Source organism: Tursiops truncatus, chromosome 14 (assembly GCF_011762595.2).
Source record: "Tursiops truncatus isolate mTurTru1 chromosome 14, mTurTru1.mat.Y, whole genome shotgun sequence".
Lineage (NCBI taxonomy): Eukaryota > Metazoa > Chordata > Mammalia > Artiodactyla > Delphinidae > Tursiops > Tursiops truncatus.
This window is the reverse complement of record NC_047047.1, coordinates 24307359-24409023: the sequence shown is the minus strand read 5'-3', so window position 1 is coordinate 24409023 and position 101665 is coordinate 24307359. Positions and strand designations below refer to the sequence as shown.

At 40.4% G+C, this 101665-nt stretch overlaps 1 protein-coding gene across 9 annotated transcripts; it reads right to left on the bottom strand.

Annotated features, from left to right (window-relative positions):
- Positions 1–20648: 20648 nt before the first annotated feature.
- EVA1A (eva-1 homolog A, regulator of programmed cell death) lies at positions 20649–98112 on the bottom strand. 9 transcript variants are annotated; one of them, XM_073791197.1, is made up of 8 exons: positions 97834–98112; positions 59369–59401; positions 57482–57604; positions 49895–49968; positions 49338–49456; positions 47976–48147; positions 45012–45164; positions 20649–29566 (listed from the first exon to the last, which is right to left on the bottom strand). In XM_073791197.1, the coding sequence occupies exons 6-8, from the start codon at positions 48019–48021 to the stop codon at positions 29193–29195; spliced, it is 573 nt and encodes a 190-aa protein (XP_073647298.1). In that variant the 5' UTR covers positions 48022–48147; positions 49338–49456; positions 49895–49968; positions 57482–57604; positions 59369–59401; positions 97834–98112; the 3' UTR covers positions 20649–29192. The 9 variants fall into 9 exon arrangements, with proteins under 9 accessions (XP_073647298.1, XP_073647299.1, XP_073647296.1 ...); XM_073791198.1 differs by lacking the exon at positions 49895–49968; XM_073791195.1 differs by lacking the exon at positions 59369–59401.
- Positions 98113–101665: the final 3553 nt, after the last annotated feature.

The following is a 101665-nucleotide window of genomic DNA, read 5'->3' as shown; positions in this document are numbered from 1 at the left end:
TCTACTATACAGCAAACTGATTCAGTTTTATATATATTTATATATACATTTTTTTCATATTCTTTTCCATTATGGTTTATCACAGGATACTGAATATAGTTCCTTGTGGTATACAATAGAAACTTGTTGTTTGTCCATTCTATATATAATAGTTTGCATCCCAGACTCCCAATCCATCCCTCCCTCACCTCATGCCCCCTTGGCAACCACAGGTCTGTTCTCTATGTCTGTGAGTTTGTTTCTGTTTGGAGATAAGCTCTTTTGCGTCATATTTTATTTATTTATTTATTTTTATTTTACATCTTTATTGGAGTATAATTGCTTTACAATGGTGTGTTAGTTTCTTTATAACAAAGTGAATCAGTTATACATATACATATGTTCCCATATCTCTTCCCTCTTGCGTCTCCCTCCCTCCCACCCTCCCTATACCACCCCTCCAGGCGGTCACAAAGCACCGAGCTGATCTCCCTGTGCTATGCGGCTGCTTCTCACTAGCTATCTACCTTACGTTTGGTAGTGTATATATGTCCATGCCTCTCTCTCGCTTTGTCACAGCTTACCCTTCCCCCTCCCCATGTCCGCAAGTCCATTCTCTAGTACGTTTGTGTCTTTATTCCTGTCTTACCCCTAGGTTCTTCATGACATTTTTTTTTTCTTAAATTCCATATATATGTGTTAGTGTACGGTATTTGTCTTTCTCTTTCTGACTTACTTTACTCTGTATGACAGACTCTAGGTCTATCCACCTCATTACAAATAGCTCAATTTCATTTCTTTTTATGCCTGAGTAATATTCCATTGTACACATGTGCCACAACTTCTTTATCCATTCATCCGATGATGGACACTTAGGTTGTTTCCATCTCTGGGCTATTGTAAATAGAGCTGCAATGAACATTTTGGTACATGACTCTTTTTGAATTATGGTTTTCTCAGGGTATATGCCCAGTAGTGGGATTGCTGGGTCATATGGTAGTTCTATTTGTAGTTTTTTAAGGAAACTCCATACTGTTCTCCATAGTGGCTGTACCAATTCACATTCCCACCAGCAGTGCAAGAGTGTTCCCTTTTCTCCACACCCTCTCCAGCATTTATTGTTTCTAGATTTTTTGATGATGGCCATTCTGACCGGTGTGAGATGATATCTCATTGTAGTTTAGATTTGCATTTCTCTAATGATTAATGATGTTGAGCATTCTTTCATGTGTTTGTTGGCAGTCTGTATATCTTCTTTGGAGAAATGTCTATTTAGGTCTTCTGCCCATTTTTGGATTGGGTTGTTTGTTTTTTTGTTATTGAGCTGCATGAGCTGCTTATAAATTTTGGAGATTAATCCTTTGTCAGTTGCTTAATTTGCAAATATTTTCTCCCATTCTGAGGGCTGTCTTTTGGTCTTGTTTATGGTTTCCTTTGCTGTTCAGAAGCTTTGAAGTTTCATTAGGTCCCATTTGTTTATTTTTGTTTTTATTTCCATTTCTCTAGGAGGTGGGTCAAAAAGGATCTTGCTGTGATTTATGTCATAGAGTGTCCTGCCTGTGTTTTCCTCTAAGAGTTTGATAGTTTCTGGCCTTACGTTTAGGTCTTTAATCCATTTTGAGCTTATTTTTGTGTCTGGTGTTAGGGAGTGATCTAATCTCATACTTTTACATGTACCTGTCCAGTTTTCCCAGCACCACTTATTGAAGAGGCTGTCCTTTCTCCACTGTACATTCCTGCCTCCTTTATCAAAGATAAGGTGACCATATGTGCATGAGTTTATCTCTGGGTGTGTCATATTTTAGATTCCACATATAAATGATATCATATGGTATTTCTCTTTCTCTTTCTGAGTTATTTAACTTAGTGTGATAATCTGTAAGTCCATCCATGTTGTTGCAAATGGCATGATTTCATTCTTTTTTATGGCTGAGTAGTAATCCATTGCATATGTATACCACATCTTTTTTATCCATTCTTCTGTCACTAGACATTTAGGTCATTTCAATGTCTTGGTTGTTGTAAATAGTGCCACAATGAACACTGGGGTGCCTGTGTTTTTTAGAATTATAGTTTTCTAAAATGGAGATTTTAAAATGCATCTAAGGATCAAATGCCTTAGATCAAGTGAGACCAAGATGATCTTGAGAGCAGGAATAATAAAAGATATCTGATGTGACTATTTTAGAGGCACACTCCCAAGGTAAAGTTTCCCTTTACTTTTTCAATTCTGAGGGGCTAGAAAATTGGTAATCAGCTTAAGAACAATCATTGTAATTTCAAGAAGGAACACTCATTCTTTATTAATTTGTAAGAATTTCGTAAGATTCTCAGTGCTGAATTGAACTTAGAAAGTGCACTGAAAGCCTGACCACTTCTGAGATAATATAGAAGATGGGAGAGATTCAAGTTAAAAGAGAAAAGGAAATGGTTAACTGTAAAGGAAAAAATAAATGAAGGCAGATAAAGCAGACCTTCATAAACTTAAGAAAATCATCTTTGTCACAAACAAGGTTTTGAGGCTCTATAGATCAGCACACTGCAATAAGCCCTATTTCCCATTCTCTGAGACTTTGTGTTGCTTTATTAATACAAAACTATTAAGGAAGAAGCTACTATTAGACAGATCTTGCATGCAACACTGAGTATACCAAGGTGGTTAAGGTATGATACACGTGTCAGTGGCTCAAAGATTAGGCACAGACAATAACAAGTGCAGAAAAATCACATACAGTGTGAGTGCATAGGGAACAGTGGGGACACCAAGGGATATCTGACTCTCATTTGAAAAGTGGAGGCATATATTCTTATCCTAGGGTGAAAGAGCAATTTATATCTTTAAAACTTAAAAAAAAATTCATGAATTTTCAAATCTACGATTGTTTAGTGATAAAATGAGGTCATGATGCAAATTTTCAAGATGACATTGCAGGCTGATACTTCTGTACTGTATTTTTCTGTTAAATCCAATATTTAAGGCAAAGAAATAATGTATCCTAATCTATAAAGACCAATTTGGCTGTCAAACAATTAGAATATTGATACCGTTTTTCTGACCACAATTTTCAAGACGAGTCCATTTTGTGTCAATTTGTGCAATCTCAATATAGGTGAGAAGATGAGGAAATATTGAAGCAAGGTGTTTCTTTCATTTTGTGTCCTTATATTTGAGTGATGTAAATCAAGAAGTGCCAAAGAGAGATCAAGATGGCAGAGGAGTAGGAAGCAGAGTTCATCTCCTTCCATAGAAACATTGAAAATACATCTACAAGTGGAACGATTCACACAGAACAGCTACTGAGTGCCAACAAAAGACCTCAGACATCTGAAAAGACAAGAAAACACAGGACCAAAGGAAAAAGAAAAAGGAATCAAGAGGACAATCATGTGCTCCCCAACCTGAGACATTCCTCTGTTGGTGGAGATGGGGGTCAGGTGCTGAAGCTCAAACTCCGGAGCTTGGTCCCAGGGAGAGGACCAGGGTTAGGTGTGGAAAGAGCCTGAAGAGGTCAGGCTGTGGCAATTGAGGGTGTACTAGGAAGAAACCTGGGCCCACCAGAGAGGCAAGGCACAACACAAGGAGAGGAGTAGGACCACCATAAGAGCTTCTTTCCCTGTGAGTGCTCCCAGGCAACAGGACACAAATTACAGGACCTCCAGGGTGGGCACGTGTCACTGCTGCCATCTTGGGCTCCAGAGGGAGGCACTGGCCGCATCTTCCAGACCAATGGGCAGACACCAGCCCCATCCCCCACTGGCTCTGTGGAAGGTCATGGACAGCTCCTGTGATTAGGAATTCCACCAGTGGGCCACAGGACCTGCCTCTGCTGACCCAGAAAGGTGAAGACAGCTCCAGCCACTAGAAATTCTCCCAGTGAGCCCCTGAGAGTCACCAGGGCCAATTGCTGGTATACCCATAGTTAAGGCAGGACTAAGGGCAGTGGCAAAAACAGTGTACCTTGTGAACCTGCAAAATGGACGAAAGGAGACACAACAGAGCTCATTCACAATTGAATAGCTCCAGAGGAGGAATACTCAGTGGCTTCTCTCCCAGAAGGAGTGCTCCAATCCCACCTATAGATGAGAATCACAGCTGTGAAACAGATCTGGGGGCCTCTGCTCCAACAACTAGGGATCAGACCCTGCCCCTAACAGGGCAGTGACAACAACAGAGCAAAGGGAGGCCCCGCTCAATATCTAGGGTTGGCTCTGGTCACCACAAAACCAATCAAACCCCCTATCAAGGAAATAATGGCAGAAGCCTCTGGACCAACCTCATCCACCAAGGAGCAGACATCTGAAACAAAAGGAATTACAATCCTGCAGCCTGTGGAAAGGAGACCACAAACACAATAAGTTTCACAAAATGAGATGACAAAGAAATATGTTGAAGACAAAGGAGCAAGATAATAACCTACAAGAACAACTAAAGGAAGAGGAGATAGGCAATCTACCTGAAAAAGAATTCAGAGTAATGATAATAAAGATGATCCAAGATCTCGGAAATAGAATGGAGGTAAGGATCGAGAAGATACAAGTCCAACAAAGACTTAGAAGAATTAAAGAACAAACAAACCGAGATGAACAAGACAATAACTGAAATGGAAAATAAACTAGAAGGAATAAATAGCAGAATAACTGAGGCAGAAGTAGATAAGTGACCTGGAAGACAGAATTGTGGAAATCTCTGTGCAAGACAGAAAAATAATTAAAAAAAAAAGAATGAAGAGAAATGAGGACAGTCTCAGAGTCACTGGGACACCATTATAGGCACCAACATTCGAATTATATGAGTCCCAGAAGAGAAAGGGTCTGAGAAAAGAGATGCAAAGAGATAACAGTCAAAAACTTCCCTAACATGGGAAAGGAAGTAGTCACCCATGTCTAGGAAATGCAGAGAGCCCCATACAGGATAAACCCAAGGAGGAACACATGGAGACACATGTTAATCAAACTAACAAACATTAAATGCAAAGAAAAAAAAATAAAAGCAACAAGGGAAAAGCAACAAATAACATATAAGTGAATCCCCATAAGGTTATCAGCTGATTTTTTCAGCAGAAACTCTGCAGGCCAAGAGGGAGTGGCATAATATATTTAAAGTGATGAAAGGGAAAAAACTACACCAAAGAATACTCTAACAAGCAAGGTTCTGATTCATATTTGATGGAGAAATCAAAAGCTTTACAGAGAAGCAAAAGCGATGAGAATTCAGCACCACCAAACCAGATTTACAACGACTGCTACAGAAACTTCTCTAGGCAGGAAACACAAGAGAAGAGAACAAAAGAGGAAGGGAAGAAGAAAGACATACAAAAAGAAACCCAAAACAATTAAGAAAATGGAAATAGGAACATACATATCAATAATTACCTTAAATGTAAATGGATTAAATGCTCCAACCAAAAGACACAAACTGGCTAAATGGATAAAAAAAAAAAAATGACCCATATATATGCTGTCTGCAAGAGACCCACTTCAGACCTATGGACACATACAGACTGAAAGTGAGAGGATGGAAAAAGATATTCCACACAAATGGAAATCAAAAGGAATCTGGAGGAGATATACTCATATCAGACAAAATAGGCTTTAAAATAAAGATTGTTACAAAAGACAAGGAAAAACACAACATAATGATAAAGTGTTCAATGCAAGAAGAAGATACAGCAATTGTAAATATATATGCACGCAACATAGGAGCACCTCAATATATAAGGCAAATGCTAACAGCCATGAAAGGGGAAATTGACAGTAACACAATAATGGTGGGGGACTTTAACACCCCACATACACCAAAGGACAGATCATCCAGACAGAAAATGAATAAGGAAAACACAACCCTTAAATGACACATAGACCAGGTAGTCTTAATTGATATTTATAGGACATTCCATCTGAAAGCAGCAGAATACACTTTCTTCTCAAGTGCACAGTCTCCAGGATAGATCACATCATGGGTCACAAATCAAGTCTCAGTAAATTAAAGAAAATTGAAATCATATCAAGCATCTTTTCTGACCACAATGCTATGAGATTAGAAATCAATTACAGGGGGAAAAAACCTGTAAAAAACACAAACACATGGAGGTTAAACAATATGATACTAAATAACCAATGGATCACTGAAGAAATCAAAGAGGAAAAAAAAATACCTAGAGAAAAATGACAAAGAAAAAAATGATGAGCCAAAACCTATGGGATGCAGCAAAAGCAGTTATGAGAGAGAAGTTTATGGCAATACAATCTTACCTAAGAAAAAAGAAAAATCTCAAATAAACAACCTAACCTTACACCTAAACAGAGAAAGAAGAACAAACAAAACCCAAAGTTAGTTGAAGGAAAGAAGTCATAAAGATCAGAGCAGATATAAATGAAATAGAGATGAAGAAAACAATAGCAGAGATCAATGAAAGTAAAAGCTGTTCTTTGAGAAGATAAAGAAAATTGATAAACCGTTAGCCAGACTCGTGAAGAAAAATAGGGAAAGGACTCAAATCAATAAAATTAGAAATGAAAAAGGAAAAGTTACAACTGACACCACAGAAATACAAAGGATCATAAGATACTATTACAAGCAATTATATGCCAATAAAATGGACAAGCTTGAAGAAATGGACAAATTCTTAGAAAAGTACAATCTTCCAACACTGAACCAGGAAGAAACAGAAGATATGAGCAGAAAAATCACAAGTACTGAAATTGAAACTGTTATTTAAAAAATTTCCAAAAAACAGAAATCCAGGACCAGATGGCTTGGCAGGTGAATTCTATCAAAAATTTAGAGAAGAGCTAACACCTGTCCTTCTCAAACTCTTCCAAAAAATTGCACAGGAAGGAAGACTCCCAAGCTCATTCTACGAGGTCACCATCACCCTGATACCAAAACCAGACAAAGATATCACAAAAAAGAAAATTACAGGCCAATATCACTGATGAACATAGATGTAAAAATCCTCAACAAAATATTAGCACACTGAATCCAACAACACACTAAAAGGATCATACACCATGATCAAGTGGGATTTATCCCAGGGAGGCAAGGATTCTTTAATATACATAAATCAATCAACATGATATGGCACATCAACAAATTGAAGAATAAAAGTCATAGGATAAGCTCAATAGATGCAGAAAAATCTTTTGACAAAATTCAACACCCATTAATAATAAAAACTCTCCAGAAAATGGGCATAGAGGGAGCCTAACTCAACATAAAAAGGCCACATATGACAAACCCACAGCAAAATCATTATCGATGGTGAAAAACTGAAGGCATTTCCCCTAAGATCAGGAATAAGACAAGGATGTCCACTCTCACCACTTTTATTCAACATAATTTTGGAAGTCCTAACCATGGTAAATAGAGAATAAAAAGAAATAAAAGGAATCCAAATTGGAAAACAAGAAGTAAAACTGTCACCATTTCCAGATGACATGATACTATACATAGAAAATCCTAAAGATTTTCTTAGGATTTTCTGAACTCCAGAAAACTACTGGAGTTCAGCAAAGAATCTGGTAAAGTTTCAGGATACAAAATTAATACACAGAAAGCTCTTGCATTCCTATATGCTAACAACAAAAGTTCAGAAAGAGAAATCAAGGAAACAAACTCATTTACCATTGCAACAAAAAGAATAAAACAGCTAAGAATAAACCTACCTAAGGAGGCAAAAACCTGTACTCAGAAAACTATAAGATACTGATGAACAATATAAAAGATGACACAAACAGATGGAGAGACATACCATGTACTTGGATTGCAAGAATCAATATTGTTAAAATGACTATACTACCCAAAGTAATCTACAGATTTAATGCAATCTCTATCAAATTACCAAAGGCATTTTTCACAGAATTAGAACAAAAAATTTTACGGTTTGTTTGGAAACACAACAGACACCGAATAGCCAAAGTGATCTTGAGAGAGAAAAACAGAGCTGGAGGTATCAGGCTCGATGACTTCAGACTATACTACAAAGCTACAGTCATCAAAACAGTATGGTACTGGCACAAAAACAGAAATATAGATCAATGGAACAACATAGAAAGCCCAGAAATGAACCCATGCACCTATGATCAACTAATATATGATAACGGAGGCAAGACTATAAAATAGAGGAAAGACAGTCTCTTCAATAAATGGTGCTTGGAAAACTGGACAGCCACTTGTAAAACAAATGAAATTGTGGGGGGGGGGCTTGCCTGGTGGCACAGTGATTGAGAGTCCGCCTGTCGATGCAGGGGACACGGGCTCGTGACCTGGTCCGGGAAGATCCCACATGCCACGGAGCGGCTAGGCCCGTGAGCCATGGCCGCTGAGCCTGTGCATCCAGAGCCTGTGCTCCGCAAAAGGAGAAGACACAACAGTGAGAGGCCTGCGTACGGCAAAAAAAAAAAAAAAAAAAAAAAAATTGGAACACTTTTATCACTACAGACAAAAATGAACTCAAAATCGATTAAAGACCTAAATGTAAGACTGAATACTATGAAACTCATAGGGAAAAACATAGGCAGAACACTCTCTGACATAAATCACAGCAATATATTTTTTGACCCATCTCCCAGAGTAATAGAAGTAAAAGCAAAAAGCAAGGAGTGGGACCTAATTAAACTCAAAAGCTTTTGCACAGCAAAAGAAGCCATAATCAAAATGAAAAGGCAACCAACTAAATGGGAGAAAATATTTGCAAGTGATGCGACCAAGAAAGGATTAGTCTCCAAATTTTACAAGCAGCTCCTGTGACTCAATACCATAAAAACAAACAACCCAAGCAAAAAAATATGCAGAAGACCTAAAAAGATATTTCTCCAAAGAAGACATGCAGATGGCCAAGAGGCACATGAAAATATGTTCAACATCACTCATTATTAGAGAAATGCAAATCAGAACTACAATATCACCTCACATCAGTCAGAATGGCCATCATAAAAAAGTCTACAAAACAATAAATGCTGGAAAGGGTATGAAGAAAAGGGAACCCTCCTACACTGTTGGTGGGAATGTAAATTGGTACAGCCACTGTGGAGAACAGTATGGAGGTTCCCTGAAAAACTAAAAATAGAGCTACCATATGAACCAGCTCCCACTCCTGGGCAAATATCTGGAGAAAACCAAGGTTCAAAAGGATTCATGCACCCTGATGTTCACTGCAGTGCTGTTTACAGTAGCCAAGATTTGGAAACAACCTAAATGTCTATTGACAGATAAATGGATATACATATATACAATGGAATATTACTCAACCACTAATAAGAATGAAGTAATGTTGAATCTTTTTTTTCTTAGGATCATGTTGGCTATTTGGGGCCTTTTGCCGTTTGATACATATTTTAGGTTATTTTTGCTCTGGTTCTGTGACAAGTGCCGTTGATATTTTAATACAGTTTGCATTGAATCAGTAGATTGCTTTGGGTAGTATGAACATTTTAACGGTAGTATTCTTCCACTCCATGAGCACAATATATCTTTCTATTTATGTCATCTTCAAATTCTTTCATAAATGTCTTATAGTTTTCAGCGTACAGGTGATTCAAGTACTTGGTTTAATTTATTACTAGGTATAGAATTCTTTTTGATGCAATTCATAAATGGGATTTTCTTAATTTCTCTTTTTGATAGTTCATTATTAGTGTATATCAACACAACAGATTATATATATATATATATATATATATATATATATATATATATATATATATAGTTTATTATCCTGCAAATTTATACTGAATTCATTATTAGTTCTAATAGTTTTGTGTGTGTGTGTGTGTGTGTGTGTGTGGAGTCCTTAGGGTTTTCTATATAAAGTATCTTGTCATCTGCAAGTAGTGACTGTTTTAATTTTCCTTTCCAATTCATCTCTTCCTTCTCTAATTGCTGTGGCTAGGACTTTGACTAATATGTTGAATAAAAGTGGCATGAGTGGGCATCCTTGTCTTATTCATGGTCTTAGAAGAAATACTTTCAGCTTTCCACCATTGAGTATCATGTTAGTTGTGGGTTTCTCATATATGACCTTTATTATGTTGAGGTATGTTCCCTCTTACACCCACTTTCTTGATAGTTTTATCATAAATGAATGTTGTATTTTGTCAAATGCTTTTTCTGCATCTATTGAAATGATCGTATTTTTATCTTTTGTTTTGTTAATGTGGAGTCATGTTGACTGATTTGCAGATTCTGAGCCAGCCTGCATCCTTGGGATAGATCCCACTTGATCATGGTGTATGATCCTTTTAATGTATTGTTGAACTCCGTTTGGTAATGTTTTATTGAGGATTTTTGCATCTGTGTTCTTTAGGGATATTGGCCTTTAATTTTTTTTTTGTAGTGTCTTTATCTGATTTGGTTATCATGGTAATGTTGGCCTCATAGAATAAGTTTGTAAGTTTTCCTTCCTGTTCAATATTTAGTAATAGTTTGGAAAGATAAGTATTAAATGATTTAAAATTTTATAAAATTTACCTGTGAAGTCATCTCTGGTCCTGGACTTTGGTTTGTTGAGAGTTTTTTGATTAATGATTCAATTTTATTAGTAGTGATAAGTCTGTACAGATTTTTTTCTATTTCTTAGTGATTCAATCTTGGAAGATTGTACATTTCTAGGAATTTATCTATTTCTTCTAAGTTGTCCAATATTGGTGTAGATTTGTTTGTAGTAATCTCTTGTGATCCTTTGTATTTCAGTGGTGTCAGTAGTAACTTATCCTATATCTGATTTTATTTATTTGGACCCTCTCTCTTTTTTCTTGATGAGTCTGGATAAAAGTTTATCAATTTTGATTACATTTTCTAAGAACCAGTTCTTAGTTTCATTTATTGTTTATTTTAGTCTCTATTTCATTTATTTCTACTCTGATTTTTTTTTTTTTTTTTTTTTTTTTTTTTTTTGCGGTATGCAGAACTCTCACTGTTGTGGCCTCTCCCATTGCAGAGCACAGGCTCTGGACGCACAGGCTCAGCAGCCATGGCTCATGGGCCCAGCCACTTGGCGGCATGTGGGATCCTCCCGGATTGGGGCATGAACCCGTGTCCCCTGCATTGGCAGGCGGGCTGTCAACCACTGCACCACCAGGGAAGCCCTCTACTCTGATGTTTATTACTTCCTTCCTTCTATTAACTTTGGGATTTGTCTGTTATTTTCTTCTAGTTCCTTTAGGTGTAAGGTTAAATTATTTATTTGACATTTTTCTTGTTTCCTGAGGTAGGCCTATATTGTTATAGGCCTATATAAAATTCCCTCATAGAACTGCTTTTGCTGTGTCCCATAGAGTTTGGAACATGGTATTTCCATTTTTTTATTTGTCTCCAGGGATTTTTTAATTTCCTTTTTTATCTCTTCAGTGGCCCATTTGTTGTTTAGTAGCATGTAGTTTAGCCTCCATGCGTTTGTTTTTTGCAGTATTTTTTTTCTTGTAATTGATTTCTAGTCTCATAGTGTTGAGGTTGGAAAAGATGTTCAATAAAATTTCAGTCTTCTTAAATTAACTGAGACTTGTTTTGTGGTCTAACATGTGATCTATTCTAGAGAATATACCATGTGCATTTGAAGGAAAATTCGTATTCTGCCATTTTGGGGTAGAATGTTCTGTAGATATCTATTTAGTTCATCTGGCCAAATGTGTCATTTAAGGCTAGTGTTTCCTTACTGATTTTCTCTCTGGATGATATATCCTTTGATGTAAGTGGGATGTTAAAACCCCCTACCATCATTGTATTACTGTAAATATGTCCCTTTATGTCTGTTAATATTTGCTTTATTTTGATGTGCCCCTATGTGGGTGCAAGGAAGAGCCTCTTAAGGGAAGTTGTTGGGAGCTTCCAAAGGTACCTACACTTCCTAATGTCTTCTCAGATGTTTAACTGTTAGCTACTGCTTGTCTGTGGAACCATGGAAGACCAGGGAAACTGCACCAAAAATATCCTTTCCTTGCTGTCTTCTGAGCTCCGTAAGCTATGAAACTGTGACACACACACACACACACACACACACACACACACACACACACACACACAGACTGTGAGCTGTATGGGACTTTGATCAGTGGTGAGCAATTCAGTGCACTATAACGGTACATGTGTGCTACAGTTTCATCTGGTAGAAGAAAATTAGAACAGCAACAGAGTGAAGCAGAGATGAGAGCTGAGAGAGACAAACCTTCTGATAGCATTTGAGCCTCTGGAGCCAGTTATCTCTGAAGCAAGATCCAAGTCTGCCCTTCTCAGTTATATGAATCAACAAATGTTCTTAAGTTAGATATATTTCTGTTGCAAATGAAGGTGTCTTAACACAGAAACTGGAACCAAACTGTGAGTGACAGACCTAATGTGTAGAACTGCTTAAGTCAAGATAGGAAAGTTTTCCCTATGTTTGACTAAAAATAGGAACTTCACGAACTTGGTAGAAAGGTGTCAGAATATTGGAGTGTGAACTGGGAAAGCCTGATGCCCCAAAGCCTTTCCACACACTTACACCACTGCAACCCCTGTAGCCTCTGCCTAACATGTCGGTTCCTATCCCTCCTCATTACCAGCTTTGGACACATCTTGGGGGTAAAGGAAGCTCCACATTGTTATACTTTTTCTAAGAGATGTAGTTGGAGGAAGGATCAAGATGGTGGAGTAAAAGGACATGGAGCTCACCTCCCCCCACAAATACATCAAAAATACATCTACATGTGGAATAATTCTTACTGAAAACTAACTGGAAGCTCACAAAAGTACTCCTGTACAACCTAGGCTGTAAGAAAGATACACACATAATCAGTAAGAAAGGAAGAAAAACACTTGAGTTGGAACCCCTGCCCCTAGGAGGGGACTCAGAGGAAAAGGGAGATTACACAGGTGGACATCTGCCCTGGGGAGTGAGCGTTTCAAGCCACATATTAGGCATCCCAATCCTGGAGGCCTAGGCAAAAGAGATAAGCCCCCTTCCCTGCTTGAAGGACCGCTGGGACAAATAAAAGGGCTGGGGGAAGGCTGGATTTTGCTAGTGAGGAGCATGCATGCACTGGCTAGCCCCTGAGGCATGGAAGAGAGAGATCTGCTCTAGTGGTTGCCAGTTTCCTATGACTATCTTGCCATGCACCTCAGCCCAAGCCAAAGGAACACTTCAGCCTTGCTCACTCCATGCCACAGTGCAACACTGGATCTGGGGCACCCACTATGAGGGAAAAGACTCAACTACAGGACACAGAGGTGAGTTGGTCCCAGGATAGAACCTGGATGGGACAGTGGCAGCCATTGTTGGTGTTTACTCAAGCAGCACCTCAAAAGAAGGCCAGATCTCTGATGGTGGCCACTCCAACACAGCTCACCTCCTGATACATGCCATGAGTCCACGTGGGCCCCTGCCAGCCCTGTGGAGTGGTTTCACAATAGGCCAGGGACATTGGAAATAGAGGGAAGTGATTGGTTGTGAGGGACAGAGGGGACTGGCACCTGAGGCTGCATCTGAGCAGAGCCACAGGTGCCTACATAAACAACACATCTGACCTCTGTCTGTACATGGGACCCACTTGCTTCAGCACTTCCCTATTCTGGGACAGAGTTTTCAGTATGGGGAGGGGAAAAACAGACACTTAAAGGGAACAGGACTACCTCAGGCCCGACCCTCAGGGTTTCTGATCCAGCAACTTGGGATCAGACTCCATCCATGACAGGGCAGTGATGGTCACTTAGCAGAAAAAGTCCCACCTCATACCCAGCACTGGCTTTAGATCCTCTATTTCCAGCCCTACCCCCTACCAAGGTGATAGCTGCCAGCACATCCTGAGAAAAAGGTGACTTATTTCACATCAAATCCAGCTCTTCCACCAATAGCATTAGAAGCACACAGTCTGTATAGGGACACTCCCACATAAGACACCCTTTCAAGACTGCATAGGTAACTGTTTTACCTAAACTCTTAGAGGCAAGAAAGTTAAGAAAAATGAAAAGGCAGAGGAACTACTCTCAATAGAAAGAGCAAGAGAAAAGCCCTGAAAAAAGAAACAATGAAACAGAAATAAACAATTTACCAAATAAAGAATTCAAAACATTGGGCTTCCCTGGTGGCGCAGTGTTTGAGAGTCCGCCTGCCAATGAAGTGGACACAGGTTCGTGCCCCGGTCCAGGAAGATCCCACATGCCTTGGAGCAGCTAGGCCCGTGAGACATGGCCACTGAGTCTGCATGTCTGGAGCCTGTGTTCCGCAATGGGAGAGGGCACAACAGTGAGAGGCTCACGTACCGCAAAGAAACAAAAACCAAAACCCAAAAAAAAATTGGTAATAAAAATGTTAACTGAATTAAGGAAAAGAATTGATGTAAACAGTGAACATTTTAACAAGGAACTAGAAAATATGATAAAGATCCAATCAGAAATGAACACCTCAGTAGCTGAAATAAAAAGCACTCTAGAAGAAATGAATGGCAGACTAAGTGATACAGAAAAACAAAGAAGTGATCTGGAAGATAGAATAATGGAAATCACTCAATCAGAACAGCAGAAAGAAAAACAAAATTTTTAAAAATAGAAAGCAATTTAAGAGATCTCTCGGATAATATTAAGCATACTAATATTCGCATTATAGGAGTCTCAGAAGAAGAGAGAGTAAGGGGATCAAAAAAGTATTTAAGGAAATTAAGGCTGAAAACGTCCCAAACCTAAAGAAGAAAAGATTTCAGGCACAGGAAGCACAGAGGGTCCCAAACAAGATGAACACAAACAGATCCATACCAAGCCACATCATAATTAACTGGCAAGAGTTAAAGATAAAGATTCTAAAGGCAGCAAGAGAAAAACAAAGAATCATATACAAGAGAATCCTCATAAGGCTATCAGCTGGTTTCTGTACAAGTCAGAAGGAAGTGAAATGATATATTCAAAGTCTGAAAGGGAAAACCTTGCAACTTAGGATACTCTACCCAGCAAGACTGTCATTTAGAATAGAAGGAGAGATAAAGAACTTTCCACACAAGCAGAAACTAAAAGAGCTCATCAATACTAAACGTACCCTAAAAGAAGTGTTGAAGAGTCTTCTCTAAGTGGAAAAGAAGTAAGAATCTATAGGAAAGGGAAAATCTCACTAGAAAAGGGAAATATATAGTAAGGACTGAGGATCAACCACTGAAATAAGCCATTTTGTAGATTAAAAGACAAAAAAATTGTATAAGCAATTATAACTATAATAAACAGTTAAAGATTAAGCATGAAGATATAAAACATGGCACAAAAACACAAAATGTGGGGAAAGGGGTTAAAAATGTACCTTTTTTAGAGTTTGTTTGAACTTAAGTGACTACCAGTTTAAAACAAGCAGATATAATTATAGGTAAACATATATGAACCACATGGTAACCACAAATCAAAAACCTATAATAGATAAACAGAAACTAAAAAGAAAGGAGCACAAGCATACTACCAAAGAAAATTATCAAACCTCAAAGAAGAAAAGAAAAAGAACTACAAAATAACCAGAGAGCAAGTAATAAAATGACAATATGTACCTACCTATCAATAATTACTTTAAAGGTCAATGAACTAAATGCTCTGATCGAAAGACATATGCTGGATGACTGGATTAAAAAAAAAAGACCCTTCCATATGTGGCCTATAACAGACATCTTAGGACAAAAGACAGAGACAGACTGAAAGTGAGGGGACGGAAAAAGATATTTCATGCAAACAGAAACAACAAGAAAGCAAGAGAAGCAGTACTCACATCAGATAAAATAGACTTTAAAACAAAATCTATAATAAAAGGCAAAGAAGGGCATTATATAATGATAAAAGGATAAATACAAGAAGAGGATATAACAGTCTTTAACATATATGCACCTAATATAGGAGCACCTAATTACATAAAGTAAATGCTAACAGACATAAAGGGAGAAATTGGCAATAATACAATAATAGTAGGGGACTTTAACACCTCACTGACATCAGTGGACAGACTATCCAGAAATCTGGACAGAAAATTAATAAGGAAAGAGTGATCTTAAATGACACAGTAGACCAACTGGATTTAATAGATATGTACAGGATATTCAATCCAAAAACAGCATAATACATATTCTTTTCAAGTGCACACCTTCTCCAGGGTAGATCACATGCTAGGCCACAAAAAAATTTCAACAAATTTCAAAGGATAGAAATTATATCAAACATTTTTTCAAACAAAAATGGTATAAAACTGGAAATCAATTACAGAAAGAAAAAACAAACATGTGGAGACTAAGCATGCTACTAAAAAACCAATGGGTAAATGAAGAAATCAAAGAGGAAATCAGAAAATACCTTGAGACAAATGAAAATGGAAACAGAACACTTCAAAATCTATGGGATGCCACAAAATCAGTTCTAAGAGGGACGTGTATAGCAATTCAGGCTTTCCTCTAGAAACAAGAAACATCTCAAGTAAACAACCTAACCTATCACTTAAAGGAATCAGAAAAAGGAAAAAAAAAAAGCCAAAGGCCAAAGTCAGCAGAAGGAAGGAAATAATAAAGATCAGAAAGGAAATAGAGATCAAAAAAGAAAAGACCAATGAAACCAAGAACTGGTTTTTTGAAAAGATAAAGTTGATAAACCTCTAGCCAGGTTCACCAAAAAGAAAAGAGAGGACTCAAACAAAATAAGAAATGAAAGAAAAATAATGACTAATACCACAGAGATATAAAAATATTATAAGAGAATACTAAGAACAGTTATAGGCCAACAAATTGGACAACCTAGAAGAACTGGACAAATTTCTAGAAATATACAACCAGCCAAGACTGAATCAAGAAGAAACAGACAATTGGAACAGACCAATTGCTACTAGTGAAATTGAATTTGTAGTAATTAAAAAAAAAACCTCCCAGCAAACAAAAGTTCAGAACCATATGGTTTCATAGAGGAATTCTACCAAACATATAAGGAAGAACTAGTACCTAACCTTCTCAAGCTAGTCTGAAAAATTGAAGAGGCCACCATTACCCTGACACCAAACCAAAGACACTACAAACAAACAAACAAAAAAAATTACAAGCCAATATCTTTGATGAATATAGATGCAGAAACCCTCAATAAAATATTAGCAAAGCAAATTCAATAATATATAAAAAGGATCATATATGATGATCAAGTGGGATTTATTCCAGGGATGGAATATTCACAAATCAATCAATGTAATACACCATGGTAACAAAAGGAAGGATAAAATCACATGATCATCTCAATAGATGCAGAGAAAGCATTTGACAAAATTCAACACCAATTCATGATAAAAACTCTCATCAAAGTTGGTATAGCAGGAACACACCTCAACATAATAAAGTCCATTTATGACAAATTCACAGCTAATATCATACTCTGGTAAAATGCTGAAAGTCTTTCTTCTAAATTCATGATCAAGATGCCCAGTCTTGCCACTCCTGTTTAACATAGTATTGGAAGTCCTAGCCACAATAATCAGACAAGAAAAAGAAATAAAAGGCATCCAAATTGGAAGGGAAGAAGTAAAACTGTCACTATTTGCAGATGACATAACACTTTATATAGAGAACCCTAAAGTCTCCACCCCAAAACTATTAGAACTAATAAATAAATTCAGCAATGTCACAGGATACAAGATTAATATACAAAAATCTGTTGTTTTTCTATGCACTAATAATGAACTATCAGAAAGAGAAAGTAAAAAAAAATCCTGTTTAAAATTGCATCAAAGAGAATAAAATACCTAGGAATAAACTTAAACAAGGAGTTAAAAGGCCTATACTCTGAAAACTATAAAACACTGATGAAGGAAATTGAATATGTTACAAAGAAATGAAAGATATCCCATGCTCTTAGATTGGAAGAATTAATAATGTCAAAAGTGCCATACTGCCCAAAGCAATCTACAGCTACAATGTGATTCCTATCAAAATACCCATGACATTTTTCACAGTATTAGAACAAATAATCCTAAAGTTCATGTGGAACCATAAAGGCCCCAAATTACCAAAGCAATCTTGAGAAAAAGAACAGAGTTGGAGGTATCATGCTCACAGACTTCAGACTATACTGCGTGGTACTGGCACAAAAACAGACATATAGATAAATGGAACAGAATAGAAGGCCCAAGAATAAACCAACACACCTACGGTCAATTAATCTATGACAAAGGAAGCAAGAATATACAATGGAAAAAAGACAGTGGTCTTCAATAAATTGTGCAGGGAAAACTGGACAGCTACATATAAAAGAATAAAATTAGAACACTTCCACACACCACATACAAAAATAAACTCAAAATAGATTAAATACCTAAATGAAAGACCATACACCATAAAACTCCCAGAAGAGAACATAGGCAGAACACTCTTTGACATAAATGATAGTAATATTTTTTGGACCTGTCTGTCTCCTAAGGCAAAATAAATAAAAGCAAAAATAAACAAATAGGACCTAATTAAATTTAAAAGCTTTGGCACAGCAAAGGAAACCATCAAAAAAAATGAAAAGACAACCTATGCAATGGGAGAAAATATTTGCAAATGATATGACTGACAAGCAGTTAACATCCAAAATATACAAACAGTTCATACAACTCAATAAAAAAAAAACCCAAACAACCCATTCAAAAAATGGGCAGAAAATCTGAATAGATATTTTTCTAAAGAAGACACACAGATAGCAAAAAGGCACGTGAAAAGATGCTTGACATCAATAATTATTTGAGAAATGCAAAACAAAAATGAGATATCACCTAACACCTGTCAGAATGGCTATCACCAAAAAGTCTACAAATAAATGTTGGAGAGAATTGGGAGAAAAGGGAACACTTGTACACTGTTGGTGGACTGTAAATTGGTGCAGCCACTATAGGAAACAGGATGGTGGTTCCTAAATAAACTAAAAATAGGACTACCATATGATCCAGCAATTCCATTCCTGGGTATATATCCAGAAAAAAATGAAAACACTAATTCGAAAAGATACGTGCAGCCCAATGTTCACAGCAACACTATTAAAATAGCCAAGATATGTAAGCAACCCCAGTGCCCCTCAACAGATGAATGGATTAAGAAAAGAATAATACTCCATTTTTATACATATATATATATATATAAAACGGAGTATTATTCAGTCATAAAGGACAATAAAATTCTGCCACTTGCAGCAATGCAGATGAACCTAGAGAATATTATGTTTAGTGAAATAAGTCAGACAGAAAAGACAAATACATATAAGATAGAACTTATATGTGGAATCTAAAAATAATACATAAATGTGTATATATATACATATGTATATGTTGGAATTACATATGTGAAACAAAAACAGACTCACAGATACAGAAAACAAACCAGTGGTTACTAGAGGGGAGAGAAAAGGGGGGAGTGGCAAATTAGAGGTATGGAATTAAGAGATACAAACTACTATTTGTAAAATAGGTAAGCAACAATGATATATTGTATAGTAAAGGGAACTGCAGACATTATCTTGCAATAACTTTTAATGGAGTATAATCAGTAAAAATACTGAATCACTATGCTGTACACCTGAAACTAATGTAAACCAAGTATACTTCAATTTTAAAAAAGAGGCAGAATTGCAACCCTCTTCCCCACCTGTTGGCCCCTGCCTCTGCAGAAACTGAGAGGGGTGCACATCTGAGCAAGCTCGCCCCCCACCCCATAAGCCAAGGCCTCCTTTTGCTGTGCAGACCCCAGCATGCCTGCATGCCACCCCTGCCAGGGCCTCCTGGGAAGTCAGCCCTAGGCACCCCAGCTTGATATGGGTGTCCACCAGTGCTGGCGGGGGCTGGGTGCTAAAGGGTGGAGTTAAGAGAGTGGACCTCGGAAGAGGACAGCTGTTGGCTGCATGGAGACAGCCTGAAGGGATGGGAGTGATGAGATTGGCTGCATGGGGACAGCCTGAGGAGACAGAAGTGAGGACCACCAGGGCTGGGAATGCTCCTGGAGGAAGCATGGTCTGCCTTGGAAGTGAGGCACCATTGTTGAGTGGCATGCAAGGGGCAGGGCTGCCATCACAGACTCTCTCCCCACACGCCAGCCCCTGCCTCCGTGGGCACATGGAAGGACTCCCATCAGAGCGAGCACACCCCAGTCTGCTGGTCTCTGCTGCCATGGGCACTAGAGGGGGATCCCAGCAGAGTGAGTGCATGCGCCCCAGTCGTGGCTGCCTTGACCCTCCCCTGCCTGAGTGAGCACGTGCCCCCCAGTCTGTCACTGCTTCTTGCCCCTCCCACCTAAGTGAGCAAGCATGCGCCAGTCAGTCCTGCTTTCACCCCCTATCACCTGGAAGGGGAACAGATGCATGAGGGTGACTCATATGCAGAGGTGGGGTCAAAAGTAAAGCTGAGCCCTAGGGGCTGTGCAACTAAGGAAGAGGAACTGAAATTTCTCCGTGCAGCTGCACAAGCTACAGACTAAACCCTCACAATTGACTTGAGAAACCCAGCATCTGTGGAGCATCTGAATGGACAAAGAGTGCTCCCACAACTGCAACCTGTTTAGCTTTAGCAGCTGTGGACTTTGGGGGCAAGTACATGTGGGAGTTGGGCCAGGACAGAGTCTGAGATGCCCCCAAAGTGGGTACAGAGAACTACCTAAAGGTCTTGTAAGGTCTCCTGGGGAGGCAAGGGTTGGCTGTGGCTCACTGTAGGGGCAAGGACACTTATAGCAGAGGCCCCAGGAACATTTTATTTATTTTTTATTTTATTAAAAATTTTTTTCTTAATTTTTATTTTTCTATGTTTTATTTTATTTTATTTTACTTTTTGTTGTCTTGTTTGGGTTTTTTTGCTTGCTTTCTTCTTTTTGCTATTTTTTTTATTTTTCTTCTGGTTTTGTTTGTTTCTTTTTGGTTTTTATCATTTTTTGTCATTTTTGTGTTTTTTGTTTTCTTTGCTTTTCTTCTTAGTTTGCTTTCTGTTTTTTTTTTTTTTTTTTTTTTACTGTTTTGGTTTTTGAGTTCTTTTGTTTGGTTGTTTTCTTGTTTTTTGTTTCTTTGATTTTTTCATTTGATTTTGTTGTTTTTCTGTTTGTATTTTTGTTTTTGTTTGGTTTTGTTTTTATTATTTGTCTTGGGTTTTGTTTGGTTTCTTTGTTTTGTTTTTTCTTGTTTGTTTTTGTTATTTGTCTTGGGTTTAGTTTGTCTCTTTGTTTTACTTTCCTTTTTTTTTTTTTTTTTTTACATGCCACTTGACTTACAGCATCCTGGTTCCCAGGCCAGGGGCTGTGCCTGAGTCCCCAGGGTGGGAGCGCCAAATCCCAGCCCCAGGGAATATTAGTCAGTGTGGTCTCTCCCAGAGGTCCCCATCTCAGCACCAAGATCTGGATCCACTGAACTGCCTGCAGGCTCCAGTGATGGACACCTCAGGCCAAACAACCAGTAAGACAGGATACAGCCCCACCCATCAGCAGACAGGCTGCCTAAATTCATACTAAGCTCACAGACACCCCAAAACACACCCCCTGTCGTGGCCCTGCCCATCAGAGGGACACAACTCAGCTCCACCCACCAGAGCACAGGAACCAGTCCCCCCCACCAGGGGGGATTATACAAGTCCCTGGACCAACCTCAACCACCAGGGAGCAGACACCAGAAGCAAGAGGAACTATGACCCTGCAGCCTGTGGAAAGGAGACCACAAACACAGTAAGTTAGACAAAATGAGATGACAGTGAAATATATTGCAAACGAAGGAGCAAGTTGAAAACCCAAAAAAACAAATAAATGAAGAGGAAGTAGACAATCTACCTGAAAAAGAATTCAGAGTAATGATAATAAAGATGATCCAAGATCTCGGAAATACAGTGGAGGCATAGACTGAGATGATACAAGAAATGTTTAATATGGACATAGAAGAACTAAAAAACAAACAAACAGTGATGAACAATACAATAACTAAATGAAAAATGCACTAGAAGGAATCAATAGCAGAATAACTGAGGCAGGAGAATGGATAAGTGACCTGGAAGACAGGATGGTGGAAATAATTGCTGAGGAGCAGAATAAAGAAAAAACAATGAAAAGAAATGAAGACGGGGATTTCCCCATCCAGTGGTTAAGAATCCACCTTCCAACGCAGGGGATGCAGGTTTGACCCCTGGTTGGGGACTATATCCCATATGCCACAGGGCAACTAAGCCCATGTGCCACAACTACTGGGCCTGCACACGACTCAAGAGCCAGTGTGCCGCAACTACTGAGCCCATGTGCTCTGGAGCCCATGCACCACAACTAGAGAGCCCGTGTGCCACAACTACTCAGTGTACGCATGCTGGAGCCCATGGGCCACAACTAGAGAAGCACGCACACCACAATGAAGAGCCCATGTGCCACAATGAAATATCCCACGTGTCACAACTAAGACCTAATGCAGCCAAGTAAATAAATGAATAAATAAATATTTTTTTGAAAAGAAATGAGGACAGTCTCAGAGACCTCTGGGATAACATTAAATGCACCAACATTTGAATTACAGGGATCCCAGAAGAACAGAAAGAGAAAGGGTCTGAGAAAATATTTGAAGTGATTATAGTTGAAAACTCTCCTAACATGGGAAAGGAAACAACCACCCACATCCAGGAAGTGCAGAGAATCCAATACATGATTAACCCAAGAAGAAACATGCAGAGACACATATTAATCAAACTGAAGAAAGTTAAATACAAAGAAAGAATATTAAAAGCAGCAAGGGAAAACAAACAACATAGAAGGGAATCTCCATAAGGTTATCAGCTGATTTTTCAGCAGAAACTTTGCAGGCCAGAAGGGAATGGCAAGATATATTTAAAGTGATGAAAGGGAAAAACTTACAACCAAGACTACTCTACCCAGCAAAGACCTCATTCAAAGGAGAAATCAAAAGCTTTACAGACAAGGAAAAGTTAAGAGAATACAGCACCACTAAAACAGCTTTACAACAAATGCTAAAGGAACTTCTCTAGGTGGAAAAGACAAAAGAAGAAGAAGACCTATAAAAACAAACCCCAAACAATTAAGAAAATGTCAATAGGAGCATTCATATCAATAATTACCTTAAATGTAAATGGATTAAATGCTCCAACCAAAAGACACAGACTGGCTGAATGGATACAAGAACAAGACCTGTATATATGCTGTCTACAAGAAACCCACTTCAGACCTAGGGACACATGCAGACTGAAAGTTAGGGGATGGGAAAACGTTACTCCATGCAAACTGAAATCAAAAGAAAGCCAGAGTAGCAATATCAGACAAAATAGACTTTAAAATAAAGACTGTTAGAAGAGACAAGGAGGACACTACATAATGATCAAGGGATCAGTCCAAGAAGAAGACATAACAATTCTAAACATGTTACTAAATAGTCAATGGATCACTGAAGAAATCAAAGAGAAAATCCAAAAAATACCTAAAGACAAATGACTATGAAAACACAACAATTGAAAACCTATGGCATGCAGCAAAAGCAGTTCTAAGAGGGAAGTTATAGCAATACAATCCTACCTCAAGAAACAAGGAAAAGGACTTTCATGGTGGCACACTAGTTAAGAATCTGCCTGACAATACAGGGGACATGGGTTTGACACCTGGTCCAGGAAGATCCCACAGGCTGTGGAGCAACTAATCCTGGGCACCACAACTACTGAGCCTGCACTCTAGAGCCCGCAAGCCACAACTACTGAGCCTGTGCACCACAATTACTGAAGCCTGTGTGCCCTAGAGCTCATGCACTACAACTACTGAGCCCACGTGCTGAAACTACTGAAATCCACGTACACTAGGGCCTGCATGCTGCAACTACTGAGCCCAGGTGCTGCAACTACTGAAGCCTGTGCACCTAGAGCCTCTGCTTTGCAACAAGAGAAGCAACTGCAATGAGAAGCCCACACACCACAACGAAGAGTAACTCCCACTTGCCACAACTAGAGAAAGCCCGCATGCAGCAATGAAGACCCAATGCAGCCAAAAGAAACCCAAACAAACAAGAAAATTTTCAAATAAACAACTATCCTTACACCTAAAGCAACTAGAGAAAGAAGAACAAAAAAAATCCAAATTTAGTAGAAGGAAAGAAGTCATAAAGATCAGACCAGAAATAAATGAAATGGACACAAAGAAAACAATAGCAAAGATCAATGAAACTAAAAGCTGATTCTTTCAGAAGATAAACAAAATTGATAAACCTTTAGCCAGACTCATCAAGAATAAAAGGGAGAGGATGCAAATCAATGAAATTGGAAATGAAAAAGAAGTTACAATGGACACCACAGAAATACAAAGGATCATAAGATATTACTACAAGCAATAATATGCCAATAAAATGGACAACCTAGAAGAAATGGACAAATTCTTAGAAAGATACAACCTTCCAAGGCCGAACCAGGAAGAAATAGAAAATATGAACAGACTAATCACAAGTACTGAAATTGAAACTGTGATTAAAAATCTTCCAAAAGGGACTACCTTGGTGGTCCAGTGGTTAAGAATCTTCCTTCCAATGCAGGAGACGTGGGTTCAATCCCTAGTCGGGGAACTAAGATCCCACATGCCATGGGGCAAATAAGCACACACGCCACAACTACTGAGCCCGCATGCTTTTCTGCCACAACTAGAAAAGCCCACACACCGCAGCTACTGACCTCATGCACTCTAGAGCCTCCGTACTGCAACTAGAGAAGCCCATGTGCCAGAACTAGAGAGAAGCCCGTGTGCCACAACAAAGACCCAGCACAGACAAAATTTTAAAAAAAACCTTACAACAAACAAAAGCCCAGGGCCAGATGGCTTCACAGGAGAGTTCTATCAAACACTTATAGAAGAGCTAATACCCGTCCTTCTCAAACTCTTCCAAAAAATTACAGAGGGAGGAAGACTCCCAAGCTCATTCTACGAGGCCACCATCACCGTGATACCAAAACCAGAAAAAGCTATCACAAAAAAGAAAATTATAGGCCAATATCACTGATTAACATAGACACAAAAATCCTCAACAAAATACTAATAAACCCAATCCAACAACACATTAAAAGGATCATACACCATGATCAAGTGGAATGTATCCCAGGGATGCAAGGATTCTTCAATATATGCAAATCAATCAATATGATACACCACATCAACAAACTGAAGAATAAAATCCATATGATCATCTCAATAGATGCAGAAAAAGCTTCTGACAAAATTCAACACCATTTTTGATTAAAAAAACTCTCCAGAAAGTGGGCATAGGAGAACCTATATCAACATGAAAAGGCCACATATGACAAACCCACAGCAAACATCATTCTCAATGGTGAAAAACTGAAAGCCTTTCCTCTAAGATCAGGAACAAGACAAGGATGTCCACTCTCACTGCTTTTATTCAACGTAGTTTTGGAAGTCCTAGCCACGGCAATCAGAAAAGAAAAGGAAATAAAAGGAATCTAAGTTGGAAAAGAAGAAATAAAACTGTCACTGTTTGCAAATAACATGATACTATACATAGAATATCCTAAAGATGCTACCAGAAATCTACTGGAGTTCAGCAATGAATTTGGTAAAGTTGCAGGATACAAAATTAGTACACAGAAGTCTCTTGAATTCCTATACACTAACAGTGAAAGATCAGAAAGAGAGATTAAGGAAACAATCCCATTTACCATTGCATCAAAAAGAATAAAATACCTAGGAATAAACCTACCTAAAGAGGCAAAAGACCTGTACTCAGAAAACACTGATGAAAGTAATCAAAGATGTCACGAACAGATGGAGAGATGTACCATGTTCTTGAATTGGAAGAATCAATATTGTGAAAATGACTATACTACTCAAAGCATTCTACAGATTCAGTGCAATCCCTATCAAATTACCAATGGCATTTTTCACAGAATTAGAACAAAAAAATTTTACACTTTGTATGGAAAGACAAAGACTCCAAATAGCAAAAGCTATCTTGAGAAAGAAGAATGCAGCTGGAGAAATCAGGCTCCCTGACTTCAGATTATACTACAAAACTACAGCCATCAAAACAGTATGGTACTGGAACAAACACAGAATTATAGATCAATGGAACAGGATAGAAACTCCAGAGATAAACCCATACACCTATGGTCACCTAATCTATGACAAAGGAGGCAAGAATATACAAAGGAGAAAAGGCAGGCTCTTCAGTAAGTTGTGCTGGGAAAATAGGACAACTACATGTAAAAAAACGAAATTAGAACACTCCCTAGCACCACACACAAAAATAAACTCAAAATGGATTAAAGACCTAAATGTATGGCCACATACTATAAAACTCGTAGAGGAAATGTAGGCAGAACACTCTCTGACATAAATCACAGCAAGTTCTTTTTCAATACACCACCTAGAGTAATGGAAATAAAAACAAAAATAAATAAATGGGACTTAATTAAACGTAAAGGCTTTTGCACAGCAAAGGAACCATAAACAAAACAAAAAGACAACCTTCAGAATGGGAGAATATATTTGCAAATGAAGCAACTGACAAGGGATTAATCTCCAAAATATATAAATAGCACATGCATCTCAATATCAAGAAAACAAACAACCCAATCACAAAATGGGAGGAAGACCTAAATAGATATTTCTCCAAAGAAGACATACAGTGGCCAACAGACACATGAAAAGATGCTCAACATCACTAATTATTAGAGAAATGCAAATCAAAACTGCAATGAGGTATCACCTCACACTGGTCAGAACGGCCATCATCAAAAAATCTAGAAAAAATAAATGCTGGAGAGGGTGTGGAGAAAAGGGAACCCTCCTCACTGTTGGTGGGAATGTAAACTGATACAGCCACTATGAAGAACAGTATGGAGATTCCTTAAAAAACTAAAAATAGAGCTACTATATGATCCAGCAATCCCTCTCCCAGGTACATATCTGCAGAAAGCCATAATTCTAAAGGATACATGCATCCTGTTGTTCATTGCAGCACTATTTACTATAGCCAGGACATGGAAGCAACCTAAATGTTCATCGAGAGAGGAATGGATAAAGATGTAGTACATATATACAATGGAATATTACTCAGCCATAGAAAGGAACAAAATAGTGCCATTTGCAGAGAACTGGATGGACCAGATGATAGACTCTCATACAGAGTGAAGTAAGTCAGAAAGAGAAAAACAAATATTGTATAATATCACTTATATGTGGAACCTAGAAAAATGGTAGAGATGAACTTATTTGCAAAGCAGAAATAGAGTCACAGATGTAGAGAACAAACTTATGGTTACCAAGCAGGGGAGGGGGGTGGATGAATTGGGAGATTAGGGCTGACATATATACACTACTATGTATAAATTAGATAACAAATGAGAACCTAGTATATAGCACAGGGAACTCTACTCAGGGCTCTGTGGTGACCTAAATGGGAAGGAAATCGAAAAAAGAGCGGATATATTTATATGTATAACTGATTCTCTTTGCTGTACAGCAAGAAACTAACACAACAGTGTAAAGAAACTATACTCCAATAAAAATTAATTTTAAAAAATAAAAACTTGAAAAAGTAGCACAAGCCAATATAGATGGTGTTAATCTAAAGCCCAGGGGAATGGGATGATCCCTGCACTTGTTACCAAGGGACTGAAACCACAAGGGTAAGAACCCAGATTCAGACAGGCAGATTTAACAAGATTTTTGGCAGTTGTTACTAGCCAATGAGATCACTCAAAAAGGTATAATCAAGCCAGCCGTTGAGGGTTTCAAGCAAACTACTGCCTCCTTGGGAAACAGATATCTGTAACCGTTCAGTTCTTAAGACAGACTTCCAAGCCCCTATCACAGATAGTGAGTTCCCAAAGTAATAGAGTGTCCAGCTGAGGAAGTCTCCCAACCGTCTTCTCAGGTATGATGACAAAGCCAATGAACGGGGGAAATCCACTAGGAAGGCTCTGGAGCATCCAGACAGGCTGACTAAGCAACCCACTGCATGGCCAGAGAAGCGATCTGACAGACTGATAGAATGCATTATTGCCGTCTATCAGGCTGTAGGATGCTGCTTCCTCCTCTGTAACCCATTTCTAAATGTGGTTCAGCCTTGCCCCTCTTCCTTCCTTACCAACTTCCCCTCTCAGTATGAGGCCACCATATTATTTCTAGCCTTAGGTAAGTCTTCTATTCCTCTATCAGCTTAACAATCACTCAACTATACTGTAATCATAACAGAAACATACAGAAAATGAAAAGCCCCTAGGGGCCATTTCTCCATTCTCCAGTTTCTCACAATTCTCCAGCTATTTGAAGGGCCTGGCAAAAGACCATACCCAACTATATAAAAGGGCTGCTGTTTAGGGTAAGTGTAACCACAGAGATAAACATAAAACAAAAAAAGATCTTATGTAACATTTATTTTTTATCCCAACTTCATTTTGGCTTTATTCCTCACCTCCCATTCCCATTCTTTTATTAGAAATCCAAACAGGATTTTTTTTAAAACAAATTGTTTAAAATCATGATTACCTAGAGTCATAACAAAATTTTCTTCTCTCCAAAAGGGGGAAAAACACAGCTTTTATTCTTGTGCTGCATTTTCAAATGCATGTAGCATTAATTGCATGTTAATATATTCTTTATAAGCTATTTAAAATAAAACCTTCATCCTTTGAGGTTATTGACATTTTTCTAGTTCACTGACACATCTCCTATAATACATTATTCATTTTCATGAGTGAAGTGGGAACTTTAATAAAAAATAGGATTTTAATCCCTGAGGTTGCCATTGCAACACAAGATTGAAAGAATAGACCTTAAACAATATAAGCATTGATCATGCTATCTGGATCAAAATCACCTCCATAGCATGGAGTCATTTAGAAAGTTGCATTTACTGGGTTAAGTTAACCCTGCTCTTCCTAGCCCTCATGCTGTAATAATATTTCCTTTTGTAAAGAAATAACACATAGCAATGAAGTCTGCAGAAACTTCTGAGATCCTCAGAAATCAAGAGAAACCACAAGTTCCATTTCTCTAATCTCCATCCACATTGCTGGAGAAGGGTTTTCAGCACCATTCCAAGACCTGGAAAAGTTGATGAACCAACTTGTTTTTTCTACTTCTCCATAAATTTAGTAAAAAGGGAGAAATCAGTCCTCCTGGCTAGAAAATGGGAATGTCCTGCTTATTTCTGCCACCATAACATTAGCAGAGCTGCGTTCAACTCTTTGTGCCTGCCCTCCTTGTGGAACCCTTTCTCTACCAGGCGGCTAACAGCGGGGTGTGGATTCCTGCTCCTGTCCCTAGTAGTAGCGGTTCAGGCTCCTGGTGCCAGGAACCTCGGGCTGGCCATTCATCCAAATCTCCCTGATGATGCGTTCCCGCTCCTCTAGCCGCTGGGCACGCTCCAGCTCCTCCGCTGAGGTGAAGACGTTCTTGTTCAAAGTCCTCTCGAAGCGACGATGTCTCCTGACTGAGATGTCGGATGCCGCGTAGGAGCTGCCATCCTCGCTGTCGCTGCTGTTGCTGCTGCTTTCTTGGTCCTGCAGGAACTTCTTCTGGGGATGCTGCCGGCAGTCTGTGTGGCAAGAGATCCTCATCACCAGGGCAGCTACGGTGAGGACCAGCCCGATGCACACACCAGAGACAAAGTACAGGGCTGCTCGCTCAGGATTTTCTGGAGGAGGAGGAAGAAGAGAACATTTGAGAGATGACCACTATATATGCAGAGAGTAAATATGACTCCAGCACAGGATGCACGCCTCTCACCAGACCTCAAAGCTTTGATGGTTACAAATATTGCCTTTCCATGTGACAAACTGCATAATGTTTTTAAAATATAATTTTCAACAAATGGTGAATGTGGGTAAAGAGTGTATGGAATTCTCTTACTATTCCTGTAACTTAACTTCAAAATTATTTCAAAATGAAAAGTTAAAAAGAAAATATTATTTAGCATTTACTAGAAGCAAGTAACTGTGCCGTTTGCTTATACCAGAAAAATCTTTGCTTCTGAATTTGCTCCTGCAACCCCTTGAATTACCTTTTAATCATAGTTGTAGGTAACTTCTGAGATGACCCCCCACCTCTTGGTATTCATACTCTTACGCAAGCCCTTCCCTCCAAGGGCTGGACATAGTGGGCTGGACCTAGTGACTTACTTCTAACAAAAGTGATGGATGACTCGAGATCAGGTAACCCAAGACTGACTTCTAACTTACTCATGTTCTCTCTCTCTAACTTACTCACTTGCTTGCTCTGATGCAGTCAGTTCCCATGCTATGATCTGTACTACAGAGAGGACTGCATAGCGAGGAACTAAGGGTGGCCTCTAACAGCCTTCAAAGCTTGGAAGTGTATGAATATGTTTTGTGTATTTTAAATTTTATTTTGCTTAGTTGTATTTTTAAGTATTCTATTCTCATTGACATTACTTTTGTAATAAATAACGTTATTTTACTGGAATTTTGAAGTGAATCCTCTCCTGGTAGAGCATTGAGGTGGCCACAACCCTGGTCATGCAGTAGCCTTGTGGGACACCTTGAACCAGAGAACCCAGCTATGCCAATCCCAGATTCCTGACTTACAGAAACAGAGAGATAATTAATATGTGTTGTTTTGAGGTACAGATGGTCCCTGAGTTGCAATGGCTAGACATGATTTTTTAACTTTACAATTTAGTGAAAGCAATATGCACTCAAGTAGAAATTATACTTCTAATTTTAAATTTTGATCTTTCCCTGTGCTATCAATATGCAGTACAATACTCTCTTCTGATGCTGGGCAGCAGCAGTGAGCTGTACTTCCAGTCAGCCACATGATCACTTAAGCCATTCTGAACGTAAACAACCATTCAGTTTTTCACTTTCAGTACAGTAGTCAATAAATTACATGAGATATTAAAGACTTTATTAAAAAATAGGGTTTGTGTTAGATGATTTTGCCCCACTGCAGATTAATGTAAGTGTTCTGAACACATTTGAGGTAGGTCAGGCCAAGCTATGATGTTCCACAGGTTAGGTGTATTAAATGCATTTTTGTTAATATCAAAAGAAAAATCACAATCAAACAATGGGTAGAAGACCTAAATGAGCCACTTTTCCATAGAAGACCTTCAGATGGCCAAGAGGCACATGAAAAGATGCTCAACATCACTAATTATCAGAGATATAATTACATTGAGATATCACCTCACACCAGTCAGAATGGCCATCATCAAAATGTCTACAAACAATAAATGCTGGAAAGGGTGTGGAGAAAAGGGAACCCTCCTACACTGTTGCTGGGAATGTAAACTGGTACAGCTACTATGGAGAACAGTATGGAAGTTCCTTAAAAAACTAAAAATAGAGCTACCAATGAATCAGCAATCCCACTCCTGGGCATATATCTGGAGAAAACCATGGTTCGAAACGATACATGCACCCCAATGTTCATTGCAGTGCTGCTTATAATAGCCAAGACTTGGAAGCAACCTAAATGTCCATTGACAGATGAATGGATATATATATATATATATATATATATATATATATATATACACACACACACACACACACACACACAATGGAATATTAATCATTACAAAGAATGAAATAATGCCATTTGCAGCAATATGGATGGACTTGGAGATTATCATACTAAGTAAAGGTAAATCAGACAGAGAAAAGACAAATATCATATGATATCGCTTATATGTAGAAGCAAAAAAATACGATACAAATGAGCTTATTTACAAAACAGAAACAGACGCACAGACTTAGAAAAAAACTTATGGTTACTAAAGGGGAAAGGTAGAGGGGAGGGATAAATTGGAAGTGTGGGAATGACATATACAAATTACTATATTTAAAATAGATAACCAACAAGGACCTCCTGTATAGCACAGGGAACTCTGGTTAATATTCCACAATAACCTAAATGGGAAAAGAATTTGAAAAAGGATAGATATATGTATACATATAACTGAATCACTTTGCTGTACACCTGAATCTGATACAACATTGTAAATCAACTATAGGCCAATACAAAATAAAAATTTTTTTAAATGCATTTTTGACATGATATTTTAAATTTACAATGGGTAAGTTGAGGAAGATCTGTAATTTGCTGTGCAGCAATAGATAACTTATACAATCACAGATTGAAAGCCAGTGTGGGCATTTTTGTAAACACTCATCAGGTTAATTTGTGGGGGAGTAATTTAAGCCCTTTCGTGGTGAGAGAGGAAAATAATCATTCTGCTGATGAGTAATATACTTAGTGGGCCCAGTGATGATCCCTGTATGATGTGTTCAACAGAATGAGCGCCTCTGAATGAAGAGCTCTCACCTTCCACATGTGAGAGCACTGGGACATGCCTGGCCTTGAGTCAAAGGGCGTGGTCAATCTGACCAGACCCAAGATTGACATCAGTAAATTAGATCCATAATCTATATTCACCTGTAAGTATGAATCAAAATGTATATATTGTTTTGTGGGTTTTTAAAGAATATAAATGGAATCATATATGATTTATATTTGCTTTTTAAATTTAAGAATATATCTTAGAGAGGTTTCAACATATGTCAATAGTATTCTTTCTGACTGCTGCATATTCTTCTGTAGTATAGACATCAAAGTTTAACCTTTTCCTTGTTGATAGCATATAAATTGTTTCCTATTTTTCACTATTACAATCAATGCTAAAGTCAGTATCTTTTTGTCCTTGTATATATCTCTTTATGCATTGCAGAATTATTTCTACAGTTTAGTTAATCTAGAAACAGAACAGCTGTATCAAAGGGCTTAGGCATTTTCAGGTTTTATACGTTTCAAATTGTACCCAAAAAACGTTCTATCAGTCTGAACACAGTATACTGAACACATGTGTTTATGATCCCTCCTTCTCTCTGAAACCTCCACTGAAATGACAGTGATGTGAGTAAAATAGATACAAAGTATAGGTACAAAGAAAAGAATAGAGAAAAAAATAGAAAACACGAATAGTCCAATGTTTACTGCAAGGGAAGAAATGTACGCATATGATTGAATACAAAAAGGGACGATGTGAAATAAAAACTGTTTAAAGAAGAAAAAAGAAAACACGAAGAGTCAACATAAGAGTAGTCAACAAACAATGAAACATAGTAAAAAGGGACTGACATTAACATCATGGTAGTGTAAGACATCCTTACTTTTTGTACAACTAATGAGGTATCTATCCATAAACCACAGTGCCTCCGTGGGAATTGTGTGATCTAATATCATATGCCAAGGGACCAGGGAGAAATCTTGCTTACCTGTTCATCTGGTAATAGACAGACAAACACTGGTTTGGGCTGCAGAATCAGCAGAGCGAGCAAACCTGCCTCAACAACTCCCAGCCGTGATTGGGGAAAACCTGGAGAATGCTGACTTGGGCAAATACCCACAGATGAGAGAGAATTTGTAGAATTCCAGCCCCCTGGAGGTGATTAGAGCACACCACTGGAGGGAAAACACACACACACATGAGTTTGAATGCAGCAGAGAGGGAAAGAGGAACTTTTTCAGCTTTGCCCCCTCCACAAGTTGACACAGTAACAAACTGAACTATCCTGTGGTGACCTGTCCACAGGTTAAAAGGAGAGTACAGTGTGAGTGCCCGGCTACCCCAGCTACGCTGGACGCTGCAAGAGAAACCCATTTTTCTCCAGCAACACTAGGAGTACTGGAAACAGGACCTCTATGACTGGGGGAAGGGAGAAGATCAGAAAAGGCTAATAAGAACATCAAAAGGCATTAAAGGGGCATGGTTCCTGCTGTCTGTGCTCAGGGCTTCAGCAGGAAGTCCACTCAAGAGCCCCTGGGAGAACTTCAGCCAAGGATATCCCCACCAGCTGGTGGTTACCCCCAATGCCCCAAGTACTAAACCCACACCCCCCCCTCACTCTGTGGTGGCTCCTTGTTTGCACTCAGAGATTGGCAGCAGGAGTGAGCAGGGTGAATGCAGTGCTATTAGAAAAACAGACTAGTATCTGTGGGCAAGAGAGAAAACACAAACTTGAGCTGTAGTGCTACCTTCTGGAAAACAAGAGAGATTTCCAGCAGCCAGCCAGGTGAGTTGTAAGAACCGCAGAAGACATAAAAGCTTAAGAATTCTGCCACAAGAGGGAGCAAGAAGTACAGAGCAGGTGTATAAATACAAGGTCAGAGAGAACCCCAGATAGAACAGGATCAACAAACAGTATACCCTATCTGAGAGCAACTAGTAAAGATGTGAGGAGGTGTCTGAACTACAAGAAAGAGGAAGAATCAAGAAAACACATCATCACCAAAAGATAATAATCCTTCAATAACTGAACTCAAAAGCAAAAAATCTTATAATCTAGCTGATAAAGAATTCAAAATAGCTGTTTTGAGGAAACAGTGAGCTACAAGAAACACAGAAGACAATTCAATAAAATCAGGAAAAAAATACATGTACAAAGTGAGAAATTTAGCAAAAAGTTAAAAACCATAAAAAGGAACCAAACAGAAATTCTGGAGCTGAAGAATTTGATGATTAAAATGAAAAATGAAACAGAGAGAATCTGCAGCAGGGTAGATCAAATGGAAGACAAAATAAGCAACCAGGAAGACAGTAATTTTGAAATAACCCAATCAGTGGTGAACATAGGAAAAAGAATGAAAAAGAGGGAAGAAAGTGTACATGATCTATGGGATTCAATCAAACACACAAATATAGCATAACTGGAGTTCCAGAGGAGAAGAGAGGGGCAGAAAGTATTTAAAGAAACGCTAGCTGAGAACTTCACAAACCTAGGGAGAGTCTTAGACATCCAAGTTTATGAAAGTAATAGATCATCCTACTATCTCAATGCAAAAGACCGCCAAGAACATTATAATGAAATTGTCAAAAATCAAGGAAGAAGAGAGAATCCTTAAAAAGCCAGAGGAATAAAGATAATAAACTTACAAAGGAACCCTCATTAGGCTATCAGAGGATTTATCAGCAGAAATGCTACAGGCCAGGAGAGAGTGGAATGACCTATTCAAATTGTTGAAAGAAAAATTGCCAGCCAAGAATACTTTACCTGGCAAAATTATCCTTCAGATATGAAGGAGAAAATATGCTAATTAGTGACATGAAAACACATTAAAGTATACAACACACTGGTAAAGGTAAATATACAATAAATATACAGTTTCAGATTTAGAAAACTCTAATGCTGTACTGTGAAGCTGTGTTAACCACTTAACTACAGTATAAAGGTTAAAGGAAAAGGGTACTAAAAATAACCGAAACCACTATAGTCTGTTAAAAAATACACAATATAAAAACAGGCCAATTGTGACATCAAAAATGTAAAGGGGTTAGTAAAATGGTGGAGGTTTTGTGATCAAAAAGCTTTCACCTTTCACCAATTAGTATGCTGTTAGCTGTGGGCTTGTCATATATTGCCTTTATTAAACTGCGATATATTCCTTTTTATACCCAGTTTGAGGGTTTATCATTAAAGAAAGTTGTATTTTGTCAAATGCTTTTTCTGCATCTATTGGGTTATCAAGGAAACAGGAGATGACATCACCATCTTAAAGAGATAGCTGCATTCCCATGTTTATGGCAGCATTATTCACAATAACCAAAGTATGGAAACAACCTAAGTATCTATCAACAGATGAATGGATAAAGAAAATGTGATATATATTACAGCATTATTCAGCCATAAAAGAGAAGGAGATCCTGCCATTTATAACATGGATGGACCTCAAGGGCATTATGCTAAAATGAAATAAGTCAGACAAAAGCAAATAATATATGATATCAGTAACACGTGGAATCTAAAAAAGTTGAACTCATAAAAACAGAGTAGAACCCTTGTTACCAGGGGCTGTGGGGTGGAAGAACTGGGAATATGTTGTTTAAAGGTACACGCTAGCAACTAGTAGATAAATAAGTCCTGGAGACCTAATGCACAGCATAGTCATTATAGACAACAATATTGTATTATAGACTTCAAAGTTGCTAAGACACTATATCTTAATTGTTCTCACCACAAAAAAAGAAGATAGTAATTATATGACGTGAAAGGCGTTAGCTAATGCTACAATGGTGATCATACTGCAATACAGAAATGTATCAAAGCAACATGTTCTCACCTTAAATCTATACAGTGTTCTATGTCAAATTATATCTCATTTAAAGAAAGAAAGGAAGGGAGGGAGGGAGAGAGAGAGAAGGGAGGGAGGAAGAGAAGGGAAGGGAGAAAGAATGAAAAAGAAAGAAAGAAAAAAAGAAAGAAAGAGAAAGAAAAAGAAAGGAAGGAAGGAAGGAGGGAAGGAAGGAAGAAAGAAGGAAAGAAAGAATGAAAGAAAGAGAGGAAGGAAGAAAGAAAGAAAGGGAGGAAGAAAGAAAGAAAAAGTAAGAAAGAAGGAAGGAAGGAAGGAAAGAAAGAAAAAAGAAAGAAGGAAGGAAGAAAGAAAGAAAGAAAAGAGAAAGAAAGAAAGGAAGGAAGGAAGGAAGGAAGAAGGAAAGAAAGAAAGAAAGAAAGAAAGAAAGAAAGAAAGCAGGGAGGGAGGGAGGGAAGAAAAGAAAGAAAGGGAGAGAGAAGGAAGCTGAAACTGAACTCTGTCCAGCCAACATCGAGCAAACAGATATTCAGCAAACACTGAGAGTATTGAGTGAGCTCTTTGCCTGGAGGAGCTTAACAGCCCAGCAGGAAAGATGGCCTTATCCGTTGCAGTACCAAAGGGAAGTCCAACTACAGAAACATGAAGAAGGATTTCTGGAAATGCAAAGGTGAGTGGAAAAGCTAAGTTCAAATATGGGAATCTGAAAAGGCTTTCTAGAAAAGATGTACAAATCCATGCTTTTACCAGGGTGGAAAACCATCAGGCAGACCTGTATTTGAAGCCTCATCTCAGACTCTTCTTTTAAACAACGATAACACTACCAACTCTGCTGAATTGTGGTAAAGATATTACAGATGACAAGCATAAAGGGATTATCCCAGATCCTGGCAATAACTGATAACTTACTCTCACTCTATTTATTTTGTTCCCCTCTCTCCCTTCCTTCCTTCCTTCCTTCCTTCCCTCCTTTCTCTCCCTCTCTCTCCCCCTTCCCTTCCCTCCCTCCCTCTCTCTCATTCCTCTATCCATCTATCTGTTTTCCTCCCTCTTTCCTTCTCTCCCTTATTCCCTTCCTTTCTCTTCTCATCCCATCTTCCCTTCCCTGTGAATTAATGTCTCTTTTTCACAACCTGCCCTCACCCCACCTATAACATAGGTTAACTTGAAGATGGTTACTGAACTGAATGTTGGAAACCACTATTCTCCCTCTAGCGTAACTAGTCCATCCTGTCCTGTCTTAACTTCCCAGATCAGAAAACATCTTTTTTTGCCTACAATTGTCTCAGACACGGATTCCCAGAGAAACCCAGTAAAAGCAACCAGAGAGGGCAAGGAGTTTTTATTGAGTCTCACTGGATCCTGAGCAGGTGACTCAGGACTGATTTTCACAGCTGATATAATTTGTGTTGTTTCTCTTCATCATTCTTTTACAAAAATCAAACTGTAGTTCTATTGTGGTTGCTTTATCTCTCTCTGTTCCAGGTCACTTCCTCTTAGGCAATGATCTAACCTGTCTTGAGGAGATCCAGATAGCTGTTAATTGACCAAGAAGCAGAATAGAGAGGGCTGTTGATGGTAGTTTTCCCTCAATAAATAAAAATAAATGTATTGCTATATCTTGCTTCCTGCAGGGTCATTGTTTTCATTGGCAGGAAGAGGGCCTATGGGGAGGTCCTGGGGCTAATTTCATTTGCACCCTTGGAAGTCAGATCATGCCCAACAGACTCAGTAGGAGAGAACAGTAACACCAGTCCAGGCCAGCTCAGCTGAGGTCTGTGCAAACGTAATCTTTTCCCTGCATGGACTTTCTTGTTGGTCCTACAGCTTGCAATCCCTTGAGTGGAAAAGAAAAGATTTTAAAAAATAGGCTTTAAAGAGAACAGTGTGACTTGTGTAGAATCAGGGAGTATTCAGCACAAACTCTTCTCTGAATTCTTAAGGCACTGTGAAGATGTCTCTTTATGGGATTCTGCCCCTCCCTATAGAAAAACAAAGACTCCCATTAACAATTCTGCCTTCTCTGAAATGCTGGAGAAAGCTTCCTTCCTTCTCTTTCCAGCTCTGATTTTTTCTTCCCCAGGAAGGAGTATTGGAGAATCACTGTGCCCACTAGGCTGGCTCTGGTGCTCCTTCCTTCTGGTGCTGGTTCTCCTTTGCTTTCACTTCTTTCAGCTTCCCCTCTCTTCTCCTACTCCCCCTCTCTTGCCCCCAGGCAAAAAACACCCCAGAAGAGGCCTTTCATTATTCCACCTCATCCTAATCCACCCTACTCACTCTTCTTTACCTGCAGTGGGAAAGACCTGCAGCTCTATAGCCCAGGACTCAAGGGCAGCTAGGTAGAAGGCCCTGACACATTATCTGATCTGGCTTATTTACTGGGCAAGTTGATACTGTATTCTGATGCTTTTCTGGCTCCTTGAGTATGGAAGGGAGGAGTGTAATTAGCTCCTCCAATCTAGGCACACTTTATATAGTTGTATTATAATCAGTTATGTAACCACTATATTCCCCATACAACAGTGAGAAATTTGAGAAGAGAATCCGTATGATTCACTTTGGATTGCCACAGCATCCAGCCAGTTCTTTGCTCACGGTGCCCATCTCTTAAGTATTTATTGAATTAAATCATGAATACACAATTTCTAAAAGTTCAATTATTATATGTGGATAAATAGATATATGCCAGTAAGGATATATGCATATATATGTGACAAATGATTTATGTATAATAATACAATATTAAAAGAGTAGGGAATAGAAAAAAATCTATCAAATCACCATAATCTTACAACCTGAATATAACTACACACTATGAAGTGCAGTGAAGTGCATTTTCTTCTGTTCTTTCTTTCTCTTATATAAATTTATATTTACTTGGTTATAATCAGTTTATATACAACTTATATTTTTTTCTCTGGATATACTTTTTGTTTATTTTTAAGATGATTTTTTTAGAGCAGTTTTAGGTTCACAGCAAAATTAAGTGGAAGGTACAGAGATTTCCCATATACCTCCCAACCCCACACATGCAATAGCTTCCGCCATTATCAACATCTCCCATCAGAGCGGTACATTTGTTACACTTGGTATAATTTGGTACAATTATTATATTTGACACATGAACCTAATAGACATATAATAACCCAAAGCCCAGAGTTTATATTCGGGTTCACTCTTGGTGGTGTACCTTCTATCAGTTTCAAAAAATGTATAATAACATGTATCCATCATACACAGTATTTTCACTGCCCTAAAAATCCTCTGTGCTCCACTTATTCATTCTTTGCCCCAAGGATACACATTTCATATAATGTAAATGTCTTTCTGTATTGCTCCACAGTCTTCCAGTCAATCCTACTTAACAATGGCTACATAGTATTCTACCCAGTGAATGCACCATAGGCTATAAAAACAGTTTCCTACCTTTGGATACTTAGGTTGTTGCAAATTTCTTTTTTAGTAAAAATGATGGAAGGAACATTTTTGTGCTTAACACTACTTCCTTTTTTGCTTGTTTGTTTCACTTACTGCTTTTATAATGGATTCTCAGAATAGAAATCTTCATGTCAAAAGGGTATATATTTTTATACCTCTTGATACAAATTGCTAAATGAATGTTCAAAAATGGTACATTACTTTATCTTGCCAACAGCTGTGTATGAAAGTACCACTTTCACCAAACTCTCCGAAAGGGGATATTCCAACTGTTGGATTTTTTTTTATTTTATAAGTCAATAAATGATTACTTTATTCCACAAAAATTTACTGTGAGTCAACAGTGCCTTTGGCCTAGAGACATAAAGGTTCTCAGCCTTCACCAGATTCCCATATAAATAATAGAATAATAATAATAGAAAACAGAAATTACAATACTTTCTTAAATCTCCAAATTTGTGACTATTAATTGAGTAATGTTGGTCTACTCTCCCTCATTGCTGAGACCACCTCCCTCATGCCAATCTCATAGGAAAAGTGATTCAAATTCTGGTTAAATACTACATGGTCTGCACAGCTATAGTGGCAGTTAAACATCCAAAGAATATTGGTTAAGTAAAAAAATAATCCCCCAAAACTTACTCAATGAAAAAAATTACTGTAAGCAAAGTTAAATGACAAATTGGGAAAAATATTTGAAATATGTAACAGAGACCTAATATATAAAGAGCACATAGAAAGAGCAAAAAAGACACCAATAAAGTAAATGGACCAAAAAAAGAAAAAAAAAAAATTGGGCTGGCCAAAAATTTCGTTCGTGTTTTTCCATTGCATTTTACAGAAAAACCTGTACGAACTTTTTTGCCAACCCAATATTAATAGTTCACAGAAAAGTAATGGCTCTTAAACATATGAAAAGATGCTCACCGAAAGCAGGGGTTGGCACACCATGGCTCACAAGCCAAATCTGGCCAGCTGTCTGTTTTATTATTGGCACATAGCCATGCCCATTCATTTATGTTTTGTCTATGTCTGCTTGCATGCTACAACACAGAGTTGAGAGTTAGAATAGAAACTGTATGGCCTACAAAGCTGAAAATATTTACTATCTAGCTCTTTAAAGAAAAAGTTTCCTGACCTATGACCTAGAGAAACAAAAATTAAATAACATTTAGATATTATTTTTTATCTACCAGACTGTCAAAAATCCAACAGTTTGAAAATACTATAACAGGGTTTTCTCATACATCTTATAAGCAGTAAATCTGTGAAACTCTTTAAATGCCAATTTGGTAATACTTATCATAAATAATAATTATTGTACACTTGATCCAGCAATTCTACTTTTGAGAATTTATTCTGCAAATGCACTTGAACACGTATGTATGCCACGGTTATTTATTGCAGGCTTGTTGTCCTGTTTGAAAAGATTTGAACCATTCCCACTGGCCATGACTGGTTAAACTATGATTCATCTGTACAATGGAACAGTGTGTAGTTGTCTAAAAGAATGAGGAAGCTCTCTATACACTGATATTAAATACAATATTTTCAAAATACATTTTTCAGTGAAAAAAGTGAAGTACAAAACAGTATATAGGATATGCTACCTGTGTATAACAGTGGGGAAGGTGAGACTGTATGCTCATATTTTCTTATATCTGCACAAAGAACTCTGGAAAGATGCAGAGAAGCCTGGTATGTATCAAATGTGGGGACTAGAAGTAGGAGACAGCTCTGGAGTAAGACCTCTTACTACATGTCATTTTTTATTGTTTGATCACTGAGCAATATTCATTCACTAACTTGTTGAGCATCTAATAGGTGCCAGGCACTATTCTAGATGCTGAGGATATGGCAGTAAATAAACGAAACACAAATCTCTGTGCTCTTGGGAGTTTACATTCTAGTAAGCTAGTAAGGAGATGGATGATAAACAAGATAAATAAATAAAATAGGTGGTATGTTAGGTGGTGATAAGGAGAAAACAGAAAAAATAGGAAAGAAGATATGATATGTTAAATGTGTGCTGGAGGGAAGGAGGTAGACAAAGTGACCAAAAGGAATCTCACTGAGAAGGTGATTTTTAAAGAAAAATCACAAAAGAATGGAAGAGTGAGGCTGGAGAATGTATTATCAATTCAAAACATTAAATTAAAAAGAGCAATCATTCAGCTTAATCTTTCTAACAACCTTCCTAGAAGTTATTAATGAGGTTATTATTATTAATGAGATTATCCTCATTTTAAATTGTTATATTATGATACCAAGGGGTTGCTTTCAAGTAGTTAGAACAAGAAGTGTTTACTGCTCCAATCCAAGTGCTGAGATAGAGGAAACCAAACACGTGTAGGGAGAACACATGGATGATTCTTAGGTGGATGGGCACCTAAGCCAGAGTAGGGAATAAGGGAAGAAGATGACTGAGAGAGCTTTAAAGACTGGGAAGGAGTTAGCCAGTCCAAGACTGAATGGAAGAGTTCCTGGATAAGGAAATAACTGTGCAAAAGAGATGAGAAAAGGCTAGGCAGGTGGTTTAGAATAGTTGAAGTGAGGCCTTAGTCAGGGAGGACTATAATTAAATAAGAGCATGGAGAAGTCAAGGTTAGACAATAAAAGCCCTGGTAAGCCACATAAAAAACTGCATATTGGAGTACCTCAAACCATCCCTAAGTCCGTTGCCTCTTGCTTGTCTCTATTCTAGCATGTTTTCTAAACCTTGGCACGACCTACATCTTGAAAAGTTAATTCTTTGTCATAGGGGTTGTCCTATGCATTGTAGTATGTTTCTCCACCCACTAGATGATACTAGCAGCAACCCTCACCTGTTGTTATAGCCAAAAATGTGTCCAGACATAGGCAGAAATCCCCCTACTGTGCAAAATCACCCCTGATTATGAACCACTGGTCTGGAAGTTGAAAAGGCTAGAATTCTCATTTTTCCAGCCTCTCTTACAGCTAGAAATGGCCATATGACACAGGTCTAGCCTATGAAACATGAGATGAGGTCGGCTGGAACCTCCTTCCTTTTTCATATGTCTTTCAATCTTGAATCAAAAGGCAAGAGCAACAGCAGCCATGAGATGAAAAGCATAAAAAAAAGGTCATGAGAATCACAGAGAATCTGGCCCCTACATTTTTGAGCTAATGCTAGCAACCACCTACCTCGAGACTCCTTGTTATGTGGGTAAGATAACTCCTATGTGTTTAGGCCACCAAATTGAAGGTTTCTACTATGTGCAGCTGAAAACAACTCTAACTGTTAAACCATAAAAAAGTGTTTGGATTTTATCCTTGATACAACGAGGATCCACAAAGAGATTCTAAAAAGTAAAAAGAATTGCATCATCACACCTACATTTTAGAAACATCGTTTCACTACAAAACACGGATTGGAGGTTGGTAGACCATAGAAAATGCCATTATGGCAAAGCAGGCAAAAACATGAATGAGCTTAAACCAACTCAGTTACAGTGGGAATAAAGTAGAAGGGAGGCATTTCAGGGACATTGAAAGGTGAAATGGACCAACTGTAAGTGATTGGATATGGGCAGTGAAGAAGATGCATCAAAGGCTAAAAATCATATTTCTAGTATAGGTGATGCCCTAGATGGTACACAAAATAAGGAGTATATTTAATTTGCAAACAATGCTACTGATAAGGGATTAATTTCCAAAATATACAAACAGCTCATACAGCTTAATATCAAAAAAACAAAAACCCAATCAAAAAACAGGCAGAAGACCTAAATAGACATTTCTCCAAAGAAGACATACAGATGGCCAACAAACACATGAAAAGATACTCCACATCACTAATTATTAGAGAAGTGCAAATCAAAACTCTAATGAGGTATTACCTCACACCAGTCAGAATGGCCATCATTAAAAAGTCTATAAATAATAAATGCTGGAGAGAGTGTGGAGAAAAAAGAACCCTCCTACGCTGTTGATGAGAATGTTAGTTGGTACAGCCACTATGGAGAACATTATGGAGGTTCCTTAAAAAACTAAAAATAGTTACCATGTGATCCTGCAGTCCCACTCTTGGGCACATATCCGGAGAAAACTCTAATCAAAAAGATATATGCACCCCAATGTTCATAGCAGCACTATTTACAATAGCCAAGACATGGAAGCAACCTAAATGTCCACTGACAGATGAATGGATAAAGATGTGGCACAAATATATATATATATATATATACATATGTATATATATACACAATGGAATATTACTCAGCCATAAAAAAAGGATGAAATGATGCTATTTGCAGCAACATGGATGGACCTAGAAATCATCATACTAGTGAAGCAAATCAGAAAGAGAAAGACAAATATATGATATCACTTATATGTGGAATCTAAAAAAATGATACAAATGAACTTACTTACAAAACAGAAACAGACTCACAGACATAGAAAACAAACTTATTACCAAAGGGGAAAGGTGGGGAGGGATAAATGAGAAGTCTGGGATTAACATATACACACTACTATATATAAAATAGGTAAACAACAAGGTCCTATTGTATAGCACAGGGAACTATACTCAATATCTTGTGATAACCTATAATGGAAAAGAATCTGAAAAAGAACATATATATATATTCTTTTTATATATATAAAATATATACATTCTTTTACATGTAAAAGTATATATTTAAATATATATTTTTTACACATTACATATATTATACATATAATATATATATATATCTGAATCACTTTACTGTATACTTGAAACTAACACAAAATTGTAAATTAACTATAGTTCAATTTTCAAAAAAAGAAGCATATTTAAAGGGGACAATATTCCATTCCAGGTCAGGTTCAATTTGAAACACTTATGGCACATCTAAGTGGTAACGTTCAGGTCATTTAGATACTCAGCTAGAGAAGTCAGAAAAGAGTAAGGCAGTGGTAATTTTACATATATATATATATATATATATATATATATATATTTATTTATTTATTTATATATACACACATATATATATTTCAAATTTTAAAATTTCAATAAAATAACATTACTTATTACAAAACTAATATCAATGAAGTATAGAACACTTATAAATACATCTAAGCAAAAGAGAATTAAAAATACACAGACACATACTCATACAATCCCAGCATCCAGATATAGTTTGTAGTAAAATGTGGTTATAGATACATATGAATATACACACATAATGGGATTATACTGTATATGCTGTGTGGTAACAGGTTTTGTTTACTTAACAGCACATCATAAACATCTTTCTACTTAAATTAATATTCACCTACATTTTTTTTTTTACTATTATAAACAGTTCTGAGATAAACTGTCTTCACAGTAAAATTTTGACCCATATCCCTAATTATTTCATTAGGATAAATTCCTAGTTGTGGAATTGCTAGCTAAATGCTATATGTAGTTTTAAGGCTTTTGACATTTGTTCCCAAATCATTTTCTAGAGAGGCTATAGCAATTTATAATCCCATCAGCAATATGTGCAAGTACTCATCTCCCTACACTTTCTCCAAAATTGAAATTATAAATGTAATCGCTCAAATATTTGAGAATTTTATAAAATTAAAATGTTAACCTTGGGGGCTTCCCTGGTGGCGCAGTGGTTGAGAGTCTGCCTGCCGATGCAGGGGACACGGGTTCGTGCTCCGGTCCGGGAAGATCCCACATGCCACGGAGCGGCTAGGCCCATGAGCCATGGCCGCGGAGGCCGAGCCTGTGCATCCGGAGCCTGTACTCCTCAACGGGAGAGGCCACAACAGTGAGAGGCCCGCGTACCGCAGAAAAAAAAAAAAAAAAGTTAACCTCACTGTTGGTTTCATTTTGCATTTGTTTAATTGCTAGACATTGAGCTGCTTATGTTTTACCAGTAATCTGTATATTTTCTTTGGCAAACTGCTGATTCTTATCCTTTGTCCACTTTTCTTTTGGGACACTTATCCTTTGTTGATTTGTAAGAGCTCTTTATATATTAACTTTAACCCTTCTTCATTAATGCTGCCTTTTTTTCTTAGTTTGCATTTGCCAAATACGGGTACATTTTGATAAACAGATATTTTAAATCATACCTTGGTCAAGGTTTAAAATGGGTATTGTGAAGAATGGGAGCAAGATGTATCCAAAAGCAAATAGAAAGAATGACGCAGTATTACAAAGCCTCAGCTAAGGCCAAATTCCATGAATTTCTTAATGGTTTCAACCTGCAAAGTTGTAACAGTGTTTGGTTACTTGAGTGCAGAGGGAGAAAGGGGAGAAAGAAGGGTTTACTTAAGAGTTGGGATTTTGCCTGTTGGTTTAACCAGAAACTAGACAAAGGAATAAAGGAGTTACGTGTATTAGCAAGTGTGTTCCTGAAATGATGGACCACATGGATGAAGCAACTGATAAAGTGGAAGAAAATAGGAGCGGTCAGGGGCTGTTATCTTCACCTTCATATTTTAATTTTTTTTTTTTTTTTCTGCGGTACGCAGGCCTCTCACTGATGTGGCCTCTCCCGTTGCGGAGCACAGGCTCCAGACGTGCAGGCTCAGTGGCCATGGCTCACGGGCCCAGCCGCTGTGCGGCATATGGGATCTTCCCGACTGGGGCACGAACCCGTGTCCCCTGCATTGGCAGGCAGACTCTCAACCACTGCGCCACCAGGGAAGCCCCCATATTTTAAATTTTTTAATTCATTTCCTTTATAGTCAGGCAGTGTTCTGAATCACACTCAGAATGAATTTTTAGCCACCAAGTCTATTTACTTGATCTAATGCATTTTATTTTAGTCACTCCACTTTCCATTTCCTTTCCTTCTCTTTTTATCTCAGCCCATATTTACTTAAAAGAAGCATTATCTTCCTGCATCCTAAGCAATATTTAATTCCAGAATATGGAGTGGGAAGGAAAAAGGTTGAAGGGGAGAGAAAAACAGGGCCATGTACCCTTTCACCTTAACAAGATCATAAGACACATGGTAAACACCAGGGCATTCAATGATCACAACTCAGGGTCATCCTGGTCAAAATGGAAAGCCGCCAGGTACTTCTTGTGCTGAGTAGAGTTCCAAAGTCCAGAAGCCTGTTTGCTCTCACCCAAGATATTTTCTTACAACAGCTTATTTGCAAGTGTCATCTGAGGCCTGGAAACTCCAGACCCTCCCTGCCACACCCCACTTCATTTTGGGGTGTCCTCACTATAGAACTGAGGAGATCATCAATTTAATTGCTTCTGAAAACATGATACCAGAGTTTCAAACATCTCTTTTCTAGCTCCAGTGTCCTTTCTCTCCAGAATAGCCTAGAAGAATGGGCAGAACTGAGATTTCTCTGATGTGTGGGTGCCCAGGTAAGGAGGCCCCAGGCACTGAACTTCCTTTGGGAGGTGAGGAGCTGACTGATGACCTGAGCCTTTGCTGATCTGAAAAGAGAGAACCCTGGACTTGAGGCATGTGAAGACTACATGCCGCATCTTGCCAACCACAAAGGAGCCAGCCAGGCTCCTGAGAAGTCCTCCTTTCTAAAATCAGGTTGCACGTCATCCAAGATGCTCTCTCAACAAAAAGCCATGAACTGCCTTTATCCTCAACCCTAGCTCAGATTTGCCATTGTAAATAGAAGTGTCAAGTTTTGCACCTGAACTCTGAGGTCACCACATATCAAGCCTGACCAGAGAACTAGAAAGTAAAACCAGTCCCCCAGGGGAAACCTAATCAGAACCTCAGTCCCTTCCTTTTATACAACAAACATAGACATAAGGCCAAATAAAATAAAGAAAAGCAAACTAACAAAACCTTAAAAACTCACTCAAGCAGAAGAAAATCAATTTGGTCATTCAAACTATTCAGCATTTTCATGTATTTTTTAAAATTTCACCTTTATTGGGTATATTTAAATGACTCCTTTTATGTGAACAGCACCTGTTCTCAAGAAATGATCTTGAGGAGAAAGTCAGCCATCTTTCTAAAAGAAACAACTGTGAACCAAGGAGGGAGCAAATATCAGACTCTCCCAGACTCACATACTTTCTGTCTCCATGTCTCCCAGAAGGTTATCAAACTTCTCACACAACCCCCCAAACACAGACTACACATAAACACACACACACACACACACAAACACACACACACACACACACACACACACACACACACACACACACACACACACACACACACACACACACACACACCCCTGGGAGGAGTTGAGAACCACTGCATAGAAATAATCAGGCTGAGGATACTCCATTCTGGCCTTACATATCACAGTTAAATGCTTAATGACAGAAGCCAACAGTAGCCCCAGGCTATTTCATTCACCCGAGCCCAAAAAGAAACCAAATATTTTTCAGCAAGATAAAGCTCTTAGAACCCCCCCATTTGCCAAATTAGAGAAAGCTTAAGTTTCAAACCAGAAAATGTTTCATCTCAAAACTCAGTACCACAGAGCCCCTCTGTTATGAGAGGCATTTCTCTCCTGAGTATAAGACCAGAGATGGCCACCCAGGAGATGGCTCTACCCAGCCCCAGGCCTCAGACCTGGCCCAGCTGAGACTGAACAACTACCTGAGACAAAGGAATAGGCCTCTAGGATATTGCTGAGCAAAGCCATGTCCACGAACTCGGGGATCACCAGCTCCGTGTTGTGGTAGAAGGGCAGCCTCGATGTGACATCCAGAAAAGGCCTCCTGGAGATGCTTCAGCTGGATCAAGGTGGCCACCCTCCCTCTCTTCTCTTCTGTTTGGGAACACAAAGTGAGTGATGAGAACACATTCTGATTTCCTGAGGCTGTGCTCCAGGTAGCCTGGGCTCAAGAACAAAATCCAGTCCAACCTTCCCAGCCAGGGGGCTGCAAAGATCTGAGATCTTGTACTCTTTGCTCTAACAGCTTCTTGGCTTTCAAAGAAGCAGCAACTCCTTAAATCTGTTTTTCCTGGCCTTTCTCCTTTCTCTTCCCCATCTCCTCCCAATTTCCCATTTAAACGTTTCTCCCTCACCTTTCCTTGATCCTGTTTATTGCATTCTTCCTGATTTGCCTATGAGGTTCAGTCCATCATCACTTTAATCACTGCATTTTTACCCCAAGCCACAGCGGGCTTTTCACCTGGCTCTGCTTTCCCCTGTACTGATGGCACTTGTGTACTTTGATCAGCTTGCTTCATCCCACGTATCATCAAATGTGCATTCTTGGCAATGGGTCAAAGCTGACTATTTCAGAACTCCCAAAGTGGTTCCTGTTCTAAAATGCCCCCAAGAACTTGGGAGCTCGAGGCTGCTACCTGCCCCTAGCTCCATGACTCCACCTGTGACTGTGATGGGCCAACCAAACACACATGCACTGCCACAAACGGCCCATCAAAGGAACTGATCATCAGGGTTCAGAACAGGAACTTGGGATCTCAGTATTCAGTGGCTCAGCCTCTGGCTGGGGGAGCACATTCTTTCCCCAGCTGCTGCTGCTGTTTAGAACCAGCATTATCATTACCCATTCAGTGAAGCCCTAGCAGAGAGCTGAGGATTTCAAGTGGCAGAGATCTTAATGACTCCTATTCAGTGCCACTCTATCTGAAGACAGGGAACTGAGTCACAGGGTATGGAAGGATGTCAGGTTAGGGAAAGCTAGGGAAGCAGAAGGTTCCAGTCCTTTCAGAAGAAACAGGTTCTCAGGTGGGTCACAGACATTGGTAACATGGATCACATTCAGAGGGCCTGGAGAGCTGCAATTCCATAGGTGGATGGAATGGGTCACAACAGATAAGACAACTCTCACTTTGGTGAATTCCAGTGGGCTCAGGGAAGACCAAAGCAAGAAAAGACAGACCAACCCATAGGTAGGACAGAAACGAACACAAGGTCCTTGGAGCAGCCAGAGGCCCAGATAGTGGCAGATGAGGAGTGGGCTAGCTATTGCTGAGGGACCCCTGTACCTCTGAGTCTTCAACAGCCATTTGAGTTCCTAAAAGGTGACAACTGAGGATACAGGTGAAGACTTGGAACCACCACCCTGAGTTCAGAAACTGCTCTGCAGGTCTGAGGACTTCAGGACCTAGGAAGAGAGTGAAGCCACTGGAATATTTCTGAGTATATAGTAGGACAAAGCTGTTTCAGGTCCATTCCCTCCTTTCTATCTCCACTAATCCTACTATAGTGCAAGTCTCATCATTTTATTTCTGTGAGTTTTCCAACAGTCTCCCATCTGATGCTTCTGCAAATACCTCTTCCTATTCAATCTAGCACCCACTTTTACCATCAGGGTTATCTTTTATAAAGTACAAATCTGATCACTTCATTCCATAGTCCAACCCTTCATTAATGTTAAACTTCTTAACACAAAACACATCCACTTTCACAATATCTGACCTCTATTTTGGCTCTTAATTCATCTCCGACCCAAGTCTACACTCTTACACATATACACAGAGATACAAGTATACCTAATGCTTCAACAATACCAGATTACTTTCAGTTCCCCAAATACACTAACCTCTTTTATCTTTTCATGCTTTTGGTTGTGCCCTTCCTTTTGCCTAAATGTCCCTCCTCCCTGGCTAACGTTTCCTGTAAGAGAGAATTCAAAGGTTCTACTGTAGTCTCAAAATCCCAAAGACTTCCTTTTTTTCAGAAATAGAAAAATCCATACTAAAATTCATATGGAATATCAAGCAATCCAAATTACTAAAACAATCCTAATAAAAAACAACAAAGCTGGAAGTCTCACACTTCCTCATTTCAAAACGTATTACAAAGCTACAGTAATCAAAACAGTGTTGTACTTGCATAAAGACAGGCATATGGATAAATGGAATAAAATAGAGAGCCCAGAAATAAAACCTTACATATATGGTTAAATTATTTTCAACAAGAGACCATTCAATTTGGAGAGAATAGTCTTGTTGAGAAAACTGGATATCCACATGCAAGAGAATGAAGTTCAACCCTTATCTTACACCATATTAAAAAAAAAATTAAAAATGGATAAAAGACCTAAGTGGAAGAGCTAAAACTATAAAGCTCTTAGAAGAAAACATGGAGGAAGAGCTTAATGACACTGGATTTGGAAATGATTTCTTGGACTTGACAAAAGCACAGGCAAAAAAATAAAAATAGATAAGTTGGACTACATCAAAACTTAAAACTTCTGTGCATCAAAGGATACGATCAACAGAGTGAAAAGCAACCAATGGAATGGGAGAAAATATTTGCAAATCATATATCTGATAAGGGATTAATATCTAGAGTATAGAGAACTCCTACAACACAACAACAGCAAAAAACAAACAACCTGATTAAAAAATGGGCAAAGGATTTGAATAGACCTTTCTTCAAGGAAGATTCATGAATGGCCAATAAGCATATGAAAAGATGCTCAACGTCACTAATCTTTAGGGAAACACGAATCAAAAACACAATGAGATACTACCCCACATCCATTAGGATGGCTACTATCAAAAAAACACAAAACAAAACAGAAAATAGCAAGTGTTGGAGAGGATTGGAGAGGAACCCTTGTACTGTTGATGGGAAGGTAAAATTGTGGAGGCACTATGAAAAACAGTGTGGCAGTTTCTCAAAAAGTTAAAAATAGAATTACCATATGATTCAGCAATTCACCTCTGGGTCTACACCCAAAAGAATTGAAAGCAGGGACTTGAACAGATATTTGTACACAAATTATGATGAAGCATTATTATGGCAGCCTAAAGATCAATCAATCAAAGTGTCCATCCACAGACAAATAGATAAACAAAATGTGGTATATGCATACAATGGAGTATTACAGCCTTTTTTTTAACATCTTTATTGGAGTATAATTGCTTTACAATGGTGTGTTAGTTTCTGCTTTATAACAAAGTGAATCAGTTATACATATACATATGTTCCCATATCTCTTCCCCCTTGCGTCTCCCTCCCTCCCACCCTCCCTATCCCACCCCTCCAGGTGGTCACAAAGCACCGAGCTGATCTCCCTGTGCTATGCGGCTGCTTCCCACTAGCTATCTATTTTATGTTTGGTAGTGTATATATGTCCATGACACTCTCTCACTTTGTCACAGCTTACCCTTCCCCCTCCCCATATCCTCAAGTCCATTCTCTAGTAGGTCTGTGTCTTTATTCCCATCTTACCCCTAGGTTCTTCATGACATTTTTTTTTCTTAGATTCCATATATATGTGTTCGCATACAGTATTTGTCTTTCTCTTTCTGACTTACTTCATTCTGTATGACAGACTCTAGGTCCATCCACCTCACTACAAATAACTCAGTTTCATTTCTTTTTATGGCTGAGTAATATTCCATTGTATATATGTGCCACATCTTCTTTATCCATTCATCCGATGATGGACACTTGGGTTGTTTCCATCTCCTGGCTATTGTAAATAGAGCTGCAACGAACATTTTGGTACATGACTCTTTTTGAATTATGGGTTTCTCAGGGAATATGCCCAGTAGTGGGATTGCTGGGTCGTATGGTCGTTCTATTGTAGTTTTTTAAGGAACCTCCATACTGTTCTCCATAGTGGCTGTACCAATTCACATTCCCACCAGCAGTGCAAGAGTGTTCCCTTTTCTCCACACCCTCTCCAGCATTTATTGTTTCTAGATTTTTTGATGATGGCCATTCTGACTGGTGTGAGATGATATCTCATTGTAGTTTTGATTTGATTTCTCTAATGATTAATGATGTTGAGCATTCTTTCATGTGTTTGTTGGCAATCTGTATATCTTCTTTGGAGAAATGTCTATTTAGGTCTTCTGCCCATTTTTGGATTGGGTTGTTTGTTTTTTTGTTATTGAGCTGCATAAGCTGCTTGTAAATTTTGGAGATTAATCCTTTGTCAGTTGTTTCATTTGCAAATATTTTCTCGCATTCTGAGGGTTGTCTTTTGGTCTTGTTTATGGTTTCCTTTGCTGTGCAAAAGCTTTTAAGTTTCATTAGGTCTCATTTGTTTATTTTTGTTTTTATTTCCATTTCTCTAGGAGGTGGGTCAAAAAGGATCTTGCTGTGATTTATGTCATAGAGTGTTCTACCTATGTTTTCCTCTAAGAGTTTGATAGTGTCTGACCTTACATTTAGGTCTTTAATCCATTTTAAGCTTATTTCTGTGTATGGTGTTAGGGAGTGTTCTAATCTCATACTTTTACATGTACCTGTGAAATTCTGACACATGCACAACATGGATGAACCTTGAGGACATTATGCTAAGTGAAGCAAGCCAGTCACAAAAGAAGAAATATGGTATGATTCCACTTATATGAAGTACCTAGAGTAGTCAAATTCATAGACAGAAGGCAGAATGGTGGTTGCCAGGGGTTGGGAGAAGGGAGAAATAAGAAATGATTGTTTAATTGGTACAGAGTACGAAGTTTCAGTTTTGCAAGATGAAAAGTGTTCTGGACATGGATAATGATAATGGTTGCACAACAAAGTAAATGTACTTGATGCCACTGAGCTGTACACTTAAAAATGGTTAAAATAGCAAATTTTATGTTATATGTATTTTACCACAATTTTTAAAATTAATAATAATAAATATAAGATGTTGATGAGGTACAACAATGAATTTTAAAGGTTAACTTTTAAAGATTCTTTAGAGAATCCAGCAATCAAATATTGATTTTCAGTTAATAGGAATGGTAGCAGAATTATACAGATATTAAAATTAAAGTCAAAATACTATATGATATCACTTATATGTGGAATCTAAAAAATACAACAAACTAGTGAATATAACAAAAAAGAAGACTTGCAGATATAGAGAACAAACTAGTGCATCAGTGGAGAGAGGAAGCGGGGAGGGGCAATATAGAGTAGGGGATTCAGAAGTACAAACTATTATGTATAAAATAAGCTACAAGGATATCTTGTACAATGCAGGGAATATAGCCGATATTTTATAATAATTAAAAATGGAGTATAACCTTTAAAAACTGTGGGGACTTCCCTGGTGGCAGTGTGGTTAAGAATCTGCCTGCCAATTCAGAGGACACAGGTTCAATCCCTGGTCCAGGAAGATCCCACGTGCCATGGAGCAACTAAGCCCATGAGCCACAACTACTGAGCCTGCTCTCGAGAGCCCGTGAACCACAACTACTAAAGCCCGCGCGCCTAGAGAAATCAAGTCTAAAAAATTAAAGAAAGAAAAAAAAGAAAAGACTAACACCTCTTGGCTCTCCATTAAAAAAACCAACAAACTGTGAGTCACTATATTGTACACCTGTAATTTACAGAATATTGTACAACTACACTTTGATTTAAAAAATTGAAGTCAACAAAATTCTAATTTATATCAAATTATGGATATTGCTTAATTTTAAGTAAAAGATGTTATTATCTCACTTATAAAAACATTGAATGTAAATAATTGTAATCTATCACATTTACAGATTAAGAGGAAAAACATATCATGTCAATGGATGCAAAAATGGGTTTGTGTAAAAATTAATAAAAATTCATGTTTTATTTAAAAAGAAAGGTCTAATGCAGTAAAGCTCCAAATCCTCCAGATTCTTTTTTTGTCTATCAAAGTATTAGAATATTTTTCTGATATTGCACCTATGATATTGCAATTGGAATTACTGGTTTACTGAAGAGACTTCTTACAAGTCCTTATTACCCTGGTACCTAGCATGGTGCTTGATGAAAGGAGGTTCTCAGTCAATTCTGGCTGGCTGAAAAACAGAAAGAGCAATTAGGCATGAGCTTTGTGTGCATGAGGAAGTCCCAGAGAGTATTTCTGAACAGGTCTTAGAGTGAGCCACTTTGAAGACTAAAAGGACACCAGGGCTGACTGGCTCTGAGTGGGGTGCCAAGCAGGGTACTTCTTCAGGACTATGAAAGGACCACATGCAAGACGGAAGCATAACCATGGCACAGAAATTCTTCCTGCAAGTCTCTCCATGTCCCAGGCACTAATGGAGAGGGTTGCAGGAGCCAGAGGTAAAAGAAGGGGGACAAAGAAGGCAGGCTGACGGTCAGGAAAAACCACTGCTGGTGGGCCATCCTACAGAGTGAACAGGAAAACCCCCTATGGTCCATGTAGCACAAGTCAACGTAAAGTGGGGGTCAGTACACATTTATAACTTTACTATGAAAGGGCTCTGAGGGCTATATGCTCTCTGTCTCAACTACTCAGCTTTTGCCATCATGGTGTCAAAACCACCACAAACAACCACAAAAGAATGAGTGTGGCTGTGTTACAATAAAACCTTATTTTCAAAAGTAGGTGGTGGACCCAGATTGGCCCACGGACCATACATAGTCTGCAGCCCTCTGGCCTAGATTCTTACTATTCAAATTATGGTACAAGGACCAGCAGGATTGACATCACTTAGGAGCTTGTTAGATCTGCATAATCCTGGGCACCCAGACCTTTGGAATCAGACTCTCATTTTGTAAGATGCCCAATAGAGTTTGCAAAATGCTCTGCCTGACTTCTGTGATCCCCTTCAGCCTGAGCACTCAGATATTATAACAGCATAGGCTTAGGAGGAGTTTCACTTAATGCATCCTTTATAAATCTGATCTAAGGTAGGAGGGCAAGTCCTTCGTGAGGACACTGAGACAGAGGGCAGGACTCAGCATAGGAGATTCTGTTCAGGGCAGCTGCCAATGAGACAAGGTCTGCAGAAGTTAGATACGTGATGACTCCCAGAGCCAAACTCCCTGAGCCCTCCATTAATAGTGATGAAACTACTCCAGGTAGTTCTAGACAGTCTCCACTAGTGATTTGCCCTGTAATTAAAACATTTCTGCGTCTCCTACTATGATGCTTAATTTTATGAGTCAACTTGACTGGCCATGGGATGTCCAGATTAAACATTATGTCTGGGTGTGTCTATGAAGGTGTTTCCAGATTAGATTAGCAATAGGTAGACTAACTAAAGTAGATTGCCCTCCCCAATATGAATGGGCATTACCCAATCCATTGAGAGCTTGAATAGAACAAAAGGCAGAGGAAGGACGAACTTGCCTCTTTTTTCCTGCCTCACTGCTGAGTGGGAGCATCACATCTCATCTTGTCTTCTCTGGCCTCAGACTGAGATTTACACCATTCGCTCTCCTGGTTTTCAGGCTTTTGGACTTGGACTGAACTACACCACTGGCTTTCCTGTGTCTCCATATTGCAAGGTTGTGTATGGCAAATCACGGGACTTCTCAACCTCTATGATTATGTGAGCCGATTCTTCATAATAATAATAATCTATTGTTATATATTTATGTAAAAAATATATATGTTTCTGTTTCTCTGGAGAACCCTAATACACTTAACCAATATAAAGGTAAGAGGCATGAAGAACTCATCCACCTACAAGTGAAATTTTATGCTCTAGTCCTCAAGGAAATCCCTTATCACTGGTTAGTTCCTAAAATAGTGATCCTCAACCTTGGGCAGTGTGCTCCCCAGGGTACAGTTGGTTGTCACAACTCCAGTGGAGGTTGATATTGGCATCTAGTAGGAGGCAAGGATACTGCTAAAATCCTACAATGTATAGAACAGCACCCCCACAACAAAGAACTATCTGGCCCCAAATGTTAATGCATTGAGGTTGAGAAACCCTGCTCTAGAACAAACATCATTACCTCATTGATCAACCTAAGAAACTCTCGGTGTTTGTGAACCTCATGCACATCACCATTACAGCAAGAAAGGTGTCAGAGAGAGGTCTGCTTGGCAGCTCCTAGCGGCCTTGTTCAGAACACCACAGGTCCAAGCCTTGGGCCACCAATTCAATGTTCCATGACCAGAAGTAAATAGACTCTGGGAGAACAAATCACATCAACCAAGCCCTCAAGAAAATACAACATCAGGGGACTTCCCTGGTGGCGCAGTGGTTAAGAATCCACCTACCAATGCAGGGGACACGGGTTCAAGCCCTGGTCCGGGAAGATCTCACATGCCGTGGAGCAACTAAGCCCGTGCGCCACAACTACTGAAGCCCATATGCCTAGAGCCCGTGCTCTGCAACAGAGAAGGCACCACAACAGAGAAGCCACCACAACAAGAGAAGCCACTGCAATGAGAAGCCCATGCACCGCAATGAAGAGTAGCCCCCTCTTGCTGCAACTAGAGAAACCCCACGTGCAGCAATGAAGACCCAATGCAAAAATAAAATAAATAAATTTATTTTTAAAAAAGAAAGAAAAAAGAAAATACAACATCAATCAATACCAGTTTATTAATTCATAACTGGAGAGCCACCTGGCATAAGATCTAGATCAGATTCTCTTCTAGACAAGTTGACCCTGGGAATTATCTTGGCTAGGGCAGAATTACAACTAAGCAGCCATATATTTTCAAAGCCAGGGTTTTCTCCCTGTGATTATCCATTGGATTAACCCCACACCGTTCTAGGGGAAAATGATGTCTAGAGAACACTCTAGGGCCAGTAAACAAGAATTGCAGCATACTTTCTTTGGACAGCACCTACTAATTCTTATACTTCTTACTCTTTGACAGCTTTTTTTCATCTATGACCCAAAGCTCCCTTCACCTAATTACTGAAAATCTGTGGCACAATTGAGGAGACAGCTTCTTTCCATCACCTACCTCTCAGAATTTTGTCTTCCTGTACACATGCTGGCCTCCTGATGAAGATGACAAGCTGGCTTATAAGCACCATCTCTTAAACTGAATGACTAATTGCATGCATTGCATGACATTTTCACTGGTTTCCATATTAGAGATAACCTATTTCCCAGTGCTGCAAATTCATATTCTCTGGAACCTTGAGTCTACCCACCTATACTGAGTATAACCACTGGATATACAAAATGAAGTATGCCTGGTGATAGTACATTTCATCTTATATTTCAGTAGCAGCAGTGCACATCCCTGGTATATAAGCCACCATGCAGATGACTATCTCATCACACGGTGTGCAAAGGGTCATAAAAAAGTCTTATTATCAGGACTTCCCTGGTAGTCCATTAGTTAATACTCTGCACTTCCAATGCAGGGGGAGCCAGTTCAATCAATGGTTGGGGAACTAAGATCCCACATGCCACGCAGCACAGCTTAGAAAACAAAACGAAAAACAAAACAAAAAAATCTTATTATCCCCTTAGCTACCTGGGGAGAAGTGTACTCTTAAGAGTAGAGGAGTATCTGGTTAGAATGGTTCATCCTTGGAGATGCTAGTATCAGACAGTAGAGGTTCTGAAACTTGGTTGGCCTCAGTTGGCTTCTCAGGCTCTGAAAGAAAAGAAAAATGGCATAAAAAATATCAGAGAGCCATCACATGGCTGAGAGATCACGTCATGCCTTAGACCTGGTGCTGTTATGAACTGCTTAGCAGAGAAACCTTGGTGGTCTTTGTCTGGACCCCTGAAGATATGAAATAGCATTCCTTGAAAGGATAAAGCCCACTGCCAGAGTTTAATCTAGAATTTGAACCAGACAGCCAGAGAAACCAATCTCCCAAGGTCAGAGCAAAAAGGGAAGCTAAGGGTAAAAAAATCAAAAGATGTACGCTTCCTCTTCCCTTCTGTCAGCCAAAACCCACAAAATAGCTACAGTGGCTCCTGTGTGGCTCCTCACCAGTGAAGTTTGCAAGCCAGCCTCTCTGGAAGAGGAAGGGAGGAAATTTAGTTTCCAGAGAGTAATGCCCAGATGGGCCATGAAATGAAGTCTCATGCAGCTCTGTGGGCACATGCTGCCAAGTGGATTCCCACAGCCTGTATCTTCCATGGAGAAATCTCAAGGCCTCTGTTCAACCCAGCTAGAGAAGCCACCAGGGGTCTCTGAAAGACCTAGATTATACACAGCTCCTTTAGGTTGCCAGTTTCATTTAGAATTGTGTAGAAAAAAAATGAAATCAGTCACAGAGGTCCCGGAGCCCTAAGCAGTCCCCTTGCTCCATGCATACACACTCATTCATTATCACTGCTTCCTACCAGCTCCTGCAGCATCCGACTTTTGCTTATTTATTTACATCTTTACTTATCCCAGCTGCCTCTGCCTCACAAAGGATGTGTGGCATCTTCCTATCTCCATTTTACTGGTAAGGGCAAAAAAGCACAAGATCAGTAGTTCTTTAGAGACTCATTGCACCAAAGCATGGAATCAGTTCTTTGAGTCCCACTCGCTCTCCACTCTACACTAAAGAAAACCATGCAAGGACTGACCTCATTGTGGTCACATGGAGTCTGAGATGCAAAAGCTTGAAAGGAAAAATAACTCCCAGGGACTTCCCTGGGGACTTCCCTTCCCCAGCGGTTAGGACTTCGTGCTTCCACTGTGGGGGCACGGGTTTGATCCCTGGTCAGGGAACTAAGATCCCACAAGCCACGCAGCATGGCCAAAAAAGAAAAAAAAGAAAAGAAAAATAGCTCCCACCTCAGAGGATGGTAAGAGGATACACATGGCCCTGGAGAAATGACTGAGCAGAGAGAAACCCTGACTTTCTCTACAGGACTGATAAACTCCTATGGAAGACACATCCAACACGCTAGCCTACCAGCTGCGTGGCTTCCTTTGCTCCACCAACCCTCCCCTCCAACCTACTGCAGTAAACCACTTCCAAGAGCATATCCTGGACTTTAGTTTTCACTTAGAAAGGCACCACCTCTGAAGTCTGGGCTGTGAGCTCCTTAAGGGCAGGAACCACCTGGTCTCCATTCTTCTCTTTGTTCCTAGAGCCTCCCACAGTAAATGGACAAAGCCGATGTTCAGTGACTGTTGGATGAATGACTCACACTCAGAAATCCCACTCTCAACCAGATCTTTCTGTCTTCCTACTACCCTCATCCCTAGAATCAAAGTAAATGTGCTCTCCAACCTCTCTGGTTCCTCAAGCTTCTTATACCCTCCAGCTCACCCAGTTAAGTCTCATCCTCCATTCACTTTTCTCTACACAGCCTGGCTACTATAACTACACTACACTTGGCTCTTACCAGGACCTTTCTGCTGCCCTCCCACCATCCCCAGGCCTAACCCCAAGACCACTGTAACCCTCACCTGCCAGCTTTCTTGTCCAAAGGCTAAGTGTTTCTGAAAAAAAAAAACATTCATATTAGCACCATTGTAAATGTTTGGTTTACACCCTCAGTGAGGCCCTTATATTGCTAGGAAAACTTCTAAGTCCCTTGCATTGTCCTTTCTCAATTCCAAGAGAAAATGTACCAAACCACTACCCCTTTCTTTCAGCCCCCTTCTCCATCCTCACCCTTCTTGTGCTTCCCATCTTCCCAGAGGAAACAGCAGCCAACTTACATGAACTATAACTCCCTTCTCTTCCATCTGATCCTGACCTTCCTCCCTCATTTCTCTAAGGGAGTTTTACCTGTGCTTTTGATCAAATCTTTTCCTCCTTCTTCCTATATGATTTCATTCCATCAGTGATTCATCCTTCTTTTACCTTTCTTGTTTGACTGATCTCCATCTCTGTCTATACAGAGGTAGGCAGATAGAAAGATATACTTTACTATATATTATTCACACAGAAAGACAGAGAGAGAAGGAGAGAAAGAGAGATTATATATGTGTATAATTCTCTCTCAAGCTTGCAGTTTCTCCCTTTCTCCTTCCCTTCTCTCCCCCACCTCCTCCGTGTGTGTGTGTGTGTGTGTGTGTGTGTGAGAGAGAGAGAGAGGTATGTATATATGTCATATATTTACATATATACACACAAGATGTGTTTATGCAAAAAGCATGCATATATGTGCACATACATGTATGTATACACACACACGTCTTTCTCCTTCAAACATTTTCTCATTCTTTCCTAATCACTGTCAAAATCTCTCTCTTTCAATTTGCTGGTCTTATCCACAATAAACTTGCTTAATTGCCCTCACCCTTTCTAAAAAAAAAAATTTTTTTTTTTTGGCTGAGTTGTGTCTTCGTTGCTGTGTGCAAGCTTTCTCTGGTTCTGGTGAGTGGGGGCTACTCTTCATTGTGGTGTGCAGGCTTCTCATTGCAGTGGCTTCTCTTGTTGTGGAGCATGGGCTCTAGGTGCGCAGGCTTCAGTAGTTGCAGCATGCGGGCTCAGTAGTTGTGGCTTGCAGGCTCTAGAGCACAGGCTCAGTAGTTGTGGCACATGGGCTTAGTTGCTCTGCCACATGTGGGATCTTCCTAGACCAGGGATCAAACCCGTGTCCCCTGCAGTGGCAGGTGGATTCTTAACCACTGCACCAACAGGGAAGTCCTGCCCTCACCCTTAAATGACCTTCCCTTTATTCAGCCTCCCTGCTAAACTTATACTTCCTCTCTCCATTTTTTTTTTTTTACCATCATTCAATCCTTAGGGATCTAATGTCCCATCCTTCTCCATTTATGCTGCCTAGCACAGTGCCTGAGCACATAAGTTCTTTAAAATAAATTCTGTCATGGATATGAGTCAATGCCTTAGACACCTCTGTGATCTTGACTCATAGTGAATGCTTCCATTGACTGAACGAATCTAAAAATGAACAAACATGGTTAGTGAGAGAGATCTGCAACCTAGCTAAGGAAACAGAATGAAGTATAAAAAGCAATGTAAGTTAAGTGGCGTGGGTGCAGATGGGAAAGAGTAATTAATTCCAATAATGGGAGAGCAGTGGGCAGAACTCATAAAAACTTCATAGAGAGGTAAGATTTAAATTGAAGCACTGAGTATTAATTTAATACAAATTATACTAATAACTCGTATTTATGGAGACCTTCCTCTGTAACCAGGCAATGCTTTATGTAGAATATTTAAGAATATTTAATTTAAGAATACTAATTTATAACAATCCTGTGCTATTATTATTCCCATTTTTCAGATGGGAAAATTGAGGCACAGAGAGGTAGTGCTATACAAGATCACTCAGCTAGAAAATATTGGAGATGGAATTTAAACTCAGGCAGCCTATCTCTAGTGCTTTTAACTTCTAAACCATACTTCCCAGAGTAAAGAAAAGTACTAGAGACAAAGGAATAATGTGAGGGAAGGTATATGGCATGTCTAGAGCAAGAAAGTAGGCAGAAGGATTTACTAGAAATTAAAGATGGAAAGGCAAAGTTGGAATTGGACCTTGGAGGATCTGCAGTGCCTTACAAAGGAGATGGAATTTTATTTTATGAACAATGGTATTAACAGAAGGGTGACATGGTCAGTTCTGCTTCCTAAGAAGAAAACACTGGCAGAAGCGGAGGCTATGTTGGAGAAGTCAGAGATTATAGGTTACAGTCTGAAAGACTCACTAGGGGTTAACTCAACAGTCCAGGTAAAGGATGAAAGTACCTGAAACCAAGATGGCTGAAATAAAATGGGGATGAAGCTGCTGAAGAAGTCGGCAACCCAGAAACCAAACCTAACAGGTGTAGACCAAAACAAAAGAAAACAAAGCAAAAAACCACCAAACGCATGTTCTCTAGTCAAAAGACCAGTTAAGGGACAGTCTAGCAAGACAGAAAACTCTTAGACAATAACTACTCTACCCCAGCCAAACACCATAGGAAAAACTGTGGCCCCAGCTTACACCCATAACAGCAAAGGCTGAGTGGGGAGCATAGACTTCCATCCTCGAGAGACTAAAAGAAGACACCCCAACGTCCGCATCAGAGTGGCATTAGAGAAGACCAAGTAGGGAAAGGGGACTTTCATCCCAGACAGCTGGTAATGAGCCACTCTTCCTGGCAGTATCAGTGGAGAACACACAGGAATCCTGGACTTCACCCCCACCCAGCTCCTCTCCCTCCTTGCTGGAGTAATGTAATAGGAGGCCTAGTGAAGGGTCAGGACTTTCACCAACCACCGTGGTTAGAAGCCCCACCATCACCAACATCATGTCAGTGGAGGCCACATGGGATCTGGAACTCTCCTTCTCACCCAGCAGTAATAAGAAGCCAGTCAATAGATGCCAACACCAAGATGACAGAGATGTTATAATTATCTGACAAGGATTCTAAAGCAGCCGTGATAAAAAAACACTTCTAATAGCAATGATGAATATGCTTGAAATGAATTTTAAAAAATGGAATGCCTCAGCAAAGAAATAGAAAGCCTTAGCAAAGAAATGGAAGATATAAAGAAAAAAAAGAAAATTTTAGGATTGAAAAATATAACCAAAATTAAAAACTAAGTAAATGAGATCAACAGTAGAGTGGAAAGGACAAAGGAAAGAATCAGTGAACTGGAAGGTAGTACAATAGAACCTACACAGTTGGGCAATAGGGAGAAAATAGATTTAAAAAAATTGAACAGAGTCTTAGGGACCTGTGAGACTATAACAAAAGATCTAACATTTGTGTCATTAGAATCAAAGGAGAGAAAAAACAGGCAGAAATGAAAAAGTGTTTCAAAAAATAAAGAAATAATGGCTGTAAAATCCCCCTATTTAGGAAGAGATAAAAATCTACAGATATGAGAAGCTGACCAAATCTCAAAAGGGTAGACTCAAAGAAATCCATGCCAATCCGAAGGATCAAGATGGCGGAGGAGTAGAAGGACGTGGAGTTCATCTCTCCCACAAATGCATCAAGAAAACATCTACTAATGAAATAGTTCTCACAGAGCACCTGCTGAACACTAGCAGAGCACCTCAGACACCTAAAAGGGCAAGAAGAATCCCCATGTAACCAGGTAGGATGAAAGAAAGAAGAAGGGAAAAGGAAGAGGAGAGGAAGCAGGATGGGACCTGCACCCCTAGAAGGGAGCTGAAGATGAGGAGAGCTTCATGCATCTGGGGAAGCCCCCTCACCAGTGGGGAGATCACCTGGGACAGAAGGGGAGTTTCGGAGTCTTGGAGGAGAGCACAGCAACCGGTCTGTGGCAGGAAGGACAGACTGAAACCTACCCAAATGGTCCATGCCACAGCCCTGCATGCCCCAGCCTGAGACATGTGTCCATCAGGGTGGATGGGGGCTGGGTGCTAAAACGTGGGGTTTGGGGAGCAGACCGGGGAAGGGGACTGCTGTTGGCCGTGAGGAGACAGCCTGCGGGGACGGGAGTGAGGAGCTCTGCAACCTGGAATGCTCCTGGAGGAAGCCCGGACCATGATAGAAGAAAAGCACCATCGTTGAGTGACGTGCAAAGGGCAGGGCCGCCATTGCAGTCTCTCTCCTCACATGCCGGCCCTGCCTCCACAGGCACTAGGTGGGGCTCCCGCCAGAGCAGGCTCACACATCTCCGGTCATTGCCTCCTCTGCACCCACCCTGCCTGGGTAACTTGCTCGCCCCAATCGCCTGGGCGGCCCACTCACCCGGATTGCTGCCTCGGCTCCCTCCCACCTGACAGGCTCAGTGTGCTCTGGCAGCCTCAGGAGCAGAGGCTGGTGGGTGGCCCACACTCAGAGGTGGGGCTGAAACAACAGCTGAGCCCCAGGGGTTCTGTGACTAAGAAAGAAGAGCTGAAATCTCTCCTTGTGGCTGTGCAAATTGCGGAGTTAGACCTCCACAGACAGCTTCCTAAATTCAGTGTCTGCAGAACATCCAAATGGACAAGTGCTCCTGCAGCTGAGACGGGTCTGGCTTTAGGACCTGTAGGCTTTATGGGCACATACAGGGGATGGGCAAGGCCAGAGTCTGAGCTGCCTCCATAGCAGGTCCAGGTACACAGTTACTGCAGTCCTGAGACATGACCTCAGTGGATCTGTATGGTGGCCTGGTGAAAACAACACGTGAGAGTCACCAGGGCCAATTGACAGCATACCCACAGTTAAGGTAGGACAGAGAGCAGTGCCAACAACAGTGTACCTTGTGTGCCCACACAGTGAATGAAAGGGGACACACAGAGCACACTCACAGGTAAACAGCTACAGAGGAGGAATATTCAGTGGATTCTCTCCCAGTGGGAGTGCTCCAATCCCACCTAACTCACACCACAGATCAGAATCACAGCTAAGAAACAGATCTGGGGTCCTCTCCTCCAACAAGTAGGGAGCAGAACACACCCCTGACAGGGCAGTGACCATCACAGAGCAAAAGGGAGGCTGCACTCCATATCCAGGGCAGGCTCTGGCCATGAAAACACCAGTCAAACCCCTTATTCAGGGGGATAACAGCCAGCATACACTGAGGAAAGAGGTGGCAGTCATCCATACTAAAACCAGAACTTGTACCAAAAAAAAGAAATATATATATATATATATATATATATATTTAACCAACGAAGGCCACATAAGGACCTTCCCATATAAAAATAGCTCTCCAAGACAGTCTGACAGTCTGGCATCAGGAGGGAGAACCCCCAGAGCATTTAGCCTTGAAGGCCAGCAGGGCTTGAGCGCAGGAGCTCCACAGGGCTGGGGGAAACAGAGACTCCACTCTTGGAGGGCACACACAAGGTGTCAGCACGAAGCAGTACCTCCATAGGAACCTGGGATACACCTACCTAGGGGTCTTGGAGGGCCTCCTGGGGAACCAGGCATTGGCAGTAGCTCAATGTGTGGCAAGGGGACTGGTAGCAGAGGCCCCAGGGAATATGAATTGGCATGTGCTCTCCTGGAGGTCCCCATTTTGACACCAACACCTGGCTCCACCCAACAGCCTGCAGGCTCCAGTGCTGGAACAGCTCAGGCCAAACAACCAGCAGGACAGGAACACAGCACCACCCATCAGCAGACAGGCTGCCTAAAGTCATAATAAGCTCACAGACACACCAAAACACACTGCTTGACATGGCCCAGCCCACCAGAGGGACAAGACCCAGCTCCACCCAACAGAGGCAGGAACCTGGCCCTCCCACCAGAAAGCCTGCACAAGCCCCTGGACCAAACTCCCCCACCAGGAGGCAGACACCAGAAGCAAGAGGAAATACGATCCTACCACCTGTGGAAAGGAGACCACAACACCATAAGTTAGAGAAAATGAGATGACAGAGGAATATGTTGCAGATGAAGGAGCTAGGTAAAAACCCACAAGAACAACTAAATGAAGAGAAGATAGGCAATCTACCTGAAAAAGAATTCAGAGTAATGATAGTAAAGATGATCCAATATCTCAGAAAAAGAATGGAGGCATGGATCAAGAAGATACAAGAACTGTTTAAGAAAGACCTAGAAGAACTAAAGAACAAACAGAGAGGAACAATACAATAACTAAAATGAAGAATACACTAGAAGGAATCAATAGCAGAATGAGGCAGAAGAATGGATAAGTGAGCAGGAAGATACAATGGTGGAAATCACTGCCACAGAACAGAATGAAGAAAAAAGAATGAAAAGAAATGAGGACTGTCTCAGAGACCTCTGGGACAACATTAAATACACCAACATTCGAATTATAGGGGTCCCAAGGAAGAAGAGAAAAAGAAGGGCCTGAGAAAATATTTGAAGAGATTATAGCCAAAAACTTCCTTAACCTAGGAAAGGAAATAATCACCTAAGTCCAGGAAGTGTAGGCAGTCCCATACAGGATAAACCCAAGGATAAACATGCTGAGACACATAGTAATCAAACTAACAAAAATTAAATACAAAGACAAAACATTAAAAGCAACAAGGGAAAAGCAACAAATAACATATAAGGGAATCCCCATAAGGTTATCAGCTGACTTTTCAGCAGAAACTCTGCAGGCCAGAAGGGAGTGCCATAATTTATTTAAAGTGATGAAAGGGAAAAAATACAACCAAGAATACTCTACCCAGCAAGGCTCTCATTCAGATTCAACAGAGAAATCAAAAGCTTTACAGACAAGTAAAAGCTAAGAGACTTCAGGACCACCAAACCAGCTTTATGACGAATGATACAGTAACTTCTCTAGGCAAAGAAAAAAAAAAAGAGGCCACAACTAGAAACAAGAAAATCACAAATGGGAAAGCTCACTGGTAAAAGCAAACACACAGTAACAGCAGGAAATCATCCATACACAAATATGATATCAAAACCAGCAACAGTAAGAAGACAAGAGTACAAATGCAGGAAATGGGAACTGCATTTGAAATTAAGAGACCAGCAACTTAAAACAACCTTGTATAAATAAAGACTGCTATATCAAAACCTCATGGGAGGGACTTCCCTTGTGGCACAGTGGTTAAGAATCTGCCTGCCAATGGAGGGGACATGGGTTTGAGTCCTGGTCTGGGAAGATACCACATGCCACAGAGCAACTAAGCCTATGTGCCACAACTACTGAGCCTGTGCTCTACAGCCCATGAGCCACAACTACTTAGCTTGCATGCCACAACTACTGAAGCCCGTGTGCCTAAAGCCCGTGCTCTGCAATAAGAGAAGCCACCACAATGAGAAACCCATGCACTGCAATGAAGAGTAGCCCCTGCTCACTGCAACTAGAGAAAGCCCATGCACAGCAACAAAGACTCAACACAGCCAAAAATAAATAAATTAATTAATTTTAAAAAAACTCATGGGAAATGCAAACCAAAAAACTACAACAGATACACACACACAAAAGAAAAAGCAACCCAAACACAGCATTAAAGATGGTCATCAAACCAAAAGAGAAGAGAGCAAAGAACAAAAGAGGAAGGGAAGAAAAAAGACCTGCAAAAACAAACCTAAAACAATTAAGAAAATGGCAATAGTAATATGCATATCAATAATTACCTTAAGTGTAAATGGATTAAATTCTCAAACCAAAAGACACAGACTCGCTGAATGGATACAACAATAAGAACCATATATATGCTGTCTACAAGAGACCCACTTCAGACCTAAGGACACATGCAGACTGAAAGTGAGGGGATGGAAAAAGATATTCCATGCAAATGGAAATCAAAAGAAAGCTGGAGTAACAATACTCATTTCAGACAAAATAGACTTTAAAATAAAGACTGTTACAAGAGACAAGGAAGGACATGACATAATGATCAATGCAAGGGTTGAATGGGTTCAATGCAAGAAAAAGGGTTCAATGCAAGAAAAAGGCATAGCAATTCAATGCAAGAAAAAGACATAGCAATTCTAATATATATGCACCCAACATAGGATCACCTGAATATATAAGGCAATTGCTAACAGCCATAAAAGGGGAAGTCAACAGTAACACAGTAACAGTGGGGGACTTTCACCCCTCACTTACACCAAAGGACAGATCATCCAGACAGAAAATGAAGAAGGAAACACAACCCTTAAGTGACACATTAGACCAGATGGACTTAATTGATATTTATAAGACATTCCATCCAAAAGCAGCAGAATACACTTTTTTCTCAAGTGCACATGAAACATTCTCCAGGACAGATCACATCTTGGGTCACAAATCAAGCCTTGGTAAATTTAAGAAAATTGAAATCAGATCAAGCATCTTTTCTGACCACAATGCTATGAGATTAGAAATCAATTACAGGAAAAAACTGTAAAAAACAGAAACACATGGAGGCTAAACAATATGTTACTAAACAACCAATGAATTGCTGAATAAATCAAAGAGAAAATCCAAAATTACCTAGAGAAAAATGACAATGAAACACAATAATTAAAAACCTATGGGACATGGGACTTCCCTGGTGGCACAGTGGTTAAGAATCTGCTTGCTAATGCAGGGGATATGGGCTCGATCCCTGGTCTGGGAAGATCCCATGTACCATGGAGCAACTAAGCCCATGTGCCACAACTACTGAGCCTGCACACTAGAGTCTGCAAGCCACAACTACTGAGCCCATGTGCTGCAACTACTGAAGCCTGCGTGCCTAGAGCCCATGCTCCACAACAAGAGAAGCCACCACAATGAGAAGCTCACACACTGCAATGAAGAATAGCCCCTGCTCGCCACAACCAGAGAAAGCCAGCAACAAAGACCCAACACAGCCAAAAATGAATTAACCAATTCCTTTTAAAAAATAAACAGAACTTATGGGACACCACGGCAAAAGCAGTTCTAAGAGGGAAGTTTATAGCAATACAATTTTACCTCAAGAAACAAGAAAAATCTCAAATAAACAACCTAACCTTACACCTAAAGCAGAGAAAAAGAACAAAACCCAAAGTTGGTAGAAGGAATTAAATCATAAAAATCAGCGCAGAAATAAATGAAACAGAGACAAAGAAAACAAGACAAAAGATCAAAGAAAATAAAAGGTGGTTCTTTGAGAAGATAAACAAAATTGTTAACCTTTAGTCAGACTTATCAAGAAAAAAAGAGGACTCAAATCAATAAAATTAGAAATAAAAAGGAAAAGTTACAATTGACACCACAGAAATACAAAGGACCATAAGAGACTACTATATACAAGCAACTATATGCCAATAAAATGGACAACCTAGAAGAAATGGACAAATTCTTAGAAAAGTACAACCTTACAACACTGAACCAGGAAGAAATAGAAGATATGAACAGATCAACCACAAGTACTGAAACTGAAACTGATATTAAAACAACTTCCAACAAACAAAAATCCAGGACCAGATGGCTTCGCAGGCGAATTCTATCAAACATTTAGAGAAGAGCTAACACCTATCCTTCTGAAACTCTTCCAAAGAAATTGCAGAGGAAGGAACACTCCCAAGCTAATTTATGAGGCCACCATTATGCTGTTACTAAAACCAGACAGAGATATCACAAAAGAAGAAAATTACACGCCAATATCACTGATGAACATAGATGTAAAAATGCTCAACAAAATACTAGCAAACCAAATCTAACCACACATTAAAAGGATAATACAGGATGATCAAGTGGAATTTATCCCAGGGATGCAAGGATTCTTCAGTATATGCAAATCAATCAATGTGATACCTCACATGAACAAACTGAAGAATAAAAACCATATGATCATCTCAAAAGATGCAGAAAAGCTTTACACAAAATTCAACATCCATTTATGTTTAAAAAAAAAAACTCTCCAGAAAGTGGGCACAGAGGGAACTTACCTCAAAATAATAAAGGCCATATATGGTAAACCCACAGCAAACATCATTCTCAATGGTGAAAAACTGAAAGCATTTCCTCTAAGATCAGGAATAAGACAAGGATGTCCACTCTCGCCACTTTTATTCAACATAGTTTTGGAAGTCCTTTCCATGGCAATCAGAGAAAAAAAAGAAATAAAAGGAATACAAACTGGAAAAGAAGAAGTAAAACTGTCACTGTTTGCAGATGACATGATACTATGTATAGAAAATCCTAAAGATGCTACCAGAAAACTACTAGAGCTTGTCAGTGAATTTGGTAAAGTCGCAGGATAAAAAATTAATACACAGAAATCTCTAGCATTCCTATACACCACAACAAAAGATCAGAAAGAGAAATTAAGGAAACAATCCCATTTACCATTGCATCAAAAAGGATAAAATACCTAGGAATAAATCTACCTGAGAAGGCAAAATACCTATACTTAGAAAACTATAAGATACTGATGAAAGAAATCAAAGATGATGCAAACAGATGGGGAGATATACCATGTTCTTAGATTGGAAGAATCAATATTGTCAAAATGCAATCTACCCAATGCAATCTACAGACTCAATGCAATCCCTATCAAATGGTCAATTGTATTTTTCACAGAATTAGAACAAAAATTTTTACAATTTGTATGGAAACACAAAAGATGCCAAGTAGCCAAAGCAATCTTGAGAAAGAAAAACGGGGCTGAGGAATCAGGCTCCCTGATTTCAGACTGTACTACAAAGCTACAGTCATCAAAACTGTAAGGTCTGGCACAAAAACAGAAACACAGATCAATGGAACAGGATAGAAAGTCCAGAGATAAACCCACGCACCTATGGTTACCTAATCTATGACAAAGGAGGCCAGAATATACAATGGAGAAAAGACAGTCTCTTCAATAAGTGGTGCTGGGAAAACAGGACAGCTACATGGAAAAGAATGAAATTAGAATACTCCCTAATACCATACACAAAAATAAGCTCAAAATGGATTAAAGACCTAAATGCAAGGCCAGATATTATAAAACTCTTGGAGGAAAACATAGGTAGAACACTCTATGACATAAGTCGCAAGATCTTTTTTGATCCACCTCCCAGAGTAATGAAAATAAAAACAAAAATAAACCAATGGACCTAATTAAACTTAAAAGCTTTTGCACTGCAAAGGGATCCATAAGCAAAATGAAGACAACCCTCAGAATGGGAGAAAATATTTTCAAATGAAGCAACCAACATGGGATTAATCTCAAAATATACAAACACGTAATACAGCTCCATATCAAATACATACAACCCAATTAAAAATTGGGGAGAAGATCTAAATAGACATTTCTCAGAAGAAGACATACAGATGTCCAAAAAGCACAGGAAAAGATGCTCAACATCACTAATTATTAGAGAAATGCAAATCAGAACTATACCTCACACTGGTCGAATGCCTATCATCAAAAAATCTACAACCAATAAATGCTGGAGAGGGTATGGAGAAAAGAGAACCCTCCTACACTGTTGGTGGTAATGTAAATTGGTACAGTCACTATGGAGAACAGTATGGAGGTTCCTTAAAAAATGAAAAGCAGAGCTACCATATGATCCAGTGATCCCACTCCTGAGCATATATCCAGAGAAAACCATAATTCAAAAAGATACATGCACCCCAACGTTCACTGTGACACTATTTACAATAGCCAGGACATGGAAGCAACCTAAATATCCATCAACAGAGGAATGGATAAAGAAGATGTGTACATATATAGCATGGAATATTACTCAGCCATAAAAAGAACAAACTAATGCCACTTGCAGCAACATGGATGGGCATAGAGATTGTCATACTGAGTGAAGTTAGTCAGACAGAGAAAGACAGATATCACTTGATATCACATATATGTGGAATCTAAAAAAAAAAAATGGTACAAATGACCTTATTTACAAAACAGAAATAGAGTCACAGATGTAGAAAACAAACTTACCAGGGGGAAAGGGGTGGGAGGGAAAAATTGAGAGATTGGGATTGACATATGCACACGACTATATATAAAACAGATAACTAATAAGGACCTACTGTATATTATAGGGAACTCTACTCAATACTGTGTAATGGTCTATATGGGAAAGGAATCTAAAAAAGAGTGGACATATGTATATATATAACTGATTCACATTGCAGTACCACTGAAACTAACACATTGTAAATCAACTATACTCTAAAAAAAATTTAAACATCAATAAATAAATAAATAAATATAGCTATTATCAAAAAAAAAGAGAAAGTCATCCCAAAACACATTTTAATTAAACTTCTGAAAATTAAAAACAAAGAAAGAAATCTTGAAAGCAGACTGAGCTATAGCTATAGATCCTTAGGTATAGATCAGATACAGGTCAGAAAGAAGAAAGAGAACTGTCCCTGTTTGCAGATGACATGATGGTCTACATAGACCATACCAAGGAATCTAAAAACCCAAAACAAAAACAAAAAATCAAACAACAGCAACAAACCCCTAAAACTAATAAGTGAGTTCAGCAAGGTCACAGGCAAGATAAACAGAGAAAATATACAAAAATCAAGTTTATTTCTATATGCTAGTAATGAACATGTGGACACTGAAATTAAAAATACAATACCATTTACAATTGCTCAAAAAATGAAACACTCAGATATAAATGTAACATAACATAATCAGAACTTGAATGCTGAAAACTACATAATCCTATGGAGAGAAATCAAAGATCTAAATAAATGAAAGGGGACCATGGCTGTGGATTGAAAGACTCAACATAGTGTAGATACTAATTTTCCCCAAAGTGATATACAAGTATAATGCAATTCTTATTGAAACCCCAGCCAAAAAAAACCCAAAACCAACAAAACAAAATGAAAAAACCAGCAAGATTTCTGGTAGATATAAATAAGATTATGCTAAAATTGATATAAAAATGCAATGGAACTAGAATGGTTAAAATAAGTTTAAAAAGAATAAAGTGGGAGGAATAAGTCCTCCTAATTTCAAAGCTTACTAGTATACAGCTACATCAATCAAGACTGTGTGTTACTTCTGAAAGACAGAAACATAGATCTATGGAGCAGAACAGATAACCCAGAAATAGACCCATGCAAATATGCCCAACTGATTTTTGACAAAGGTGCTTTGCAATTCATTGGAGGAAAATGGCTTTTCAACAAATGGTGCTGGAGAAACTGGACAGCCATAGGAAAGAAAGTGAACCTTGACCTAAGCCTTACATCTTATCTAAAAATTTACTCAGAGTAGATCAGAAACCAAATGTAAAACATAAAACTACAAAACTTTTAGAAAAAAAAAAGAAAATCTTTGGGATCTAGCACTAGGCAAAGAATTCTTAGACTTGACACCAAAATCACAATGTATAACAGGGCAAATTGATAACCTGGACTTCATCAAAATTAAAAACATTTTTTCTGGGTTAAGAGGATGAAAAGACAAGCTAGAGAGTGGGAAAAAATGTGCAAATCATATAGCTGCCAAAGGGACTAGTATCTAGAATAGATAAAGAATCCTCAAAACTCAACAGTAAAAAAAAGCAAAGAATCCATTTAGAACAGGGATAAAGTCATGAAGAGACATTTCACCAAGGAAGATACTGAAGTAGCAAACAAGCACATGAAAAGATATTCAACATCATTAGTCACTAGGAAAATGCAAATTTAAAACAATGAGATACCACTACTCATCTACCAGAATGGCTAAACTGAAAAATAGAGACAACACCAATTGTTGACAAAGATATGGAGAAACTGGATCACTCATACACTGCTAATGGGAATGTAAAATGAAGGAGCCACTCTGGAAAACACTTTGATAGTTTCTCAAAAAACTGGATGTTGCAACTATCACAAAACCCAGCAATTGCACTAATCCTGGGCACTTATTTCCAAATAAATGAAGACTTATATTCACACAAAAACCCACACAAATATTTAAAGCAGTTTTATTTGCAATATCTAAAAACTGTTAACAACCCAAATTTCCTTCAAGGGGAGAAGGTTCAAACAACTGTGGTATTTTCATGCCACAGACCACTACTCAGCAAGAAAAAAGGAACAGATTTTTAATGTACACAACAACCGATATAAATCTCCAGAAAATTATGCTGAGTGAAAAACTCAATCCAAAAATGTTGCATATTTTATGACTTTATTTATATAACATTCTTAAAATGCCAAAATTATAGAAATGGTGAATAAATTAAATAAACGGTTTCAGGGATTAAGGAGGGATTAGAGTCAGAAAGGAAGTGAGTATAGCAATAAAAGGGCAACAGTGGGATTCTTCTGATGATGGAAATGTTCTGTATTTTGAGTGTATCATGTCAACATCCTGGTTGTGATATTGTACTATAGTTTTGCAAGAATTTATCATTGGGGAAACTGGGTAAATGGAACATGTGATCTCTGCATTATTTCTTACAACTGCATCTAAATATAAAATTATATACAAAAAAAAGTCTAATTTAAAAAAATTTTAATGCATGATCTCCAGAGTTGTCCCGAATAATAATCTTCACATTAAAGTTTAAGAAGCACTAATCCAGAGGACTCAACCAAAATGTTAGGGAAATTCAAAATTCTTTTTCATGAGGAACAGTTGCAGAGACATAGAACATTTCATCTGGGGAAATCTTGGAGAAGGTGGTTATGAGAGTTTTCTTTTTCCAGAATACGAAGGGATTATACAGGAGAAATTAGACTCCATTCATGTGGCAGCAGGAAACAGAACACACGAGTATGTAGGGGAAAGGACACAAGCTTCAGGACTGATCAGGCCTGAGTTTAAACCAAAGCTCTACTCTTTCCTGTCTTTAAGACTGAGCAAGTTAGTTTACCTCTCTGATCCTCTGTTTCCTCATCCTTAAAATGAGGCTAATGATTCCAGCCTCAATCCATCAACCAGCTTCTAACCAGAGAAACAGAAACTCCTTCAAGTATTTACAACTAAAGAAATTTAATGCAAGGAACTGGTTGCATGTGATAAAGATAGAAATACAGGTGGAAAGTGATAGAGAAGCTGAGATTTGAAGACTGCTACAATAGATGACAAAGTCAAGAATTTAAAGATCTTTTCAAATTGGTATGAACTTTAAAAAGAGGAAATTAGTTGGAGTAAGATTGTATGAGATGGGACCATGAGGTAAACCAGAGATTAGCAACAACAAGCAGAAGGCAACTGAAGGGGCAAAGGGAGGAGCCAGGGTCACCAGAAAGAATCTGGAACCATGGAGGACTCAAATAGTGGAAGCTGGAACCATGGAGATGCAGCTACTACTGGAGGAGATGCTTGAGGATAAGAGAGAGGAAGGAAATAATCCGCCTTCCTCCTTTCCTCACCCTCCAACCTCACAGGTGACTCTATTTGGCCAAACCTAGCAGGAATCCAGAGCACCCTTAAGCCTGAGAAAGGCAGCCTCCATTTAGTCCCTCCTGCCCAGGGCAGAGTATGGATCAGAAGGCCAACAGGCCCGGGTTTGGCACACTCACAGGGTGTTTTTGAGGATGCAGAGCATGGTAAAATGTCTGGCACATAGTAGGTACTCAGTAAATGGTAATCCTAACTTTTATATGCCAATGCTATACAATGGGCATTTAGAAACTGCATTTTCTCATCGCTTTATAGCTGAGTATACAGAAACACAAGCTGGGATATTTGGCTCATGCCACATGGATTCTGCCAAGAATGCTTATTTTTTTCCAAATGAGCTACATAGCTGAGAAATGTAAAAAAAGAAACTCCTGTCCTAAAGTTTCATTGTACAAAGCAAATGTTCAATTTCCACAGCTGCTGGCGTCAGCCTATCCAGAGGAATAGTTTCAGTGAAATATTAATTTGTGAGAAAGTCACACTGGGGTAAATGCATAGTAATTCAAGCAGCATGTGCAACATTTATTTGGTGTTGGCCGGGAATGGTTTTACTTATGTGAAGTCTTCAGAAGGAGAAGAAAGTAACTGAAGATGTTTGACGAAGTCAGTCACAGAGGCTCTGGATACTCCCAGATCCCTCCCCAGTTTCAGTTCATTTCTGAAGTCCCCAAACCATAAACACAAAGGAAGTGCCCATGGAACTGGATGATGACACTGTCAGAACCAAGGCACAACCAGCAGCAAAAACAATCAATATAGGAAATATCAGGACCAGCAATCCAAAGACCCAGTGTACCATGAAGGTCAGGTGTCCAGTTGTGTGGAAGGACAACCAGGGTAGGAGAGAGGAGTGATAATCTAAAGGAATGTTCAAAACTTGGGAGGCGGGATGCAAGATGCTTTCATAAAAGGTCCCAGATAGGTACAAGATGCAGAGTGTGCCATGCACATGTTGGACACCTCACATTTCCTAGAAGTCACTGGTGAGATGTGGTGCTGGATTCGAAGTAGCACCTGAGAGTGGGGAGAGAACCAGGGCCCATCCCTAAGGATGACACAGGCACTGAAGATTTGACCTTGCAGAGAGAAGAACTGAGTCAACCCTATGGGCCTTAAAAATGGTCAAAATCCAGGAAGTTACCTTTAAAAACTAGCTTTCAGTCTCTGGGTTCTGTCCCTGGATATCAGAACTCTGGCAATAGCCTGGGAGCAGGGGTTTCTGTTCCAGGAGGGCCTACAGGAGTGAGAACATAAGAAAGGGGACAAGAATTTGAAAAGGAGACAAACAAAAACTGGTCCTGTGAAGCAGAGCACATGGGTTGAAGATGGGCTGCAAAGTTCTCATGATCAGCTCTAGGTTGACCTATTAGGATTGATGCCCCAATATATATGCCCAGGGGATCAGAGGACCCTCTTTAAGTATTTACTGCCTCAAGTCAGATAGGCCTGGGCATACCAAGGTGGGGCTGATCCTAGCTGGGAGGAGCGGGGCAGGAAGCCAGACCATTTTAACCTGAAAGGGAGTCTAGAGTACTGAGGATGGATGAGGTGGGATGGGAGTCTCCACTTGGATTTCCCAGAGATCTCTCCAGCCCAATGTGTCCTAAGTTCATTACCCCACCTAACTACTTCCAATTTTCTCTACAGTGTTCACAGTATCCTGAGCCTCCCAATCACTCACACTTAAACTTGGGAGTCATCTTAGGCCCTTCCTCTCCCTTGCCCTGAAGATTCTACCTCATATCCCTTCGAACTATTTTGTGCCCATTGTCACTCAGCTAACTTAAGAGTGCTTCCCTTTTCTTCTTCCCCTACCCCAAGATCATATATTGGAGCCAGACTGAGCATTCAGAAACAATGTTCTAATAATGCCACTGCTCTGTTCTAAAATCATCACCTACAGACTAAAATTCAAGTGTGAGCCTGTAAATAAAGGCCCTTCAGGGCTTCCCTGGTGGTGCAGTGGTTGAGAGTCTGCCTGCCGATGCAGGGGACACGGGTTCGTGCCCTGGTCCGGGAAGATCCCACATGCCGCGGAGCGGCTGGGCCCGTGAGCCATGGCCGTTGAGCCTGCGCGTCCGGAGCCTGTGCTCCGCAACCGGAGAGGCCACAACAGTGAGAGGCCCGTGTACAGCAAAAAAAAAAAAAAAAAAAAAAAAAGGCTCTTCATATGTTCTTCCCAACCTACCTTTCCAACACAGCCAAAGTCCAAGCAAATGGAATCATGTTCTTCTTCATATACTTCCCACCCAGTTCTACCTCTGTGTTTTGCTCTGCTGAATGTACTTCTTCATATTAATGCATTTCTGAGTCCTACCCACCCTTCAAGATCCATGTCACATCACCTCCTGTAAGAACGTTCCCTGATTCTCCCCTCCATACATAATTGCTCCCTCTTTTGCAGCCCTGTAACCCTGTGTGCCAATCTTTTGCATATGGTAAGAGTATGTGTTTTCTACATTTTTGCATTACACTATGATTTCTTCAAAATTAGGGGGCTTACATCAGATTCTCCTTCATGAAGGAAGTGTAGGGAGACTCAAGAACATTGAATTTGGCCAGCTTGTAAGAAATGTAAAGAGGTTTGGGGGAATAATATTCTAAAGGAAGTCTGGAGTCATATTGTGATCCTGGAGTGATAATTAGAGGCATTTGAGAGTCATCAGCTGAAGTAAAAAAATAGATGAGGTAACCCTGACAAAGTATACCAAAGGTAGAGGAAAAAGATCATGGCTGAACCCTAGCCTGCCAGTGTCAGATGGAGAAAGAAGAAACTGTCATGGAGACTGGCAGGAAGTAGTCAAACAAATCACAGCATTCATACCACACTGGGCATGAAAAGAATTTCAGCCCTAATGGTCAACAACCAACATGTGCTTGAATAATTCTGAACAAATCCTGTGTGATTTTCTCTCTAGAATTGCAAGTAGGGCAGGACATGACAGCAAACTTGTGGATCCCTAATCCAGGACATTAAAAAAGGTGACCCACTTGCCATTTTATTCTTCACCAGTATTCCTCAAGCAACTGCTTCAGTCTGTCACTAGTGGGGCCTCCCAAGACCAGTATATCTGAGGCATCTGCAAATGTGGAGAACTCACAAAAATAATGCCCTACCGAGGAACACGCAAATGGGAACAAGAAGCATTCCTGGTCATCTGATTCTTTCCCATTTTGGCCTCCCAGTCCCAAGCCAACTTCTAAATCCATTATAATTATTAAAACCAGAGCATAAGCACAGGGACACTGAGGAAATCAGAAAGAGTAGCTCAAAAACAAGGCAGAGTCTGGAAACCCAGGGATGTCCCTCAGGGAGCCAGAGAAAATGGAAATTCTAGGTAGGGGTGTGCCAGCCTTCCTTGGCAGGAGCTGTGTAGATCCTTGAGAAGATGGACAGCTTCCACCTGAGACCTTCCTGATGGTTCCTCACCAGGGGGAGCTAGTCCATAGCCACACAGGACCTGCTTTGTGCCAATTCAATTCAATGCAAAGCAGATAAACTGCTGAGCACCTGGGAGATGAAAAGCCATGAGTCGGGCAGACATTTATCTGATGCTAACAGGGAGGCCCTCTCAAGTCAGTTCTGCAGCTTCCTTGAAACCACCATTGTCTTACACCATACTCCAATATACTGGAGTTCAATCTATTTGTTTCAAGGGTTCTACAAATGTTTGATTCAGATTACATTTTTTTAAGTATTTTTTAAACCATAAACGGATATATTCAGTGTGTGATATGCCAAACGTGAACAGTCATAGAATAAAGGTTCTCTTGCCAAAACCATGAATATGTTTGAACACATTAGATATGTCATTAATTAGGAAAGCTGTAGTTCTGAAGACGTCATTAAATGATTCAGATCAATGCAAGTTCAATTAAACGTCAGGCAAGACTCAGGGATATCCACTGAGTGCATGCTCACATAAAGATATAATAGTAAACTATACAATAATAAGTGACCACGTTACCTGTTGCATTGTGGCATTATTGGTATTATTACTGTTTGTTTTATTCTTAGAGTGCTTGGAAGGTTTTTATAAATCCAAATAAGACCAGCTCAGCAATGCAGGGCCAGAGTGCCAGTGATGAAAATGACAACTGAAGTTTGGACTCAACATGCCAAATTAAATATGTTTTGCTGTGTTAAAGGCTTTAAGTGATTACTAAAGAGAAACAGGCACTGGAGTTTCTCACAATAGTTTTAATAGCATAATTAACATCCATAATGGCACTATATATTTCACGGAAGAATTTTCTATCAAAGGAAGACAAAAATTCGTTGAAGAACTTGTTCATCTATTCCTTTCAATTAGATTCCTTATAAATTAAAGAATGCCAACAGCTGTTACATAGTATTAATGAGTCAACATTAAAACCAAATTTTCCTATATTCTTCTTTCCAGTTTCTGGATCATTTTAATCAGAATAGCCCACATCTGCAAGGTATCCTGTTTAAAAACGCTATCACTTTGAATGTCTGGCTGCCATAATTTTCTCAAGGCTGTACAGCCAATACAAAATATGTATAACTATATGTTATAAACTAAAATTATCATATAAAATAATTACATATATACAATAAAATTTTGGCTTCTTCTTTTACTCATTGATATTCCATATAAGATTTCATTTGAAGAGTATTAATGCTAAAAAAAAAATTGAAAATCACCGTGTTATTCAATACATAGGAGAAACCCAATATATTAAGCAGGAAGGAGTAAAAGAAGCAGGTCTTTTTTATCAGAACGGCAGAAACTAGATAAGAGTTAATGTGCTTCAAGCATAACTCAGGTATAAACTTGGGGCTCAAAAAAATACTTGTTGAAATAATCACTGTAGCAGAAATGCTATGTCCCTTGCTTCTAGAATTGAGAGAGGGGGAAACTTTGGAAATGAAGAAACAGAGAAGACCGTGGAAGAAGTTCTGCTTTTCCTATGAGAACCATCTTCCTGCATGCAAGTAAGTAGGACTTGCTTTGTGTGAAGCAGGGCAGACCAAAGAGATGGTGGTCAATGGGTAGCCAAATGTATCCACTGACCATAAAGGCCAGCATAGCTGAGGTGTCAGCATATTGGAAAGAATGCCATGAGCTACTACTCTGGACATGTGGTAGAAAAAAAGTGGTGACTAGACATGATTTTGAGGGAAGGATGCCAAAGGAAAAGTACAGCCTGGAAAGCAGAAGCAAAGTCCAGTCTAGGAATCATTCATTCATTCACTTGTTTATCAATAAAGCACCTATTAACAGAGGCATGATACTAGTACTGGGGATATGAAGACAAACAAGCCTTGGTCAGTGTCTCTTTGGGGGAAAGGAGTACTGTTTCCAAAGGTAAGCACAGGGAGCGAAGAGAGGATGGTAGGGGGGCATAGTCGGCTCCCTGGAAGAGGAAGCCCCAGCGATGAGTCTCAAAGAAACATGAGTTAATCAACTGGATAATGGCTGAGGCTGGGGGAGGGGAACACATTAAACAGAGACAGCATTCACGTAGAAAGACAAGATTTGAGATGGAAAACTATATAGTTGGACAAAAGCATGTGGATCAAAATGGGTGAAGGACAAAGTGAACGGAAAGCAACAGCAAGCAGATGAAGCTGTTGAAGTGACCTGGGGTGCTCTTGTCAGCACTAAGGAGACAAGGCAGACGCTATGCTGGGGATAGCACAGTATTCAGAATCCGCACACACACTTCCCTCTTCAACAGTTTCACACTATTTGCTTGTGTAGCCTCCCATGAGAACTCTGAGAGCAGAAACTGTCTTTTTCACCTTTTTCATCCTTACATCCTTGGAGCTTAGCATAGTTCCTGGAATGCAACAGGAACTCAACACTTACTGTTATATGAACACTTACTGTTAAATGAACAAAGTTCAAAGTAAGGAAAGGAGAGGCTGGAAGGACAAATGCAGTGAGCGTGGCCTAAAGAACACTGACAAGCGCAAAGGCTGAGAAGCCATCTGAAATATAATAAACTAGGAATAAACAGAAACACAATCCCTATGTCCTAAGCAGCATATAGAGGAAGTGAACAGCAAAATGACCACAGATGAAGATAACTTAGAGTAGATGCACTCAATCACCTTGGTAAGAGGAAGGAGTCCTGAACTCTCCCTGAGAAAGGGCTGTGTTACAGGTTGAATTGTGTCCCTCAGAAAAGATATGGTGAAGTCTCAGAATGTGACCTTATTTGGAAGTAGGATCTTTACAGATGTAACCAGGTTAAAATGAGGTCATCACGGTGGGCCCTTCCAGATGACTAGTGTCCTTATAAAAAGGGGAAATTTAAATGCAGACATACACAGAGGGAGGGCAATGTGGAGAGACACAGGGAGAAAACAAAAATGTCTAAGGCTACCAGATGCCAGGGGAGAAACCTGGCACAGATACTTCCCTAGTACCTTCAGAGGGAGCATGGCCCTGCTGATAGCTTTTCTAGCCACCCCAACTGTGAGACAATAAATTTCTGTTGTTATAAGACATCCAGTTTGTAATACTTTGTTATGGCAGCCCTATGAAACTAATACAGGCTGGTGGTCAAAACAGATCAACAACTGTGGCAGGCACTGGTGTTTAACTCCAGCATGCATTCCTCCTTACCCCTTGCTGGAAGAGCCCCACTTTGTTTGTGTGTCCATCCTCCCTGGCCCAAGGTATGGGTCATGCAACGGATTCACTTCAATCACAGAGGTCTCTTTGCCCTTCCGTGTACCACGTGACCCAATGCTGTCCAATAGGTATCACTAAAAGGACTGCTGTATCCATCATATAATTCAGTTGTTCTAGGGTATTTCTCTGTCCTGTTTGAAATATTTGATGTAGAGACTGTCTCTTACTGAATCTGGACAAGGCACTAAAGTAATGATCAGTGGTGTTACTAGACAACCTGAGGGAGAATGGTAACTGAATTGACTTCCTTGACCACAATTGTCAAGTTTGCCGTTTCAGAAGCTAATCTTGACCTCCAGGGTTTAAATCAACAAGTTCTCCCTTATCAGATATTATTACCTGAATTTGACAGTTATCTCCTGGGTGATTAGGCAGGGAATAGGACAACGTTCTAATCTAGACACTTAAATTCAGGGATTCCCTAATCCACAACCTAATACCACACTATCTTCTCCAAATTGTAACATGCAAAAATCATCAGGTTAGAACCTCAAGATGGGGTCTGAGTTTTGATTCATGTCCTTTGTCAAACACACAAGAATAATCTCATACCTAACAGTTTTTTTCAGCTAAAACACAGCTCTAGTCCTTGTTATGCCAGAAGCTGATTGAGAAACTTAAAGGGCTGGGTGGGTCTTAGCAGGGACTGAGAGAAGAGAGAGGAGGGAGTTGCATAGGCTTATGGAGTGGGGCTTCATGACATACCCTGAGAGGTGGGGAGAAGACTCTACATTTTAGGAATGGCACAGGCTTTGATGCCACATCCAGGTTCAATCTCAGCTCCACCATTTACCAGCTAGATGACTTTGGACAAACAACTTAGCATTTCCAAACCTCAGTTTGAAAAATAGGAAATGAAACTTAATATTCTTAAGAATTCTTAAGAATTATGCTTAATAGTCTATATCTATGCACCCAGCATAGTGTCTTGTGACCAACAGGTGACCTCCCAGGATGTGCACATGATTCTGAGTCCCAAGTACAGAATGTCTACAGTTTTTTTTCTTCACTGGAAGAATCACTCCACTGAGCAACAAAGAAACAACTAGACATGTTCCCATCAAATTGGTTATGTAGTCCTGTCATTTTTACCTTGGAGCATGTCACAAACCATTTCTCTTCATGGTCCCTCCTTCTTAGTTCCCCTGAATTAAAGCAATGGCTCCTAAGTGGCCTCCCTGCCTCCATTCTCTCCCCATGCTCCAGTCCAATCTCCAGTGAGCCCCCAGAATTATCATTCTAGAACAGGGATTGGTAAGCTCACAGGTAAATCAAGCCCACTGCCTGTTTGTGTCAATAAAATTTTATTGGAACAGAGCCATGCTCATTTGTTCATGTATCATCTGTAACTGCTTTCACACTATAGGGGCAGAGGTGAGTAGTTGCAACAGAAACTGTATGGCCTGCAAAGCTTAAAATATTTACTATCTGATCCTTCACCGAAAAAGTTTGCTGCACCCTTGGTAATTGTTCTAGAACACTCCCCTTGGAACTCATCACTCCCTCCAGTGACTTACCTCCAAGATAAAGTCTAATCTGTGTTAGTTGGCCCTTACCAATCTTTCCTGATGCATCTCTCACTATTCCCCTACTTGAAGCCCAAACCCCTTGCTGAATGAGGGTCCTATAAACACACCAGGTTCTCTTCACGCAGAACACCACTACTCCCTTTCCACATAAAAACAAAAACAAAAAACAAAAAAAAAAAAAACAACTTCCATCTATTCTTCAAGATTCTTCTTAAATATCCCTTCCTTTATGAAGCTTTCTAGAACTGCCCCCTCAGACCTATACAAGGGTCAGGCACTCCTTCCTTGGAAACAGTATCCTACCAATAAATGGCATGTCATATACAGTAGATATGGGTCTACATATCTGTCTTCCTCACTAGACACACCCAAGCTAAACTGTCTCCTCTCTTTCCCTCCTGGAGCACCCTGTTCTTTTCCAACATAGCGCTTACCATAGTTTGTTATCATGTATTTCTTTGTGTAATTATTTCTTTAATGTCTGTCCCCTAATAAAGTGAGCTCCAAGAAGACAGGAACTAAGACTGTTGGATTCACCACCACATTACCATCACATATCCTGGAGCCAGCCACATAGTAGTTGTTCAGTCTGTTGAATGAACGAATGATTGGATGAATGAAAAAAAAAGACAGAGAGAGAGATTTTACTAATGAATCAAATATCAATGAAATAACCTAAGGAATCAGAAAGTGCTGTTGCTTTCTGAGCACACCAGATACTGCCCCTCAGACCCTTCTGGTACTCCCATGGTCCACAAGGTTGGGCATAAGCACCACTAATAGCTTTGATATGGATGTTTGGAGCATGTATACAGCCCTATTCACTCATTCTTGGGATATGTGTGGAACATTTACATAGCCCTTTCCATGAGATCAAATTCAGACCCCATGAAACTAGAATAAAGCCATATGTACATTTATATCATTGAGTCCACATTTTCACTGAAGCATACAGTGTCCTGACTATGCCCTCCTGGAGAAGGACATCCTCTACTCCTTTCTACTAGGAAAAGGTGGGCAAGACTACTACAACTTCTTCCCTCTGTCCCTAAGGACAGTGTCCTGTCTGTGCATCACACCCATACCCAGCCAAAGGCACTCCACACTATGCCTACATCCAGATGAAAGACCTGCGTGGGAAAGTTTGAGGAGGGAGTTAGGCTGGAATGATTCTTCCTTGACTCATACAGAGGGAATCTTCAAGCTCAAAATGTGACTCTTGAAAGTTTTACTGTTCATTTTTCCTAATACCTGAAGCTCAAGATCAAGCAAATAATTCAGCTGAGTTGCTGCTTCATGTGGAAAAAAATATCCCAAGGCCATTTCCTGTGTGGGCTTTCTGATTTTTGACAGTGTCTCTTTGAGAGACAGCCCCATCCATAAAGGCCTTCTGTGGAGGTGTGTGTGCATTTCACTGAGATGTTTCCAAGAAGATTCCAACCATTCCAACCAAGGCAACTTTATGAAGTTGGCAGCCAAATCCTATTTCCAGCCTGCAGCCTCAGGGATGTCAGTTCCGTGAACGAAGAAAAAGCTGAATTTCATGTTTAAGTCAAACTTTTAACCCTCTGTGGCATCTACCTCTGGTCTGAATGACAAAAGAATCCTATGTATTAAAACACAGAGATTGTCTTTGGATCTAGATAAACACTTCTTCTCAGAGCTTGCTGGACTTGTCCTTTAAGCCTGGTAACAAACCATTCATAAGGAAATGTCAGTCTTTCCCATTATTAAGAACTGAAATTGCAGCAGCCAAATTATCTAGATTCATTTTAAGCATAGGGTTGTTGCCCTAGCAAGCCTCCTTACAAAATATGCCTTCCATTTCCTATAAAATCCAAGCAAATCTCTGTTTCCTTCTATAGATTTATCTTAATCTCCAATCACCTTTCCCTCTGCTCACAGGATCATAGGTCTCATGTCCAGTTCAAAATCAGTGTCCCTCTCTCCCGGGCTGCAGTCCTCATTTTGACCCAAATAAAACTTAACTCACACACACATACACAAAGATCAGTCTCCCCTCCCTTCCACCCACTGTGCTGTGAGTCACTTTCCTTCCTCTCAAGGCTTACTGCCACCCATCATTCTTACTACCCTGGTATCTATAGAGCAGACACCCCAATTCCACATGATTGACAGGGAGCTCTAGCACACTGTGCTCTCTTGGAATATTTCAAAGATAAATTCAGTAGATGATGTACTGTACATAAATTTGATATGGTCTGGATTTAACAACATGTGATAATGATTCATCATTGGGTACTATGAAATAAATTTTCTCTACTCCACCTAATAAAAGCTGAAGATCTGAAACACATTTCAGGGGCTTATTTATTGAGTCCTAACCATCTACATGGAAACTGTCCAGAACATGGGGAGAGATATTAAAAATCTGTATAAAAAAGAAAAGTGAACATAGAGATACTTTCCCCAGTGTGCATAGTGCATTTGTGGCCACTCTGTGAGGCCTCCTCTGGTTCTGTCCCTCCCCATAGATATTGACAGGTCTTTTCCATCTCTAAAATGTTCCCTCTACCTAATACCTTTAGTTATCATCTTCCCTTTCTTGTTGCTTCCACAGCCAAGCATCTGGAAAGAACTGCCTATGTTTGGTATCTCTACCTACTCACCTCACATTTGTTCCTCAACCCGCCTCATCTTTCAAATTCCCCTCACCAAGTCATCAATAACTTCCTTATTCCCAAATCCATGGATATTTCTTTTCTTTTCTTAATGGATTTCCAGATAATTTGATGCTACTGATCCCTCCTTCCTGGAAACTCTCCTGTATTCCAGTCTCCCATTTCCTCCTACTTTTCTGCCCAGGTCCTACTCCTGTTGCCTTCACTAGAGCCTCTCCTTGCCCTCCCTCAGAGGTCACTGTTGCGCACTAGTCCCCCCACTCTCAGAGGCAGTCTGGCAAAGCCATAAATAGCACAGGCTCCCAATCCTGACTGCCTTGCCTAAAATCCTAGGTCCATTACTATAGTTGTATGACCTTGGGCAAGTTACTTACTATCCCTGTGCGTCAGTTTATTCATTTGTAAAGTAGGTATAATAGTCTTCTCTGGCAATGGTTATTCAGGGCATTAATACACTTAAAATATTTAGAACAAACACACAGTACACACTCAATAAGCACTGGCCATCATAATTCCTCTTCCCATGCTTTATACTCTCCTTGAACACCATGACTTCATTACCTCTTGTTAAAAGTTTGCCCTTGAATCTTCTTTAAGACTTCTCTCCTGGATGCCAAACCTGCTAAACCATTTGCCCACTAGACATGTCTCTCTGGCTGTCCCTAAAATTCTTCAAATTCAGTTTGTCTGAAACTGAGCTCATCATCTTTTCCTGCAAATGCTTCTCCTCCTCCATAACCTCTCCTAATGAATAGCTCCACTGTACTTACTCTTGGTTGCCCAGGCCAAAATCCCAGACAGTCCTAGACTCCTGCCTCTGCCCCCAAACTCCACTGCACAATCAGTCACCAAATGGTGTCAACTTTATTGCCAAAATATTTCTTGAGTCTGTGCCCAATTCTCCACTCCTATTACCAGTGTCTTAGATAGAGCCTCATTTTTTTTTCACCTAGATGATAAGTAACAATAATATTCACCACTATTTTCTCATGCCCATTATGGATCAATTACTGCAGTAGACACTTCACATACTTCATCGTCCATAGTCTCGACAGTCATCTCTCCATGAGGGAGGGGATCATCCATCCCTGTTTTCAGACTGAGAGAGACAGAAGCTCAGAGGCACTTAATAAATAGCCTAAGTTCCACAAAGATGTTATGGGGCTGCTGTGTGGACTGAGGTCGGTCTGACTCCAAACCCCAGGTCTTTTCTACTCTCTAAACTACAGTGGTGTCCTGACATGGTCTTCCTGCCACCTGTCTTAGTCTTCTCCAACATCTACTGCCAGAGGGGTCTATTTCTACAATGAAACTCTGACCTAGTCTCTCCTCTGTGTGAAATCCTGTAGTAGCTCCCCCGTGCCTTCAGAGTAAAATTCAAACCCTTTAGCAAGGCTTTTCCTGGTGTGCCACTTTGCCCATTTAGAGATCCGCCTCCCTCCTCTCCAACCACACCTACCTCTCTTCCCTTCCTGGAGCACACCTTGCCTGCTCACCTGGCCATGCTGTATTTCTCGCTGGCCCCTCTGCCTGTGATTCTCTTCTCATCAGCCTAGATGCCTCCATCTCAGCCTCCTAGATGCTCTTGGATCCACCTGCTGTCTAAGCTGAGTTTAGCTGTGCCTCCTCTGGACACACAAAGCACTCTGTCTTGCCTCTAGTGCTGAATTTTAGAGTGGTGCAACAGTCATTGATTGAATGTCTACAATATGTAAGAATTCATGGTGGACTCTAGTGATTTAGGAATCAATAAGACATGTCTTGCTTTCAGAGAACTCACTTTAATGAGAGAGATGGATAGCAAAATGTCTCATTACTATCTTTGATTCCCCTGTCTGCACACTGGATTTCAGAGATTCTTGGGCAGGAAGAGTACTTGTTCATCTCTGTGTTTCCAGGGCCTAGAACTATGCCTGGCACAGAAGGGAGTCGGTAAACACTAACAGCTTGAGCTAAAGAGACAAACCAAGGCCACCAAGCTATCTCTGTGAACACACAATGCCATCTACAGGCACCATCTTCACTTTCATGTGTATCTTTTCCAGACTCTAATATGTCCAAGTCATTGTTTTCTGATTTTCACGAGGTCCTAAAAGTTCACTCCAGCGAGGAAGGAAACTAATGTCAGAGGTTGTTCAGCCAAGTGGAACACAGGATAGGCGCTTCAGTAAAGTATTATATGTGTCTTCCAATAAGAGGCCCTTCCAGCCCCTTCTCGTGGGCTGCTGTGGCCTATCTTGCCAAGATAAGTGAGTAAAAGGACAAGTCAGCCATATTTGTGTAGGTCCTTAGGGTAAGACAGGTTTGGGCAGCTCTTCTGGAGGGGGGGTCCCTGTGTAGAAACAAGACCCCCTGAAGTCAGTTCCCTCCGGCTACTGACCGTCTGAGTGACACAGGCAGGAGGGCACAGGGCAAAGGGAAAAGGCTTAAATTATGGCAGGTTTTTTGTAAAAAAAGACTTCTTTCCTTCAAAAGCTTATGGTTACTTCTCTGCTGAGCAGCATTTCTGCCTCCTCTCACCTTGGAGGACAAAGTACAAGCTGTCTCGGAGATCAAAGAGGGAGCAAGAGGAGGAAGAGAGAGTTGCTGACCCCCAGAGCAGACAGCTTCTAACTGCTTCTAAGTTCTGACAAGGCAAGTCCTCAGACATCAGGCAGAGGAGAGGGAAAGGAGGAAAAACATGGAGGAAAAGGCCACTCCCACCTGGACCACAGCAACCCACACACCTGTACTTTCCTTTGTGAAAACTAGATTTTCTAAAAGTGTCTCTGATGATAATATGACCATCCTGACACTGTCTGAAGCAATGGTGAAGGGCTTAGAGTCTGGTGGCCTGGATCTGATCCCAGGTCTGTCTTTTAGCTGAGGGTGGGATCCTGATTCCTCCTCTGATACTGACCTCAGAGAATGGTTGTGAGGATCAATGCAATAAAGACATACAAAACCCTTACCATGGGTTCTGGCACCCACCCCAGGTGCTCCTATTGTAACTGGCCACTGGAAACCACCTATGGGACCACTTTCTGTGAAGGAAGGATGTTCCTCAAAAGAGACCTCCCTTCTCACTGCCTCTATTCCCTGACCCCTGACTGAATTGAGTCTTCCTCTGCATCTGTATCTTCTCTGTCACAGAACTACTCCTCTGTTTTGTGCTGGTTTTCTTGTCTATCTCCCCATTCAGGCCATGAGCATCTTGAGGGTCAAGATGTGACTTTCATGCTAGGGCATTCATTCACTCGTTTATCACTTACTAAGTGTTTCCTACATGCCATGGGGGTCACTACGTGGTAAATAAATTACTGAAGTCTGGGAATGACCTATAAAAATTGTCCAATCAACAAGCATATGTACCTATCACCTGTGGTGAGCTTTGGCAAAAGACTTTGGGATCAAAGAAAAGGACTGCAACTGTGAACGTGATTCCCAGGAAATGTATCAGTCATGACAGTTGATCTGCTAGGTCACATGCTGGATTTTATGTAAAACAGACCCAAATGATCAGGTACACTCTCACTGTCTCTCTCTGTCTCTGTCTCTGTCTCTCTGCCCCTGCTTTCTTCCTCCCTCTCTAAGTCCAGAGAAACTTAGCAATTACTTAGCAATTCATACAGACTTTTGGCTGCTCTAAAGATAATGTTCAAAAGCCCAGAATCGGGAGGAGCCATCCGTACAGTTCATCAGCCAGGGTATTATCTTCCTCATGTTTGTCTCTCTGGCGCCCAGCACAGAGTTACTTACCCCACGTGTATTCCAAACTCACCCTAATTCCTCAAGATACTATCACCAGTCTAGTCTAGTCTAATTTAGATTAAATGACCCTTTCAGAACCAAACAGGATTTCACATAGAGTCAAATAATCGAGGTACATTTCACAGAGCACAGTCCAAGACCTGAACAGGGTGAGGTGTCTCTCCTTAGAACCAGACACACAAGCAGAACCAGCTTCATTAGGAATCTGCCTGATGGTCAGTTAAGAGGCAGCCAAACCATGACATCAGAGGCCTGAAAACCTAGTGCCGGGTCTGACATTCCTCTCCTGGGCTAGTTTATCTTCTGAATCAGGCTTTAAATACCGCAGTGAAAACGCAAGTGATGCCCCCAAAATCTTGAGTCAGCCTTTTACTCCAGTCATTAATACCCTAGGAGAATCTGTTTCTCAGATCAGCCATCTGGTGACCCAGGAGACAGGATAATGCCAGAGGCAGTAAGAGTCTGGTATCTGAAGGGGGAAGGCAGTGCGACAGGGGATCTGAGTGGTCTCTGATGTGTTGATGGACAGGGAAGTTCTCACTCTGCTCCATCCTCAAAAGCAGCCTTACTAGAGTATTTCTGTGACCCCCCCCCCCCCAACAAAACCTCAAGGCCTTGCACACCCAGCTAACCTCATTCCACTAAAATTTGGGAGACAACCTGCCAAAACAAGCAAACTCAGGGGGATTACAACTGTGTGAGTCAGCTGTGGAAGAAGCCAGAGTACACAAATGTGCAGGTGTTTGTGCAAGGTAGTCTGGCCTATACAGCAAGTGGCCAATGGACAAGCAAGGAAGGGGTTCAGCTTTCAAAGGCAGGGCTGCATTCAGGGAAAAAGATTTCAAGTTAGTGAAGTGATCACCTGTAACCTAGTATCCAGTGTCATGCATAACTCAGATAGGGGGTCAGTGACAGGTTCCAAACCTGGTTCTCGAAAACTCCATATGAGTCATTAAATTCTCTTAACAAGTTTTACCTTTAATATATAACAGCAGTCCCCAAATTTTTGGCACCAGGGACTGGTTTCGTGGAAGACAATTCTTCCACAGACCGGGGAAGGGGGATGACCAGTTTCTGGATGATTCAAGTGCATTACATTTATTGTGCACTTTTTTTCTATTATTATTACATTTTAATATATAATGAAATAATTATACAACTCACCATAATGCAGAATCAGTGGAGCCCTGAAGTTGTTTTCCTGCAACTAGATGGTTCCATCTGGGGGTGATGGGAGACAGTGACACCCAAAGTGTGTTGCTTATGTCCAGTCTACTCCGTAACCTTGTCTTGGTTTCTATCACTACAAAAAAGCCTGCTTCACAAGGATAGGATGTTGGAAATGAAAGCAGGCTTTTCAGTGCTTTTGTGGCAATCTCAGGATATTCTGCCTTGACTTTAATCCAGAACGTATGGAGATTTGAAGTTGCCTCAAACATACTTTTAAGGTCACCGTCATTTGCGATCTCAAGAAGTTGCTCCTCTTCTAGCACGGACAAAGTTGATTCACCTGGTTTATTCACAAATGGGTCACGGATCCATTCCTTCCTAGGTCAGGGGTCTTTTGTGATTGGGAAGTAATGCTCAAACTCTTTTGAAAGATGAGATAGGTGATCATGCACCAGCTGGGAGAAAGAAGGCCCTGGCTCAGCCTCTTTCAAAATCTCTGCTAATGTTTGAAACATGTTAAACATCCCAGTGTTCACTCATCGCCCCCATAATTCCAGTTTGGCTTTGAATGCAGCCACTTTATCTGCCGACTTGAACACAGCTGTCGCCCTCCCTTGAAGTGACAGATTGAGTTCATTGAGGAGGTTGAATATGTCACACAGGTAAGCAAGTTTTGCAACCCATTCTGTGTCACTGAAATGTGCTGTCAGTGGTGACTCTTTTTCTAAAAGAAATCTCTGGAGCAGCTCTTATAACTCAAAAACTCTGGTCAGTGATCTACCTTTAGAAGCCATCTCACTTCTGTGTATAAGAGAAGACGTGTGCGCTCTGCGTCCATCTCCTCACAAAGCTGCACGAACAGACATGAGTTAAGAGCATGTACTTTACTTATTTATTTATTTAGAGAATGAGGTCTAATTTTTTTTTAATTTTTATTTTATTTTTTTATACAGCAGGTTCTTATTAGTTATATATTTTATACATATTAGTGCATATATGTCAATCCCAGTATCCCAATTCATCCCACCCCCCACCAACCCACTTTCCCCCTTTATGTCCACGCGTGTGTTCTCTATATCTGTGTCACCGTTTCTGCCTTGCAAACCGATTCATCTGTACCATTTTTCTGGATTCCACATATATGCATTAATATACGACATTTGTTTTTCTCTTTCTGACTTACCTCGCTCTGTAGGACAGTCTCTAGGTCCATCCACATCTCTACAAATGACCCAGTTTTGTTCCTTTTTACGGCTGAGTGATATTCCATCATATGTATGTACCACATTTTCTTTATCCATTCATCTCTCAATGGGCATTTAGGTTGCTTCCATGACCTGGCTATTGTAAATAGTGCTGCAATGAACATTGGGGTGCATGTGTCTTTTAGAATTATGGTTTTCTCTGGGTATATGCCCAGTAGTGGGATTGCTGGGTCATATGGTAGTTCTATTTGTAGTTTTTTAAGGAACCTCCATACTGTTCTCCATAGTGGCTGGATCAATTTACATTCCCACCAACAGTGCAAGAGGGTTCCCTTTTCATCATACCCTCTCCAGCATTTGTTGTTTGTAGATTTTCTGATGATGCCTATTCTAACTGGCATGAGGTGATACCTCATTGTAGCTTTGATTTGCATTTCTCTAATAATTAGTGATGTTGAGCAGCTTTTCATGTGCCTCTTGGCCATCTGCATGTCTTCTTTGACGAAATGTCTATTCAGGTCTTCTGCCCATTTTTGGATTGGGTTGCTTGTTTTTTTAATATTGAGCTGCATGATCTGTTTATATATTCTGGAGATTAATCCTTTGTCCGTTGATTCATCTGCAAATATTTTCTGAGGGTTATCTTTTCATCTTGTATATAGTTTCCTTTGCTGTGCAAAAGATTTTAAGTTTCATTAGGTCCCATTTGTTTATTTTTGTTTTTATTTCCATTACTCTGGGAGGTGGGTAAAATAAGATCTTGCTGTGATTTATGTCAAAGAGTGTTCTTCCTATGTTTTCCTCTTAAGAGCTTTATAGTGTCTGGTCTTACATTTAGGTCTTTAATCCATTTTGAGTTTATTTTTGTGTATGGTGTTAAGGAGTGTTCTAATTTCATTCTTTTACATGTAGCTGTCCAGTTTTCCCAGCACCACTTATTGGAGAGAATGCCTTTTCTCCATTGTATACCCTTGCCTCCTTTGTCATAGATTAGTTGGCCATAGGTGCGTGGGTTTATCTCTGGGCTTTCTATCCTGTTCCATTGATCTATATTTCTGTTTTTGTGCCAGTACCATATTGTCTTGATTACTGTAGCTTTGTAGTATAATCTGAAGTCAGGGAGTCTGATTCCTCCAGCTCCGTTTTTTTCCCTCAAGATTGCTTTGGCTATTTGGGGTCTTTTGTGTCTCCATACAAATTTTCAGATTTTTTGTTCTAGTTCTGTTAAAAATGTCAGTGGTAGTTTGACAGGGATTGCATTGAATCTGTAGATTGCTTTGGGTAGTATAGTCATTTTCACAATATTGATTCTTCCAATCCAAGAACATGGTACATCTCTCCATCTGTTTGTGACATCTTTGATTTCTTTCATCAGTGTCTTATAGTTTTTTGAGTACTGGTCTTTTACCTCCTTAGCTGGGTTTATTCCTAGGTATTTTATTCTTTTTGTTGCAATGGTAAATGGGATTGTTTCCTTAATTTCTCTTTCTGATCTTTTGTTGTTATTGTATAGGAATGCAAGAGAATTCTGTGCATTAATCTTGTATCCTGCAACTTTACCAAATTCATTGATAAGCTCTAGTAGTTTTCTGGTGACAACTTTAGGATTCTCTATGTATAGTATCATGTCATCTGCAAACAGTGACAGTTTAACTTCTTCTTTTCCAATTTGTATTCCTTTTATTTCTTTTTCTTCTCTGATTGCCATGGCTAGGACTTCCAAAACTATGTTGAATAACAGTGGCGAGAGTGGACATCCTTGTCTTGTTCCTGATCTCAGAGGAAATGCTTTCAGTTTTTCACCACTGAGAATGATGTTTGCTGTGGGTTTGTCATATATGGCCTTTATTATGTTGAGGTATGTTCCCTCTATGCCAACTTTCTGGAGAGCTTTTATCATAAGTGGTGTTGAATTTTGTCAAAAGCTTTTTCTGCATCTATTGAGATGACCATAAGGGTCATGTACTTTAATGTGGTTGATAATTTTAATCACATCCTGCAAAACGTTGTTAAATTCAGGTGACATTTTTTGGCTAGCCAGCATTTCTCTATGGATGACACAGTGCATAGATTCACATTCAGAGGCAACCTCTTTGACCTGAGTAGTGAAACAAGAAAGATCTCCAGTCGTGGCAGCCACTCCGTCTGTGCATATACCAACACAAAAGGACCAATTCAGTTTTCCTGATATGTAATAATTCAAAGACTTGAATAGTTCTGCAGCTGTGGTATTGGTTGGCAACAAAAGTGCACATAACATATTCTCATGCACATCCTCCTGGAAAATATATCGCACAAAACCAAGCAATTGTTGCCTTGTTGTCAACATCGGTAGACTTGTCAACCTGGATTGCATACCATGGTGACTCATTAATTCTCTCTAACAGTTGTGCCTCAATATCCTCTGCTATTTCATCAATTTGTCTACTTATGGTGTTGGCCGAAAGAGGAACACATGCCACCTTTTGAACTGCAGCCTCTCCTAAAAGTTCACAACAAATGTCCTTAGCAGCAGGCAGGATCAACTTTTCACCAATAGTAAAGGGCTTCTTAGCTTTAGCAATGCAGTTAGTCACTAAGTATTATGCTCTCAGTGCCGACACATTTGATGAAGTGGTGGCTTCCGATAATCGCTTCTGTTCTTTGTGTTCACGTTTGTTTCTTTTGAAAAACTCCAAAGGCTTGTCTTTTAATGCATGGTGCTTGGTCTCCACGTTTGGCTAGGGTTAGCTTGTGGATTTACCAAAACTGTGACTGAGACAAGTATGCAGTGTGGGAAAGAGGTGTGGATGGAAGTGGTAAATAAAATAATGGGCAAGCCACACGCAGACTAAAATAAGTGTCAGATTCTGACTTAAAACCTGCCACCAGATGCAGTTGTACTATTGAAGTACATCAACTCACTTGCCCCTATAAAGCCTGCCACCAGATGCAGCTTAATTGTCACTTGCCACTCAGTGACAGGGCTTTGATATGAGTCTGCAAGCAATTGATTTATTATGGTCTCTGTGCAGTCAAACCTCTCTGCTAATGATAATCTGTATTTGCAGCCACTCCCCAGTGCTAGCATCACCACCTCAGCTCCACCTCAGATCATCAGGCATTAGATTCTCATAAGAAGTGCACAACCTAGATCCCTCACATGCGCAGTTCATGGTAGGGTTTGCACTCATATGAGAATCTAATGCCACTGTTGATCTGACATGAGGCGGAGCTCAGGCGGTAATGCAAGTGATGGGGAGAGGCTGTAAATACAGATGAAGCTTAGCTCGCTCGCCTGCTGTTCACCTCTTGCTATGTGGCCCTGTTCCTAACAGGCCATGGATCAGTACCATTCTGTGGCCCAGGGGTTGGGGACCCCTGACATATAACACTTGGAGAGAAAACATACTCTGCATCATCAAGTATAAGGCAAGAGACCCACCTGGTGCCACTCATCCATCCATCCCACATTCCTTGATTGATTTAACTCAATATTTCTGTGCTAGGTGCACATTGCAAAGGGCACATGCTTAGAAAGGACAAAGCTGGAGTCAGGTAGCTCCTGACCCCTCGTCTGCACCTCTAACCTCAAGCAGGTGTGTTGATTCCATAGGACCACCCCCAAAGAGTTAATGCCATTCTGACTGACCTGGCACACATAAAGCTCCATTTAGCATCAAGTTCATTGGTGCTGACCTAGAACTGTGACAGGAGACTGACCCCAATGTCCTGTCCCTCTGAGACTGGGTTAGGGGCAAGAAGGAGAGGGAAGAAACAGGATTGTAAAAATAATGGCACAGTCTTAGATCACAAGTGTGATGCAGTTGAAAAACCCAAGGGACTCTGGCTTTTATCAATGTACACAACAAACTCCAGCTCATATTTATGGAGCACTTACTATACGTGGGGCACTGGTTTAAGCCCTTTACCTGCATAGTGTGAAGAGTGTGTGTTTTGCAGTTCAGATGTCTGTGTGAATACTGGCTTGCCACTCATTAGCTGTGTGACTTTGGGCAAACTGCTTAGCCTCTCTGTGCCTCCATTTCTTTGCCTGGAAAATAGGGTAATACCAGTACTAACTTAATAAGGTCCTCATAAAAGTTAAATGACTAAAAATATAAAATGCTAAAATTGAGCCATGTCCTGGCACAGAGTAGCCACTCAGTACTAAGATGAACAATCATTATCCTATTAGTTAATCACACTTCTCTGCAGAGAAGGCAGACTATTTCTTCCTATTTTGTTAATAAGGCTTTGAGAGACTGAGTCAATGTGCTCAAGGTCACAGAGTTAAGTGGCAGAACTAGGATTTGAATGCAGGCAGACTGACTCCAAAGTCAGCAAGTTTAACCACCAGCATGAGGAGAGCACTGTGCTAGGTCCAGGTACAAAGAAACAAGTCAGGGGATGAACAAGAGATCCCTATACAGAACAGTAAACACTGTAAGAAAGATACACTGAAAGAAAAAATGGGGAAGGATGGCTGGTGCTAGGGTAGCAGGGAGGGACAGAACCGAACCATCTGCAGGAACTGAATAATGCTTCATCCAGCAGGGGACTTGAGCTCTAGTCTCAAAGAATAATAAGCAATTTGTCAGCCATGGAGGAAGAAGGGCATTTCAAAAAGTCAACACCTAGAATACCAGAAGAATAGTGAGTTGGGTGGAATGGAAAGTGCATACAGGAAGTGTCATAAGGTGAGGCTGGGAAGGTAAGTTGAGGCCAGTGTGAACAGGCATGTAGGCCAATGTCTGTGGTTAGATTTTATTCTGTAAGACAGTGATTCTCAAACTTTAATATGCACAGGATCTACCTCTGGTGCTTGTAAAACATGTTCACATGTGCAGATTCCCATCCCTTCTGTTGCGGGGTAGGGGCAACACTTACATGTTAACAGTCAAAAATGTTTCCAGACATTGCCAGATGTCATTTGGGAGGCAAAATCAAAACCCCAGTTAAGAGCCACTTCTCCCATCCCTACTTTACAGATGAGGAAATCCAGCCACAGAAAACTACAGAAAGTCCTCATCCAGGATTCAAATGCTGGAGGTCCCACTCCAGGGTCCGGGTTAGCCAACAAGCCTAATAGCCTTTTGGGGAGAAAGACTCAAGCCAGGCTTCTGGGGAAGAATTACATATTTGCTGACAGACTGGATGATGGGTAGAGGATGAAAGAGTAAGGCTCCAAGGTGAAACTTCAGTGCTTGTCACTGAATTGTGAGGATAGTAGGTACTAAATAAATCATTTGGATTTGAATAGAACCAAGATGTATTTGCTCAAAATGGAAAAAGCCTGGTTCCTCATGGTATGACCCAGCGGTAGGTGTTGGGATTCTGCTCAGACTGCATAGAGGAACTCTCTGTAGGGCTGGGTGTGGGTTGTACGGTACAAACCAGCTGATTCACAAATCCTGGCTGGGCCCCCTCCCAGGTATGTGACCCCGGTAGCGTTATTTAACCTCTGTGCGCCTCATTTTGCCCCTACTCAGAGGGGCACAGAGTAAAGTAGGGATAGGAGTCCCTATTCAGAGCCTTAATGTGAGCACTCAGGCAGTTAATAAGAGCAAAATGGCAAGCTAGCACGAAGTTTCCTCGCCTATCCTTCCAAGCCAGCCTGATTATCGTCACGCGAGTCCCCTATCCAGTGCTCCTACCCACCCCCACACCCCAATCCTTGGGAAATCCAGTCAGAGCTGCAAGAAGCTGACCGCGTCCCTCTCCACGAGCAGAGCGTCCCCCTGAGGATTTAACGGGCGCCAACGACCTTGTTACTCCCCAATCCGCTTTGATTTCGGGGTCCCGGGGGTCGCCAAAAGCACGCGGCCAGCTGAGTGCCTCGAAAGGTGAATGAGATTGAAGAGAGCCATGGTAATTTCGGACAGATCCGCCTCCGGCAGGCCCGGGGTCAAAGCCAGTCACTGTCGCGGGCCCGCACGCTCAGCCCCTGGTCCCAGGGGCGGAGGAGGAGAGAGGCGCTGAGATTAGGGAAGGACTCGCTCTCGGAAGCCAGGCTGCATTAGCAAGGAGCAGAGTTGTTGGGTCCAGAAAAAGGAGCCGGGGCGGGGGGGGGGGGGGGGGGGGGCGAGGGGGCGGGGGAAGCAACAGGAAAGTAAGAGGAAGAGAGAGAGTAAAAACAAGCGCTGGGAAGCAAAGTTCCCTGGGGGACCCAGGCTACAACACCTGGCAGGGGGTCAGGAACAAAGCAGAGGCTTCAGGTCAGAAGTGCTCTGGGTGTTTCCGAAGAAGGGGTGTTCCGGGCAGACCAGGGCCCGCTGGGGATGCCAGGAGCCCCTACGCCCTTAGCGCTCTCACCGGCGCCGCTTACCTTCGCCAGAGCCACCGACGCGCACTTCCGGGGTCCTTGCTCTGGGACCAGGAGCCGATCACTAAGGCGAGCACGCAACAAAGCTGTGGCCAGGCTTTGGACCGGCACTGGCGCCTCGGAAAGAAATCCCAGGGGAGACACGCCGAGGCGGGCGCGGGGCGCTGGGTCTCGGCCTGGGCGCTCACGGGCAGCGGTAGTGAGCCCCGCAGACGCTGGAGAAGCACGAGTCAGTGGGAGGAAAAGCTTGTCTCATTTCCTTCGGTCTTCCCCCTCCACTCCACCCACTCCGCTCTGGACCTGCCCTCCCTCCCCCCTCCCCCCTTCCCAAGCCAGTGGCCCATGTGGGCTCTGAAGACACGAAACTTCAATGGCTGCCGCAAGCGGCGCCTCCCTCCGCGTCAAGTTAGTTCTAGCTCCGGAACGCCATCCTGACCCGCGCACTTCTATGGAAGTTTCTCCATCGGCTGTCCGCGGGCTCTTGCTTTTTCCGCTGCGGGGACGAGCCCATATTTGAAAGCAGTCCTCCAAGCTGCTTCCAGCATCCATCCTCTCCTTCCTTTCCCATCACCTGCTCTGAGCCCTTTTTTTGTTGTTTGTTTTTTTGGTTTTTGTTTTGTTTTGGCCGTGCTGCAGAGCATGCGGTATCTTAGTGCCTCCCAGGAGGGATGGAAACCAGTGCCCCCTGCAGTGGAAGCTTGGAGTCTTAACCACTGGACCGCCGGGAAGTCCCTGAGCCTGCCTATATTAAGCTACAGGAAATAACACTTACTTTGTTGAATTTGATCGACTTTTTTTTCTCCAACTGGAGAATTTAAAACCTAAAACATAATTTCGAAAGAATGTTCATTTTGATCCGAAGGAGAGCAGCTGAGGTCTTTGGCCTTACTCATTCAGAGTTGGGGTTTTCTTTCTTAAATTGAACACCTACTTTATTTAAGAGCCTGATAGGTGCTGAGCTGGGCTCTGGGAACTTAGAAAAGAACCAATAGGGCATGTTGCTCCTAGACAATCGTCATATGTAACTAGTGCAGGCAGAGAAGAGGTCCAGGGATTCTGTGGTCTCTTAAGGGATAGGTCAAGGACTGGAAGAGCTTTCCACAGAGTAAAAACGGCATGCACAGAGCCAAGGAGGAATGGGAAAGCCCCATCAGGAGGTGGTCTAGCAGAGAACACAGCCAGGATGGGGAGTGATGGTGGGTGAACATGGAAGAGAATGTTGACCAGTCTACCAAGAAAAGATAGGAGCTGCAGAGAACAGTGGGGTGGAGTTGACAAGAAATAATGACCAAGAGCTGGTAGAGTGCAGATGAGTGGATGAAGGAAAGAGGTAATTTCCAGGCCTCTGGCTGGAGTACCTAGTGAGTGACCAGTGGATAACCAGAATCCAGAGCATCTTCTGGAGATGCTATTCCAAGTGTGGTCTGGGGACTGGCAGTATTTTTTTTTTTTTTTTTGCAGTATGCGGGCCTCTCACTGTTGTGGCCTCTCCCGTTGCGGAGCACGGGCTCCGGATGCACAGGCTCAGCGGCCACGGCTCACGGGCCCAGCCTCTCCGCGGCATGTGGGATCTTCCCAGACCCGTGTCCCCTGCATCGGCAGGCAGATTCCCAACGACTGTGCCACCAGGGAAGCCCGGGACTGGCAGTATTAACATGAACTGGGAGCTTGTTAGAAGTGGGAACTTTCCAGCCCCACTTAACCTACTGAATCAGAATCTGAATTTTAACAAGATCCCCAGATAATTCAAATGTGCATTAGAGTTTTGGAAGCACTGATCTCTAGACCACTGACTGTGTATTAGAATGACTGGATATTGGACTGTGGAGCCCTGACCATACTTTAGAAACACGTGGAGAGCTTTAAAAACCAATATGAGTGGGCTTGCCTGGTGGCACAGTGGTTGAGAGTCCGCCTGCCGATGCAGGAGGCACGGGTCCGGGAAGATCCCACATGCCACGGAGCAGCTGGGCCCGTGAGCCATGGGGTAGGGCTCCAAAATCAGTATTCTCAAAATGATGTTCAGATGATCTAATGCAATTACAGTTAAGAACCACTGTTCTAGACTTATTCAAATGCTATTTCATTTAACCTTAAAATGCACCTCTTCAGAAAGAAAAAGAACACCTATGTGTAAGTGAAAATGTAAAGACTAGTTATCTCCCTCTCATACAGAGGCAAGTGGTCTGCTGGAAAGGGCCTTTTTTCCTAAACTAATCAGAACCAGATTCTAGCCTCAGATGGCCACTGAAGTACTGTCTGAACTTGGGGCAAGTACTCCCCTCTCAGGCCTCAGTTTTCTTATATGTAAAGTGCACACATGACCAACTCCAGATTTCACCCACAAGGTGCCATGATCAGAGCTCCTCCTAACTCTCTAGCTTTATCAGAAGGCAGATGGAAAAGTGATATTGAGAAGTGGGTTTTCCTGGTGTAACACTATTCGTACCAGCCTGGTGCAACTGTCATGCATAAACACCAGAGATCAGAGAATTGTGTGCTGAGCAAGGGCAACACACATAAGTGATGCTCAGTAAATGTGTACTAAGTATATAAATAAATACATGAATGAATAAATAACAGTCGGTGGCATAGACTTTCCATGGATTGGCCCTAACCCAGAACATACTCACTTGCTTCCTAATCTAGAGGAAGGAGTCTGAAATTTGGAAGCACTCTGACCCATGAACCTACCTGTGGATTTAAAACTACTACTCTTAGTAACTACTAACATTTGTTGAATGCCTAGTACACACCAGGTATTGGGCTAAATGCTCTGCTTAGGATGACCTCATTTCATTATAATGAAGAAGATACTGTTGAACCTCTGCTGTCCAACTGGTTTCAGGAATCACAGATATAACAGGATGAGAGCTGCCATCTAGGACAGCCTCTGCCTCTGGTTCTGCAACTGGACATAAGTGGCCAGAGAGCCCTCTTGGGGGTCTTTGGGGTCATTCTCCAGAGAGATCAACCTGAGGGAAGGGCTTTGGAGTGACTGCTGCAGGGTCCTATAGAAACCAGTGCTCCCAGAAGCTATCTCAGGAGACCTGTGGACTATTTAAGCCTTGGACAGGAACTCTTCAAAGCTACCCACTTCATGGTTGCATGTGTGTGCATTTACTGCCTTACTTACTTATAAGAGCCAAACCCGGCACCAGTCCTTTTCACGTATATTTCTCTTAACCCTCACAGCATCCTGACATGTTAAGTACTCTTGTTTTCATTTTTTATAAATGAGAAAACTGAGATGTCATGAAGTGAAAATCTGTTTGTCCCTGCAATCCAAGTTTCTCAAGTGGTACACTTTGCTACCACCACTGTCTGCATTTACCACCACCGTTTTGCAGCCACCCTGCCACTTTGATAGAGAGGAGAGTCCTCATTTCAGGTCCCATTCACTTATTACAGTTACACATCATCAAAACTCTCTGTGACCCATTTTCCCACCTGTAAAATAAGTTGTCCTTGATTGCCCTTTTAATAAGACACTATGTGTGCTTTGATCCTCCATAGCCTGAGATGAGATGACAAGAGATAAACCATAGACTATTACGAGAAACCAAATGTAGGGGGGAGATTGATCCCAAAATGAGAGGGGCCAGTACTTCACTAATAGCACAACTATCATAAAAGAGGGAATCCTCTATTTTCCATCTCTAGGGGGATATAACTAAAGCATAGCATTACATAGCATTTCAGACTTTAGATCAGATGTAAGGAGGAGCATCAAGTCCCTCTGCTAGACCCTGGCAGATGCTCAGGGGCTATCTTGTGAAGTTTCCCCTGGCTATGGGAGAGCTGGCTGGCCTTACGGCTGAAGTGGATAGGAACA

Coding starts and splice junctions, on each gene's coding strand:
- EVA1A (XM_073791201.1), bottom strand. CDS start 48,021: ATGGCTTTGCTCAGCAATATCCTAGAGGCCTATTCCTTTGTCTCAG. Junction 45,165..47,975: donor GGCCTATTCCTTTGTCTCAG/GTAGTTGTTCAG, acceptor TGAGGAGTACAG/GCTCCGGATGCACAGGCTCG. Junction 29,567..45,011: donor CCACCAGGGAAGCCCCCAAG/GTTAACATTTTA, acceptor CTCCTCCTCCAG/AAAATCCTGAGCGAGCAGCC.